At 40.1% G+C, this 144,179-nt stretch overlaps 3 protein-coding genes and 3 long non-coding RNA genes across 18 annotated transcripts; 1 reads left to right on the top strand and 5 right to left on the bottom strand.

Annotated features, from left to right (window-relative positions):
• Nucleotides 1–27,981: 27,981 nt before the first annotated feature.
• TTC32 (tetratricopeptide repeat domain 32) lies at nucleotides 27,982–33,189 on the bottom strand. The gene is made up of 3 exons (XM_005576480.4): nucleotides 32,937–33,189; nucleotides 29,221–29,387; nucleotides 27,982–28,478 (listed from the first exon to the last, which is right to left on the bottom strand). The coding sequence occupies exons 1-3, from the start codon at nucleotides 33,086–33,088 to the stop codon at nucleotides 28,339–28,341; spliced, it is 459 nt and encodes a 152-aa protein (XP_005576537.2). The 5' UTR covers nucleotides 33,089–33,189; the 3' UTR covers nucleotides 27,982–28,338.
• WDR35 (WD repeat domain 35) lies at nucleotides 29,249–110,271 on the bottom strand. 12 transcript variants are annotated; one of them, XR_012422647.1, is made up of 30 exons: nucleotides 110,112–110,271; nucleotides 109,286–109,403; nucleotides 101,760–101,831; nucleotides 99,984–100,076; nucleotides 97,691–97,819; nucleotides 94,458–94,591; nucleotides 93,406–93,571; nucleotides 92,476–92,621; nucleotides 88,459–88,584; nucleotides 85,763–85,948; nucleotides 81,968–82,000; nucleotides 80,244–80,304; nucleotides 74,024–74,168; nucleotides 71,753–71,822; nucleotides 68,440–68,493; nucleotides 66,767–66,876; nucleotides 66,094–66,304; nucleotides 60,960–61,040; nucleotides 57,492–57,628; nucleotides 56,648–56,851; nucleotides 55,130–55,276; nucleotides 54,352–54,484; nucleotides 52,289–52,399; nucleotides 51,166–51,330; nucleotides 50,152–50,292; nucleotides 49,281–49,437; nucleotides 47,105–47,255; nucleotides 44,091–44,331; nucleotides 43,592–43,756; nucleotides 40,716–41,254 (listed from the first exon to the last, which is right to left on the bottom strand). XR_012422647.1 is itself a non-coding variant. In XM_065527366.1 (29 exons), exons 1-28 carry the CDS (start codon nucleotides 110,133–110,135, stop codon nucleotides 43,606–43,608), a joined length of 3,546 nt encoding a protein of 1,181 aa, XP_065383438.1. In that variant the 5' UTR covers nucleotides 110,136–110,271; the 3' UTR covers nucleotides 29,249–29,387; nucleotides 43,592–43,605. The 12 variants fall into 12 exon arrangements, 7 of the variants coding, with proteins under 7 accessions (XP_065383438.1, XP_005576538.1, XP_065383439.1 ...); XM_065527366.1 differs by lacking the exons at nucleotides 40,716–41,254; nucleotides 47,105–47,255 and adding an exon at nucleotides 29,249–29,387; XM_005576481.5 differs by lacking the exon at nucleotides 47,105–47,255 and having other exon boundaries at nucleotides 40,420–41,254.
• Nucleotides 46,042–84,947, top strand: LOC135966871 (uncharacterized). Its single transcript, XR_010580557.2, has 3 exons — nucleotides 46,042–46,098; nucleotides 84,524–84,592; nucleotides 84,884–84,947. It is a non-coding gene; the product is annotated as an uncharacterized lncRNA (long non-coding RNA).
• LOC141408374 (uncharacterized) lies at nucleotides 95,085–95,619 on the bottom strand. The gene is made up of 2 exons (XR_012422651.1): nucleotides 95,512–95,619; nucleotides 95,085–95,173 (listed from the first exon to the last, which is right to left on the bottom strand). It is a non-coding gene; the product is annotated as an uncharacterized lncRNA (long non-coding RNA).
• A 1,971-nt stretch (nucleotides 110,272–112,242) lies between the features above and the next one.
• On the bottom strand, nucleotides 112,243–133,780 carry MATN3 (matrilin 3). Of its 2 annotated transcripts, XM_065527369.2 has the most exons (8): nucleotides 133,517–133,780; nucleotides 126,457–127,023; nucleotides 123,875–124,000; nucleotides 122,658–122,783; nucleotides 120,486–120,611; nucleotides 117,219–117,344; nucleotides 114,399–114,507; nucleotides 112,243–113,295 (listed from the first exon to the last, which is right to left on the bottom strand). In XM_065527369.2, exons 1-8 carry the CDS (start codon nucleotides 133,740–133,742, stop codon nucleotides 113,238–113,240), a joined length of 1,464 nt encoding a protein of 487 aa, XP_065383441.1. In that variant the 5' UTR covers nucleotides 133,743–133,780; the 3' UTR covers nucleotides 112,243–113,237. The 2 variants fall into 2 exon arrangements, with proteins under 2 accessions (XP_065383441.1, XP_065383442.1); XM_065527370.2 differs by lacking the exon at nucleotides 122,658–122,783.
• Nucleotides 133,781–138,934: 5,154 nt separating this feature from the next.
• LOC135966870 (uncharacterized) lies at nucleotides 138,935–141,100 on the bottom strand. The gene is made up of 2 exons (XR_010580556.2): nucleotides 140,399–141,100; nucleotides 138,935–139,926 (listed from the first exon to the last, which is right to left on the bottom strand). It is a non-coding gene; the product is annotated as an uncharacterized lncRNA (long non-coding RNA).
• Nucleotides 141,101–144,179: the final 3,079 nt, after the last annotated feature.

Here is a 144,179-nt window from a genome sequence, read left to right as displayed (position 1 = left end):
TGGGTATAAGTAACAGTTAAAGCATCAAGAGAAGTAGCAACCAAATAGAAATGAAAGTATGGTACAATTTCTGTTCATGTAGCCACTACCCCTAAAGAGGCAACACTTGTAAAGCATCCATGGAGTAAAACCAGTCTGCAGATCTCAACAACTCAAGGGCGCAAAGCAGAGACCATGGAGCTGCAGCAACAGGATGCTATTCAGACTGTTGGGAGGCCCACATGTAACTCATTTGAGAGCACAAGGTTAATAAGTGGCACAGCCAGAACTAGAGGCTCAGTCATTGCACTCGCGGTCTGAGCTCACAAAGTGTGAGCTCACTTCACCCACTCCATTCCTACAGCCTCAGAGTTCCCCGTGGAAGTCTCAGGTGCACACCAGAGAGGCCTCTTGGGGAAAGGTTCCACCTGGTCTCATAGCCTAGGAGACAAAGAACCCTGGATTAGGATCTCAACTCTACCCTGAATAAGCCTGTGCCCTCATATCCTTCCCACCTACAAAATGGTGGCTGTGTCCCTGTTCTAGGCCCGCTGCAACAAAGCATCACAAACTTGGTGGCTTCAAACAACAGAAATTTATTCTCTCCCAGTTCCGGAGGCCAGAAATCTGACATCAACTTGTGGAAAGGGCCTCCAAAGCCTTGAGGAATCTTTCCTGGCCTCTTCCAGCTTTTGGCGAATCCAGGTGTTCCTTGACTTGCGGCAGCAGAACTCCAGTCTCTGCCTCCGTCTTCCCATCGCTGCTGTTCACTCCTATCCCAAGTCTCCCTCTGCCTTTCTCTTAAAAGAACACTTACGTTGGATTTAGGATCCACCCAGATAATCCAGATAAACTCTACTTCTCAAACTCTCAATTACTTCTACAAAGGCTATTTTTCCAAATAAGGTCACATTCACAGGTTCTAAGGGTTAGGTAATGAACATATCTTTGGGGCAGAGTTGGGGGTGTGGGGGGAGGCACACTGTTCAACCCATGGTAAGGAGTTTGGACCACGTGAATTCCAGGTCTCACTCGCTCTGAAAACACACAAAAATGGCAAAGGGCAACTATCTCTACCACATAAAGAATGCATCCAAGTGTGTCAGGTCAACATCAATATCCCAAGAAATGGACAGTTCACACATACAATTAGAAGATGCTCTAATTAGCAAGCAGACACACGTGGGAGTTTTGCCTTTCTAACGTCAGAGAGATGCAAACTAAAACAAATCTTAGATTTTTTTTAATCTCAGTAAACTAAAACCCAATGCTGGCAAGGATGTGATGAAACCAAGACTTAAACATGGATCTGCCATTTATTCCCTGGGACTGGCTCAGGGTAGGCACCTATTGATTTGACCTGCCGATGGATGGTTAATTGGCAAAACTCTTTCTTTGGGGGAAAACTGTGGCCATATATTCCAAGAACCTTGAAAATAAAGATGGCTATTGGCTGAAAATTCCTCATCTGTACTGAGAATTTATCCTAAGGAAATCATCCTTGTGAACAAATATTTGTCTCAGCATTATTTATAACATCTAAATAGTGCAAGCAACCTAAGCATTCAAGAGAATGGGAACAATTCTGCACAGAAGTTCTGCAGCCGTGAAACTGATGTTAAAACCGGGAGAACAGATCAGGTTAGTTGAATAAATTAGGACCACTGAGGAGGAGGAAGGGGAGGTTTAGGGGTGCCAGCGATGCTTTGATGTGGGTGATCAAGAACATGATGTGATTGCTGTAGAATTATTTCCTTAAACTGTGCATTTGTATTATGCATTTTTTATGCTTAAAACACATTTTAGGAAAAACCGAAGATAGATTTTTTTCTTTTTAAGAGTTGAATCCAAGAACCCTAGGACACTCTTAATTTGTCCCAGAAGTGTGAAGTCCACCTAGGGCATAGCAGTGAAGGGCTCCCAGAACCGTACAGTGAGTTTTGAGGCTGGGGTGCCAGGGTGAAGTGCAGCTCATCCTGGCAGAGCGCACCTGGCCAGGCTTCCACACCTAGTGGAGTACCTGGCAGGCCTCTCGGATAAAGCCCCGGTCAGCGCGTGCCCCGCTGCAGCCCAGGTGTGGAGTCCCCACTGCGGCCCCTTGCTTGCAGGGCAGGTGTGGCTCAATCGTCCCACTCCCCGCCCCCTCCTCCTCCTCCTCGCCGTGCCCAACCTGCCGACTGCTCCTACCTAGGCTCTTCTTTCTGCCCCTGTGGCCATGGCCCCAAGCGACCCTCTCGCTCAGCCCAGGCCAGTGAAGGATGGGATGCAAGTGCTCGCCAACCCCCCTGTTTCCAACGTGGAGTTCCCAGAGGGCAGCAGGGAGGGGCCGCGCCTTCTCTAACTGACCTGAACTGACCCAGGCTTCACAAGTTTGTGGAGAGCAGCTGCCCCGCCAGCATCTTCCGGATGAAGCTCTCTAGACAACAAAGACTTCTACGCGGAAGTTACTGGTGACAGGGGAAGGACTCATGGGTTTTTGCGGCCCAATGTCCTCATAACAACCTCCTGGCCCCCAGCCCACCCAGTTTCCCTGCCAGCCCGCCCAACCCAAAAAGGCCTGCCTGGGGTCCAGCAAGGACAGAGAATCGAGCAGCCGCCCCCCACAGCATGCCTCCCAGCATCGGTTCTCCCACCCATCTGCCCGTCCCCACCCGCCATGAGACACCCTGGGTCTGCTTCCCTAGGATCAGCTCTCACCGTTGCCTTAAGTGATCCTGGTGCCAAGGACTCTGAGGACCTCCGGGCTCCTCCAGGCTGGCAGGTGACCATACTCCTTCCACTGTAGACCCCTGGATGCCCAGCTGTCCCACCCCGTGGCCCCCCGCTGTGGCTACGTGTTGTCTGAAGACGCCTGGGGAAACCCTGTGTTCAGGGCCGCTGTACTGGCCTGTCATGTGGTCAACCAGGTGAGCAAGCTCCTGAGATGCCCTGTTCAACTGCCCCAGGAAACAGGTGTCAAGACTCATATGGAAGAAATCTGGCCCTGCCCTCAGCACTGAGGACATCTGGGGAATCCAGCATCCCCTCCTGGATGCAGATCGCTTCCGTTTGGCACAGGCTGTCTTCACAGCTGCAGAGTCCTCTTGTGTCTAAGAGCAGAGACCACAATTCTATCTTTGCCTTGCTGGGGTTGACCTCTAATGAATACAGCACCTTTGTGAAGTGGACCAAAAAAAAAAAGGCACTTCCAGTTGGCTGTAACTGACAGCTGGGGACTGCCAAAGCCTGGCAGGAGGCCCAACGCTGTAGCAGTTTAGAGGAAGCTGCCTGCAGGCACGTTGCACTCAGGTGAGGCGTGGGGTAGAACTGCAGGTGAGAGCAATCAGGAGCCTCAGGTGGGATAGCAGGGTTTAACCTGGCTACAATGGCAGCAAGGTGGACAGGGAGATTGGAGCCCCAGCTATGCCTGGATTTAGGAGTCCAAAGGTGTAAGGAGCTAGCAGGAGCACTTGAACAGAACAGAGGTGAGATTAGCGTCAGATCACTAAATCCTGAGTCTCTTCTGTGCATCTACCTGCTCTATTTCATCATGCTCCCTTCCCTGCACACCTCCAGCTGTCTATCTACTAACCAGAGACCTGTACCTCAGTCCCACTGAGCCAGGTGGGACTGAGCCAAACCTCCCTATTCAATTCTTGCCTCGTCTTCCCTGGGACTTCGGTGCTCTTTTGCCCGTCTTCCAGGATAATATATGGTTTTCCCTCAGTGTGAACATCAAAGTGTCTGGGTTCATGGAACCTGGCGAAGAAACCACCTACAGCTATACCGTGTCCTGTCCATATTTCACATGGGCCTCGAGGGAGATTCTCTGAAGAGAACTACATGGAGGTGAGCACAGGTAACCCCAGCCAGAATGCCGGGTCTCCTGGGGCCAAAACTACCTCCTTCATTCTATGAAGTGAGGCCACACTTGATATTTTCATGGAACCAAGTGCCTTAGTACTTAAGCCTTATCAGCCATAAAATAGACCCTTTTCTGGAAACAAGATCTGATTAAGTTAAAAGGAAAGGAAATCAGAATGTCGAAGAGATCTCTGCACTCCTATGGTGATTGCAGCACTCTTCACAATGAGATGGAATCCACCTAAGTGCCCCTCCGTCCCATGAATGGATAAAATGTGAGATAGATATATTAGATACACACACATACACACAGGAATACCATTCAGCCACTTTTAAAAAAAATGAAATCCTGTCCCTTGCAGCAACGTGGATGAACCTGGAGGTCATTATGTTAAGTGAAACAAGCTGGGTACAGAAAGACAAATACCACATGACCCTACTCATTTGTGGAATCTGAAAAAGCTGATCTCAGAAGTAGAAACTATAGAATAGTGGTTCCAGGAGGCTGGGAAGTGTAGGAGAGAGGTTAAAAGGTACAAAATTACAGTTAGGAGGAATAAGTTCTAATGTTCTATTGTACAGTAGGGTGACTATGGTTAACAATAGTATATTGTATATTTATAATTATATAAGAGGATTTTGAATGCTCTTACCACAAAGAAATGATAAAGGTTTGAGGTGATGGATACACATTACCCTGACTGGATCATTGCACACTGTAAACTTCACACTGTACCCCATAAATATGTATAGTTTCTATGAGTCAATTAAAAATACAACTTCAAGTCTTGATTTAGGTTGGCAGGGGAGTGTTTCAGGCAAAGCAACAGAGGCCTAAAGGTAGGTGGGCTGCACACAGTCATCACCCAACCATGTGGCTCATTGCTGTTGCCCTGGGCTCAGAAGTAGCATCAAAGCTGGTGCCCTAACCGGGCCCTCGGCCCTTAGGATATCTCAGGAGAACCTTGGTCCCAATAAGAAAGGCCATTCCTATTAATGATGCGATCTTTAGGCTGCATCCCTGCTCCAGGAGATGTAACTGGGTCTGTGTGGTTATCTGCTGGACCAGGTCCTGGGAATCTGCATTTACAACCATGTAGTGGAGGGAGCCCAAAGGAGAGGCTAAGACCCTCGTAAATGGAAGAGGGGAGGGGAGTCAGCAGACAGAGCTGCATGAAGAGCCTGCTTGTTGGCAGGTGTCTGTGAGGATCAAAGTGCTCGTGGTTTGTGAAGCCCGGGACCCTAAGCAATGGATATCAGCGTTGGCTGGATGCACTCCCCATGGTAGGACTGAGGACTGACCAAGCAATCCCTGGCCAGCCCAGATGGACCTGCCCACCACTCCCATACAGTTGCAGGTAGCCTGCAGGCGACATCACAGTCTTCAAATTCCCTGTAGCCTATTGAGATCCTGGAGACAGGAGCCCCACCTGTCTCATCTTGCCTACCTGGGGAGGTGCCCCTGTCTTTGCCAGTCTTGCCTCCAACTGGGAGCCTCTTCTGCCAGTCCTGTCCTCTGACCCCTGCTCACACCGAGCCAGGACGTGGAGGGACAGTGAGGGTTGCTGAGTACAGCTGTGTAGCTTGTACAGCCTGCATGACTCCAAGCAGTGGCCCTGTGTCTGGTATTTTTGGGGGGAGATTCCAGTCAGCCTTGATCTTTGGGCCTTTTAGTGTTCTCTTATCAACTTAGTAAAAGATCTGGTTGCCTTACATTTGAGAGGAAGTGAGAGAAGCAAGTACCTCTTTTTTTGTAAGAACAAGTGAGTGAACAAGTCCCTTTTTCCTGCCTTGCATTCAACTCCTTAGATCTCAAACTTGATTGCATGGTCAACCCTGCTTCTGTCTGCCAGGCTCAGGAACCACTTACAAGCTCTAGCAGTTGGTGTTCCAGCATCCCACAGGGAGGAAGGTTATGCTGGTGATCCACGTGGCCGATCTGGGCTATGGCTTCAACAGCTCTGGGGTCTGCATGTTCCTGCATTAGCCCTACTCCAGCAACGAGGCTGAAGTCACCTGGGTGAGTTTCTTCTACCCCACTCTAACCCTTGGGAGAGCGAGAGAGGAGACAGATCAGGAGGACGTTCTTTAACTGACATTTGTGAGCTCTGAGCACAGATTACTATTAGGTTGATGCAAAAGTAATCTCAGCTTGGTCAAATAGCTTAAACCTGCTTTTATCTTTATGAGCAATTCTAACCAAAATGGCCATGTCCCAGGGAGCAAATAGATGAATGTTTTCAGGATTGAGGCATCTGGTCTTAAAGGAAGTTTATTTCATCTCAACTCCTCTATCGTCTTCTCTAGGTTTTAACGTAACTCGATACCCGCCTCTCTCTAAAGAGTGCCCCTGGGTAGGACCCAGGTGTGATCTCATGGGGTGGTATAACATCACAACTGTAACTCCAGCTAGAAATTTGTCTCAATCCCAACTGGGTGGCCAGCGATGGTTTTCTAGGGAAGGCAGTTGGCGAAGTGCCTCATCCACAGTGCACCTCTCATCTGCTGCCTCTTTGTTTCTCCTAGAGTGACATCATGGTGTCTGTGGTGCAAGCTATAGCATCCACCTACTCTTGGAGCACAGGTGGTCACTGATTGGCATGTGACCAAGTTGATGGTAGTCAAAACAGAACGCCTTTCATGCCCACAAGGTTCAGTGTTACTATGTTCCCTGCCACTTTAGCTGAAGGCATGCAGGCTTAGGATGATCCTTTGGTGTGAACTAAGCCCCAGAGAGGACCATGGGGAGAGTGCCTGCTACATCTTAGTGTGCACAGCAGGAATACTGACTTGGCACAGAGGCTCAAGTTTTAGCAAGTACAGCCCATCCCATCTGGGCCAGCTTCTACCTTTAGGCCTCAATATGCCCATAGACTGATTCAGTTTGAGTTCTGATCACTTGTAGGCTGTAACTAAGGGCTGGGTACGTGGATTCAGACTTCTGTCAAAAGTATGATCTTGATATTTAGAAGTAAAAGCTTCAGAACATCAACTTACTAGCCTATCATCTAAATAAAGCTTAAAAACATGATATAGACATTCCTTTAGAACTATTATTCAGGCTGGGTACAGTGGCTCATGCCTGTAATCCCAACACTTTGGGAGACTGAGGCAGGCAGTTCACATGAGGTCAGGAGTTTGAGACCAGCCTGGCCAGCATGGTGAAACCCCATCTCTATTAAAAAATACAGACATTAGCTGGATTTGGTGGTACACGCCTGTAATCCCAGCTACTCAGGAGGCTGAGGCAGGAGAATCACTTGAACCCAGGAGGCGGAGGTTGCAGTGAGTTGAGATCATGCCACTGCACTCCAACCTGGGCAACAGAGCGAGACTCTGTCTCCCAGCGGGGGGGAAAAAGAACTATCATTCAGACTCTCATGTGATTGGATAACTTTCGGTCCTGAGGAGAGACAACAGTAGTAAGGATTCTTTTGACCTCCATGAGCCTATAATCTACACAAAGAAGACTGTGGTTAGCCCTCACATGCGAGCTTATTTTTTTATGTTCAGCTACTTAAGCCAACATACAAAGGGACAAAGCTGGGTAAACTGCACTCGAACCTGGGATGGAAAGGCTAGTATGTTAGTGGTTATTTGCATGAGGAATGGCTGACAATTCTTGACCCATGCTGCTGGGTTGCCCTCGGGTTTATGAATGGGCTTATGTTCTCACAGTGGCCCTCGCTGATCCCATCCTTCCTGTGGCTCCCCACTCGGCCTTGTTCTTGAGTTACTGGCTAAGGAAGAATTGACTCTTTAAGAGACAAGATCATCTTTGAGGGGATAGGGGAGAAGATTATCGAAGGACACAGACACCCCTAGTCCTTTCTAGTCCCTTCACATGAAAGAGAAAACAGGATGCTCTTAGCTCTGAAGACTTAATTAAGGGAGACTGGGAGAGTCTGTTGCCGGTAAACCACAGGCCTGTAACAGATGAGAACTTCCAACAGACATAGTCCCTGGGCAAGACTCTTCAGCATCACCTTTGGAGCTGTCTTCCCTGGTGACCAGTTAGTGGCAATAGGGATCAGAACTGTGCTCTATCCTATTTCAGAAGTGGATGAACCTGGGTATAAGATTTGGGAAATTCCCTTTCCAGATGGAACACAAGGGTTTGTGCTTGAAGTGTCCTTGATGACACAAATGTGATTAAAGAGGTAAGCTAGTGCTCATGTCCATGTAAGAAGCTGTCAGTTTGGACAGATCCTCTGCCCAGCAGACAGCTTACCAGATAGTGTTATCTGCTGGGCAGGTAACATACTTCATAGGCAGAGCTCTCACCCACCCCACCCTCACAGGTCATTAAATTACATGAGCATGTCTTATCTAATCCAGCTTGGCAGGCTGGAGCAGTTTGAAACACTGTAAAGGAGAGACCAGTAGCCACTCAAGTGCGTGACCAGAGTGGACATCCTCATCGGATTGAGGTCTCAAGCCCCCCATCCAGGTGGTGGGCACACAAGGACAGGGCCTACTCTGCTATGCTGTCCAGCCTGAGCAGATGCTGTAAGGGGGTAGGAGACTGTGCTAGGGTCACTACCCAGAAGTAGCTTTGTAAATTCAGCAGCCTTTTGCTCAGCATGGCTCTAAGCTATTTTCAACCTGAAATAATTGAAAGGATCAGAATCCAGTTTTAAAGAGTTTATTCAAGCAAAAAGCTGGGAATGATCATACATACTCCATTTCAGAGAAATGGAGTAAGTGCTCCAAAGTTAAAAGTTAAGGTCTTGCTTATATAGGCAAAAAAGAAATTTAGTAGGATTTTATCATTTTCTATGCAAGGCTACTGTATGAGTTACAATTTAGTTTGTTTTCTTTTAAATAAGCTTGTTTTCTTTACAGCTTGTTTTCATTTCCTTTCCAATTTAAGAGTAGTTAACATTCCATCTTAGACAATCCCATAGCCACGAAGTCTTTGTGTGGAAGAGGAAAGAGGGAAGTTAGTCTGTACCAAATATCAACAGTTAAGAGGGAAGTGGTCTTCCCTGGCACCCTTTAGTCGTTTACAACATTTTACAAAAGTGTAGGTAAGAAAAATGACCAATCTGTAATCAGAAACAAAGTTACAGCTGCATGTATGTTTCTGTGGCTCAGGTCCTATAATCACATTCCCTTAAGGCTCAAAATGTTTTAAGGTTCTAACAGCTTAGATTTTGAATTACTTATTTTTACTCTATCCATCACTTGCAGACTGTTCCTGTGATATCTTCTAGTACATGAACAGGAATGAAACCTACTATGTCCTCCACGTGAACTATATACTGAGCGTGGGTGCAGATGGGAAACCATTCTCCTATCCTGCAGAAATGGAATATACTTTCGAGGATGTTGGTAAGTACACCACGTAAGGTGCTGGTCCTGGACTCATAGATGGTCTTGGTGCCCAACAAATTGCATTGGCTCTGCCCAAACAACAGCTGTGGAAGCCCCTCCCATGGGGGGGCTCCCACTGGGGCTACACAGAACTAACTCCTCACAAGTGGCTTGTCTGCACGCTGGGATCGGAAGCCCAGTATAGAAGCAGCTGTTGGAAGACACATAAAGTAATAACAGAGAATGGGTGGCTGCTCATACAATCAGCAATTAGACTTCACTTAAATCATGCCAGGAATGACATGAACAGGACTCAAGGTGCCCCATACAGTCTTCCCTCCCAGGTGCCACCACCCCTGAAATGTTAACCTTGGTAGACTTCTCATGTCAAGGTCATGGTAAGGGTAGCCAGTGGTATCAAGGCCTTGGTATGTATCAGACATGGCCTTCTTCCCAGCAAGGTCATTAGGTACCCAATGTAGAGATAGCAGGGAAAGGATATAAGAAGAACAGGGAGGTTCAGGTGAGTCATCTTTTGCCTACGACTAGGCCTCTGCCTATAGGTTTTACATCTCCAGGAAGTAACAAAACAGGTGTATTGTCTTCCTTCCTATAGCTCTGCTAGGTGTCATCCTCTTAAGGTCACTAGGATTCTAGTGTTGAAGGCTTGCTGCCACACAGATGGCACTGTTCTATCCTCCAAGCACTTTCAGGGTGCCCTCTAGTGGGTCTGAATCCTGGTTCCACTGCGAACTTTAGGCAAGGAGCTTAGCATTATCCAATCCTCATTTTCTCCAACTACTGGCCCCCTCTAAGGAGGCTGAAGAGTGAAAGCATGTTGAACACCAAGATGCTCTCCAAAGATGGAGTCCTTCTCTTCTGAGCCCCACAGCTCTGCAAGATGGGTAGAACTCAAGGTGGCATTAGGCTCTGAGAGGAGCTCCATCACACAGCTGGCATGGTATGGAGCTGGACCAGAGCCCAAGTCCCCTATCTCCCCACTGTCTTAACCAAAAGCTTACACTTCAGAACCCAAGGCTGACAGCACAGACCTCACACAGCTGTGACCCGAGAAACTGCCATTGCTGATCTAGTGCCAGAACTGCTACCCCATCCCTGGCTCTCCTACTGACTTCCCATGAGATAAGCCTTTTGTTTAAAAAAGCGGCCTTCTCGGCCATGCGTAGTGGCTCACATTGTAACCTCAGCACTTTGGGAGGCTGAGGCAGGTGGATTACTTGAGGCCAGGAGTTCGAGATCAGCCTGGCCAACATGGTGAAAACCCATCTGTACTAAAAATAAAAAATAAAAATAAAAGGCAGGGCGTGATGGCACACACCTGTAATCACAGCTACCCAGGAGGCACAAGAATTGCTTGAACCCAAGTTGCAGAGGTTGCAGTGAGCCTGTTTGTACTCCTGTACTCCAGCCTGGGTGACACAGTGTCTCAAAAAAAAAAAAAAAGACTTTGGCCAGACACGGTGGCTCACACCTGTACCAGCACTTTGGGAGGCTGAGCAGGGTAGATCACCTGGGGTCAGGAGTTTGAAACCAACCTGGCCAATATGGTGAAACCCTGTCTCTATTAAAAATACAAAAATTAGCCAGGAGTGTTGGCATACATCTGTAGTCCCAGCTACTCAGGAGGCTGAGGTGGGAGAGCCTCTTGAACCCTGGAGGTGGAGGTTGCAGTGAGCCGAGATCACGCAATTGCACTCCAGCCTGGGCAACAAGAATGAAACTCCATCTCAAAAAAAAAAAAAAGGAGGCTTCTTGGGCTGACCAAGGTGGTTCCTATAGTCCCAGCACTTTGGGAGGCCTAGGCAGAAGGATTCCTTGAGCCCGAAGGTTCAAGACCAGCTTGGGCAAGATAGTGGGACCCTGTCTCTATAAAAAAAATTTTTAAATTACCATGGCATGCTGGTACACGCCTGTAGTCCCATCTACTCATGAGGCTAAGGCAGGAGGATCGCTTGAGCCCAGGAGATGGAGGCTGCGAGATGGGCTTGAGCCCAGGAGATGGAGCGAGCTATGATTGTGCCACTGCACTCCAGCCTGGGCGAGAGTGAGACACTGAATCAAAAATAAAAGCCATCTCACTTAAGGGCCTTCACACTAGGGCTCCAGTGGAAAAGTAAAAGGGCCAAAGGGGAGTGATGAGAAATGAATACTTGGGAAAGAATAGGCCTCCAACAAGATTCTTCAGTCTTGGTATGCCAAGGCTGGACAATAAGGAGAATCGGACCCCAACCTGAGTCCCATTTACCCATTCTGTACTTTTCACAGAACTTCCCCAGGTCATTGGCACCTGTGACAGTGAGAACCTATACTTGACCATCCCAGTAACTGACCTGCTCTCCTGTTGGGAGCTCTACATGGGACACCAGCTGCCATGCATTTATCCCTCTTCAGACCTCACTGGTGAGAAGCCGGGCTTCTGGGTCCCCATGATGCTTTGTCCCACCTCCCAACCCTGCTGATCCCAGTCTAGAACCACAGCACCGCCCCCATCCTGCATGAAGAAGGCCTTGTGCATCTGCCTTGGTGAGATCTTTCTGGGCTCACTGGTCTCTACCCTCTGGGGAGATGATCGAGACCAGCTCACACTGCTGTGTGTCACATCCATACCTTCTAGGGGAAAACTAACCCCCCTCACCTCCTATGTGAAGTCTTAGGCTTCAGAGCCCATTTCAAATGCTGTTTCTCCTATAACCACATAGCCTACCAACCAGAGGATCTCCTTTCTGGTTCTTCCCTCTCCCGCAACTTTTTCCTTTTGAACTCTCGTAATCAGAGCCATAATCATATTCTGCCTTCCACTAGTTACTTGTCCTTGACTGTTTCTTTATTTTCCCTTCTGAGCTGACTTTCTTGAAGGCAGGGCCCCCAGCCTGATCACCATACCTCATGTGGTAGTATCCAGGTTTTGCCTTCTGCCCTTCAAATAATACATATAAAAATGAACGAAGTTCAATATTTATCCACAACCTAGTTGATGGCCTAAGAATACATTTTAAATGGGTATGTCTGAGGTCACTTGTGACAAGCCCTGGGGTCAGGAGCCAAGTCCTACCTCAAGGAGCAGCATAGAGGCCTAGTCCAGCCTAGTCCAAGGACTGCCAGATAAAATAGAAAACAGGCTTTGATCAAAATATGGCTGGAAACAGGATGGTTGTGAGAACTATGGTTGTGTTCCTAGTGTGCTTCCCTAGTGGGACTGTGGCCATCTCTACCATGATGGCCACAGACCTTCCATTGACATGTGCAAGGCCACACTGAAGGACCACACCTGTAAGCCAACAGAGTCTAGCAAGAACCAAGCTGCCTTCCAGTTTGACATCACCAGCCGTGTTATCTCAGTGAGGGTGAGTAAGGCAAAAGGGCCACCTGCTCCTGCCAGGCCTTAGTGTACCATCTAAGCTTTTGCTTCTCAGTCCTGTGTTATTGTTCCATTTTCAAACTGCTGATAAAGACACACCTGAGACTGGGCAATTTACAAAAGAAAAAGGGTTAATGGACCCACAGTTCCACGTGGCTGCGGAGGCCTCATGATCATGTCAGAAGGTGAAAGGCATGTCTCACATGGCAGCAGATGAGAAGAGAGAACTTGTGCAGGGTAACTCCCCTTTATAAAACCATCAGATCTCATGAGACTTATTCACTATCACAAGAATAGCACAGGAAAGACCTGCCCCCATGATTCAATTACCTCCCACTGGGTTCCTTCTACAACATGTGGGAATTGTGGGAGCTACAATCCAAGATGAGATTTGGGTGGAGACACAGCCAAACCATATCACCCGTGTTCTCCATATGCTCTAAAATCCTGGGTTATTTAGTTTGAAGGTGACTTTATTATATATGAAAAGGGAATCATGTATGAGAAGGAAACCCTTGCTGTGAAGGGCTGGCCCACAATTACGAGCTGTCCAGACTACAGGTGAGATGGCCGCTGTATGAATGGAAGTCACCTGTGCCCCTGAACTTCATCTCACTGTTGTCCCCACCCCCCTCCTCAGGAAATTCCAGCTGACTAGGGAAGAGAATCCCAATGTATAGTTTGCAGCAGGAACTCAAAACATCAGTGACAGTGCCCCAAAATGCTTCAGTTTCCATGTTCTTTTTCATTTTTGATGTCCTATTTTACTTCCTTACCTAATACTTATTATATTGGAGGTATGATGTAAATTGGAGTAATATTGACAGACCTTCTTCTTTGATAGACTAAGCAATGTTGCTAGAAACAAATCATCGCATAACTAGATCATGATCCACCATGCACATAGCCCACCAACCAATGGAGAAGACCAGCAGAACAGATAGTAGACTATCTCTTCCAGCCTTAAGCCCCAATGCTGTCATTCCGAAGTTGAGACTTTGAAGTCTCTTTGTCCCCGTGGTCCAGAGTCTCTTTGCCTCATCTTGTCCATGAACTAGAGTTCCCTTGAGTCCTTTCTTGCTCTGCAGTTCTACAAACCAGTGAGCCTGATCTTGCCTCCATGCTTGTCCTAGGCTGATGCTGCTCTGCTACTACTCAGTTAAAGAAACATTGGCCCAAGAGGACAGGCACAAGGATGGGTGGAGGAAGAAAGCTGTTGTGCCACCAGGAGATGGCACGGTGGTATGGCAGTCCCAGATCCGAGGTCAAGGGGTGGCTGGGGAACAGAGGGAGAACTTTGAGTATTTCTGCCTGGGTGCCCTAGGCTTGACATTCTCTCATTCAGCAGGGCCTCGGAGGGAGCAGACAGACACTGGAGATCCAGGCAAGAGTAGCTAAAGGTAAGGGGTGTTCTGGAGTTTACTTTGGGGAACAAAGGGCAGAAGAAGAAAGTTGTCCATGAGTTCACCAAGCCCCTCCTCTCTTAAGATGAGTCATTCAGTTTCACCATGGGGAGATGGTCATTGTGAATCAGCCATAGTCAACACTCTTTGAGGCAGAACTGATGAGCTTTGCAGATGCCTCAGCAGAATTACTCCTGGACAAGTGTTGGGTGTCAGAGTCACCAGAATTTGATGGCAGCCCCCAGTGGAATGTCATAATAAATATGTATCCTCAGCTAGCAGCTGAGAGGGCAGAACCAGAACCCCAATCCTACCAGATATAGCCCAAGATTCTGTAAGAATATCTTATGTGCCAGAGCAAGATCCCCAAAGTGAGGACCTGATATGGTTAGGCTGTGTCCCCACCCAAAATCTCATCTTGAATTATCCCCACAATCCCCACATGTCAAGGGTGGGACCAAGGGTGGAGGTATGAGGGCAGTTTCCCCCATGCTGTTCTTCATGATAGTGACTCTCACGAGATCTGATGGTTTTATAAGTGTCTGACATGTCCCCTGCTTGCACTCCCTCCGTCCTACCACCCTGCGAAGAAGGTGTCTGCTTCTCATTTGCCTTCTGCCATGATTGTAAGTTTCCTGAGGCCTCCACAGCCATGCAGAACTGTGAATCCATTAAACCTCTTTCCTTTATAAATTACCCAGTCTCGGGTATTTCTTTATAGCAGTGTGAGAAGGGACTAATACAGGACCCAGTCTCCCAATAGATCTGAGTGTCATCTGAGCCTACCAAAAGAGACTTCCATCACTTCTGTGCAGCTTCTCAGTTAGGAACTTCCCCTGACTTCTAATAGCCTCAAGCCCCTGCCCCAGTCCTACTCACACTTCCTTGTGTATAAGAAAGGGTCAGCTAGTCCTCACCAGTCCTGGGATAACTACTGGAATGGACACAAGGTTTCTCCAGAGTGCCTCACTCCTTGTTTGTCTCCAAATTCTTCCTGACAGCTGCAAAAAGAATAACCTGTTGGAGGTAGACTTTTCCCCTATCTCCCAGGGTGAGAGGGTCCTAAACCCCTCATTGATCAAGAAGCTGGTGAAGTTTGTGGCATCCAGATTCAAAGAGGTGAGATCTCAGAGAACCAGAAAGGGCTAAATAGGAACCTAGATTCCCAGTTATATGGCCAGTATGAGGACACTGAGCAAAGTCCCTGGGAGCCCCAGGTCCCAAGTACTTCCTAGACTTTTATAAAGAGATCTGGATGACAGGTCCTGCTTGGTGACTTGGCATCAACATTTAGAAGTCAAGTCTGACAGATGGCAACTGGTAACCAGATTAAGCATGGAGGGTGGGGACAAGGCAGTGTAGCATGAGTGGGACCCTAGCTGATCCTCTGCTTAGTCAGTTGTTGCCTGTGTGACCTAAACAGGTCACGTCTCCTTTTTGAACCTTACCACCTTCTGCAAAATGGAGCATTAACATTAAAGTCACTGAAGACTTCAGAAGTAATAGTAAAGCATCCAGTAAGTAGACTTCCTAATAGGAAAGGAAACTGACTCATTCCCGACCAACACCCTCAGAATAACCCCATTTCATGCCTAGATGCAGGAGGAAGCTCATTGTCTTCCCCATCCCATTCTCACACTTTAACTCCTCCTCTTGTCTCCTTGAAGAAAGCCTGCCCTCTTACTAAAGCCAGGTGGGATGAGGTCCCATAAGGCTTCTGTCTTAGGACAAAGTGTGGGTGGGAAGGAATTGGTGTTGGGTCACTCTTGGTTTCTCAAGGCCCTGACATGGGAACTTTTGTTCCTGCTAGAACAGAATGGCCTCTGCCTGCACAGAGCTTGAGATGCTGTGGAAGCTTCCAGATCCTTGGCCCCTTAAGGTTTGTCCTGCTGTAATGCTTAGTCTTCTGCTGTTCACCCACTTCTATTCTCAGGTGTATCTGTACCACCTGACCCAATCCTGCCTACACTTGGACCCTGATGGGCATTGTAGTGGCCAGTACTATCCAGAGGAGAGAGGAGGAGGTAAGAGCAGGCCCCTAGCCACGTATCCAGTAGCAACACTGAGACGTTTCGCCCCAAAGGTCCTGCCCACAAAGTCCTCTGCACTTTCTCCCTCTGTCCCTCCAAACAAAGTCAACCTTCTGAAAGCTGCCTCAAGTCCTGACCAGATGGCACCCTCCTGCAGAAGTCCTGAACAGCACTCTGCACATCATGCCTACGTCTCAGCCTGAGGAACTCTTGAAGAGGCCTTTCTTCCAGAGCTGAGTGAGTTCTAAGAGCTCTTTGGCCAAAAACCCCTGGCTCTTGCCCATCACACTTGCCTAGTGTCTGGCTATGATAATTTTCAGGCGTTTTATGAAACATTTAACAAGTCTGATTACCCTTCTAGGAGACAGTCCTAGAATAGAGGTCATATGAACCCAGATCTTAGTCCTCCTGCCTCAGTGACTCCCTCAATCCATACACACCTTGAACTCAGGCCACAAGAGAGCACTTGACCATCTGGCTCTGGTTCCAGTGACTCCAGAACTTATATGCCCATACGCCAGAAGATCAAGATCTGAGTGGGAACTGTGGAAAGCATGTCACATGAGCCCCTGCCGCCCTTGAAACTCTGCCTTCCTCCTCCTTAAGGAACAGTACCTGAAGGTACTGGCGGTGGCCCTGGCTGGCCATCTTGCTTCCTGGTCATGGTGATGGCCACTGTGCTGGTCCTGTCCAAGATGACCTGTACATCATTCCATGAATGACACGTGACAACAGATTCCCAGTGTAATAAGCACATTTAACCCAGCACATGTCAGCCCCACTGTTCTGTTGGAAGTGTTCTATTTCACTGATCTTGCCTCTCCTAAAACAAGGGACAACAACTGGCACTCTGCTGCAGAGGCCCTTGAAGCCTGTTGGAATTTTAGTGAAATGAGATGCCTGACTTAAGCCGTGTTGCCTGGCTTCTCAAGTACCAGCAGACCTATTACTAGCAAGGAAGAAAGCAAGAATGGTTATTGCATCCTAGAGGCATTTAGTGGAGGAGAAAACTGCCCTGGTACCACTGTAGCCCTAAGTGCTGCCCAGAGTTCTGAGCTCTCAATGAGCACTTGGAACACGTCTGCCTGCAGCCTCCCTACCCTTTCTTATGACTTGTCCTACTTGTCAAGCCCAGGTTGTCCCACTTCTCCACATGAGTCTTTCAGTGACATCTGTGTGACCATCTCCACCCCCTGGGTAAATGCTCTGTGCTGGGAGTCCATAGAACACAGTCTGACTTAGAGATTCTCTGGCATGACTTTCTTCCCCATTGTGTGCGCTGATGGCCTTAGATGTAGGCCTCTTGTTTGGGGCCCTTCCTGGCCAGACCCTGAGGCAGCCTCCAAGGAGGGTGGTAAGAATGGTTCCCTAGAGCCCAGTTACGGAGTCTGCCTCCTTTCTAGATCATGCTGTAATGGACTGAGATCTCAACTCGGCCCACACTCTTTCCTGGCCTACACAGCCGTCTCAGAAGGGCAATGTTTCTCGCTGTTAAAGCGGGTGGTCCCTCTTGCTAACCTAGCTGAGCAATCAGGTACTGGTTAGCTGTAAGGCCTGGGAAGTGGGGGGTGTACCCATTGGCCTTGGTGATGAAGACAGCCAGGTCTCCAAGTCCCAGCCGGGACTCCTGCTGGGCCATAAAGGCTTCAATATGCTGGCTTCTCCCCCACTGAGGACCTCAGGCCCCAGTTCATTATCAGGATTTTAGAAATACCAAGAGCATCAAAAGAACAGAAAAGAGGCCCTTAAGGGACCCCTAATAAGATAGAATTTGCATGTCCTCATTGGACTAGAACCCGAACTGCTTTAAAAAGCAAAAGGCCCTTGGTACAATCTGATGGATGTGAGTGTACAGAGAAGAGAAAACACCTCTGAGAGGAGTGAGAGGCCTCAGTAAGGAAGTTGCAATCTGGAGCCACCTGGACGGCTCAGAGCTCTATAAGCAGGAGAAGCCAAGGGCATAACACACAGTAGTGCAGGTGTCAGCCAGGAATCAAGGCTATGACAGCTGGAGTCCGGGGCCAAGAACTGCGGGGGGGAAGGAGAAATGCTTGTTCCCCCAACTCCTATCTCCTGCCATGGGTGTGGACCTCTACTAGCTATGACATTCCTACCATCTCTCTGCCTCTTCCCTCTCTCTTCTCTCTGCCCCACCCTGGGGCAGACACAGTGACTTCCCTGATGCTAGGGGGAGGGGATGGTGTGGGTTAGTGTAAAACAAAAAAAGAAAAAAACAAGCTGCATAGCTCAGCCCCTTCCTGCCTCCCCTCACTCTCCTGGGGGTGCCTGCTTTCAGAGTCTGTGCAGCTCGTCTCCTTCTTACCATAAACCCTACCTGAGCAGCAGCAGCTGCCACCCACACCCTCCCCTGCCCTCACGGCAGTGCCTGCCACATCCAGGACCATGTCCGAATTCTGAGGCTCTGTTGTTTGAGTTCCCCCTCTAAGCTGCATCCTGCAACCCAGTCCTATTCCCAAAGAAGCCCAACATCCCCTCTGGATCTGCCTGTCTGCATTACCATTTGGTTCAAAACCCAATGCTGTTTACTGGGCCTCTCAGGACACCAGAGAGGCTGGGTTGGGGAGGACTGGTGGGCAAGCAGTCCCCTCCATTCTGCTAATGCCTGGGACATGAAAGTTGTTCCTGTTTCCATGAAACTTGTATCCTTAATGTTCCTTTTGACTTGAGCTAATTCTGAGTAAGTTTTTGACCCTTGCACCTAAATTTGGCCCGAGGCAGAAACAGCGGGGATTGGCTTCTCTGATGGCTGAGTCACTTGTCTTCCTGTTTTCTCCCTCATGTTCCACTTCTTGTAGGCGTGAATTAAAGTAGAACCAGGCAGGCAGCACTCTCCTGTTGGTGACCAGCGTTCCACAGTAAAATGGGGTGTGACAGCAGCTGGCAGAGCAGCAGCCTGCCTGGGGCTGTGGGCCACATCCCCCCCTCTACCCCAACCAAGCAGCCAGCCCTGCCCTGGTGCCAGGCGCCAATCAGCTGAGCAAAACAGGCTGAACTCAGGCCCTGCAAGGCCAGGACGGTGCCTGTCAAGAACTCCTATTCCCTCCAGGGCAAAAAGAGGGAGGACCAAGGCTTGCGCTGAGCCGAGGGGCTTCCCAGGATGCGAGACTTTGTTTCAAAACTGAGCCCTGGGCAAAATGGGGCAAGTTGGTCACCCTCCACGGAGTTTAGGTTTAAGGAAAAGAATCTGGGACCCTCTAGCTTTGACTCCAGTCTAACATAACTCTGTGATTGTCCCTTTAGTAAAACAGAAATAATGTCAGTCTTGAAAGAATGTCATGAGGCTTACTTGGGGACACATGGAAATGGCAGGCATTTGTCTTGCTGGAAGGTTCTCCAGTTTCCCCACCCCCTATTCCAGGTAGGTTGCTGTCCTCAGTACCTGAGGTTTTGTGTGAAATCACCATTCTCCTTCCCATGATTGTAAGTCAGATTACAAGCAGCATTTGAAATGTGATTAGGTCTATGTCCCTTGTCCCAACATTCTTTATGCCAGCTTTCATTCCCACAGCTCCAGCTGGAGACATGCACCCTGCAACTTAGCTGCACCTTGGGGTGTCCTGTCTACTGCAGGATGTCTTCAGTGCCTGTAACATTCTTCTCCAAATTAGGTTTCTGGGCCTTTGCATATTTCATCACAGGGCTGGGCCCATGGGACTCCAATCTGGGAGGATGATCCTGGGCACAAAATTGAATCTTGAAATAGCTCTAAGCTTTGCCATCAGGATTAATGAAAGTAAGTGTACACCGGGGAATGCTTCACTAACTGGAAATCACTATCATTCTTAAACTGAGAACCGGAAGGGCTAGATGTGGTCATAATTCTGTTAACCAACTGCATAACCTTTAAGCCAGAACCTTTACCTGTAAAATAAAGAAGTAGATGATTTCTCTAGTTCCTTCCCACTCAAGTGTCCTATGACTGATTAAAATTGTATGTCCATTAAGCAATTCAAAAGAAATTATGTCTGGCTATCTGAAAGCTCACAGCCAGCCCAAGGAGGAAGCGCACTAAAGGCAAGGCCCGGCTACTCCCCAGCCCAGGACTGCTTGCTGCTGTGTTAATTGACGATGATGGAACAAAGCGCATTTTATGAGAGTTCATGAGTAGGAAGTCCAAGGAGCCTATACATTAGTCACGTCTGAAAATCTTCCTTGCTGGTCCTGCAAGCCAGAGGAGCTGGCCACTGCCACTTGCCCAGATGAAGGACATATCGATCCAGAAAAGGGAACAGTTAGCCAACATTGCTTTATTTGCTCAATCGCAATAAAAACTTTTTCCAGGGAGAAAACCCACATAAAACTATTGGAGACAGAATTCTGGATCAAGTCAGGCCACAACATAAAATTACATGGTAACAATGGTCTCCAATTTGAGAGAAGCAGCATAATGTGCCCCAACCTCCCACAAAAACCTCAAACCCTTGAGAGACTCGGGAAAACAAAAGAAGGTCATCTTCCATCAGCCCTTTCCCCCTCTCTCCTTCTCCCCAGACTCCCTTATGCTTGTACAGGGCAGGGAGGGGAAAGGAAAACTGATCAGTTACCCTGGGGCGTCAATCACCCTGTTGAAACTGGTCTGAGTGCCAGAGAGACAACCAGCATGGCTCCTGCCTTCAGGGTCCACATCTTGAAGAGGGAGACAAACACATGAAATGGAAAAGCATCCTGGAATTAGATGCTGGGCCAGATGAACTGGAAGTAGTGCTCAAATTTGAGTGTGCCTTAGACTCCCCAGGGGCCTTGTTAAAACACAGATGGCTGGATTCACTTGGTTTGGGGTAGGGCCGATATTCTGCAGTTCTAACACCGTCCTAGGTGCTGCTGGTCCATAGATCATGCGCTGAGAACCAGTGCTACAGACAGTGCTCCCCATACCTTAATGTGCATACGAACCACACTAAGTCTGGGGACCTGGGTAAAGTATAAGCTGATTCAGCAGGTCTGGTACAGGGCTGGGGGTCTGCATTTCTAACAAGCTCCCAGGTGATGCCAATGCTGCCAGTCCATGGTCCCCATTCAGTAGCAAGGGTGCTCCATCTAGACCAGAGTGCGATGGAAGTTAGAGAATGAGATGAGTTTGGGTTGATATTGGCAGGGAAGGTTAATGGTAGTTCCTGGGACTTGGGCTGGTCCCTGAAGAATGAGCACGATTTAAATAAATGAAAAGGCTATATTCTGGGAGAGAAACTTGAGCACAGACAGGGCAGTGGGATTGAGAATAGCAAGGATAGAGGAGTGGATACTGGCCATTGTCACAGATGAGTGACAGACCGAGGCTTGGGGCCCTGCATGCAGGCGCCTCACTCCGTCTGCCTCCACCCCACCCTCCCCAAGCAAGAGGCTGGTGCAGTTCCAGTAAGTCTACTGGCAGCCAGTCTTCATAATGGAAATAATTATTGTTCTGCGAGTCCCAGACTGACAGCTCCCAATCCTGCCTGCTCAGCCAACTGGGTTATTTTTTCACCTGGCTTGTTAGTAATGGTTTGTTGTTCAGCAGCATGAAGTGACTCCCACTTTTCCTTTCCAATCTCAAGTCAGAGAAGCCTCAGTTCTCCAAGAGTTGAGTGTCTCGAAGCCACATAGGGTGGTTATGAATTTCTCAGCAGGCAGCCAGAGCAACGAGCATGTTCTATACGGTGCTTAGTCATGGGTTCCTCTCCTGATCCAGTGAGGGCCATGATCAGATAAAGGAATAATAGCCCCTTCTTTCCCCTCCCCTGCCTCGGAAGTCTTTCGTTTTCAGGTTTGTTCTAACAAAAGGCTCACCTTTTCTTCAACAGAGTTGCATTTGTAGGTACAGAAACATGAGAGCTCATGTGCAAAAAGCCTGTCATTTGAAAATGAAACTAATATTTATTGGGTTTCCCAGCAATGCTGTAACAAGGCACTACAAACTGAGTGGCTTATAACAGAAATTTTCTCAGTCTTGGAGACTGGGAAGTCCAAAACCAAGGTGTTGGCAAGGCCATGCTCCCTCTGAAGCCTCTAGGGGATGGACCTCACCCCTGGGGAGCTGGAAACCCTTCCTTGTTTTTTCCAGTTTCTGGCATCCCTGAGTGTTCCTTGGCTTGTGGCAGAACCACTCCAGTCTCAACCTCTGTCTTCACAAGACATTCTCCCCAGTGTCTGTGTCCAAATTTCCTTTTCCTTGTAAGGACATCAGTCACACAAGGTATCTGTAAGGACCCACCCTACTCCACCTGCATCTTCTTAACTAATTAGATCTGTCATAACTTTATTCCCAAATAAGGTCACATTCTGAGGTACTGGTAGTTAAAACTCCAACATATCTTTTTGGGGGGCCCAATTCAACTCCTAACAGGTACCTTCATAGTTTATAACGTTATATTATCTGCTGAATTTGACCTTGTCTTTTAGAGGGGCTTTTTCCTCTAAACTAGAATAGCCACTCAGGTGAACAGAACTAACAGTAATTTTTTTAAGATGTGACTAGCAGCAATAGGAAAGGGAGCCTTTAACCCTTTGTTTCTAGTTATTCTGGCTAAAAATGGTTAGCTCTAGAGAAAAATATGAAAGGCGGGGGGTCTTTTTATTTATACCTCCTGCATTTTTTTATTACCATAGCCATGTATTAATTGTATATCAAGAAATTGGCAAGCACTTTTCATGCGGCTTTAAAACTTATGTGTCAAAGCAGAATAAGGTAGACTTCTAAGTTCTTACACAAAAGAATGTTCAAAATAATGTGATTTAAATTACTAAATATGTATACCATAATTCTGTGCATATACCTGCATACATGTGCCCATGTATTTGTACAAAGAAAAAGGCCTAGAAGGATAGACAGGAACTGCTTTTTACCTTATAATCTGCAGGTTTTGCCACTTTTAAAAGGAGTACTTTTTGCATGTGTTTAAATTTAATGTGATGACCTTCCCTATACTTCAGCCAGAGCTCAATTAAGCCTCCACAGACTCCAAACAAGAATTGTTGAATAGTTTAAAGATATAGGCGGGCCGGGCACGGTGGCTCACACCTGTAATCCCAGCACTTTGGAAGGCCGAGGCAGGCGGATCATGAGGTCAGGAGTTTGAGACCAGCCTGACCAACATGGTGAAACTCTGTATTTACTAAAAATACAAAAATGAGCTGGGCTTGGTGGCACATGCCTGTAATCCCAGCTACTCAGGAGGCTGAGGCAGGAGAATCCCTTGAACCCAAGAGGTGGAGGTTGTAGTGAGCTGAGATCACGCCACTGCACTCCAGCCTGGGCGACAGAGCGAGACTCCGTCTCAAAAAAAAAAAAAAAAAAAAAAGAAATAGGTAACAGAAGAAAAAAAAAAAAACTGAAGCTTTTCAGTCCCCCTTGGCTCTTATTCCTGCTAGAAATAATGTGACTATGTAATAATAAATTCTGCTTAAGGGTTGTATTAGTCCGTTTTCACACTGCTATAAGGAACTGCCTGAGTCTGGGTAATTTATAAAGAAAAGAGGTTTAATTGACTCACAGTTCAGCAAGGCTGGGAAGGCCGCAGGAAACTTACAATCATGGCAGAAGGGGAAGTCAGACGCCTTCCTCACAAGGCGGTAGAAAGAAGAATGACAGAAGGAGGAACTTGCCAAACACTTAAAAACCATCAGATCTCGTGAGAACTCACTCACTATCACGAGAACAGCATCCGGGAAACCGCACCATGATTCAATCACCTCCACCTGGTCTCTCCCTTGACACGAGGGGATTATGGGGCTTACAATTCAAGATGAGATTTTGGGTGGGGGCACAGCCAAACCATACCAAGGGTTTTTTGTTGTTTCTTCAGTAGTAGGGCCAAAATGTTTTTTAAAGTTAAGCATGATTCTTACAAGAATATAGAATGAAAACCTGAAAAATGTTTAACTCATTAATAGAGAACCGCCAGCGTGGTAAAAGAGCATTAGCATAACTGAGTACTTATGGCCCATGAGGAAAGAATTTGAGAATAAAGTTGCTAGGTTAAATACAAAACTGGTTAAAGTTCTTCAGGGCAATACAGCCAAAACCTTCGGGGTTATCTTTTCTACCAGAGTTCATTTGCATCTCCTCTGGACAAAAATCTGCAAGTTATGTGCAACCTCCCAGAGTCTGGGCCCTAATCAAGAGTAAACAGAAAATCAAAGGCACACACACGGCCCCCCGAGAGAATTAAACAGTCGTTGACTGGGTCTGCTGGTATGATATTGAAATGACATGCAAATCCTTTTGCCTTATTTCTAAGTATTGGATGCTTTTTTTGACGTAAGATAAAATTTACATATTGGCAGCTGTAGCAATCTAGTTTCCAAATGGAGTTTGCTCTTAAAATTAATCTGCTTTTCACCATATTTTGTGTCTGTTTTTAATAAGAAAAATTACCACCAAGCAATGTGGGCATTGCAATAACATTCCATTATTTAAAAACGTATTTTAACATTATTTTGATTCTCACTTTGCTGGGTACTAAAACATTTTATGAGCAATTTAAATTTTGTATCAGTACCAAAAAAAAAAAAAAAAAAAAAATAGTCCACATATCTGCTGTGAGTTGATGCCAGCAGCAAAAACACTGATACCCAAGGCAGTTTCAAATATTTATAGGGATTTTGGACATAACCTTGCACAAGTTACTGAATTTCTTAGCTTCATCCTCTATGCAAAATAAGACCTTCACTAAACTGCTGTATTTATAATTTTGTGATGACACATATAAACCTGGAATCACACTGCTGTGTTCCTATTTTACTTTTATATCCACATTCATAATTTGAGTTTCAGGGCTTCCTTACAGGTTGCTTGCTTTATAATTTGTCTTGCTACGTGATGTGTTCTTTTACCTTGTGATTTTAAAAAGGATAAACTATGTGTTTTAATTGTATCAATTGCTTTGTTTTTCCAAAAACAGAAATTATACTTATCCTTCTCTCCTTTCTGTAGAGTGAAATGGTGTCCTTTGAAGTCCCCTAACATTAGATATGAAATTTAACAAATCTCTCTCTCCTTCTCTTACCAACTGCCATTTTAAATTATGGGCATTCTGTTCTCACAATTTACTGTCACTTTTAAAAAATACAGAAAACACCAAAATGTGAACTTATATAGAAATTGTTAAAATTACACACCTAGCTTAAATAGCAAATATTCAGTCAACTTTTCACTGTGCTCTTGAAAAGCTATTCCACGTTTGTCAACAATTTGTTTAGCATAGCAATATGTTAACCTAAACACACTAAATTCAGCATCCATTTCAGGCAGAGATGAGCTGTCTGATTTACTCAACACGTTTCTAGTTAGAGAACATCACATGAGACAAAGTGGAATCGTGCCACATATTTGGATGAAGCCAGAAGCAGCACCTTTTAGGATTCTTAGATCTGTTTTGTGCATGAGCTGTTTTTGAAGCACTCTCATGTTTAGTCATTAATTTGCATAAAATTTTTTCTGTGTTGTAACTTTAAGTGCAGTTTGCATTCAAGACCAGGATACCCAAAAACCTTGAAAAAATCGTGCCGAAACTCTGTATTTACCTTCAAACCACTGAACTGTATACTTTAAATGGGTGAACTACATGATATGTGAATTATTCTCAATAAAACAAAAAACTGCATAGTAAACATTTATGCTCAGCCTAGGCAATGTGGTGAAACCCCATCTCTACAAAATATACAAAAATTAGCTGGGCATGATGGTGCATGCCTATAGTCCAAGCTACTTAGGAGGCTGAGGTGGGAGGATCACCTGAGCCCAGGGAGGTCAAGCCTGCAGTGAGCTGTCATGAAGCCACTGCAATCCAGCCTGGGCAATAGAGTGAGACCTTGTCTCAAAAAAGAAAAAAAAAATCATGCTATTACGGTTTATATAGGAACTGTTTACTTTCAAGTTAAATTTTTAAGGGGGCTGGACTTGGCAGAAAGGGAGACACTGAGACACGAATCAGTGTAAATGCTGAGTGGTAGGTGGGGTTGAAATATATCAGGCCCACCGAGAAAGATTTAAGACCTGCAAAATGGCAGGGAGCCAAGACTACATTTAGGATTGAGAGGGTAGAGAAGCCAGTGAAAACAGAAAACCAAAAAAGAGCAAAAGAGCAAGTAGATAATGACTAAAGACTGACTTGGATATTTGCTTTGCTATCATAAAGTAAAGGGTTTTATTCAGTTCCAAATTTCAGAAAAAAAATAGCTCCACACTTTCCAACTACGGTTAGGAGTAATATTCTAAACTCAAAAGTAACTTAAATCCATTTTATCCTATCTTACCTCATTTTGTGAAAGAGAAACCTTAAACCACAATTCTTTTGTTTTTACAAAGGAAAAAAATGGAAAACATACTTTTCTACTAGAAAAAGGAAATAACAAATACTGAAATGTGGGAAATATGAATGGTAATGAATGTCTTTTAAGGTAAATATCCAGGGTATTATTTGGTCAGTCAGAAACTTAGAATCTGAATAATGCCTAAAGTTTCAATGCTAAACAAGGTAAATGAATTATTCTTTATTTCCAGTAACAAGACAAGAGAAAATGAATGCCTGGGTCTCCAATCAGCAACTGCTGATTCTAAACTTCAGTGACTGTTTTTTTTTTCTGATAAAGGATGAAGAAATTTTGAATAAAATCTAACCACATGAAAATTTTAAACAATTTTTCCTTTTCATATTCCATCTGATCCCCGTCAAGAGTAAAGAGAATATGAGTCAAGAGAAAATAAAATTAAACATTAAGCATTTGCTTCTCTGGGTGGAATGGCTTAAAGCTTTCCCTCCCAAGGTCTAGGGAACTTTTTAAAGAGTTTTCCTAAGAGGGATTTTTCTACATTTTCATGCAATTTTAGAACTTTTTTTAGATTTCCAATATAAGATAAACCATTTTGGAAAGTGTGGATAATTCCAGAAACACACTTTATTTCTAGGCCATGAAACTTAATTTCCTCTTAATATTCACTTACCTATAGCCCAAATTCTCCATGTATTTTGCCAGATATTGCTTATGAGCTACAAACAGGGCAATTACTTTTTCTGCCTCATGAGATTACTCATACACATACAAAAAAAATATTTTAAGGCTGCTGATGATTACATCTGAGGCCACAGAAGTTACTCTGCGCCTTCCTCTGGAGACACGAAGCAAAGACACTTTCCTTTCTCCTGATTAGGGTAATTTCCACTACAGAACAGCTTTTCCATAGCAGTAATAAACTAGTTTGGGAGATCTGAGATGCAGGGTCTAAATCTCTAGAAGCCAAACAATAAAGAACAAAAAATATAGATAGCATATGGCTGCCTTTAGTTTGTTTTCCCTTCAAGTTCTTCCCGGTGTTTGATGGCCTCATAAGGGCCTAATTGTTGGCAGCACCCAAATAAGAGATTTTTTTTAAGCTTTATATTTAGTAAGTGCTTTTTGTCATTTCCTCACTTTTTTATACATTCCTACCTGATCACCAAATTATTATGATTTGAACAGTGCTTGGCTTATAGTATTCAGTAAATGTTGATAACAATTGCCATTATCCAGAGACAGAAAACTATGTTCAATATTTAAATCTTAACCCATTTTATCAATGATTACTTGAGAAAATCAAGTGTAATTCAAGCTGAACTCTTTCAAATTGTTCTCTGGTAGGACATGTTTATTTTTAACCCTAAATATTATGTCCCACTAGCCTAGCTATATAAAACAGCCTTACTCTCAAAGCCAATGCTAGGGGGAGAAAATGGACAGGTGACTAGATTAAAAGAACTGAGAGAGACATTAAAAATAAAAAATGCAATGAAACCTGATTGACTCTAGATCCAAATAAAAATCTACACACTTTGGAATATGGGCTGGATATGGCTGACATTACAGAATTATTCATTTTATTAGGTATTATAATGGTGTTGTGGTTATAAAGGAGGATGTCTTCAATCTTAGAAAATGTAGGCTGAAATATTTAGGGGCAAAGTACTGTGACCTCGGCACCTTATTTTCAAATGGTTCAGCAAAAAGTTATATATTTAAATAGAAAAAGCAAATATGGCACAATATTAACAACTCATGAATTTAACTGAAGAGTTTATTTTATTATACTTTCAACTTTTCTGTAGATGTAACATTTTTTAAATAGTTGAGAATAAAAAAATCACAAAAATAGTTTTACTGAGGAAAACACCACACATTCCTTTTTACTGTAATATTTAATATAATAATATACACTTATACATTGGTATTATTTACACTTCATAAAAAAAATCCATTCAACCTGAAATTACCTTAAACACACTATTTAACTTTCAGTGCTAATGTATTAATTTCTTAAATATAAATCAAAATAGCTCAATATCTATTTTAAATTACTGATAACTAGATGCAGATGTAAGGATCATGAATCAATACTTCCATTAAGTTAAAAATCTCAATAATTTTTTTCAACATTTCTTCTTTGTTTTTCTTCTTTGTCTAGAATAGTCTGTTTTAAGCTCAAAGTAGCATCTTGAAATCCAGGATTTAAGTCTAAGACCTTCTTGAAATCTTCCAAAGCATCATCAAAATATCCTGTACCAGAACCCAAAAAATGGAAAAGAGAAAAGAAACTGAGTATTTCTATATATTATTCATGGCAAAGCTTTGATACACGTACTTTTGCTTTTATATTTATGAGCTTTCAGTCACTTCTAGTAAAGGAACTTTTTTATCTTAATAATATAGAGATGTGTATATCAAAGTAATTTTGTGTGCCCTTAGGGAATAATACACCTAAAATTAGTTATGGGTTTATTTATTGAGATTTAACAGGTAAATATTATCAATCATCTTAAAATTTTAACAAAACTGTATCGCCTGTTTTACATAACTGCAGTAAAATTAAGAAACAGGAAACTAATTTTCTTTTTGACACTTTAAATGAGAAACAGTACCTATGGTCCCTTTAATCCAAGAATCTAAACTTCACTTTCTATTGTCTTGTGTGTCTTCAAAGATTTTAACTCAGAAAAGTTTCACAGGCGATCATCTGAATTGCCTTCATTTCACAGCTGGGAATGCACAAGCACAAAGTAATGGGGTCACCCTGGCTCCTGCGCCCAGGTCCAATTCCCACCCCAGTGCTCTGCTGTGATCTATAACGCCTATCAAAAGCCTAAAATAAACTCAGGGACACTTCCTTTGTTCCAAGCTCTAAACCTAAATTTCACAGAACTTTAAAATTTGATTACTACGTTAGTTTTACAATATTTGAGACCTCTGAAGTAACAGAATACAGTCAATGACAAAACCCAAAAAGAAAAAAAATTCTTACCCAGCCTATACAGTATCAACCCTCTGTTGTAATATGGAACTTCAAAATTGGGTTGGACTTCTATGGCAGATGTGTAGTCATCCATGGCTTCATAAAAATCAACCCTGAAGTACTTGATTTGCCCCCTGTTGTTATATGCAGTAGCCAAATCCTCAGGGCTGCATTTGCTTTAAACAAAAAGTTCACATTAAAAACACTGTGTTACCAAATTCCTCTCATTTCCACTTTCATTCTCTTTTGGGTATTGTCAAACTTCACAGCCTTATAACATGCAGCATCAACACTGAAAATCCAAGCTGAAGAAAAACCATACAAATAAATAAAGAGCTAAAAGCAATTTCTGTGTAACCCTGTTATCTACTTTTGTAGGGTTATACCACTACAATGTCAACCTGAAAAGCATACTAACTTTCTAGTGCGTTCACTACCAACTTGTCCTGCTGAATATAACATTAAAATGATTCTTCATTTTTCTAAGCACACACCAGCAGGGCAAAGAAGACAGATCAGTTAAATGCTAAGCAATGAGGGAAAAGCCCAAGTATGCTATGGACATGTCACAATGTGAATCAATTTCATTCTCAAATTTTTAAGTGATCTTAAAACAATGAGATTTGAAATCATTTTCCACCAATAAAGAACTAAAGTTAACGCTAGGTGAAAATTCAACATGCTATGATCCCCAGGAAGTTATCTCTGGGGACAGAGTTGCCCTCCCTCCAGCCTCAGCTGGCATCCTCCCCAATGCCACGCTGGCTTCCTGCTAGGAGGGTGGGCTCCTTTAGCCCCCTCAGGGCTTCAGTCAGTTTGGATGTCCTTTGTGCGGAACTGGCTCTGCACCTGAGGGCACTAGAGGTTGCCCAAAGAGCTTTAAATTAGCAGCCTTTCCTGGGCTGGACACCCAGGTAGCTCTGACCAGCCGCCAGCTCAACAGGTCACAGCCCCTGGCCGCCCTGAACCTTTCTATGCACAGGACAAATAGTCTGCACAGAGAGCATTAGTGGCTCTGCTCTGAGTCAGGGATAATTCTGTTTCCCTTTCTTTTTTCCCAAAGCAATTCTCAAATTAGAACCAAACACAGAACTCATCTGTCACTTCTTTGTAATACCCCGTAGTAAAAAGTATAGTCCTCCAAAAATATCTGTGAATGCAGTTAGTGTAAGTAAAAGGTACTTCTCTTGAGTAGTGTCTTGAGATTTCAGACAGGCACTGTAACTACTGCTACCCTAAGAGGCACTCACAGCCCAAGGGCCTCCTTCAGCCAAGTTTGCTAACGATGGAGAGGAACTGTTGCAATTTTAGAAATTGTCTATTCTATGAGCTGTGATAGAGACTGGGTGTAAGGATACTTCTGAATGCCACTAAGCACCCCTTTTAAAACCTAGATTACAAGAGGGCACCACTCCCCTTCACCTATGTCTGACATGACACTAGTTGAACTGCTCCCAGTAGAGAGTTTGAAGAAAAACGCAATCTCAGGATGCCAGTAAGGTTTTAGTCATTAAATCGAAGTTTCAGAATTATTGTTATAAGTTTTTAATACTAATTATATATTCGTAATATATTCAGAGTATCATAAAATGTTAGATTTAGAATTAGATCTTATTAAATCAACTTCTAAAAGGCTTTTTCATGTGGAAATTTTGTTTCATATTTTAAAGAAATGGACCAACAGTTGAAGCTGAAATATTTTGTAATATTAAAATTTTTGTAATGATAGCATTTATTATAATGGAATTCATTTAAGTTACCTAGCCCAAATGTGAATTTTTAGGATTTGCTAACTTTCGCAAAAAAAATAGTATTTTGGAAATTAGGTTTATGACTAAAGCTATACTTTAGATATTAAAAGAAAACATCACAAACTGTTCAAAACGCAAGGCATTCAAAAATTGCAAATATTGTTTCAAAATGATTCAGTGACCCAATACTTAAAAAATAAATGTAAGCTCCAGAATATAAATCGAAGGGAAAAAGTTGAAATGACAGAATTCAGTTTCAATCCATGAGTTCCTAGAATTTTACCAAAGCTTATTTTACAGATGAAAAACAGGCTGAGACATTAGCCATGTGGCAGTGCCAAGACTGGAATTCAAATCCCTTCAACTGGGCTATGACAAACTGTCTTTCCTGTGCTGGTAAGGCATAGCTATTACATTTGCTACAGACACTTGTGTTCTTAGGCTGAGATGTGCAAAGAAGGAAGAATAACAAGACTAGACAGCATCAGTATACCTGGTGCTTATGAATACTTTTTTAAATCTACTAGATAAGTCTATTCTTAGAGCTCGAAACATGAATAGTTTAGCTTTCTAAAGGTGCATTGAGGAAAGTAGATGGTATCATCTTATTATCTGTTCAGAAACGTCTATTACTATTCTCGTGTGTTATTGAAATGAGAAGGTAATTTTATCTTTCCGGTTTAATTTCATACAAGTGTAACAAACAGGGTAAGAATCAAGTCCTCAGTGAAGCCTCATACAAAAGACAAGCTGGCATCCTGTCTAGAAAACTCAACTCCACAACAGACAACTCACAACTGTTCAAAAAGCTGTTCAATCAACCCCTCTGTTCTTTTCTCATCCTGGTCCACTCCGTACCATCAACAAGCCCCATCAAGCAAGACTTGGAGTATAAACAAATGCTACACATCCAGGCACAAGCCGAAAAGATGCTTTGGGTAAGCAGATAGTAGCAGGTGAATCTGCTAACATCACAAAAAGAAAGCTAGCCAATCATTATGTGCTTCCTGGTGAAAGTATACACGTGTACCCACCTAAAAAGTAGTCTTGCCATGATACTGAATCTGAATTCAATTGGATCAAACCTCAAGGTTTAACTACCAATTCACAGCAGTATGAGACAGATGACCACATTAAATGACAGAAGAGATTCAGTCAGCAAGTCCAAAACGCGGAATCTCAAAGGACACAAGAATCGGTTTCCTTAACAAAGGAAAAACTGTGTTGGGAAGAGAAGGTGGAGAGACTTAAAAAGACTTGCTGTGTATCCTGACTTGAACCAACTGCGAAAAGCGAACCAAAGAACAAAACACCTTATTAGTCGATCAGAAAGGTTCCAACACTGACTACTTGATATTAAGTAACTATTCGATGATACGGAAGTTCCTTCTGAAACACCCATGGATGAATACTATGGGCAAACTGATAATGCTTAAGCCAAGCGATAAACACCTAGACGTTCGTTATGCTCTTTTCTACATAAACGTTTTTCATACCACCACCAAAAGCCAGCGCTGTGACACTGAGGTGGGAGTCGCGGTACCGTGGCCCTACGCAGCCGTGACCCCTTCCCTTCCCAGGTCGCGGATTTCCCGCCAGCTAAAATCACAAGTGGAAAATCCCTATCTGTCCTAAGTCTTTGGGTGGGAATGAGGAACGTGGAAGGAGAGACGGCGGGGTGAAAAGCGGCGGCCCGCGTCCGAGGAGCCCTCAGGGAGTTCGGTTCCCGGAAGCTCCCCGCACCGTCGCGGCAGACGGCTCTTCGCGGGTGGGCTCCCTCCCCGCGTTCTCCGCCGCCCTCATCCTAGGCCTCGCCTAGGCCTTTCTAGAAAGACGAACGTCGGCCCGCTCAGTCCTAGTGCTGGGTTACGACACTCGCCGCCCGTGAGCTCCAGCAGCGAAAACACGAGCCCAGAGAGCCGCAACGTCGCCTCCACCCGGGATCGCTGCGGCCCCAGGTCTCGCGATAGTTACCTCCCGGGACTCTCGCCGCTGGAGGCCGCGCAGGCGCACTGGCGAATGTAAGCGGAGTACAGCGTCTCGGCCTCCGCGTACTCGCCCTTGTTGAAATGAGCCTGGGCGAGTGTTAGGGTTGCGTGGCTTTTTTCCCCCTGCTGTCCTTCCATAGCAGCCAAGGCCTAGTTTTCGGTGTAGAATGGGTGTTGACCTCTGAGCGGCCAAAGGTGGCACCACAAAGCCACTTCCGCACCCTGGACTCTACTTTGACAGCCAATCTTGGCGCTAGGTTTGTGACTTCTGGGGACCCGTCGTCTCGCGAGATAACTGTTCCGCTGCAGGGAGGGCGTTTGCAGTGCGCCCTGTGAAGTATGTTGTTATCGCGCTTGGACCCTCCTTCCTCGTTTGTTAGAAGAGGCGCAGATGCGTGGTCTCAAAGTGATTTCCAAGTCCCTTGTCTGATGGTGCGAGACACTATCCGTTTGTTACAGTGGATTGGGGGCCGATGACGCTGGAGGTGGGAGAAGCCACGGTTCTGTTTCTTAATGGCGAATTAGCCTGCGGGCTTCCTGTCGCTCCCTTGCCTTTCAGCGTCCCCTACTTAGCAAAACTCCGCGTTTAGGGTGTTCTCAGCAGGCTTTGTCTACCCTGAAACGCTTTGGGTCGACATTCCACCAGGTCTGTTCCGCGGTCTAAACGTCTCTACCTTTTTTGATTCTCTAGAACTGTGTTACGATTAGTAGTATATTGTGTCGAGAGTCTGGAATCTTTGATGTTAGTTATATTCCCTGTTTATGGCAAAGGGAAATCTAAAAAGTTATTAGTTACATTACGTTTAATTCAAATTAAAATTATGTAAGAACAGTTGCCACCCACGCTACCCTACATGCCTGCTGTGTATCTTTTCGGGGTCTGTCAATTCTGTTTTGCTTCCCAAAGTACTTGAGCCCTTTCCGTCAGAAAAAGTAAAGATGAAAAATATATTTGGAGCATGATACTTGCATGCAGAAGTCTTAACAGGACATAAATTGTGTGCTTTTTGGCTGCTTTCATTAGATTTTTAATTTTTTCCATTTACCACCACTGAAAAAATACAAATACAGTGGATTAATGTTAAATTAAATAAACACTGATAGAAATTGAAAGATTGGAAAACTACAAAAAATAAACTGGCATTTCTGGTGTAAGCAAATGGACAGCTCAATAGAACAAAAGCCCAGAAACATGCCCCAAATAGGCTGTATTTTGTAAAAGACATGTAACATATATGGAGAAAAGGACAGATTATTCAAATGAGTGCTATTGGGAGGATTAACCATTTGGGGTAAAATACATTTAAGCATTTAAGCTCCCAGTTGACATAATATTCATTCCAGGTGATTTAAGAGATTAAATAAATAAAAAATTTTTTAAGAAAATTTTTTTCAGTTCCCATTTATTTTTGCTTCTTGGGGCAGTGTCATCTTTTCAATATTAAAAAAAAAACACGAAACAGAAATCTGAAGTGTAGGATAGAAGAAAACCAAGTGTGTGTGGGGGGAAGCAACAGCAAAAGGAAGATGAGATGTTGCCAAAAAAAAAAAAAAATGGAGGGGTAGTTCCCCTCTCCTCTGGGGAATGACTCAAACACTGATGTGGCAGTATACACTATTCTACATAAAGCCAGAGATGTTATTTCTTTTGAGAGATAAGAAAAGGTGGAGATGGCCGGGCGCTGTGACTTATGCCTGTAATCGCAGCACTTTGGGAGGCCGAGGCGGGCGGATCACCTGGGTCAGGAGTTCGAGAACAGCCCGGCCAACATGGCAAAACCCCGTCTCTACTAAAAATGCAAAAAATTAGCCGGGCATAGTGGCAGGTGCCTGTAATCACAGCCTACTCCGCAGTCTGAGGCACGAGAATCCCTTGAACTTGGGTGGAAGTGGTTGGCAGTGAGCCAATTTTTGTATTTTTTGTAGGGATGTAGTTTCCCCATGTTGTCCAAGCTAATCTCTAACTCCTGGGTTCAAGACATCTGCCCACCTCAGCCTCCCAAAGTGCTAGGACTACAGGCATGAGCCCCTGCACCTGAGTAGAAGTTATGCTTTGTTCTGTTCAAGGAACAACAGGGATATTTATGTGTCTAAAAACCAGTGATCTAAGAGGAAAATAGCAGTATATGTAATGAAAATTGGGGGTTTGGGAAGGGGGGTTCTAAATAGGAGTAAAAATCTTAACCTTTTTTGTGCTATGGCACCTTTGCAAGTGTGGTGAAGCCTATGTCGTTTCAGTGTTTTCAAGTGTTTTAAAACAGGATTACAAAGGAAAGCAATTATATTAAAAAACAGTTGGAATATTAACAGATTTATAAAAAAGTAAAACATGTTAACATTAAATATCAAGAACCAATGGCAAACACAAAGCTAGCAGAGGAATAAAATAATACAAAATCAAAACAGATAAAACAGAAAAATGGAATCAACAAAACCAAAAGTTGGTTCTTAAAAAGATTAACAAAAATTAGTAAAATTTGGGCTAAATTGACTAAGAAAAAAAAGACTCAGATTACTGAAATCAGAAATGAAAATGGGAACATTACCATCAATTCTACAGAAATAAAGAGGATTATAAGAGAGTACTATGAACAATTGTGTGCCGAAAAATGGGACAAACTAGATGAACAAATGCCTAGAAACAAAAAACCTACCAAGATTGTATCATGAAGAAATAGAAAATATGAATAGACCTGTGTAGTATTCTGTTCCACGCTGCTAGTAAAGATATACCCAAGACTGGGTTTTTTGTTTTTTTAAGAAAAAAGAGGTTTAATGGACTCACAGTTCCACGTGGCTGGGGAAGCCTCACAATCATGGCAGAAAGCAAACGGCGTTTCTTACATGGTGGCAGACAAGAGAAAATGAAAGAACAGTGAAGGGAGAAATCCCTTATAACACCATCAGATTTTGTGAGACTTATTCACTATCACGAGAACAGTATGGGGGAAACTGCCCCCATGATTCAATTATCTCCCACCGGCTCCCTCCCACAACATGTGGGAATTATGGGAGCTACTGTTCAAGATGAGATTTGGGTGAGGACACAGACAAACCATATTAACCTGTAATTTGTAAGGAGATTCAATCAGTAATCTAAAAATAACCTCTTGACAAAGAAAAGCCCTGGACCTGGTGGCTGCACTGATGAATTCTACTAAATGTTTAAGGAAGAACCAACACGAGTCCTTCTTAAACTCTTCCAAAACACTGAAAAGGAAAGAAAACTCTAAATCACTCTATAAAGCGAGCACTGCTCTGACACCAAAGCCAAACACAGACACTAGAAGAAAACTGCAGATCAATATCATTTATGACTTTGATGCAAAAATCTTCAATAAAATACTAGCAAATTGAATTTAGTCGCATAATTAAAGGATTATACACCATGACCAAGTGGAATTTATTCCTAGAAATGCAAGGATAATTCAACACATGAAAATCAATCAATAGCAGTTGAGGAAAAAAAATCAATGTAATACAGCACAGTAACAGAATGGAGGGAAAAAACTTTATGATCACCTCCATTTAGGTAGAGAAAGCATTTGACAAAATTCAAAACCCTTTCATGACAAAAACACTCAAGCAGGGAATAGAAGGGGTCTGCCTCAACATAATAAAAGACGTGTATAAAACACAGTGAACATCATATTCAATGGTGAAAAACTGAAAGATTATCCTACAAAATCAGGAACAAGACAAGGAAGCTCACTTTCGTACTCCTATTCAACACAGCACTGGAAGTTCTAGCCACAGTATTTAAGCGAGAAAATAATTTAAAAATAAGCCATCCACATTGGAAAGGAAGAGGTAAAATTATCTCTTCAAAAATGATATGCTCTTACATATAGATAACACTAAATATTCTATTTAAAAATGGTTATAACTAATAAATGAATTCAGCAAGGTAGGAGGATATGAAAGTAGGAGGATATGAAATCAACATGCAAAAATCAATTGCATTTTTATTCACTAACAATGAAGCTATCCCAAAAGGGGAAATTAAGAAAATTCCAGCCAGGCACGGTGGCTCACACCTGTAATCCCAGCACTTTGGGAGGCCAAGATGGGTGGATCACTTGAGGTCAGAAGTTTGAAACCAGCCTGGCCAACATGGCAAAACCCTGTATCTATGAAAAATACAAAAATTAATCACATGTGGTGGCAGGCACCTGTAATCCCAGTTACTCAAGGGGCTGAGGCAGGAGACTCGCTTGAACCTGGGAGGTGGAGGTTGCAGTGAGCCAAGACTGTGCCTCGCACCACTGCACTCCGGCCGGGGCAACAGAGCAAGACTCCCTCTCAAAAAAAGAAAGAAAAAAGAAAACAATTCCGTCTACAGTAACATCAAGAACAAAAAAAATATTTAGGAATTAACCAAGAAAGTAAAAGAGTTGTACAATTAAAACTATAAAACATTGCTAAAAGAAATTAAAGAAGACAAATGGAAAGACATCTCATGTTCATGGATTAGAAGACAATATTGTTTAGATGTTAATATTATATAAACCAATCTTCAGATTCTATGGAATCCTTATCAAAATCCCAATGATGTTTTTGCAGAAATAGAAAACTCCATCCTAAAATTCATATGGAATTACAAGGGCTCTCAAATAGCCAAAACAATTTTGGAAAAAGAACAAAGTTTAAGGACTCACTCCTGATTTCAAAACTTACTACAAAGCTACATTACCCAAAACAAGTGTGTTATTGGCATAAAGACAGTTTTTTAAACAAATGGTGCTAGGAAAATTGGATATCCACTGCAAAATAATGAAGTTGGACTGTTACAACACATACAAAAATTAAATCAAAATGGATCATGACCTAAATGTAAGAATTAAATTACGAACTCTTAGGAAAAAACATATGGCAAAAACTTAGCAACACTGAATTTGGCAATGATTTTGTGAATATGACATCAGTGGCACAGGCAACAAAAGAAAAAACTAGACAAATTGGGCTTGATGAGAATTTAAAAACTTTTGTGCATAAAAGACACCGTCAGAGTAAAAAAGCAACCCACGGAATAAAACAAAATATTTACAAGTCATATATCTGATAAGGGATTAATACCCAGAATATACAAAGAACTTCCAAAAACAACAACAACAAAGCAAAACAACCCAATGTAGAAATGGGCAAAGGATTTGAATAGACTTTTCTCTAAAGAAGATACACATATGGCCAATAAGAACATGAAAAAATGCTCAATGTCACTAATAATTAGGAAAATGCAAATCGAAGCTACAATCAAATACCACTTCTCACCATTCCAGTAGGATGGAAACTATTAAGAAGAAACAAGTATTGGTGAGGATGTGAAGAAACTGGAATCTTTGTGCACTATTGGTGAGAATGTAAAATGGTGCAATCACATGGTATGACACTTCTTCAAATACTAAGAATAAAATTACTATTTGATTCAGCAATTCCACTTCTAAGTATATACCCAAAATATCTGACAGCATGGTCTTAAAGAGATATTTACACATCCAGGTTCATAGCGGTATTGTTTGCACTAGGTAAAAGGTGGAAGCAATCCAAGTGTCTATCAACAGATGAGTGGATAAGCAAAATGTGGTATACTCATACAATGGAATATTATTCAGTCTTTAAAAGAACAGAAATTCTGCCACATGTTACAACATGGATGAACCTTGAGGACATTACATGAAGTGAATTAAGCCAACCACAAAAAGACTGAATGATTCCGTTTTTATGAGGTACCTAGAGTAGTCAAATTCATAAAGACAGAAAGTAGAATGTGGTTGCCAGGGACAGCTTTAAGGGGGATAGGGAGTTATTGTTCAATGAGCATACAGTTTCAGTTTTGCAAGATAAAGAATTCTGAGATGGATGGATGGATGGTGGTGGTGGTGGTGGTAGTGGTGAAATATGTACAATATGAATGTATTTAATAAATATAGTTAATTCCACTTTAACTGTACACTTAAAATGATTAATATAGGCAAGGTGCAAGAGTTCATGCCTGTAATCCCAGCACTTTGGGAAGCTGAGGCAGGAGGATTACTGTGCTCAGGAGTTTTGAGGCTGCAGTGAGCTATGATTGTGCCACTGCACTCCAGCCTGGGCGACAGAGCTAGACCATGTCTTGTAAAATATTAAATTTAAAAACAATTAAAAATGGTTAAGATAGTAAATTTTATGCCATGTGTATTTCATCACATAAAAAATAGGGAAAAAATCAAGTGGCAAGTGTGTTTTCTATAAGAGATCATCACAACATTGCATTGAAGTCATTATTACTGTATTTCTATTAATTGATTTTGTTGCATCCACTGCAGTTTCTGCTTTATAAAGGTGGTTGCTATGAGCATAGATATTAGGTGTTATGTCTACAGATACTCTTACATGTTACATTGTTATTGTGAATAGCAGTTTTTAGCATTATCAAGTATTCTTGCTTGTAGTACTTAACTCACCACATCAACAAATTGAAGAAAAATCTCAACAGATGTAGAAAATTCAGTTAATAAAATTCAACTCCCTAGCAAACTAGGACAAGAAGACATACTTGTTAAAACCTACCGACAAAATGTCTACAGAAAATATAATAAGCAATGATTTCTTAAAATATTGAAAAATTTCCTTTGAGATTAAGAATAAGACAAGGATGCCCAGTATCATCACTTTAATTATTCAGCATTGTTTTGGGTATCCTAGCCAATGCAATAAGATGATAAAAAGAAATAACAGATATGACAATTGAGAAGTATTTTTTTAAAAAAAAAGCAGTCATTAAGCACGGTTATATGGTTGTATATGTAAAAAAGAAGTGCAAAGGACTGAGAGTGACAAAACATTTTTGAAGAAGAAAAACAAAGTAGGACTTGTACCAGATAGCAGGACCTATTTTAAAAACTATAATAACTGAGACATTCTGCTTTGGGCCAAAGAAAGACAAACAGATCAATGGAACAGAAAAAGAAACCAGAAATTGGTACCTGCATATATGGACTTGTTTTTTTGTTTTGTTTTGTTTTTGGGTTTTTTTTTTTTCATATAATTGCACATCAGTGTGGAAAGGGTGGACTTCAATCAGCTGGAGGTATAATTTAATTTTTTTTAACTTTAGAGAAATATCTTAGGAGCTGGTAGCTCTCATTATAAAGACATAATACAGCAATTTATTCAGTCTCTTGGGGTTTTTTCCCCCTTGTTTGGTAGCAAAAGTGGTACTGTATATCTATTGTACCTCCTGCTCCCTCTTCCCCTTCTCCACTCTGGAGCCCAATACCCTCCTAACCAACCCCCATCAGCATACTTAAATCAAGACAAAGCAAACACCATGTTCTCCATAAGTTATAAAGAAAACGTGGAATAAACACAAGTTATTTTTTCTTCAATGTTTATTATTTTCGCATTTTTTCACTTAATACTACATAAAATCTAAGATCTCAGCTCTTGGAATACAGAAAAATAATTTCAAAGTGTACTTTAGCAAAATAATTTATAATGAAATTAGCATTTGTGAATTAAGCATGTCAACATTACTGTGTTGCTTGTTAGGCACACTGCTTATTTGTACAGCTTCATCAGTCAGTTCCATCATTTCAATACTTTGGCCCACCACACCACTTTGAAACATGTAATTAAGGGCAAGTTTTATAATAAAAAAACAACTTGGCATTACTCAAAGGGAGTCAGTACATGTTTTTTGCAAGGAGAACAACATAACTGTTTAATGATGCTGTCTTCAGTATACTACCTAATTCTGTTTATGCAACTTCTCACCGGGTAATTGTTTTTTATGGTCAATTTTGCTTTTCTTTGTCCCCCTAGTCAAGGGAGAGTTTGTTAGTGTTGTTATCTTGAAATTGCCTTCATGTCGAATAAAACCAACTAGATCAATTCATAATACAGGTTTTTTCTCTAGTACTATTTACATACAAGACAAAGGTCCCCAAGACATTATGGCAGATCATTAAAACTTTAACAGATATAGATACCAAAGAGGCATAAGCTTTTACAAAAGTAAAAAAGATGTGTCTGTCCATATACATACGCGCACACACACACACATATACATATATGATAATTAGGTCCACAAGGTATGAGAGGTTGTTTTAAAAGATACTGGTTTCTGGATCCAACTGAATTAGAAATATCAACTACATATTGTTTAAATATGAACTAGATCCAGCAACTCAGAATCTACCTGGAGTAATTCATTGGTGGGAAAATTCTAGAGCTCAGGCAGCACAGAATTAGGGGGAAATGAGAAGGCTCCAAAAGAGAGTTTCCAAAGTTAGGTGAAGTCTGAGGAGTCAACAGGTGATCCTAGAATTAAAGCAAATGAAAGTGTAACCAACAAATCACAGTAAGGGGCCAGAGGCATGACAATCAAATGAATTCTCAGCTGATTCCTGAGATAGGAAAGGGAAGGAAGAAATACTCAAGCATTCAACCATGGACCAAGAATTGCAGCTCTGACCAAACTGTCCTGCAGGAACCTTTCAGACAGGCAAAGCTAGTAAGTGTGCCATCCCTACAACCCTGAACATTTCTCTTTCCTTGATGAAGCAGAGAACAGTCTCATCCCTAAAAATAGAAGTCCTGTGGAAAGATGTAAGTTCAACAGGAGATGTATTGTCTTAGACTTCTTTGTTAGAATGTGATTTTCTGATTTGGGGAAATTTTCCATTCTGGTATAGAAGAAAACAAGTGAGAAAGCTGAAATTCATTGTGTTAAATTTAGATAAGTAAGTTAGTAACTTAGGAGACATATTAGACAAAAGTTAATAGAGCATGTATGTGTGACCACAGACAGAAAGGAGAAAGAGATATCAAATATTCATGAAGCATTCAAAATATGAAAAGCCACAAAGATATCAAATATTCATGACACACTAAGTATGCATGAGACATATAAAGCCCTCAATATGTGTGAGAAGTTGATTCAGTTACCCACTGGTGACACTCATTCTGGCCTGTCCTTACCCAAGAAATACAATAAAATTCATGGCTGCTCAGCAGACTAATAGGCAAGCTATTACTGTGGTAAAAGTGTACTGGCCCCTGAGACCCTTCTAGAGAACAAGTGTACGTCGTTGGCCTCAGGCACATTTCATCTGATTGAGTTGTCTGGCTCAAACGGCCACTCTGGTCCTCCTTGTAACCCCACTATTAGGGGAAAGCTTATGTGACAGAGTGTGAGTCAGGACATAAAAACATTACATAACCTATGATTCAGGTGTTGTGGTCTTTCCACCTCACTGGCACGCTACACTAACAGTGTTAATCTATCATTGCTTTCTCCTTGTTCCTCACTGTGTATTGCAAATTGGTTTAATAAACCAATGTATTTTGAGAATTTTTATTTGGTTTGTAAGGCTTTCTGTTCCTTGACCTCTGGGATAGCTTGCTAGGTAATGTATTTAGAGGCTACCATTGTACAAAGGTAATTTTCCACAAGGTACATGAAGAGAGACAGAGACCTCAAAGACTTCTGGTCTCCTCTTTGTATTTAGGCCTATGAGCTCACTATCTATCCTAAGCTCATCTAGGCTCTAAATCTCTTCTCATAGCTCACTATTCCCAATCTGCAACATGCTGAACTTGCCTTGGTCTCTACAAGACAAAAACATCAGATTGAGAAAGTGTATTGTAGCTGCAATAACAAAGTTGCGTATCTCTATGTATTGCCTCTACTAAAGGTAAGCCAAACCTCAATAAAATAATCTTGATGAAATAGTGCAAAGTTCTGTCTTTAGCCACAAAATGGGAATTCATGAGAAATAAACAGAGAACATTATTTGCTATATAAAAGACATAAGAAATGGTCCATTACAGATCACAACTGTTTATCTTCTAAATTAATAATCCATGAAAACAGATGCATATCAAGAAAGAATCACTCCCTCAACAATACTTGTGTAAATAAAGGGTCCAGCTTAGTGACAATGTTTCAATAGAAGCTATAACTACAAAATGGGTATTTTTGTTTGTTATTTTCATTATAAATAGAGCCAAGTTTTCTGCACAATCATATGAAAGTGTAAATTCCAAATGCCATCTCTTGAATGAAACTAAAAGGACAGGTTTTAAAATAGAGGAATAGGGCTATTAGAAACAATTTAGATTGTAAAAAATGTCTTAAAATGCCATCGCCTCACTTCTGAATATATAATAAAGAAGACATTCAACGCTTATTTAATTAACTATGGCTACAGAGAAAGCTCATTTCGCTATTACAATTGTTTAACTTCCTTGTAACATGGGTTATAAAAATTCTCTAAATTCAACTTTGCCCCACTCCCATGCCTCCCCTGCTCCCCACTCCCTTCAAGATTTTTTAATGAATTCAGTTACCTTGACATTGTGAGAAAAATATTTATTTGGAATATTCCCATGGTATCATGTAACCAAATACAAGATAGACAAAAGAGAGAGGCAGACAGAAAATATGGTTGATTTTCATACATTTATATGAAAATCAGCCTTATTATTTCACAGTTGTATTGCTTTAAAAAATTATTTTATTAACATGTATTTTGTGCAAAAATTCAACTATAAATAATGAGGCTTATTTTCATACAAAACTCATAGAAATAAACCTTATTACACATACAGCATATAGCCATGTATATATGTTACCTATATTTTACAGTTACATACAGTTTATCATTCCTTTAAGCCACTGGACTATGGCATAAGGGGCAGAAGCTGTAGTGGCTTATTTCCTGGGCAAGGACACCATGCTTGCATACACTGCACATCCAGAATTGATACTCAGTGATCGGGCTTCCTGTGGCAACGCATGTTGGCAGTTTCCCTTCTCCACTGTAAAACAAGGGGAGAAACAATTCATTATACTTTAAAACTTCTCATTAGTCTAACTTAATTTATTTAATACACTTAAAAAAACCTAAAGAATAAAAATTCCAAGATTAATGTCAAATACTTTCATTTAAAAAAGTTTTTTCAAGAAAAAACCTTTCTTACAATGAAAAAATAAAAGCATGAATACACTTGTAAGAATAAATAAAATAGGGTATAATGTTAATGTGAATTGCTTCAAAATTTAGTGCTTTACTTCCTACATTAAACATTGTACATCTAGAAATCCAAGCTTCTAATAAGGTAGAATGACATCCACTAATTAAAATTAGCCTACCCTTCCATAAGGCTGTCCAATTCAGGTTTTCTGTTATCTTTTGAAGTATGTTTGGTGAATATTTCTAAAGCGAGGTCTTCATACTGCTGTTTCTGTTCTGAACTGAGGGTCTCTAAAGATTTAAGTTTAATGAAAGCTTTTGAACAAGTCCCAAAGGCTCTGCTGGCACATGCGCAGAGTGCTAGCAGAGAGTAGATCTCCACAGGAGGGATGATGTCTTCATAGTCTTTCAGATGAAGAGCTAAGAAAACAGGACAATGTGGGTTTTTAAAAATAATTATTATGGTATTATAAACATGCATAAGGAAGAATCTAAGTTAAGGTGTTTTCGTTGAACTTGCATGAACAAACTGAAAGCAAACAGTGTTGAGAGATGGGAGCGCTAGGAGGAGGAACTAGGCTACATGATATCCAAGGGTCTGTGAAGCTGGCTAACAGCTCATCCTGTGAAAAGAACCACCACCAAATGCTACACATGGCTGTGCCAGCTCAGAAATACACACACACACACACACACACACACACAATTTTGGTGTCAATTTTTCTTCAATTTATGTTAGAAATTTCTGTGGCACTTCAGAAACAGCAAATGAGTATTATACTATGTTAGTCATAAACTGCAAGATAATACCAGGTTTCCTTTTGTTAAAAAAAAAAAAAGCAAAACAATATAAGCAAAACAGTATAAAATAATATGTTTTTTTCTTTGTGTTTCTTTGGACAGATCATTGCTTTTGTATTACTGATTTTGTTGTTTGTCTCACTGAAACAATAGGATTTTGTGAAAAAGTGAAAATGAGTCTCCAAGTTGTCAGTTCAGACAATTCGAGTTACAGCATCTTATTTGCAATTATACTGGAGATAAAAATCTTTCTTTAAAATGCACTATAGACTTGGGCCTGTCGGGGGTGGGGACTAGGGGCGGCATAGCATTAGGAGAAATACCTAATGTAGATGACGGTTGAGGGGTGCAGCAAACCACCATGGCACATGTATACCTATGCAACAAACCTGCACGCTCTGCACATGTACCCCAGAACTTAAAGTATAATTTAAAAAATGCAGACAATATTCGATTTAATATTAAGACAATATTAGACTTGACATTAGATTTATAACCAATTTGTATCTTTTTCTTCTCTAGACCTTGGAATCTTAAAAATACTTTGTTATAGTATGTCAAAAATTTCATAAAACAAGCTTAAAACAATATATTCAAGTGTTTTACAATCAGAATCCTATAAACTGGTTCTGGGGTCAAGTATTTACAACAAAGTTTAGTAGAATAAATGTATATAAAATGTAATCATTCAGTTATAATAAACAATATCCTCTAATTTCATATCCAAAGCATAATAGGTTCAAGGGTAATACTTTACAGGTCATACATTGTTTCAGATCATTTTACCACTGACAAAAAAAAAAAATGAGGCATATAGAGATCTTCACCCAGTAGGTGAAGCATCTCAAGTTAAAGATCTAACTGTTCTTTTAAGTCTAAAAATGGTGTATAAATTGAATACGATACAGCTATTTTAAAAAGTGTATAATTTATATCATATACTAGTCAAAACTAAATGAAGGTCAGTTATAAAATAAACAAATAGAAAAATAATTTTTATATATAATAACCAATTAGAAAAAAAATTATACAACCTCATTGTTAATGACAACAATGTTATCATTAACATTGTTAATGTTAGGAATAAACTGAAAAATAAACGTTTAGAGCCAACAAGAAGAAAACTACAAATCTTTAGAAACACAGATACACAAGTGATTTCTAAAATGGACATTTCTGACAAATATCACATGTTCTCACTCATATGTGGGATCTAAAAAAGTTGACCTTGCAGAGCTTGCAGTGAGCCGAGATTGCGCCACTGTACTCTAGCCAGGGCGACAGAGCAAGACTCTGTCTCAAAAAAAAAAAAAAAAAAAAAAAAAAGTTGACCTTGGCTGGCAACATGGCCGAATAGGAACAGCTCCCAGCAAGATCGACGCAAAGGTGAGTGATTTCTGCATTTCCAACTGAGGTATCAGGTTCATCTCATTGGGACTGATTGGACAGTGGGTGAAGCCCAAGGAGGATGAGCCAAAGCAGGGTGGGGCGTCACCTAACCTGGGAAGTGCAAGGGCATGGGGAAATAAATCCCTCTCCCAGCCAAGGGAAGCCATTAGGGACTGTACCATGCACTCCAGCCCAGATACTGCACTTTTAACACAGTCTTCACAACCTGCAGACCAGGAGATTCCTTCCGGTGCCCATGCCACCAAGGCCCTGGGTTTCCAGCACAAAACTGGGCGGCCATTTGGGCTGACACCAAGCTAGCTGCAGGAGTTTTTTTTCATACCCCAGTGGCACCTGGAACACCAGCGAGACAGAACCGTTCACTCCCCCGGAAAGGGGGCTGAAGCCAGGGAGCCAAGTGGTCTGGCTCAGCAGGTCCCACCCCCACGGAGCCCAGTAAGCTCAAGATTCACTGGCTTGAAAGTCTCGTGGTTAGCACAGCAGTCTGAGCTCAACCTGGGATGCTTGAGCTTGGTGGGGGAAGGGGCATCCACCATTGCTGAGGCTTAAGTAGGTGGTTTCACCCTCACAGTGTAAACAAAGCTGCTGGGAAGTTGAAACTGGGCGGAGCCCACCCCAGCTCGGCAAGGCCCCTGCAGCCAGACCGCCTCCTCTCCAGGCAGGACAACTCTGAAAAAAAGCCAGCAGCCCCAATCAGGGACTTATAGATAAAACTTCCACCTCCCTGGGACAGAGTACCTGGGGGAAGGGGCGGTTGTGGGCGCAGCTTCAGCAGACTTAGATGTCCCTAACTGGCAGCTCTGAAGACAGCAGTGGATCAACCAGCACAGCGTTCGAGCTCTGATAAGGGACAGACTGCCTCCTCAAGTGTGTCTCTGACCCCCGTGTATCCTGACTAGGAGACATCTCCTAGTGGGTCCCTGACCCCCACGTATCCTGACTAGGAGACACCTCCCAGTAGGGGCCAACAGAGACCACATACAGGAGAGCATTGGCTGGTATCTGGCAGGTGCCCCTCTGGGACAAAGCTTCCAAAGGAGGAATAGGCAGCAATCTCTGCTGGTCTGCAGCCTCCACTGGTGATATCCAGGCAAACAGGGTCTGGAGTGGACCTCCAGCAAACTCCAGCAGACCTGCAGCAGAGGGGCCTGACTGTTAGAAGGAAAACTAACAAACAGAAAGGAATAGCATCAACATCAACAAAAAGGATGTCTACTCAGAGACCCCATCCAAAGGTCACTGACTTCAAAGACCAAAGGTAGATAAATCCATGAAGATGGGGAGAAACCAGCACAAAAAGGCTGAAAATTCCAAAAACCAAAATGCCTCTTCTCCTACAAAGGATCACAACTCCTCACCAGCAAGGGAACAAAACTGGATGGAGAATGAGTTTGATTAATTGACAGAAGCAGGTTTCAGAAGGTGGGTAATAACAAACTCCTCCCAGCTAAAGGAGCATGTTCTAACCCAATGCAAGGAAGCTAAGAACCTTGAAAAAAGGTTAGACGAATTGCTAACTAGAATTACCAGTTTTGAGAAGAACATAAATGACCTGATGGAGCTGAAAAACACAGCACAAAAACTTTGTGAAGCATACACAAGTATCAATAGCCAAATTGATCAAGCAGAAGAAAGGATATCAAAGATTGAAGATCAACTCAATGAAATAAAGCAAGAAAACAAGATTAGAGTAAAAAGAGTGAAAAGACGTGAACAAAGCCTCAAGAAATACGGGACTATGTGAAAAGGCCAAATCCACGTTTGATTGGTGTACTTGAAAGTGATGGGGAGAATAGAACCAAGCTGGAAAACATTCTTCAGGATATTATCCAGGAGAATTTCCCCAACCTAGCAAGGCAGGCCAACATTCAAATTCAGGAAATATAGAGAACACCACAAAGATACTCCTTGAGAAGAGCAACCCTAAGACACATATCGTCAGATTCACCAAGGTTGAAATGAAGGAAAAAATGTTAAGGGCAACCAGAGAGAAAGGTCGGATTACCCAAAAAGGGAAGCCCATTGGACTAACAGCAGATCTCTCGGCAGAAACCCTACAAGCCAGAAGAGAGTGGGGGCCAATATTCAACATTCTTAAAGAATTTTCAACCCAGAATTTCATATCCAGTCAAACTAAGCTTCATAAGCAAAGGAGAAATAAAATCAATGTGCAAAAATAACAAGCATTCCTCTACCCCAATGTCATGACAGTGCTTGCCACAGCCAAGCTGAAAGACCAGTAATGATTTAGTCATTCATATGCTTTGGCTTATAACATAATTATCATAATTACACTCTCTGGAGTTCATATATCTAAACTCTAGAATATTGTTATTGTTAAGAAGAGATTGAGATCCTGATTACTACATGTAAATAATCTTCTATCAATTACAGTACACAAATACCATGCAATATTAGGTAGAATGTTTACACAGATCTCTGTTTAAGAATGAGGAAAGAACTATAATATACTGCTGAGGGGAAAAAATCATAATCCTGTATGTAGAAACATCTAAAAGGAAGTTTCCCCAAACCTTAGCAACGATTACCTCTGAGTTATAGGATTATTTTATAAATTATTAGATTATTTTACTTTTTCTTCATATTTTTGTTTTGGTTGAAATTATTAAAGTATCACTTTTATAAAACACAAGATAAATGCTATAGCAATGTATATGTAAAATATGGAAATATTTTAAAACATGGTTTTGAAAAAGTACATAAAAGTATGCCATGTTATACTCCCAATATTGTAAAGAATAAAATTATCTTAATGTATGTATTAAATATATTTTATGATTTTAAATATATGTATTAAGTATATTTAATATATACATGTATATATATTTTTCTCCAAAAAAATACTTGGCTATGAAGTATTTGAATGGCTAGCCATATGAATGCTATACACGTTCTTTTTGCTTATCTCAAATTTCTGACGTTTCTGTGAACTATGTGTTTTCTCTGCATTAAAAAAAAAACTTCAAAAATGGGTATGCATAAGACAAATTATATATAGCATAATCTCAAACGTAAGAAAATAAATCCATAGGAAAAAATGTTATTGAAGGCCACATAAAGGCAAATTGAAGAAGCTGGCCCTTCACACTCAATTTATAATATTCAGACATACTATACACATTAGGTGACATGCCCACCTGTCTTCAGTGCAGTGTCCACATATCCCTCATAGAGCTGCCTCTGTGCAAGTATAAAGAAGTGGTAAGCCTCTGCCCCTCTCCATGCATTATCTGTGAAACGATCTGTTGTAGACAGAACTTCCTCTTCCAGCAAACCAGCCAAAGCAGAAGTGGCCTACAAGTAAAGTCAGCCCACACTTTGCATCAGTACAAACACACACACAGCATCAACTCCCGAATAACAACAGTCATTAAAGTATCTAAACGAGCAGATTTTATCATTACTAAACTATGATTACAGACTTTTTTTTAAGAGATGAGGTATTACTGTCACCCAAGCTGGAATGCAGTTGCATGGTCATAGCTCACTGCAGTCTCAAACTCACGGACTCAAGTGATCCTCCCACCTAAGCCTCCCTAGTCACTGAGATTACTGGTGTGAGCCACTGCACCCAAAACAGACTTAATTTTTTAGTATAATTCATAGTTTGTTAAACTGGTATGAATAAATTTTAAAATATAACTAATTAGATTTTAAGTTAATCAGACATTCTTTTACGCATTAAAATAATATATCTAGGAAAGTTTTAAAACTCACTGATGAGAAAGGAGGATTTCCCAGGTAAGTAAAATTTTTTAACAAAAATAAGACATTAAAGCAAAGACTACAGATTAGTATTATAGAAAAACAATTTCAATATTTCTAGGTAGAAATTTCTAAATTTGAATACTAATTCTAAATCAGTCATTATTTTTCTTCATATCATTTAAAGAAACAAATGCAGACACGCAAATTAAATGACCTGTCCGTAAGAGAAGTTTGACAGTCTCTTTCTCTTTTTTCTTAAACACTTCGGATGATTTAATGTTATTTAACCTGCTACTTTACCTCTGAACTTTTTCCTTTAACTTTTCCTCGCTGGGCATTCTTCATCTGTTCATGATATTGCTCTATAAGTAAGGCTGAGAGTACATAGAGCTTCTTGACACGTAAAGGTTTACTTCCTTTCTTTGCCTCTTCATCTGCAATCTTAAACATTTTTAAAAATTGAGGGAAGTTACTTCTTATCTATATTTGTACAAATATAATCATTTCCAAAACTAACAAATTTGATTCCCTAAAAAAGGAGGAAAATCAGTAAGATGGAATATAAATACCACCTATTTAAGATAAATATTTTAAAACCTATCTTCGTTTCATTAGTACCTATACATATTTAGTTCTTTCCTTAGTGTTTAGCCCTAGGAGTTGCAACTCAGATCACTCTTAGAAAATGAGAGGTGCTGTTAGATAACTACATCAGAATAAAGAAAGTGTTGATGAAATGCTGGTATTTTCCATAACACAAAGATTTTTAAAATAATGTTCCAAGTACACAAAGAAATCATGGTGTTAACACGGTGCATTCTTCAGAAGCTGAAACTTATTTAAATGATTTTGAGAGAAATTTTTCCTTTTTCATTAAATTAAACGGGAATAGAATAGAACGTAAAATGTGTATACATTAATACTATACTAATTATCTTCCCTCCAAATAAATATTATGTAAAGTGTAATATTTAAAACTTGTACATTTAAAACAACTCAAAACTCTATTATCAACAAAATTTAATTCCCTGTTGTAGAAATTTGTACTTTGTAGTTTCAGCACTTTCTTTAACTCTTTGTTAACTCCAGTATTCAACATACAATTGTTTAGGTATTAGTAAGTTGCTAATATTAATAAACATCTTTGTTGGTAAAAGGCAGTAACACTAAAATAATGTATACAGAAGCAATAAAACCAGAGTGGTTTTTTTGTAATAAATATTTGTTTCCAAAGAAAATGGAGAATGTGCTCTTTCATATATTAAAATATTGTGACTGGAACAAATCAAATATTCACCAAGATTTTTACATTACCTTAAACATTAGTTTAGCAGCATCAAAAAAGTAATTGGCTTTCCGATAGAGTTCTATGGCATCAAGAGTTTTATTCTTTTCCAGTAAATGAGATGCATACCTAGCTAATAGAGATCCAATTTCTTTCATACTATGATTTTGAGCCAATTCAACAGCTTTGTTCCACTAGGAGAAAAATTACACCATTCAGTCACGCAAGTATTTACAGTCACATATATCATAAAATTCACACAAGAAAGCTTTAACTTTATAATAAAAGCCCAATTTCCAAATTAAAAATGGTTATATTTTTAAAATAGCATTTAAAATCACAGCAACACAAGTTCTATAAGCATACGTCAAAATGATTAAGTGAACTCTAAGACTCTGATTTGCTTAAGAAATACATGTGAAAATGAAAGTTTCAAAGTTTATAATTATATTAATCTTGTAATTCTCATCTTACAAAACGTCAAGCAAGAAAAAGATATACTTGTTTACATTGTATAATAAAACAAAATATGCAATTTCAGTTGTGAAAAAATCCTACCAGATTTGACATTTAAAAATTATTTTTATAAAGCAAATGAGGTTTTTAAAATACTTTAAGAAAAATATTAAAAGAATACATTGATTGTCAATAGTTTCTGTAATAACTCTGTACTTTTAGTTTAATTTCAGCTCTTAAAAATATCAAATGTATGTTTTCTATAAAGGAAAAGGAAAACAGATTTGCCAAAATAAATATTGATAAAGTAACTCGATTCCTTCCTCAGGCAATGACCGACTATTAACTGGTCCTTCTTTGGAAACAAAACCCAACCCTAATAAAATGCAGAAAATTATGAAATTACTTCCAGACAAAAACTTGCCAGACTAAAAGCACAGGGTTTGTTCATGCTCCCATACTGAGCTGGCTATAAGTGGGTCACCCCTCACGGTAGCACTTTAAGAGATAAGTGTAACTTTCTTGGTCCTCAATTAAGAGAATACCTGCCTGGCTCCTTTCATAAAATTCATGTCAGGCTCTCCAACCCTTACATTGCCAATAATCTTTAAAAGATCACTAGGGTGACTTTAATTTGGCTTGACTTAAAAATTCCTAAGACAACAAGCTGCACAGACAGAAAGTTTCAGTTCCTACTTGGTTGAGATGTACGCAGGTATCTACCGCTGCCTTTGGTTGATTACATTTCAAAAATGCAGTCACTGCTTGTTCACACATCCCAACTCTGACAAACATTTGTGCTATTTCCTGTACAAACAAAACAATACTATCAGATTTCATAGAGCAAAGGAATTACTTATATTTTAATTTAACAAAACTCCGTAGGGACGTATGAGTATTAAATTTACTGGTAGTTACAGATTTTTCTTGTAAACAGACGCAAGGGCAGAGGGTACAATTGAGAACGGATGCTAAGGCCTCACTTCTATAAAACCAGAGCTTCACTGGCTCAAGCTGTGGATGTGATTTTTAACAAGGCCCTGAAGACACTGCACTCCTTTCTTTTCTCAGTTCAGTAGCTAGTACACAGAAATGTCAAGCTCCAAAACAAATCCCCCACAACTGCGTGAAAAAAACCTTTATGTCAATTGGTGGTATACTCAGGGCTAATTATTAACTAGAGACTTAAGGGAAATCTCACATCCATAGAGTTCTCAAATACCTCTGTAAAGAAATGTCCTAGAGAAGTCTGCCATTAATCAATTCAGGAAGCTAGACCCAAAACAGAGCTCCCTTGGAAAGTGGTGGCAGTAAGGAAGAACCACCACCACCACCACCACCACCACCACCACCACCACCACCACAAATCTTACTTGTTCAGCTGCACTGGCCATTTTCAGAACACCATTTTTTTTCTTTCAGAATATCTAATTAGCCAGAGGTCTTCCCTCCCCAACCCTTCTACAATATTTTTAGAAGTATGAAAATATATTTTATATCCAACTATCTTTTTAAAAGCAATGCTTATATTTTTCTGATTATAAGGGAATATATTCTAATTGTAAAAAAAAAAATTACAAAACATGAAAAAGTGAAATTACTCATAATCTTATCATTTATAAGAAACCTCTCTCAATAGTCTGGTGTAATTTCTTAACATCTTTGTCCTATGAATATATATGTATATGTTTATGTTGTACACAATCATACAATACATAATTTTGTATCCCGTATTTCCTATTTAAATATTATGTACACTTTCCCACAATATTAAAAATTCCTCTATAACTCTATTTAAAACTTATAATACTAAAATCTTTACTATTTTAGTTATTTAATTATTATTATAGTTATAATTACTTAGTATTTACTCAGCAATATTACTATTCTGGATACCCTACAGCAAAATGTTCGTTGGCGTCATAAGACACATCTAACAGACAACACTAATGGAGGATACACTCTTCGCTATACCCCAGGGTTCTGAGTAATTTCAGTTTCTTTCCTACTCAAGAAAACCCATAGGATTGAAAATAAGGGGGAGTGAAAATACCATTACAGAGATAACTGCTCAAATTCACAATAGGGAAAACTGAATTGCCATAATTCTATACTTATCTATTAGCTAATAGGCAAAATCTTTGAAGTAGAACTCACAACTGATATACGTTCAGACTCTGCAGTTGAGAGCCGCCAGCTGTACAAGTATTGTACAGCTCAGTGATTTACATATTAAACACATAAAATACAAACTTATTTACAGTATTCAACAATTAATTAAGAGGCTCTAAAAGAACATTCGAAAGCAAGAGAACTCTTTCGATTTCTCTTTTAACTTGAAATACTTTATTGTTATATAACATAATAAAAGTTGAGCAATCATTTTAAACTTAAGTTACAGCAAATTTCAAACAATTTCAGATTATTTTGAAGCAAATCTCTAGCAACATATCATTTCGTCTGTAAATATTTCATGTATTCAGCTAACATTTAAAAAGCAACTTTATAAATCTTAACAGACAACATGAGACTGTGATAATGTTAAAGTAGTAGGAATGTGACTGACTTTCCCCCTCCATTTTCAAGCATTCTATATAATTTATATATTGTTTTATAATTAAAAGCATCATTCCATGTCTAAGAAACTGTAAAATTATAGATTTTTAATTTTCTTTATTGTGGGAGATATTTCCTGACTATAACATAAAATTTTATAAAGTAACCTAACAATTCCAAAACCTAAAGTTTGCAATACCTACTGGAAGTAACTTGTGGTTTTCTGGAAGCGAAACGGCAAGGTTCTCTAATCCCTCATAATCCTCTAACATATAGTAACATTCAGCTAAGCGTTCCTGGTTCCGCCCTTGTACATAATATTGTACAGCATTCAACCTACAGAAAGAAAAAAGGAAAAACTTTTAGAACTAATGTGAATCTCCTGATAAATAAGCCCTTTCAACCAAAATGTTCCTTCATCAGAATTCCCAGTGCTAGTATTACTGTTCATTATCTTCAGCTCCAGAGTAACTTTCAAACATATAAATGGGGAAAAAAATCTAAAGCATATTCTAGTTGTAACATTCCTTGGCTATTCTTAAGAAATACCACTGCTTTACTCCCAAACACCGACATAAATAAGCATACTAATCAAAATGAAAAGAACAAAAGTCAATGATTTCTGAAAATAATATATAATAAAGCAAATAAAAACATTTATTAAACTTTGTTCAAAAATAAGTCATAAAACATTGTAGAATTATATACTCACAGTATCTCTTTGACTACTATCAAAGTAGTCTCAAAGAGAAAACTGCGTGGAGCTAAGTGCAAGTTTTGTGTTTATACACTCCAAATTTTTGTAGTGCTCATCTCACAACTTCACAGGATCTCTGCCTTTCCAAGATGAATCTAGAGGTATCTGCATCTTAGAATTCAAGAACATGATCTTAATTTCCCCAGGATTACTTCCTAGAGAAGTACTCAGGCAGCTACTAAGTGTTGCACAAATGCTTGAGGAGCTCCAGGTAAGTTACATACCACTTTTGTCGATCAGCAAAGTAGTCTCCAATGGCATTGTTGGCTTGTTCCATGAGACTGTCATCTGCATCACCAGATCCAGTTTTCAGGAGCTGGAGTACTCTAAACCAATCCCCTAATTTCAGCCGGAGGCCAATAGCAAGATCCCTACAAACAAAGGCATTCATTCATTCATCTATTTGACAAATATTTACCAAGAGCCTACTATGTGTTAGACACAGTTCTAGGTGCTGAGACTACACAGCAGTGAACAATGCCAAACAGTTTAGAAACTTAGCCTGACTAGGTAAGAGGAAATGAGGAGCACCTGGAGGTTATGGTTTGAATGTGTGTCCCCTCCAAAATTCATGTTAAAACTTAATCTCCATTGTGATAGTATTAAGAGGTGGGGTTTTGGGGAAGTCATTATGTCTGCCCTTATGAATTCATTAACACCCTTATAAAAGACTCTTCAGAGAATTTGCCCCTTTTGCCCTTTTCACTTTCCACTGTGTAAAGGCATAACATTCAAAGCACCATCTTGGAAGTAAGACAGGGCCCTCAACAGACACTAAACCTGTTGATGCCTTGACCTTAGACTTCCTAGTCTCCAGAACTGTGAGAAAAATATTTCCATTCTTTATAAATTATCCAGTCTCAGGTATCTTGTTATAGCAGTCCAAATGGTCTAAGATACCAGACTAGGGAAAAGAAAACAATGTTGTGCCTTTACTTTCCTGGACTTTCAATTTATTTAGCAAAATAATGATTTAAATAATAATCATTTCTTTTCAGCAATGTCTTAGACGTGATCAGGTTTATTTCAAAACAAAACACGGTGTAAACACATGTGGTTTTATAATTCTTTTCAGAGCCTAAGTCGTATTAGAGATCTCCTGGGAGTATAAATAACATTAATGAAAATGAGATACAATGTTAACAGCTGAAATGAAGTTCAGACAGACTCTCCACCTTGAGGTTCAGTGGCTAAGATTCTCTGCTTTCACAGCAGCTGCCTGGGTTTGATTCCTGGCGAGGGAGACAGGCCTTACAGTTCTTTAATTCAAAAGAAGAAATATTTATGAAGTTCATACATTATTTTATATAAATCAAAAATGAAATCTAAAGAACTAATCTCACTCCCTAACTACTTCTGATTTTTATTTTATGCCTCTTGACAACAGAAAATTAAATAATGACCTAAACAAAGAAAGAAAGAAAGAACTGGAATAATGAGCTATGTCATCAATCTGAAAGATCTCAGTCTCTGTTGTTCTATCATTTTTTCCCACCAAATAAAAAGAAAACCTCCCATAGCCAGCCATTATTAAATTTAAAAACAGAGAATAAAACTGCCTCCAGACTATGAAACACAAATAAATGAGGGGCATGTAGAATATCTAGGTTGTCATCCAAACGTAAAATTAATTTCTGAAAGAAACTGTATGACACACCTAATCTATTTATAGTCCCCATTTGTAAAAAATACAATGATGAACTGACAGAGCACTCAGGGATGCCTGCACCTTCGTAATTTACCTTCTGTCCATCTCGAGATACGTTCTTTCAGCCTCTTCAAACCTGCCAAAGTAGCCAACAACTTCAGCCTGTTTCATTGACTCACTCAGTAGTTTGCCCAAGCGCTTCACAAACTTAATGCCTTGGTAATCTTTGCAGCGCACAAATGCTTGCTCTGCAGTGTATAGATCCAGTTTCTGAAGAGCTGCTTCAGCCAGTAGGCGCCTTTATTTTAAAAGAAACAAAAACATAAATGCATATTGCAAATTACTGATAAACTAGTCTTGAATCACAATTATCAATTATTATGTCTATTGTTTCTAGAGAAACATGGTGGAAAGTAACACATGCAAACATTTTTCAAATTATATTCTGCTTATTTTGAGGACTTCCAAATCTAAAATGAATTTCTATATTTTATTTATTTTTTTTTTTTTGAGATGGAGTCTCGCTCTGTTGCCCAGGCTGGAGTGCAGTGGCCGGATCTCAGCTCACTGCAAGCTCCGCCTCCCGGGTTCACGCCATTCTCCTGCCTCAGCCTCCCGAGCAGCTGGGACTACAGGCGCCCGCCACCTCGCCCAGCTAGTTTTTTTTTTTGTATTTTTTTAGTAGAGACGGGGTTTCACTGGGTTAGCCAGGATGGTCTCGATCTCCTGACCTCGTGATCCGCCCACCTCGGCCTCCCAAAGTGCTGGGATTACAGGCTTGAGCCACAGCGCCCGGCCAAATTTCTATATTTTAAAAAGAAGAGCAAGAATGGAAGTTTGTTCCCATCACGAGGATAGTAGGGGAGCAGACGGACAGAGCTGAGACTTTAAAAGCCTACACCTGACATCTTGGGAGAGTTTGCTTTTTTTTTAAATACCAAAGTCGGGGGTGTGGATTGTCCTCTATGAACTGAGATGCATCTTTAATTCCAACCTTCTCAATCAGTGCTCGGCTATCTCGCAGAGACCGAATCTCAAAGTTAATTAGGTAATCCTTGTTTGGATGTTCTGGATCCTGAAAGTAAAGATGGAAATAAAAAAAAATTCAAATACTTGCTGTTAGAGTATGTGTTTCTTTTTTATATTAAAAACCAGAACAAAACAAAACAAGAAAAAAAACAGCATCGTATTGTGAGCAAAATAAGGAAGAGAAATCTTCATGTTTGGGTCTTCTGAGTTATTTGAAAAACACCCAAAACCCACAAGTGAAGTCCCTCCTGAGGCAATCAGGTAGCCTATGAGGAAAAGGGGACAGAGGAAAATGGCAGAAGGGGTCCCTCACAGTTACGCATCCCTGTTTCCCTCTGCTCAGATTGATTTTTCACCTTAAATAAGATAACATATCTCAAAGATTCAGCACAATGCCTAGCTGCCCTATTTACAGTATTCAATATTCATTATCTCAGAACTGATCTAACGCTCTCCTGCTTCAGAACTTTGAACAGGTAAACCATCGTGACTGAATCACAGCACCCCAACTCTTTTCCGGCAACTGAATTACTTATTCATCTCCTCAACTCTTCTACCTGAGGCCAAGAATTGTGTCTTATTGGCTCTTAATAGTTGCTGAATTGATGAACAGATGAACTTTGGGTAAATCATTTTACCATTGAGAGCCTTCTTTATCTAAAAAACTTCACAAAATTCAATATAATCATCAATTACAGCAACAACACCACAGGCATTTTCATGCATTCTAGAGCTTAAGGCAATTGGAAATTTATCAGCCTTTCTTGAAAAACACTACTAATGATGAAATCCAGCCAACTAAAAGATTAATCAAAATTAAGAACTTATGTACAGAGAAAATGTAGTAAAAAGCTTTGAATTCATTTAAATATTAAGACTAAACAACTGGAAATTAGGATTATAAGACAAAATTAAAATGTTCTAAATCTTGACCATGTAAAAATAATATATCCACAAAAGGAAAAACAGAAGAAAATGTAAGAATGTTATCTTTTAGAGTGGAAAGACAATACTATTAAAAATTAAAATATAATTTAGACTAATAACTTCCTGTTTTTTCATAATTTTTCTTCTCAACCCAGGAAAATGGTATTGTTTGTAGTGGAAAAATACTATCAAAAAGTCTAGAATTCCTTTAAACTCACTTTCAGGTTATCTAATTAAATTAACACTAAAAAAGTAGATTGTACAATGATGCCATTTTTATAAAATTACTTCTGTTCATCCATCTAAATCTATCAAATCCATATTTCCATATATAACGTGCAGCTGTTAGGAATGATGTTCTGATGTTTAATCTAATGGTAATAACGAAAATATCTGAGTTGTGGGATTTACGGTTTTTTTAAACTTTTTTCAGTACTTTTCTGTACTGCTTGAATTCTACATAACTGTGCCATTTTTTTAAGCAATAAAGTATTCATTTTTAAAAATCAATTTAACCAACACTTTCTGAAAACCAACTCTATATCAGATGTTTGCTAGAGGTTAGGGATTCAAGAAGCTCACTCTCTATCAAACCATTAAATATATAAAAACAGACAAAATTTCAGTCACCTTAGTTTGACTCTACCCATTTATGACTGCTTTTTTAAAGGGCACTGGAAAAACCACATATTCGGGGGGAAAAAAAAAAGAAAGAAAGAAACACGGTCTTCTTTCCCTGAATCTTTTTGGGAAAGAAGACAAGCAGGAAACATGTTCTGGCTGGGCATGGTGGCTCACACCTGTAATCCTAACATTTTGGGAGGGCAAAGCGAGAGTTTCACTTGAACCCAGGAGTTCAAGACCAGCCTTGGCCAACATGGCGAAACCCCATCTCTACAAAAAAAAAAGAAAAAAACACAAAAAATTAGCCAAGCATGGTGGCCTGTGCCTGGGACCCCAGCTACTCATGAGGCTGAGGTGGGAGGATCACTTGAGCTGGGGAGGCAGAGGCTACAGTGAGCCATGATGGCACCACTGCACTCCAGCCTGGGTGACAGAGAGAAACCCTGCTGAAAAAAAAAAAAAAAAAAAGACAACTTTCTTCACATGTGAGGAAAAGGAAAAAATATTATCTGGTGGTACTGTATTCAAGTTAAACAGGCAATGAAATAAGTTCATTAGTTTTACAAGTCATATACCTTAAACAAGGACAAGAAAAGTGCTATCCATATAGAGGAGAGTCAAATAGTCAAATCTGGAGGTTACATAATCCTAGGTAATAACAGCCCAGACTCCATTTTTGATGGCTGGCTGCTGACAGCTTTTAAACCTCACCCCTTCTTCTTCCCCTCTGCCTCATATGGGGCAAGCTAATGAGAAAGTCCAGATGCTCCTTACTTTGGGGCGCCAGTGAGTTTCAAACCACATAAGTCCCTATCCATTAAAATCCTTACCCCAGACCCACTCCCTAACTACTAAACAACAAAAAAACAACAAAAACACCCTCGAGCCAGTCTCCTGTCCCTGTGCTTTCCAGACATTTCAGACAGCTTGAGAAGCCTGCCCTTCTCTCTCCTAAAAAACCTCATTATGGAAGATACATTCTTGGTGTCTCTATGGTATCATCAATCTTTACATCCAAACCAAATTTTGGGTGGGGGCCCATCCTGTTGCTGCATGGTGGTTACGATATAGAAAAATGAAACTGGTTCACAAGAAAAGAGCCATAATTTACATATCAAACCCAAATATGAAAACCTGTTTCAAATTGCCACTAACTTCTGGAAATTTTAAATCTACTATCTCAATTCAAAAACTATATATATTACATAGAAAAAGTTAATGCTTTGACTAAAATGAAGGTAAAACTTATCTCAGTATATTCTTAGAGAAAAAAAATTCTCAAACGATGGTCAATGAAGGCCAATGCAGGGGTTCAAAATCATGTCTTGAATTTAAAAAAAGAATTATTTTACAAATCCTGAAAAAATGGAAAGACAGATCTCTAAAAAAAAGTTACTTGAGTATCTTAGAACTAGAAAAAGGCTAAACTCCTAAATAGTTCTTCAGTACATCATTATTACTACAAAAACAGTAACAGCAATTAGCACTCTTTTTTTTAAGCTCTCGCTTGGCCGTAGCATTGTGCTAATTGCTTTTCACACATTATCTTAAATGATGACAATCCTATAAGTAGTCGTATTATCCATATTTTATAAAGGCAATAACTGAGACTCATACATTTTTAACACCATTTACAGGAAAGGAAAGTGAAGCTCAAAAAGATGAGGGCACCCACCTAAAGGCTGAACAATAAGAGAGCAGGGCTGGGCCTGAGATACATCTGACTCCTGGGTCCACACTGCTAACCAGGATACTACACTGCCTGGTCCAGAAATAAATAATCCCCAGTCAAGCTAGCAACAGAAATGTAACTTTTTAGGAATTACCTTTAATATCTCATCCAAAAGAACAGATTTAATTTCTAAATCCTCAAAATTACAAATATATCCAGAGGTCTGAATGGGTTCCTTTAAAGACAAAAACAAATATTATGTTTCATTATGTAAAATTTCCTCTCTTCTAACAAATCATGCTTTTAAATTTTATTATCAGAGGTTTCAGGTAAACAGAAGAGAGAATGTCATTAAAACCTATATACCCATAACCTAAGTAATTAACATTATGGTAAATATGCTTCATTTAACTTCTTGGCTGAAGTATTATAAAGTAAGTGCAGTAAATTACGAACATCATGATATTTTACCCCTAACTATTTCGTACATATCTTTAAAACATAAGAATTTTCTCTTACATGGCCACATTACTATGATCACACCTTATATAATTAATATTAATTCCCTAATAGCATGTAATATTCAATTCAATTTTCTCAATTAATAAAAAGTCTTACATAGCTTGAAAATTCTAATTCATGCAATTCAATATTAAAGTTAATTCTTCATAAAACTGATGCTATATTTGTATGTAAGCCCATCTATCAAAGAAATCCCACACCACACTGAACAGTCTCTCCTCTGTAACATGAACCAGAGTGCATTCCCGATATATTTCCTACTCTTAAGACTTATTTGCCAATATGTAAGTGCATGAGACTGTTATACGTCTGCCTCTTATCTTAGTGTTATACAGGCTTGTTGAAGTAAAAAATAGGATATGCATATTATAAAGTAAAGTAGCTACCCTAGATCTTTAGTAGAAAAAAAGGTATCAATATTATATAGACAAAAATAAATAAACTGCCAATATACTTAATACCTCTAAGAATACTGTAAAAAAAAATAGAATAATGTTGTCTGGTAATAGAAACAGTATCAGATTGCAATTTTTAAAACTATGTGTATGTATATATTTCATAAAGTAGAAAGTAACCAAAATCCAAATGAAATAACATTTCAAATTTGTAACTCTGAAAGTTGGTCCTTCACATATGATTCAGAAATTATAATAAAAAGAAGACACCAAAAAGATGAAAACAAGAGGTAAAAATGGAATCATATTTAGTTTGACTTTAGTATGTTTAAGAATGAGGCTCTTGTATGCATACTATAAGTGTTTTGAGGGTTTTTAAATGTTTTTCAGACTGGGCCTGATGGCTCATGCCTTTAATCCCAGCACTTTGGAAGGCTGAGACAAGAGGATCATTTCTGGCCTAGAGTTTGAGATCAGCTTGGCCAACACAGTGAAACACCATCTTTAAAAAAATAATAAAATAAAATAACTTTTTTTTTTTTTTTTGAGATGGAGTCTCGCTCTGTTGCCCAGGCTGGAGTGCAGTGGCCGGATCTCGGCTCACTGCAAGCTCCGTCTCCTGGGTTCACGCCATTCTCCTGCCTCAGCCTCCCAAGTAGCTGGGACTACAGGCACCCGCCACCTCGCCCGGCTAGTTTTTTGTATTGTTTTAGTAGAGACGGGGTTTCATCGGGTTAGCCAGGATGGTCTCGATCTACTGACCTCGTGATCCGCCCGTCTCAGCCTCCCAAAGTGCTGGGATTACAGGCTTGAGCCACCGCACCCGGCCAAAAAAGTTGTTTTTCTTTTAAAAATTACAAATTGTTGAATAAAATATTCAAGTTACATAAGAAAATTTCATAAAACCCCTTTATTACCTTAAAAAGGGGTTGTATTACATAAAGGTAAATAATATGCTTTAAGAGCAAAAAACAAAGAATCAGAACAAAATTTAATTTAAAAAGGAAGCATATATAATAAGATATTTCTTATAGGGTATAGGGGCCTTTTGTATACCTCGATTATTTTGATACTATATGTAAATCAAATATATTTGTATAAACATGTTTATCATTAGAAATTTTTTTTATTTTTGGCTAGACAGTGCAACAAAACAAGATAATCAAAAGATAAACTCACGAAAGTTGATCTATGGAAAAAAAAATACTACCAAAGAGAAAGGGAGAAAGATGGAGAGAGAGAAATAAAAAACTAAGAGTTTCAAAAATAATCTGATTATTAATGCATAAGTAAATACACACATTCATGCAATTCAGATTTTAAAAATTCAACTTCTGCTGGAATTAACCAATTTTCTTTAGTTTCCAAAATTCATTAGCTAACTATTCACACACTTCATTTAAATACGAAGTTTCAGACCAGCAGGGTCTCACCTAAGCAGTATACAAGATATTTCTTTTTATTAAAAAAGTTTCCAAAGCTTTAATAATCTATACTACACCAAGAAATATTGGCACCTTTATTCAGCACACAAATCAGAAGGCCTCATAATATGTACCACATAATGAATATCCTGAAGTACCCTTATTTGTCCTACAATTTTAGTGTATTGTGACATACTGAGGTTTGCATATACCTAAGTGAATTTAGGGATTACATTACCTAATTTTAGCTAACCCTCACAAACTGGACAAGCGGCTTAAAAAGCTTCTTGCAAAGAATTTGTAAATTAAAAGTAATATTAATAATGCAAGCACAAGCCAACAAGGAAAGGTAGAACTGACACCTCTCTTACTCCTAGTACAGATCCTTGTGTCAGTCATATTATGACATGAAAACAATGACAATCCTATCAGTTCTGACCAAAAGTCAGCAAGGTCAAAGTTATCAAGTAGACTATTTGAAACGTGAGACTTTTATCCACTAAGTTAACAAAACCTTGCTCTAAAATCTGCATTATGCGGACATACTAGCTAATGTAACATTAGCATGAACCATAGCAATTAGCATGACTTATAAAAATAAAGTTATATCATCCAGTAAAATTTATTTTTCTCATTCTTTTAAAATTTCTATTTTGGCCCATGATTCATAATATATTAATATGGTAGGTCATGTAAATAATTTCTAAATAAATATGTATATATAAAAGCATATATTCAAAAGTTTGGGAGCACCTTGTTTGAAAAAGAAGCAAATGTACAAAAATGAGAGTCTGATTGATGAAATTATGAGATATGAAAGAAACGTGAATATGAAATTGTAGTGCCAATGAGAAGGAAGAGCCAAGAAAAAGAACAAAAGAGCACAATCAGTACCTTCACAGGGTCACTGGAGAGGAAAATGATCAAGCAGGGAATATCAACATTAAATATTCATCTCCTAATTCTCAAAAAAAATGTACTTTATCAGTGAATTAAAACTTCGCACACAGATGGCATCTTTTTCTCTCAAATAATCTGAAGACTTACAGCTTAAATAAAGGTATGAATTTAGAATTCTTAACAACACTCAAAAGGATAAAAATATATTCTACTATTACCTGTCAAACAATAACTTATCTCCTAAACAATAACACAGAATACTATGTCCTGAAGGAACATACTATTAAATGTAGCTCAGCAGATCCTGTAAAACAGATCTTCTCTGATTTGAAGAGATCATGTTCTTACATGATCAATTAGCAGCTAGAAAAGCAAATGAGCAGAGCAGCTAAACCAGTTGCGACCACAGAAAGCCAGTGTCCTTGTGAATGAAAAGAACAGAACAGCATCATTTATAAAGAAATCCAGACAGTGGGAAGGTTGTAAGAAATCCATCTAGCTCTAAATCTAACAGAAATCGAACTACATGCCAAACCAGAAAACAAATTCAAATTAAAAAATAGTATGTTTTTAAAAGGTTGTTCTGTTAAAACTACTTAAGAAACTCTTTCCACCAGGCAAAAATTTCACTTGTACCAGACTGACCATGTGTGCTATAGACACATTATGAGCAGCCAGATATAACAAACATTCTCCCTTTTCCAGGCATATGATTTGTGACTTAGTATGAGCAGGGCAAAGGATAGAAAAGACTCTTAACATTCAAAAAGTATTCTACTCCCATCCTCAAGGTTATCCTGTGATTACCTGTCAAATTCCCACAATTGTTTTGTGGCAAGGATTAAATTTCCCTTGGACCCCTGAAAGAAGCCCATGCTTACAGGTCAAATGCAACAGCCCTGAATCTGAATGCCTTTCCTTTGAACCATTTCTCAGGGTCGAAGAATCACAAAGATCCTAAGACTTGCAAAAGCCTTAACAGAACCTTTGACAGCACTTTACATCAGGGCATTTTACATCCAAAATTCCTGAGTAGGGCTCAAATGGGGAAATGTGAAAATAATTTAGGATATGAAAGGAGCAAACAGTTTACCACTAAATAAATTACTCCAGAAACCCTTTGGCAGCTCAGGGGCCCAAGCATGCAATTTCTTCCCAAGAAGGAAGCTATACATGCAAACAAATGGAAATTAACGATATAAAGCATTTATTAACTTATTCCTTATTATTTACAAGAGTAGAGTGCAGCAGGAGTACAGAAAATTCCAAATTTTAATCCATTACTAATTCAAAAGTCATTTAAAAGATTTATCTTCTTAATGATATTTTGATTAGATTACCACTCAGATTATTTTGTATTTCCTAAATACAACAGCTGACAGTTGGCCAGAGTCAACTAAGTGACAGGAAAATCCAGAGCATAGAAATTAGCTGATGTGAGCCACAAGCAGAAAATCAAAATATAACCTTAAAAATGGGAACAGAGGGGGCTTCCTCATACCCAAAAAAGAGATTAATCACTGCCTGGACTTGCATACTTTTAAGAATATCTGGGTTAAGAAAGAACACAGATTTGTGAGCAATATGATAAATGTAAACAGAAATAAGACAAAGTAAGCACAGAATAAAGTGAATAAAGAGACAGAAAAGAATGAATGGACAAGGAAATTTGAAAACTGTATTTTTTTTATTAGGTTCTTTTAAGAAATTCTGGTAGATAAGACTACTGACTTTCTTTGTTTTCTTAAGTTTGACAAGGAAAAAAAAGGACTAGTGACCATGGCTCCACCTTTTTAGAACAGATAAATAAATGCCTAGGAAGTACTTTTCGGAGAAACTAGAGAATATTTAATAGATAAGCATTTTCTCACCTAAGACCGAATATTTTTAAAATCCACAGAAATGTTCCTATTTATTTTCAGAAATTCATGCAGCCATGTTGGCACTGCTGTTCAACAAACTTCTTAAAGAAACAAGGGGGAATCATCCAGGTTTTTATATTTGGCTCATTATTTATAGACTGTTAACACTCATTGCTTGTTTTTACCTCAGGATCCAAGTTTCTGAAAACATACATTCTTGTCTTCTCCATCATTGCAAACAAATCAGGATTATCTTTGGCCCACTTCATATCCCAGACATCTCTTCGCTCCAATTTTAACAACTCTCCAACTACTTGCTGTCCTGTACTGTCCGTTACTCGAGCATCCAAGTCAAAGAAAGTCAGAACTCCTGAGATATCTATGATAGCAAGACGGCTAAAAATAATGCAATTGGAGAAAAGGAAAAAACTATAAAATTACTATCAGCAATCATGAGAATAATTACCTACAGCCATTCTTCTTCAAAATCAGATTATCAGAAGCCTGGAATACAGTAGAAATGGCTTAAATTTTTTTAAATAAATTTGATACAAGATATGGACTGCTCTCCATTTTGCTCTCTTCTGAGGAAAATGTATCCAAAGAGATGAAACCAACGGGTATTAAATATAAAATAATCTCAATGCTTTTAAGTTTTATGAGTAAAAATTATACTAGTACTTCCATATGCCCCATTAAAGATATTTAAACCAAATGCAGTATAAAATAAAACCATACTGAATTTTAAGACAAGTTCAATAGACACACCCATCTTCACATTTATTACATATAAATCTAACAATCCCAACTGATAATTCCTAAGTCTAACATCTACATGAGCAGAGTTTTCAGGCTTACCTAGAGTTGCAATTCAAGGATAACTGGTAGCCTCGACAATTAAGGGAATATTTTTGAATCAAACCAACATTAGGTAGACTGTATCTCTGAATGGTGCCAGATTCACGACCCTATGGAAATTACTTCTGATTACTTAATTAAGCATACGTGTATCATAATATTAAACTACAACTATCTCTCTATATGTCTATACATTTGTCTTAAAACCAAAGTGATATCACAGCAAATTCTCAATTCTAATAACGAATCATGTTCTTAAGTATATATTTATCTACTAATTTAATTAAACCTTTTTCAAACAGCTGAAGTATTCTAATTTTTTTTCATGTAATACTTTAGTAATACACAAATTCTTCTATCACAAGGAAAAAAATCTAAAGTTATTTATATTTGTTATCTAGGTTAATATTCAGGGCACATTAAAAGCTAAAACATAAAGTACTTGTTGAGTTAAATTACATACATATATGAAAAATCAACAGAAGATCATATGAAATAACTGTTATGAAAGTCTAGGTTTTTATCCTATAGCCATCCATCTGATACTAGTTTTTAGCAAAAGGAAAGATGATCTGAATGCAGTGATACCATGAGTATTAGTTTAAATATGTTTGAAAAAAAAAGCAGCATATAATTGTCTACACAACTCAGGGCAAATCTTAAAGTTGACAGATCAACAGTAAGTACAATGCCATGAGAGAACTGTGGGTTTTAAACCTTGGCTGCCTCAGGCCATGGCAATGGGACAAAGTGGAAGCCTCCACACAGCTGATCTTTACCTCTCCTCTTTTTAATCAGAGAACCACTGCTTTTGCAGCTGGGTCTCATGAGGGCTTATCAGAAACAAGGAAATACTATAGAAATATTATGCTCTTAAGATTTTCCTCCCATAAAATTAGCTAATGGCTGAGGAATGTAACTAGAACTGGAATATATACTATTAAGGTTTTGTTTACATAATTCAAATGCAATAACTCCAGCAGCATTACTGTATTAAAGTAAATATTTATTTCTAAAATTAATATTTTCAAATCTTAGAGGTCAAGAGAAGACACTATGTCATTGATTCTATCTGAAAAATTCAGCTGAAATTTGCCATAGGTTTCTCTATTTTACTGGCTGGCAAACATGTTACCTCGTCATTCTAAGTCTTACGAAAGTAGCTGAGCCAAAGCACTTTCTCCAACATAAAATACCCGGCTACACAGAGGAAGAAACTTTCTAATACCTACTACCACCATGCAATCTGCCCCACATCCATCAACCTCCCACAGGACTCATTCCACTCAGTGTTAGAAACTGTAAGTGTAGCCTGTCTTCTCGTCTGGTCATCATTCTATTGCTTTCATAAATAGCTATTTTTGCAAATGGTTAATAATTTGTGAGGAAAGCTTTAAAACTTTCTTATTTCTTATACTGAACTTATATTCAGGGTACAGTAAAACTTGGGGCGCCCATAAGATGATATTCAAAACTTTACTGTAATTTTTTTTTTTAGAGACAGGGTTTCACTGTGTTCTCAGTCTGGTTAGCAACTCCTGGCCTCAAGCAATCCTCCTGCTTCAGCTTCTCAAGTAATTGTGATTACAGACATGGGGCACACATCTGGCTCCTAGAGTATTTTTATAATTTAAACAATTATTATTCATAAAATAAGTTTTTGCAAAACTTACCACAATCAATATCTTATCTGATGCAGTTATGGCACAAATTGGATCCCTTGTGCCCTAAAATAAGTTAATCAATCATTACTATTCAACAAACATTTATTGAATAACTAATCTGGTACAAGGTAATATGCAATTCACTAAGCAGTCAATGTTTATTAACTTAACCAACATTTATTTACTGAGCACCTACTATGTGCCAAACACTGAACTAAGCACTAGAGATATTCCGATGAAATCTTTACCCTCAGAGATTACTCAAAAGTCTATTGGGGAAGACAGTGAACTAAACACCTCCTTGCAGGACAGTATGATAAAAGAAGAGGTAGAAACAGAGGTTATGAGAGCACAGAGAAAGGAGTATCTAACTTACACCAAGACAGGTAAAAAGCTGAGCTCAGGCCTAAAAGAGAAACAGACAGCAGAAGGGTCAGCACATATTAAATTGAGGAAATGTAGGAAGGCATTGCACTGCAACAACCTGGACAAGTCTCTAGGGCATTACATTTAGTGAAAAAAGCCAACCTCAAAAGGTGACATACTATATGATTCTATTCATAAAACATTCTCAAAGTAACAAAACTACAGAGATGGAGAACATATTAGTGATTGCGAGGGGACAAGGATGGGGCTGGGCCCAGCTACTTGGGAGGCTGAGGCAGGAGAATCGCTTGAACCCAGGAGGCGGAGGTTGCAGTGAGCTGAGATCACGCCACTGCACTCCAGCCTGGGCAACAGTGCAAGACTCTGTCTCAGAAAAAAAAAAAAGAAAAAGAAAAAGAAAAGAAAAGAAAAAGAAAAAGAAAAGAAAAGAAAAAGAAAAAGAAAAGAAAATAGAAAAGAAAAGAAAAGAAGAGATAAGATCCCTTATGGTGATAAAACTAGATAAACCTACACACACACCTATTAGCACATATAAAAACGGCTGAAAACTGAATAAGCTCATAGTCTAGTTACAGTACTGTGCCAACGTCAGTTTCCTGGTTTTGATACTCTACCGCACGTATATAAGATGTCACCACTGAAGAAAGCTGAGTGATGGGACTCTTTCTGCAATTTTCTATTAGCCTACAATTATTTCAAGATAAAATGTTTTTTATTAAAAATTTAAAAAACCAGTGTGATATATTCAGGAAATCTCAAGTTGTTTGCCACAGCTGGTATCTGAGGAATATGCTGGGAAGTGGGCCAGGGAGGCGGAGTAGTTGTGGCTATTTATACTTTACTCTGAAAAATATGGGGACTTACAGAAAGCTTATAAATGGGGAGGAACTATATGTAACATGATTAGATTTATATTTTAGAAAGGTTGTAATGGTCAGAAGTATGATAAATGGACTGGCATAGTGGGGATGGGGAAAACTGAAAGTAGAGAGACTATTCTGTTCAATATGGTAGCCACTAACCTGATGTCACCATTTAAATGTAAACTTCCATTAATGAGAGTGAAATACAATTTAAAATTCAGTTCTTCAGCTGAACTAGCGATATTTTAAGTACTCAATAGCCACATATGGCTAGTGGCTACTGCACTGGAGAACAAAGATATATAGTATTTCCATTATCACAAGAAGTTCTATTGGGCAGTGCTAGATGGAAATTATTGCAGTGATGTAGGCAGAAACTAATAGCAGACCAAACTGATACAGAGATGGAAAGGGGAAGGCCAATTTGAAAGAAATTTAAGAGACAGAATCAAGATGACTTGGTGATTTATTAGACATAGAAAGCAAGAGAAAATGAGTTCTCATGATTCTTGCGGAGATAGTGAAGCCAACCACTTATATATAGAATATATATGGAGAAATGAATTGGGAGGGAAGCTGAGTTCAGCCTCAGACAGATTAAACTTGGGGTGCTTTTGAGCTGCTCAATTTCTTGCTATCCAGACGGCAAGAAATACGTTATTCAGAAATCAAAAAAACTCAACATTGGAAAAATACATATTAGAGTCATTGGCATATGGTTAAAGGGGTGGATTTCAATAAGAACACTAAGAAGAGTGTATTAATAGGTTTTTTTTTAAAAAAAAAAAAAAAAAAGGGTAGATGGCTTAGGGCTAGACATTAGGGAACATCACAATAAGTGATGCACAGATGAACCCTTGACAAAGAAGGCTCAGAAGGAAAAGCTAGAGACAAAGCCAGGAGTGTGGTTTCATGAAAGCCAAGAAGAAAAAAGTAGTCATTAAAAATATTAAATGTAATGTGTAGATCAAATAATACAAAGACAGAAAAAGACCTATTGGACTCGGCAATTCAAAGTCTTCTGAAAACCAGAATGCAATGAAGTGCAGATGGAATGCACAGTAGGGGAAAGATGAATACAGAATAATCTTTCAAGAAACTCAGCTATGAAAGGAGGAAGAGAGAACGCCGTAGCTGGAAGAAAATACATGATTGACAATGGAAACTTCTGTTGTTTTTAAGATGGCATCTATTTTAATTGATGTGAGGGTACAGGGGAAAAGCTGGTTGATGATGAATCAATTTCCCAAAAGTTCCCTATCAAAGAGACTGTTTCTTATTCACCAGTAGATTCCCAGTACCTACTCCAATGTCTCACACTTAATAGACATTCAGAAAATACTTAATTAAAAAAATGGACGGATACATAGATGACTAGATGAACTCTTGCATGTTCTAGCAGATACATCACTAGATCTGCTGTAAAAAAATGAAGCTTGAACCCTTGCTTTGTTACTTAATCATTTTATGATCCTGAGTAAATCAGTGAACTTCTCTATCAGTTTTCTAACCTATAAGAGAGGAGATGGCATGCTGCTTGACTTACAGAGTTTTGAGCATCGGATAAGAAATGAGACAACAGTTTTATAAACAATAGGCACTACTTTAAATACTCTGAGAAAACCATTTCAAAAACTACTGACTGAAATAGCAAATTATATTAGTTTCTAAACAAAAGCACATTTTCATAAAGAAACAGTTAACTATCTGCAAAATATGTGCACTCACTAATACGCCAGGGATGACAGATCAATCCATGGTAGATGGACAGATAAAGACACAGACAGATGGGAAGGTGTGAGGAGGGGAGGAGGAGTTATGTTTTCCAATATTTTTAGATAATACACTTTTCTAAGTAGTATATTAGCCACTTATCACCATCTACCATCTTTATTTCAGTCCAAGAATTTTTAAGATCTAGGAAAAGGTTTTCAGAAGAGAATTATTTTAAATAATTGCTAAAATAATATCCTATTCACTGGGAACAAATTATTTTTCAGGTTTCAAAATAAAATTATAATATTTCAAATCTACAGATATTAACATTTTCTAGAAAAATTAAAATCACCTACTTGAATGGCTTTACTATAATCAAGCACACCATCCATTGATCCAGAAGGGGTATCATCAACATGATAAATTCTGCAAAAAAGATCAGAATTTCAAAGAAAGTTTAAGTATAATTTATACTATTTCATAATCTCTAGAATAAACGACTAGATAACATCAATTAATACTTTTATTTATATAAAAATTCTGATTATTTTAGAGCATTCTCAACACAGTTAAATCTTAATGAAGATAAAAATTATCTACCAGGTGTTTACTAGTTATACAAATGATATGCTCCTGAAAGCTGTACCAAAAACATATCTGAACATTGAATCATATATTCCCAATGAATTTCATTAAGCCCAGAGAGATATTTTACCTTACGCTCCATATGAACATCAGTGAAGAGTAACATCTAATTCACTAGCTTTCTCTGTTGTTTCTCCATAATTTCTCTTCTATCAGTGTGTTTAATGAAAGTAAACTTAAGTGGATTTAGGAGGTTCTAATTAATGGAACTTCTGCACTGAAGTAAAGAAGCTTTTCCTACCCTTTCCTGTATTAGGAAGAGGTATCACTTCTGGACATCCACTGTCTCTCTAGTACCGGTACCTGTATTATTATTTTTTAAATAAATTTAAGGGGTATAAAAGTACAGTTCTGTTATATGGATATATTGAGTAGTGGTGATGTCTGGGCTTTTAGTGCAACCATGACCCAAGTAATGTACATTGTACACATTAAGTAATTTCTTATCCCTTACCCCCTACAACCCTCCCACCCTTCTGAGTCTCCAATGTCTATTATTCCACATTCTATGTCCATGTGTACACATTATTTAGCTTCCACTGGTGACCTTTGGCAAATAATTTAAGCTCATGTGTCTGTTTCCTCTCTGTAAAACAAGAATAATGAGCACTGATTAGATTTATGAAAGTGTCTCGCACATAAGAAGTACCCAATAAATGTTGGCTGTTATCACCATCATCAACTGTACTTTAGAGATGAGGAAACTGAGTTCTAGGGGGAACCTGCTCAAAGTTATTCAAACCAGCACACATATCCCAGGTAGAAATATAAGGAAATGCTGCCTTCTTGATTTAAACAAAAGTCAGAATCTCTTTAGCAGACTACAAGCAGACACTCTGGAGAGGATAGGCTTTTTGCCCCAACTTTGTCCTAAGATCTATGTTCTCCCACAAGATTGTAGGCCTCTGCTCATTACTGCTACCACGGTAAGTCCTACCAGCATGAGGACTACCACATGCTGCCCTCAAAGAAGCCAAAGGTTCTTTCCATTTGGTCTTCCAGCAACACTGAGAACACAAGATATAACATTTTTCAATGTTTTTTTCCTGCCTCCACATGAATTCGCATACCCAACATACTTTTACTGAGGATCCACCTCCTAACCTAGCACATGAGTGAGTCTTAAAGGGAAGACAAGGGGAGTCTGCATTAAGATCTCAAGGGTGTGAAGGAAGATAATGATTTGAAAAAACACCTAGCATTTCTGTCATGACTCTACCACTCACTTCCGCCAACACAGGCCTATGTTCCCATTAAGAATCCTTAGGTTAAAACATTCAACAAAATGCTTTACTTACAGGCTTAGAGTAACAGCAGCAGAACAGCAAACACAGAGTATCACTAATGGAGACAACAAACTTACAAAACACCGTAAATGCTTCTTCAGTTTGAGAGGAATCCCTCTCTCCTGGCTTCTAACCTATCTACTATGTGGCAGAGCCCTTTTTACCCCACTTACTAGAAGTAATTCCAACTCCAGACTCCTTGGAAACCAGGGCAAGAAAAAGAAGCTAAGTCCCCAGTTCACCCCACCTAAAGACTTCTTCCATATGTGTGTCTAAAGGCCTGCCTTTCCTCTGGTCACTGATATTAGAATCACCCCACCCTCTTGGGAAGACCTATACCACTAACGTATAAGAATAAAGCCTTAGTTAGATCCTTGGATCTCAAGCAAACAATCATATTTTAGTATAGCATATTAACTCTAATCTGGTGGGAAGGGTGAGTGAGGACAGCCATTTCCTTATAAAAACACAGCCTTCCAATCTTTATCTCTAAGGGCTTTCTTTGATTACACCATGCCACCTCTCTTTATTTTAATAAATTTAAACACATAAATTTTAAAGATAATCAAATTAATTGAAAAAACATTTCTACTAATCAAGACACTACAGTTATTAAGCATGACAATTTATAATTACTATGTCTGACTTAAATGTGGTATGGTTGAGCTACTAAAAAGTATGTATCAAAAGATATACCTTTCTCTCCCTTCTTTTCGAGACCGTGTGATCTGATTAATTTCCAATGCTGTGAGCTTCTTTGCCACACGATATTGCCAGGTATAAAATGCTTCTTTCGAGGCTGCTATCACATGGGTTTTTGTCATTGCAACAAACAGTGGTACTGTTAAAAATAACATTAAGATAATTTACAGTTATACAGAATTGCAAAATGTTTGTGCTGCAAAGGCCTTTAGCAATCACGGAGTTCAACGCCTTATTTTACAGGCAATATACCCCCACATAGTCTCAAAATACCCACACACGGTCTCTGAAATCAGAAAAGAATCAAAAGCTTGTAGAATCATACAAAAATACTAACTCAAAATAAATCAAAGACTCAATTGCAAGAGCTAAAACCATAAACACTAAAAAGAAAACTTGGGAGTACATCTTTATGACCTTTGGTCAGGCAATAATTGGCTTCTTAGATATGACACCAAAAACACAAATGACAAGAGAAAAATTAGACAAATTGGAGTTCATTAAAATTAAAAATATTTGTGCTTCAAGGGACACTATCAAGAAAGAAAAGAAAAATCTCCCAAGTCCCTTCCTAAGGAATATATTCTTCTAAACAAATAATTTTTAAATTCCTAATATGTATTGGAAATATATTCTCCCAAGCAAATAGTTCTTTTCATCTGCCCCATTTCTTAGAGAATATTTAATTGAACTCCTACTGTATATCCTTTTATGAAGTAGATAGTCTCATCAAATCCATCTTATAGATAAATAAACAGAGGTTTAAAGAAGTAGAACAACTTGCCCAAGGTCACAAAACACAAAATAAACAACATAAAATTAAACACTCATACAAAATACATAAAAGCAAAAAACTCCTTCAAAAACAGATTATACTGTTTTCTGAATTCATGAACAATCAAAACAGTGTAAAACTTAATTTTTCTATTATAAATACTATGCAATGTAATCATTAATATGGCCGGAATAAAGACATAATGTTACTAGGAGGTACCATTTATAGAATTCTTGCCAGAGTGCAGACAAAGGGCATGGGAGGCAGCAAGAGACTTAGAAACTGAACAAAGAATTAGAAACTAGTCTGATAGTTCGATGTTAACTGAGTGTGTTAACAACTCAGGGATTCAAATTCAATAATTTTTATATGCTAAATAACTCAGTCCAACTGAGTAATCTTTTTAAAAATTCTTTTTTCACTGTAACTGTCAAGATTTTTTCATTCAAAATACTATTACCAACCTCTGGAGGGAGCTCAAAGCCTTTCTTGGAAGGAGCACTTTGCTGAAAGCCATGCATGGAGAATGACAGCAAAGCCTCCAGGGTGTGCTCCTGCCAGGTCAGGCTGCACTCTCCTTTCCCTGACCTGGTCTTCACTAAATCTTAAGACATTTGTTAAATATTCAGTAAATTCCACTATGGATACTCGAATGCTGGTAACTATTACGCCCTTACTGTGATTTGAAGCAAGTTTGTATACCTTAACTGCTTTCTAATAAAATATCATGTTTTCCTAAGTATGTAAAAGCATTCTTCCAACCAATGTTTACCTACAATTATAAATTACACTCATGTTCCTTTCTTTTTGATAGAACCTAAATACTCACAAGGGTTTATCATTAGCCTGACTACTTCAAAATTAAAATGTTAGTGGTTCAAGGTAAGAGTCAGACTTCTTGGATTCAAATGACAGGCACTTGCTAATTCTGTGGTCTTGAATAAATTATTTGTTCTCTCTGAACGTCAGTTTACTTACTGTAAGTTGCAGATAATAATAATGCCAACCCTACAGAGCTGTTTTAAAATTTAAGAGAGATAACAATATAAATATCATATAAACATATAGCGTAGCACAGAGCCTGGCATAGAGTAAATGCTTAATAATACTTTTAAAAGACAGTATTTATTGAATGTTTAAAAATATACGACAGGCAGTGTTCTAAATATATAACATATATTAACTCACAACTTCCCTATAAGGTAAGCATTATTATCCTCATTCAGCAGATAAAGAAACTGAGGAATGTGAATTTGCCCATATCACACAGCTAGAAAGTAGTAGAGCTGGACACAAACCTGGTCAATCTGGCTCCAGAAACTGCTCTTAACTACTAGAGCAGACTGACCCTCACTAAGGATTAAGAAGTATTAGTTAGACATGGTTGCTATTATTCTTTTCATTTTTATCACCTACATAGGATTTTATAATAAAACTATATATAAATTCTCAGTTACTACAAAAAATACAAATATATCTGAAAAATATGTTCTTTTGAATCAGTAAGTTGGTGATTTCAGCAAATTCATATGGGTAGATAATCCTATCTATATATATTTTGCTAGATCTTTATTAAGATTCATCCCACCTAGACTAAGCTTCTACGAAAAGCAAAACAAAATTGTAACAGATACACTGTTTTAGGACAAGAACACAGCCTAGATGAAAGCCCTCCATGCCCTTTTTGACTGTTCAATATCTGAAAAGAAAAAAATTTGAAATATCTAGAAAGGTTATTGGATTTTTTTTTTTTTTTTTTTTTTTGAGGCGGGTTCTTGCTGTGTCATCCAGGCTGGAGTGCAGTGGCACGATCTTGGCTCAGTGCAACGTCTGCCTCCTGGGTTCAAGAGATTCTCCTGCCTCCGCCTCTCGAGTAGCTGGGATTACAGGTGCATGCCACCACGCCTGGCTAATTTTTGTATTTTTAGTAGAGATGGGGTTTTGCCATGTTGGCCAGGCTGGTCTCAAACTCCTGACCTCAGGTGATCTACCCGTCTCAGCCTCCCAAAGTGCTGGGATTACAGGAGTGAGCCACCGTGCCCAGCTTGGAAAAAAAGTTTTTAAGAAAATAATTATGCTTTCATTAACTGAACTTTGTAATGCTAATAGGCAGTCATTACTAGCCAAGCAAGAATGTAAAAGAATTTAAAACAATCTTGGAATTCACATATAAATAAAACCTGCTTGTAATATTTTAATGCTAAGGCCTGAAATAAATGCCGACATCTGTAATGTTCACCCACTTTCCCATTTATTCATTTCTCAGTCCTTTCAAGTGCCGGTGAATTGAAATTTCACTGAAATGTTTTCATCAAATTAACTCTCTCTGAAATATATGGAAAACCTAGTGCACATGTTAGATACCATCACTAGAAAGCTGCCCATGTGCTCCCACTAAAACGGCTGCAGCATAGGCAAACGGGTACTTGATGGCCACTTTCCATGCCTTCATTCCTCTGCAAATGCCGTTTTCTTTCCTTGAAATGTCACCTAAAGAAATACTTATTTTTCGAATTTCAGCTCAAATGAAACCTTCTCTAAGTAGAAAGATGTCTCTGACATCCTTACACACCAATAGCCATTTGCCTGGCACCCAGGGCAATACCTCGCACGCACCCAGGGCAATACCTCGCACGCACCCAGGGCACTACCTCGCACGCACCCAGGGCAATACCTCGCACGCACCCAGGGCACTACCTCGCACGCACCCAGGGCAATACCTCGCACGCACCCAGGGCACTACCTCGCACGCACCCAGGGCAATACCTCGCACGCACCCAGGGCAATACCTCGCACGCACCCAGGGCACTACCTCGCACGCACCCAGGGCAATACCTCGCACGCACCCAGGGCAATACCTCGCACGCACCCAGGGCACTACCTCGCACGCACCCAGGGCAATACCTCGCACGCACCCAGGGCAATACCTCGCACGCACCCAGGGCAATACCTCGCACGCACCCAGGGCAATACCTCGCACGCACCCAGGGCAATACCTAGCACGCACCCAGGGCAATACCTCGCACGCAGTAGGGAAGCAGTAAATCACCGTTCAATGAATTAACTAGGTTTTAATTATTTGTTCAGAAATCCCACAGGAAATGTTATAATTAATTTCTTATTATTCCCAGTGACCAGTAGTACCTGAAACAGTGTATACTCATTGATAGTTCGCTAAATAAATGAATCATCATTTTTTATTTACATGATAGAAAATTTCCATGCATTCAATAAACATTTATTATGGGCCAAGGCAGTGTTAGGTCATGGGGATACAGAAGTTAATTACACATAGATCTTTAAAAAGTTCAAAGTCTAGTGGGGAAGATAGATAAGAAAATTGATAAGCACGGTGCAGGTTAAGAGGTATTTTGGATGGAAGCACACCAAAGGTATTATGAGTGCTCAAGAAAAGAGCACCAAAAAAGGATACCTAACTCTCATGTGTAGAGTATAACAGAGTACCACAAACTACACTTCTATAACAATCTATAAAGTTCTTTTTTAAAGTTTCTACAAAAATTGTAAAGAGGAAGAGTAGATGGTAAAAGAAAAATAATAAATCCTAAATTCTAGAAGAGTAGCACTCATATATTTTTTTTGTTTTAGCCTCCAGTCCTCATAAACATTTGGCATAGAAACTTTAAAAAGGAATTTTACAGGATATGTATGAAACAAAAATGTTGAGTCTTTGGCTGTGTTCGCTGCAGGCCAATGAAAGAACTGTTTGTTAAAATCTCAGCCAGCGAGACTACAAAAAAAAAAGTTTTGAGACTCAAAAATACAAATAATCATGCCCTCAAGTATTTGCCATTTTATGAAGAAGGATTTACATTTGCTTTATTTTAAAAAACAGTCTAGGCCGGGCGCGGTGGCTCAAGCCTGTAATCCCAGCACTTTGGGAGGCCGAGACGGGCGGATCACGAGGTCAGGAGATCGAGACCATCCTGGCTAACACCGTGAAACCCCGTCTCTACTAAAAATACAAAAAAAAACTAGCCGGGCGAGGTGGCGGGCGCCTGTAGTCCCAGCTACTCCGGAGGCTGAGGCAGGAGAATGGCGTAAACCCGGGAGGCGGAGCTTGCAGTGAGCTGAGATCCGGCCACTGCACTCCAGCCCGGGCTACAGAGCAAGACTCCGTCTCAAAAAAAAAAAAAAAAAAAAAAAAAAACAGTCTACCTGTGATAAAAATTACTTTGAGATTAACCCTATCACCATTATGATTCTATGTTAAAACTTTAGATATTAAAAGAAAAAGTATATAATCTGAAGACTGACAAAATTTACCTCTTTAAGACTGTTATGCTTCTAGTAAACAAGAGATATTTATGTGAAGAGAGTCTGTAATAATTTTAAGCTACGCTTTTTAACAAGGAACATTAATGTGTATATATATATGTGTGTATATAAACATATACATATATAAAACATATAAACATGTCTATGTAGCAATGAATGTAAGACACGAAGTTGAAATGTGTCAATATATCTAAGTGAGTAGGTTATCAAGACCCTATAAAGTCTTTGAGGTCATTATTTCTCATATTTGCTTTTATCACCCAAAGAGCTTAGCAAAATGCAAACACTCAAAAGGCAACAGGCATTAATATTTAATTGCTTAGGCTAAATGTCCAATCTGAAAAAAAATGACTAGTTCTCAGGTTCTCAGGAATAATGCAATGGGTTTTTAATTTCTTAGATTTAATAATTTTTGCAATACTGTATCCAATATACTACCATACACATTAAAAGAAAATCATTACTTTTGGAAGTTACAGTGAAATGGCAACAAAATACTTGTTAATGATTTTTAATAATCTACTTAGAATAAGATTTGGAATTTTTAATGGGTTACTTTTATAGTTATTGGGTAGAGGGAATAGTAAATCTAAAGTAACAAATGTCCTTTGAAAACAAAGAGTCAGGAATTTTTTAAACTGTCCCTATTAATAGACTCATTTCATTAGAAAAATCTGGAAAGGGCAAACTCACTTTTACAAGCAGCTGAAGTGTTTTTATGGAAGAGAGGTATTTACAAGCAGTTTATTAATAATAAAAGTGGTTTAATAGCAAAATTCTTTCTATAATCCTGTTTATTACATACTAATCATTACACTGCATACCAATTCCTACACAATTATATTTCCCATTTAAAGCGAATGATGGTACCATAGCAGTTGTGAAATTATAGTGGATTTTAGATAGAGTAACCTTATAATTTACTGTCTTAACCAGGATGCTTTTGAGAGCAAAATGGGGTATTAAGAATTCTATCATGGTAACAGATATAAACTGGTACTGGATCTGACAAAGTAGGAAGTACGGTCTTCCTCGTTTTAGAAAACACCATTCTAATTAATAATACCAGTGTTAGGTTTTTAAATTAGTGTTACAAATAAAATCTGATTGGAAAAGAAATAAATATTAACATTTCCTTACCAATATCAATGTATTTGGGATCCAAGGGAGTACCAATAGAATTACAAAGAACTAGCACAAACTGTGAACAAATAAAACAAAAAGTATCAGATCTCCTGCTTATGAATAATAAAGGAAATGTGCTTAATATAATCATGCTTATCTCTTTTTCAAACATTGTTAACTGGGAAATAACTGATGAAACTGTTAGGTACAAAAAATAGCAGACAAAAAGAAAAATGATTTACAGCATTAAAGATCAATTAATACTAAACCAAGGCTGCTTTCTCAATGTAATGGAGTAAATGGTTTTCAAGAAGACACAAGAAACACAAGTACTCTAGCTATTTTTCAACATTTATACAAGCGGTCTTCAAAAAGTTTACGGAAAATGTGTATTGTGAAAAAATACGCATGGATTTAAAAATTGTTTGCATCAAAATAAACGTGTACTAACTTGTTAAAACATGTCTGAACAGGATCTAGTTTGAAGCACTAAGAAGGAGATGGTAGCAGTTTGAAAAAAAGCCCTGGAAAGCAACATTAATTCTGCTAAAATTGAAGCAAGAAAAAACATCAAATTTATGGTGCAGCTTGGGTGGAAGAATGGTGAAATCATCAATCCTTTATGAAAAGCTTATGGGGACAATGCCCCAAAGAAATCAGCAGTTTACAAATGGACAACTCATTTTCCAAAGGGACAAGACAAAGTAAAGATGAAACCTGCAACAGCAGACCATCCATGTCGATTTGCAAGGAAAAAATTAATCTCATCTTGTTTCTGCCCTAATTGAAGAGGACTAACAATTAACAGCAGAAACAATAGTCAACACCATAGACATCTCAGTTGGTTCAGTTCACACAATTCTGACTGAAAAATTTAAGTTAAGCCAACTTCCCACTCAATGGGTGCCAAATCGGTTGCACCCACATCAGCTGCGCACAGGAGCAGAGCAGTCAACAGAAATTTCAAACAGGTGGTATCAAGAACCTGAGGAATTTCTTCAAAAATTGCAACAGGAGATGAAACATGGCTTTACCTGTATGATCCTGAATGCAAGGCACAATCAAAACAATGGTTACCAAGAGGTGGAAATGGTCCAGTCAAAGCAAAAGCAGACTGCCAAGAGCAAAGGTCATGGCGACAGTTTTCAGGGATGCTCAAGGCATTTTGCTTGTTGACTTTCTGAAGGGCCAAAGGGCAATAATGTCCACTTATTATGAGAATGTCTTGAGAAAGTTAGCCAAAGCTTTAGCAGAAAAATGCCTGGGAAAACTTCACCAGAGTCTCTCCCCAGCATGACAATGCTCCTGCTCATTCTATTCATCAAACAAGGGCAATTTTGCAAGAGTTTCAGCGGGAAATCATTAGGCATCCACTTTACAGTACTGATTTGGCTTCAGGCTTCCTTTTGTTTCCTAATCTTAAAAAATCCTTAAAGGGTACCCATTTATCTTTAGTTAATAATGTAAAAAAGACTGCATTGACATGGTTAAATTCCTAGGACCCTCAGTTCTTTAGGGATGGACTATAAGATCTGGTATCATTGCTTACAAAAATGTCTTGACCTTGATGGAGCTTATGTTGAAAAATAAAGTTTCTATTTTTATTTTTATCTGTTAATTACATTTTTCCATGAACTTTCTGAAGTCCCCTCATATTTCTAAAGTTTCTGATCAGCTATAACCTCAAAACTCATTTTTATCCTATGATCAGTTATATAAGAGCTAATTTCATTTGTTACCGTTGCACCAAATGTCTCCATCTCGTTCTCCTCCTTGGAAGCAATATATAAATGACATGAGAAATTCAGAAAAATTCAGTTAACTCAAAAAAGACATGATTCAACCTAATGAAAATGGCTTATAGACAAATAATCATCAATGACCAATATTAGGAAAATAATCAAGCATAATGCACATTTTACATCATATTGTTTTAAAGTGATCATTTCCTTTTTCTTACTGTTAGTCTCTGTTTCTGTATCTTGTACTAAGAATATTATTCTACTTAGATGTTTTTCCTGACTAGAACAATTTCAAATAAACCAGTTCTTTATGCACTATTAACTCACTTTCTTTTTTCAGCATTCGATTAAAATTTGTTTAATTACTCAAAACATCTCAGGTACCCCATAGACAATATACATCTACTATTACCCATAACATTTTTTAAAAACTAAAAAGAACTCACTGAATTAATTTCATAAATATAAACCAAATAATAAAAATTATATTTTAAAAAATCATAATTTACTCTTCTACTACTTAAAATAAGCTTATTTACTGTCACAAAATACCACAAATAAATTGCATTTTTTAAATATATGTTTCATTTTTATCAGTTATACATGCTAGTAGTTTCAAAAATCAAATAGATCCACAAGGCTTCTTACTAAAAAATGGCAGTTCCCCCTAAGTTCACATTTCCTGCTCCCTTTACCGATCCTTTTGCTATTACCTCCACAAATCTAAGTAACATGTTTACACTGCTACTTGTTTTATTTCAATTTAGTCCATTAGCTCTTGCCTCCCCACTACAAATGACAAGTCTTTAGCTTCCTTTCATTCCCTTTTCTACCCCATCCCTTCCACACAGGGGCACATTTCCATCCCTCTCTCTATTTTTAATGCCATTTTGTCAGATCAAAATTTAGGGTTGAGTATGTTTATTATACTTCAGTTAAAAGGTGTTTTAAGTTTTAAAAGGGTGATTACATCATTTTGACTATGTAAATGCTATTCACAACTCAGTTGTCAAGTATATCATGATTTATTTTCTTCTCAAGCATATTCTTTCTCTGTAGTTGATAACTGTATTTTTTCTCTTTGATTCATCTTCTAGGGGCTTATTACTAACGCAAATCCCCAATAATCCCTGAATTATGTATATCTTGCTGCAAGGGCTCAAACATATCAGGTAGTCTATTAATGTCATCCCCCTGAATTTCTCTTGGAGCCTTCTGACCTTCTCTCATCTGACTCACTGGACATGCTGCACCACAGTCAGCTGGTACACTCTTCCTCACTGGTGTCTACTCTACTGTTTCTTCTGCTTTCTTGGTTTATTCCTCATTTTGTTAGACTATTTCCTAAAGTAACTTCCTAAGATAGGGAAGCTTGGAAGGGAAATTTTTAGTGAGTTACACATCTAAAAATGTCTGTATTCCACTTATTTATTTATTTACTTACTTACTTTGAGACAAAGTATCACTCTGTCGCCCAGGCTGGAGTGCAGTAGCGTGATTTCGGCCCACTGCAACCTCCGCCTCCTGGGTTCAAGCAGTTCTCCTGCTTCAACCTCCTGAGTAGCTGGGACTACAGGCGCACGCTGCCATGCCTGGCTATTTTTTCTATTTTAGTAGAGATGGGGTTTCACCGTGTTGCCCAGGCTGGTCTCGAACTCCTGAGCTCAGGCAATCCACCCACCTTGGCCTCCCAAAGTGGTCTGTTCACTCTTTTTAGAAATATTGTTGAAATGCTAAGCTTCCGGGACTGGTCCTCTAATTTTATCCTTTCACTCCTATTTTCCATTTCCTTGTCCTTTTGCTTCACTTTACAGGTGTTTTCCTTCATTTTACCTTCTAATCCTCCAGCCAAAGTTTTCATTATGGTCATCATACTTTTAGTTTCCAAAAACTTCCTCTTCTATAGTATCCTTTTCTTATTTGATGGATGTAATATCTCTTAACTCTCTGAAGGTAATACTGATGGTTCTTTCAAAACAATTTTTTTTCTTTTGAGATAGAGTCTCACTTTCGCCCAGGTTGGAGTGCAATGGCACGATCCTGGCTCACTGCAACCTCCACCTCCCGGGTTCAAGCAATTCTCCTGCCTCAGCCTCCTGAGTAGCTGGGATTACAGGTGTGCGCCACCATGCCCAGCTAATTTTGTAAATTTAGTAGAGACAGGGTTTCACCATGTTAGCCAGGCTGATCTCGAACTCCTGACCTCAGGTAATCCGCCCGCCTCGATCTCTCAAAGTGCTGGGATTATAGGCGTGAGCCATCACGTCTAGCCCCAAAATAATGTTTTTCAGACGTGTCCTTCCTGCATAGTCTTTGCTTCTTCCAAGTTCATTTCTACTTGTGTTTAGCTGCCTTTCTCAAATGTCTGGTAATCTTTGTCTAACTGCTTATATTTAAGAGTCAGACATTGAAACGCTGTTTGGAACAGAGTTGTCTATAAGTGAGCCTCACTGACTGGTGTCTTTACTGTAAGGTGATGTAAGGTGATGGGCAGGGCTACTTCCTTGGGGACTCCCGATCTCAGTATCTTTAGAAGGCTTTTCTCTTGAACAGGTCGAGTTCTCTTGAGAAGACTTCCCACCTCAAAGCTCAATGCTTGGCTGCCAGTGTTCTGGGAACCAGGTAGGAAAAGAAGACTGGGGTCATGTTGAATAGGAAACTTTTAATGTAATTGTCCTGTTTTCAGCAGAGTTCCCCCATCCTCAGCTCTGCTTGATGCTCTTCAGCGCAGACTCTTTGATCCTCTCTGGAAAGTAAACCCCAGTTGTTGCAGGTGGCAGAAGGGCAGCTGCCTAAGGACTCAGTATAGGGGAGTGGGATCTCCTTCTTATGTTTTTTTAAAAAGTTTTCTCTTTTCTGCATAATCTCTGGTACTTCCAAATTGCTTTTATGCTTGTTTCTTTCTCCTACCAGGTACCCCCAAGTCCTGTGCCTCTTTGGGATCCCGTGATATAAGCCAGTTGCCTCTGTTTTCTCCCTGAATGGCTTATGATTCAGCTTTCTTAGGTCTGCTAAGGTAATTACCGCTAATCCACCTACTCTAACCTACAAAATGTTGTTGCCATTTCCTTTCCCTTTCTGGTCCCTATGGGCTTATGACTTTTTAAGAAACATCTTTACTGTCATTTAGCAAGTTTCAGGAGAGAACACCATCAAACATGGCTGTTCAAAGAGTCACCTTTAAGAAAAAACTCTTTACTTTTTAACGGAATAAAATAATTGATAACACAGCTAAAGACATCGGTAGTCCTTTTCAGAAATATTTACATACTTCTGCAAATATTTAAGTTGTTAGTATACTTTTTTAAAAGACATACTTATATTATTTATGTTATGCTATGATATATTAATTTTTAAAGCAATATAACTCCAAATAAAAGTAGATTTCTCAATGTCAAAAGCTACCCAAACTGTCATAAGTGTTCATTGCTGCATAATTTCTTCAGCATTTATGCATAGTAGACATCTGGATGTTCATTTTTGCTCATGAAATTTTAACTTGAAAAAGGACTGTGGTATTTTAAATATATTTCAGAAACAAAAAGCTTCAGTATTGAACCAGTCAGTATGAATTGCCGTGTGATTAGCTGCTTGAAGAAAAAAAAATCAGGGACACCGCATCAATGGAGTCACAGAGTTTTCCAAAATTGGTCTAGACCAATATGGCCAACAGACCCAATGTTTTGATGTACTTGCCAGTGTAGAGGCCATGCTTGAGAAGGTAGAAAAATATAACCCAATTCTGCCAAGCAGTTAGCCCATCTATGTCTTAAGATATCAAGAAACACCTACCTGAGGATGATTTTCATCAGCTTTTGTAGCCAAAATGCAGAAATCGCCACAGGTAGTAATAGAAATGAGACCCTTCACATATTTAACATGTTTTTCATTGTTTTTTGTATCCCAGAAGACAACACAGTGCTCTGGACGATCAGGTCTGGTATATGCATAAACCACAGTATTTGAGCAATAACCCCACTAGGAAGAAAGGAAGGAGGAAAAGGAAGGAGTTTGAAAGGCAGAAGAATTATTTAGCATTAGGAAGGAAAATTGTATTATTTTATTTTTACTCTCGAAATATTGCAGATATTTATCACTGCTGACAAAATATATTCTTCAGAAATAGAAGACAGATTCAACCTTTTATAAAAATAATAGAGATTTATAAAACAAAGAATGTACTGCAAATATAAATTTAGTTTGTCTAACTTTCCTTATTTTAATTGGTAAGATTTAAGCTTCAATGGTAAAAAATTTTCAATTATCAATAATAGCTGCTGGAGAGGGGACAACAGGTAGCATGATCCCTGTCAAAGTTTCAATTCTGGATCTCCAAGTCAAAATTCAAAAATAGTCACTTTGCCTTTTTACCCCATCCATATTTTTTATATTTGCTTTTATCAGAGTAATATATTCACATAATATATGGTCAAATAATCCTACCTGGCTTATTTAAAACAAAAGCAAATGCAGAACCCCCTGCCAAATTTCCTGTCTGGAATGGCCGTGCACAACTTCTGTCACTGCAACTGCTCCGGCATTTATTTCTGAATCACATTATCTATTGATTATGGAACTTACACACTTACAGCTTTCCCTTCTAATCCTCCCAACATGTTTATATTTAATTTTGAATTAAAAAATGAAAATATATAAATTATATTAAAAATATAAAAAATAAAATAATGTTGATATTACCATGATTGTGTCTACCATTCAAACTAAGCTAAACCATGTTTAGCTTTTTGTATCCTGATTACTTTCTAAAATACATTTTTTACTTTAAAATAGTTTTAGATGGACAAAAGTTGCAAAGATAGCACAGAGTTCCCATATACCCCTCATCCATTTCCCTTATTGTTAACATTTTACATTACCGTGGTATATTTGTCACAACTAGGAAATCAACATCATACTTTATTTAGATTTCATTAGTTTTTCCCGAATGTCCTTTTACTATTCCAGAATCCCATTTGGGATACTTAGACTTAGTCATGTCACCTTAGGCTCCTCTGGGGTGTGACAATTTCTCAGTCTTTCCTTGTTTTTAATGACCTCAACAGTTTTGAGGAGTACTGGTCAAGTATTTTGTAGACTGTCCCTCAATTTGGGTTTGTCTGATGTTTTTCTCATGCTTAGATTGGACTTCAGGTTTTTAGGAAGACCAGCACAGAACTGAAGTGCACTTCTTTATCATGCCATATCAGGGGGTATGTGATATCCACATGGCATTCCTAATGATGTTAACCTTTATCACTTGGCCAAGGTTGGATTGCCAAGTTTCACCAATATAAAGCTACTTTATTTTTTTCCCCTCTCCATACCCTACTCTTTGGAAACTAAGTGTAGCCACACTCAAGCCAGGGGAACAGGGGACTATGTTCCACCTCCTGGAGAAGGCAATACCTAAGTAAACTGGAATAATTCTGTAAGGAAGATTTGTTTCTTCTCTCCCATTTATTTATTTATTCAAATAATCCATCTATATCAGCATCAACTCTTGGGCATTTATACTTTGGGTCACAATAAAATAATATATCATTTATTTGATTCTTCAAAGTGCTCCAGCTTTGGCCATTGGGAGGCTCTTTCATGTTCTTTTGACATTCCCCCATCCTTTTGTTGTCTGAGCACTTCCTTACTTGCTGGGACTATAAACTGTTTCAGGCTTACCTTGTATTTTCTCTGCCCTAGTCCTAGAATCAGCCATTTCTCTAAGGTCCTTTACCTTTTAAAAATTAAATATAGAATATTTTTATAACAAATAGTCTACCAGATCAATCTCATATTTGAGAGCTTGCTTTTGGATCAAATGTTAAATTCAAGATAAAATACTGATTATATATTACGTTGCTTATTCTCATTTTCTCCTTCTAATCTATTCTCTGCCCTTCTCTACCCTGCTGTGAGCCTTGCAGCCTAGTTTCTATGAACTCCATCACCTGGGCTACCTGGCCATCTGGCTCCCCGTTGGGTTTCGCCAATAGAAAGCACCAGCAAGTGGAGAGGTGAGTTGGAATATTTATTCCCCAAATCCCTCTCTGCCTGGCCGGTTGGCATGGTCTGGGCTCCTGCAGAGCAGCCCCTCTTGCACAGCCACAGCTCTTGTGGGTTCCAGGAGCCTGACTCCCTTGTCTTGCCCCTTCAGGCCCAGGGCTGGTGATGGCTTCTCATTGATGCTAATCTTTGGGTGCTACTTTTTATCATTCCTTGCTGTTCCCCTTAGTCCTGCCCATATCTCTGTAATAAGCCTTTCATCAGTCTCTCTTCAATTACTCCTTTGAGTGTACCATCTATTTCTGGCTAAGACATTGACTCATGGAGTAATTTTACTAACTATATACAGTATTCTAGAAAAGTTTACTAGGTCTGAGGTCTTTACACAAAAAGGCTTCCTTTCTGCTAGCTCCAAAAACAAGAGAGCTTTGAATACACTTTGAGCGATAGTAAGAAACACTGTTTATTTTACAACTGCTGTTAATATTTACCTTATAATTAGGTCGAATGTTTGCAAAATATATAAAGGAATCAACAGCTAGTGCAATTTTCAGTCCACCTCCTTCCCAAGATAGTGCAGATATTTCCTTCCCAGGAACTTTCAAAGTACCCAGATGCTGAAAAAGAAAGTTATCTTTAACCTAAAGTATAACAATTAAATACAAATTACCACCAATCACTTCATAGAGGTCAAAAGTGGTATGAACATTATTTTGTGAAAAGTTACTACTCACTTTAAAATCACGTTTCTTGAATTTTTATAATGAAAAACATGCATATAAGAAAAACTTACAAACTATATCCAAAGAATTCAATAGCAAATTTCATCAAATCTAAAATGCCATAGACTGAAACATGCATTTTTATGTACAACTAAGGAAAGGAAAAAACACATTGCTAATTAAAATATAGCAACTTTGATTATAAGATGCCTCCTCATTTTAAGTTGTAAAAAATTACATTTCTTAGAATCAATGAAATATTATATTAGCAAATTCAATCATAAAATCTTGTCTTTCTCTTTCATCCCCTCACACCCAACTAGTCACCAAATCCTATTGCTTTTACTCCTTTCCACTCTCTATAATTACCTTTTTAATGGATTGAATTGTGGTAATAGCTTCCTAACTTTAAGTCTTACCTTTCATCTGTTTCCTTACTCTCTCCCTCTGCCCTCTCAATTCAATCTCTACTCTGCTGTCACAACTATCTTTCTGGAACACAGATCTAATCATAACTTACCCTGCTTTTTAAAAGGTTTAATAACTTTTAAAAATCAGTAACTCCCCACCATCACATTCTTTAGCATGGCATACAATGCCTGTTTCCCATCTTATCCAAAACCATAGTATGTGGCTTAATATCCCACTATTTAGCCATAACTGCTGTGTGCCTGCTCATGAAGGAACTACTCTGCCTCCACACCTTTGGCCTATACAATATCCCTTCTGCCTGAAATCCCCCTCTCCTTTCCTCACAGCTCCCCTGTCCTTACTGGTCCTTGTCCTCCTGGAGCACGCCTATTCATCCATCAAGATACAGCTCAAATACTGCTTCCTCAATGAGTCCTGCCTTCTTCTCCGACTCTATGGTTCCAGAGAATTAGAGAATGTGCTCCTTAAGAGTATAACTGCATCATATTCACATTTATTTCCCTTTCCATTAATAGATTATTTGATAAACTGATAGTCAATATGTATCTCCAATAAATATACATTCAAATTAATTTTTTCATATACTAATAGTACTTGTTATGACCAAATTAATGAGTGAATAAATGAATACAAACACTTTTTTAATGTGGCTATAAAACAACCAAACATTTTTAATCTATACCTTTCATTTGACAGAATGATATAATCCCAAAATTTCAACGAACTTTGCTGGTATCCCTTGTTCTAAGCAGATATCCTCTAGGGTCAAATTTAATGTTACTATAGTTTGAATGTCTGTCCTCTCCAAAACTCAGGTTGAAATTAATTGCCATTTTGACACTATTGAGAGATGAGACCTTTCGGCGGTGATCAGCGCCTGAGGCCCTCATGGCTGGGACTACTGCCATTTTACAAAGGGGAATTAGGTCTCCTCTTGTCTCTCTGTTGCACTCTCTTTGCCCTTCTTCCTTCCACCATGCAATGATGCAGCAGGAAAGCCCTCACCAGATGTCAGCAGCTCAATACTGGACTTCTCATCCTCCAAAACTGTAAGCCAATAAGTTTCTATTAACATACACTATGCAGTCTGGTATTCTTCATAGCAGCACATAATAGAGTAAGACAAATGTATTGAGCTCCATTTTGCCAAGGAAACCAATGGAAGAAAAAACCCAAAGTTTTAACCTAGGAGGGTCTGATCTATCTGTCTTGCTACCTGTATGAAATTAAAGGGGAACCAGCAAGCTCTCTACATCCATAAGAGGAGAAGAATACGGCCATCTTCTAACTACAAACCAGCCAGGATGTGGCAGTAGCAAGGAAAGAAAACCACCTTTTAGTAAGCCTTCATTACGTGCCAGGCACTGTGTAGGCATTTCCTCATTGTAATCTCCTTTAATCTTTACAACAGCACCATGACATATTTCCTTTATTTCTGAAAATAACTAAACTGTGTCTTAGAGGCTAAATAACTTCTCTATGTCAAACTACACTGTAGAAAATGAATTCAATGCCAGATCAACTTGACTACAAACCCTATGCTCTGTTATCTCCTACCATGGCTAAGACCACAGTGCAAAAACCAGGAGCCCCTGGCCCTCAGAATTTAAAAGCAAATTCTTCTCTGAGGTTTCCTTAAGTTTAAATCGTTAAGTTTAAATTGTTAGATAACTTCCATCCAGGTTATCTTTCCTACCTTAACAATAACACAGATCCAAATAATTCCCCATATATTCACTCACTCAGAAAATACTGACTACTATGCCCTGAGGAACTATGCTAGATACTTTTAGTTACAGCTAGACCAAAACCCACTTACAGTTTCAGTTTAACACTTAACACATTGTTTTGCAAGATAAAAAAACAGACTTTAGAACCCATGTTTTTCTACCTGGGGAAGGCTGAACTAACAAAAATAAGCAGATAAAACATGATGATAAGGCCAGGCGCGGTGGCTCAAGCCTGTAATCCCAGCACTTTGGGAGGCCGAGGCGGGCAGATCACAAGGTCAGGAGATCGAGACCATCCTGGCTAACACGGTGAAACCCTGTCTCAACTAAAAATACAAGAAAATTAGCCGGGCGAGGTGGCGGGCGCCTGTAGTCCCAGCTACTTGGGAGGCTGAGGCAGGAGAATGGCGTCAACCCGGGGGGGCGGAGCTTGCAGTGAGCCGAGATCGTGCCACTGCACTCCAGCCTGGGGCACAGAGCAAGACTCTGTCTCAAAAACAAACAAACAAACAAAAAAAAAGGTGATAAATAAGTAAATGGCAATCAACAAAAATAACCAATAAAGAACATTAATTAAGAAGGAGGTTATAAATATAGAAATAATTAGAATGCAGATTTTTAATTATCTAGGAACCTTGAAAACTATGCGTTTTTTTTCCCTTCACTTTTACATCTACCAGAAATATTGTCGTTTGACAATGTATAGAGAGCATCTACTTTCTACAGTACATTCTACTGGGTAACTTTGAGATACTGATTCAAAAGTATCAGAAGACATCATTTCTTGCCCTAAAAGAAATTATTAAAATACACAAAAATAATATTTAAACAACTGGTACAGGCTTTTATGCAGCCAAAAATACATATCACTGTAGTCTATGGTGAATTTATAAAAGCCAACAGGGTATCCAAAAGGGACAAAATATAGTATTGGGTTAGAAAATAAGATATTCAAAAAACGTATTAAGCTTAGTTATTAATAAGCTCTCACTTTCTAAATTATTTAAAATTCACAATATATTAATTCTCCTACTTGACATTTTCCAATGCTACTTCTGAAAATTCTCTTTTAAAATTAAATTTATTTAAAATACTATTGAGAAGGATAATACCCATACGTACATTTATGAAAACAATGCTTGTATTTTAATGTAGCATCACTGAAGATTAATTATTAAATTTTCTTCAAATAATTGATTACTTTGCAACAAATGAAAAGTATTAGAAGTTTGGAGGAAGGACAGACAGATATGTATGTTTAACATCTAAACACATGTAAAATGTCACACTAAAAATCCAAAAAATTAATCTGAAACAACTATATTACACTAAATACTACTCAAAAGCTGGCTATGAAAAGAGACACATATTCGGATCACAGAGAATTCAAAATAACTGCTCCACGGTGACTTCTTATGTCAAACTTCTCGTTTTCTGAATGTATAAAATTGTAACTTTTATTTTATAATTATAAAACTACAAGATTATGAAATTCCATGATAAAATACAACAAATGAAATGTCCCTAAAAGAAATTATACCGTTTCCTTTGTTCTTTTTTCCCCTACCTTACTCACTGCACATTTAAATAGAAAGAAAGAAAGAACAAATTTGAATGCATTTACCTCACCAAACGGAGTGTAAAACTGCACAATGTTCACATCTTTGTCCTGCGCGGCCGCCTTCTGGAAGCCCGCCACAGCTAACACACTGCCCATGTGGTTCCACTGGATGCCTACTACGTACATGCCAGTGTCAATCAAAACGGGATCTAGTCAAAAAGAGAAAAATGAGGTCACTGTGGGAAAATACGTAGCCTACAGAATGTTATACTCTTAACAACAACTTTTAAATACTTTTAAAACTTTCCACGTTTTTAAAAAAACAGGGCTGGGTACAAAGGCTCACGCCTATAATCCCAACACTTTAGGAGGCTGAGGCGGGCGAATCACTTGAGTCCAGGAGTTCACGATCAGCCTGGGCAACATGGCGAAACTCTGTCTCTACAAAAAATATAAAAATTAGCCAGGGGTGGTGATGCACACTTGTGATCCCAGCTCCTCAAGAGGCTGAGATGGGTGGATCCCTGGAGCCCTGGAGGCCAAGGCTGCAGTGAGCCAAAAATGCACCACTGCACTCCGGCCTCGGCAACAGAGCAAGACCCTGTCGCAAAAAAAAAAAAAAAAAAAAAAAAAAAAAAGTTAAAAATTAGAAATTGAGGCCGGGCACTGTGGCTCACGCCTGTAATCCCAGCACTTTGGGAGGCTGAGGCAGGCGGATCACGAGCTCAGGAGATCAAGACCATCCTGGCTAACATGGTGAAACCCCATCTCTACTAAAAATACAAAAAATTAGTCAGGTGTGGTGGCATGCACCTGTAGTCCCAGCTACTCAGGAGGCTGAGGTAGGAAAATTGTTTGATCCCAGGAGGTAGAAGTTGCAGTGAGCCAAGATCGTGCCACTGCACTCCAGCCTGGGTGACAGAGTGAGACTCTATCTCAAAAATAAATAAATAAATAAATTTTAAAAAGTTTTTAAACAGAAAAATTCCTTACTTTGGTCATTCTCATGTCTCATTATTTGGCATCTTCCATTGTCGAAGCAAACAGCAAGGCAAGGGCAATCAGGCTCCACATAGCCTTCTGTGCCATGGTACCAATGAATCCCAGCAATGCTGATAGCTCCAGTGACATTCACCAAACAACTCAGCTTCATTTTCATCTAAATAAAATTGTCTAGATTTAATATTTTACGTTTTAAAACAGAACAGTATAGATACAATCTCAACAGAGTATTGTAGAAAGAATGCTGAAAATACAATCTAAAAATCAGGTGGCAAATTAAAGCTTAATCACTTTACTGGTATACAGGCCATGGACAAATCACCTAAATGTCCATTTTCCCCACATGTAAAAAATGAGGATTAAAAAACACTGAGTTTTTACGAGACTCAAATAACAAGTATATGAAAGTACTTTGAAAACAGCAAAATGTCATATAAAAGTTCATTATTTTACTTCCACCAGTGAGTGGATTTACTTAGTGTCCTAAACCTTGCTAAAAAACAAAACTGTCCCATCAGTAATCATAGATTATAGCTAAACCTTGCAAAGCCAGAATTTTTCTTCAGATTATGCTGCCTGATCCTATTCTATTTTACCTTCTTTCCAGGGATTGATTTTTCTCACTTACCAGTTAAGTCTGTCATTCTTTTTACAAACAACCATTGGTAGCTTGCTACAAAAATACCCTTTGGTATCTACATGTAAACTTTGGCTTCAGATACCAGAAGACACTTAAAAAACTTAAACTGCACATCGCCCTACTCATTATCCCTCTGCTTAAATGCACTGACATCTTGTCCTTTCTACCTACCAAAAAAAATTGGAACTAAAAGTTACACTCTAACTTGTGGCACTAATTTGCTTTGAGAAAACCAAAATTTTATTTAATTTAAAAAAAATTTAGATGATTGGGAAAAAGAAAAAAAATCTGAATTGACTTTAATTACACGAACCATCATAACAAATAAATGTATATACAAAGATGAATGATATGTACAATCATATAAAATTATATAAACAAGACTGATGATACACATACTTACTATAAAATTTCCTTGATTATCATAAATGTGTATTTCCCCATTTGCCATTCCAAAAAGTAAGACTTTACTGTCCGCAGACCATGTTACATGGGATAGCTGTATACCCTTCAGGTCTTTTCCCCAAATACGATTGCCTAAAACAAAACATTATTAAAAGTTGTTCAAGGCCATGATCCTCCAACAACTGCTTTCGAAATGTTTGTTTTCCTAAAGATCTTGCAAATTCTTCACAGCATTCATGCATTCATTCAATTTATTTGGCCAATAAATATTTACTGAGCACCTATATGTGCCAAATACCTGAAAAGACATTTGAAATAGTAGCTGTTTCAAACTTTCTCCCCTTTCTTCTAAACTCTGATGCTGGATCTCACTCCCAATTAGCAGTTGAGCCCATCTTCTACTTTGGAAAGAAAATAAAAGCACCCAAAAAACAAATTCCTCATTCCCATCTTCAACAATTCAGAACATAACTGAATCCATGCTTACACTTTCTGCTTTACCCACTAATACAAAAGAAGAGGTATTTCCCCAGCCAGTCCCCTGTCTAAGGCTAATTCCTCTATGTATTCTCTGATCTAATCCCTTCCTACCTTTGCAAAGATCTCCCTTTACTGACTCCTCTCATTTTCTCTTTCCCATTAAACTCTTCACTCCAGGGCCTTTCTTATGTGGATTTAAACACATGCAGATCTATTTCTCTTTGAAACCACCACCTTAAATAAAGTAAAATAAAATAAAATAAACACTTTTATTAACCCCAAGTTCCCCCTGTAACTACTATCTATCTCTACCATTCCTTTCCCAATCAAACTTCATGAAAGAGTTCTTCACACCTATAGTCTCCACTTCAACTCCGAGTCAACCCTTAACCCCTCCCAATCTGGCTTCTGCCCCACAACTCCATTGAAACTGCCTACAACATACACTATTTGGGTGATGGTTATATACTAATAGTCCAGACCTCACCAATATTCAATATATCCATATAACAAACCTGCACTTGTACCCCCTAAATCTATAAAATAATAAATAAAAAAAGAAGAAACCAAACCTGTTGATACCTTGATCTTGGACTTCCAGAGTCTAGAGCTCCAAGAAAATAAATTTCTGTTGTTTAAGAAAAAGAAAGAAACTGCCTTCATGGACGTCACTGATGGCCTGTTGCTAAAGTCAATTGACACATTTTTTTTTTCACCACTCCCTCCTTCTTGAACTCTCTTTGCTGCCATTAGCCCATATACTCCTTTATCTCCAAGGCTCCTACTTTTTAACATCCTTCTTCTGCCCATCCCTGAAATGTTGCTGATTTTTTTTCCCCCCACCGGGACAGGGTCTCACTCTGTTGCCCAGGCTACAGTGTAGTGGTAAGATCATGGCTCACTGCAGCCTCAACCTCTCAGGCTCAAGCAATCCTCCTACTTTGGCCTCCCAGGTGATTGAGACTACAGGAGTGTGCCACCACACCCAGATAATTTACTTTTTAATTTTCAGCAGAGACAAGGTCTTGCTATGTTGTCCAAGCTGGTCTCAAACTCCTGAGCTCAAACAATCCTCCTGCCTTGGCCTCCCAAAGGCAGGCATAAGCAACCATCCCCAGCCTAAATGTTGCTGATTCTTAACTCTACAAATGCCCTTTAGTTTTGTTCAACTATTTCAATGGTTTAAATTACCATGCATATGCTGGTGGTTCCCAAAATTTTGTGTTCAGCACAGATATTTTTGAGCTGCAGATATGTATGTCTAACTATGGTCTGGATAGATTTACTTGAATGGCCTATGGCATGACAAAATCAACATATCCAATAGAGAAATTTTCCCTTAAAATCATTCTTTCTCCACACTATTTTAATGAAAGGCATTGCCATCCATCCAGCTGCCCAAGCTAAAACTCTGGATACTGCCCTGGGGACTTCCATCCTCTCATCCCCAATCTTAACTATTCTGCCTCCTGAGTATGTCTAAAATCTACTTACTTCCATTCCCTTGTCATTACCTGGATGGCTATTATCCACCATAATCTCTCACCTGAATTGCCAGAGTAGTTTCCTGATACAGCTGCCCATTATCTTTCTTTCCTTTCTCTATTCTTCATATGTAGCACAGAGCTTTTTCTAAGGAACAAGTTTATCACATTGCTCCCATTCTTCAAACTTTTCATTGGCCTCCTAACTGCTGTTGGACTTAAGTCCAAACACCTTAATATAAATTATGATCTGCATGATCTGGCCTCTGTTTCTCTCTCTAGATTTACTGCATAATACTCTTCACCTTTAGTATCATACCCTACTGATAATCATCTTTTTTCAATGGCCCAAACATAGCTAAGTGCAACTCCTCTGGACCTCCTCAAATGCTATTTCTTAGGGCTGAGACATTCTACACACCAATCTACCTTGTGGCTAATGCCTCAGCATCAGCATCACTCCCTCCAGGAAGCCCTTCCTGATCCCTCCAAGTCTGCATTAGGTGGCCACTTCTACATGCTCCTGTATTTTCCCCATCTTAGCGCTTATCACAGGGTATTGTAATTTCTTGGTTACTTATCCATCTCTCCTAATCTAGGTCTGGTCATTGCTATACTCTCAGTTCCTAAAATGATAGCTGTTGCTTTATAGGCTCTCAGAAACATTTGTTGAATACATGAAGTTACACATACATACACACACACACACACACAGAGAGAGAGAGCGCGCGCACGCACGCGAGAGAGAAAATAAAAATGATTTTAAAATATATTATTTCTCTACAGAATTTCAAATTAAAACAAAGGTGCAGACTCTCAGAAGACCCAGTTTTATCTATTACTAGAATTTGAAAAATGTGGGTTTTTAAGGCTATAAACTACAACCAACAATGACATGTTCAGTTCTAATAAAAATGACCACAGACTTTTTGAAACTAAGGTCTACGTATTTGTACAGACTAACCAATATAAAGAGAAATTACATAATAAGGCAGACATGTTTAAAATAATGCTGAAAAGTTAATTCACTTTTTTCAATGCCACTGCAGAAAATAAAAAATAGACTTTTTTCCTTGAATATACATAAAAACAGATGGTTAAAACCAAAGAACAGTTCTTGAACGTCATCAAATTGTGTATCAAATATTTTCTTTTTATGTCTATTTTTCAATCAGAATGCTAACATATGATAACTAACTTAAATCTCTAAAGAAGAAAACTGTCAGCCAGATATTGATCTTAGTTCTATGTCCAATCAATGCATTACCATCCACTGAACCAACTATCACAGCCCCATCTTCATATACAATGCAGATCTTCTGTCCGTCGGCATTCCAGCTCATACTGCGAACAACTGATTTATTTCGATTGTTGATCATCTCCTCAAACCAAGAGCCTGTTTTCACAAATTTAAAAAATTATAAGTCAAAACTTTCACATATATTAAATAGTACTTAAGAATTGAAAGCAATCTGTAAAGTACACCGTGGGATAAATAACTACAAAGTTTTCTACAACCCGAGACATTAAACTATAAAACTTCCAAATCCAACAAAAACACAATGAAAAATTAACTTGGGCTTAACTGATAACTGCTTCAAAGATTATCACAGAAAACATAATAAATGCCCATCCTTTGTTTCCTCTTTCTTTTTTTTTTTTTTTTTTTTTTTTTTTGAGACGGAGTCTTGCTCTGTCACCCAGGCTGGAGTGCAGTGGCCGGATTTCAGCTCACTGCAAGCTCCACCTCCCGGGTTCACGCCATTCTCCTGCCTCAGCCTCCCAAGTAGCTGGGACTACAGACGCCCGCCACCTCGCCCGGCTAGTTTTTTTGTATTTTTAGTAGAGACGGGGTTTCACCGTGTTAGCCAGGATGGTCTTGATCTCCTGACCTCGTGATCCGCCCGTCTCGGCCTCCCAAAGTGCTGGGATTACAGGCTTGAGCCACCGCGCCCGGCCTGTTTCCTCTTTCTTTCTTTCCCTGTCTCTTTCTTTCTGTCAATTAAAAAATAAACTTAATCTGCTTTTTCAGAACCAAAACTACTGCTTCTTCTGAAAGCCTAACTTTTCCCACTTGAACAATATGGTTCAGATCATAACCAAGAAAAAAACTCCAAGTAACAATAACTTTATATGTACACATAAACTCTCCAATGAATAATTACGAGCATATTAAATACAGCACATTAGTTACTATCACAAAGAGAATGAAGCCAAAAAACACACAGCATATTAGGTAAAACCCTAAGTAAGCCTGCTTGAAAAAATTCTAATCAGTTTATATTACATTAGTGATACCACATCTCTAATGCTGAATGACAAAAATATTCTAGTTGTATGCAGGGTAGGAATGAGATGTAACTTGTCTTTTAGCATAACCAAATTACAGGCAAAAAAAACAGGTTATTCGGTTTTTGTTTTTCTTAAAGGCTTTTTGACATACCAACATAGGAAACTCTGGCCTGCAGCCAACAAAATAATCATGTAATTTGGAATAACTGGTCAGAGCAGGGTAACAGAATCCAGACTGAGACCCAGAGAAGACCTGAAGACTTACCTTGGAAACAAAGTTTACTCCAGTCCACTGAACTTTCACATTCTATCCCCTACACACACACATACACATACTTTTTTAAAAATTAAAGTATTATAGCATATCTTTAATGAAGACTTTTTAAATGGTATGCCCTGCCATTTAAAACAGCACACATGAACTTTTCAAAACAGCACACATAAAGTTTTCAAAACAGCACACATGAACTAAGGCACCCTTCCCTTTTGAAGATGATGGCTACAGGCCTCAGGAGAACATGTATGATGAGCTGTTTTTCTCGTAAAAGTGGTATATCTAAGTTAATCCTTCTTTTACTCTCCCTTTCTGTTGTAGACAAGAGGCACAAACCGTGAACCAGTATTCAGAGTTGAGATAAAATCTGTATCCATAAAAGAAAAGGAAACTAACTGGCCCATGCAGGAAATGAATTATTCCCTTTGACTTCTTACTAAATGTGTTTTCATCTACTGAGATAACTCTAGCCACTCATTTATTCATTCATTCAACAAATATTTATTGAACGTGTACACTGTGCTATGTATTATAAAAGGTTCTACATATAAAACGATGAACAAACAGTCATTTCCCCTTTCCCCTCAGAACTTACAGTCTACTCAGGGACCAATATTAAATACACACTTACATACACATAAATGTAATTATAAACTGGAACTACCTAGGAAGTAATTCTTATTGGAAATCTGGGGGAAAAAAAAGAGCTATCTCAAGTAGAAGCTATTCTTCTGCTAAGAGTCTAACTTCATTTTGGAGATAGCTAACAATCACCTAATTCACTTTCTTAATAACAGGGTTAAAGTAAAAAAAAAAAAAAAAAAAGTGAAAAGTAGGTAGCAATAAATCCAGAAATATTACCACTGTGCAGTCAGGATGAACTCCTGTTGTTAGTAAAAGGGGTCTATTTTGGAGATGTTGTTTATCCATCCAAATACTGTAAGACAGATGCCAACATGTGAAAAATTAAATAAGCTCTCCTAGTAATATATACCTTTATATAACATCCATACAATGATAAGCCCGTTTTCATCACTGGTAGTCAACTTCTGATACTGCTCATTCCATGTTACAACTTGAACAGAACCTAGAACATTATAAAACAATTTAGAAACTTAAAGGTTACAATTGATTTCAAATTTATATTTTTATATAAACACCAAGATCACGTTAAAATCAATATGGTTCCTGCACAGATAACTAGTCTTTAATATTCCTTAAAACCTATTCATAGGATGCAGTTATTGATATCACTAATTTTCTATAACAATGCATAATACTGTTTGTCATATCTATCCCTATTTCATCCCAGTGAAGACACCTAACATGGCGAGCTGCAAGAACTACCATATACCTGATGACAGAAACAAATACAAGCATGGTTTACCCAATTGGCCTGACTCCCAAAAATAATGATGTCCAAAGGACACAATATTAGGTACTTGTTTAGGAAATTTTTATCATTTTTGGTAGATATGTCCCATAATCTCTCTTCTGCCCACCCCTCACCCCTGTTTTCCATTCTATTGATAAAACACTCTTGAGCATATCTTAAACCTCCAGGGTACGTGAATAATTGATGACTTTTAATTTTTTAATCCATAAATACTTTAGTGTACATGTCCTAAAAATAAAGACATTCTCTTCCATAACCATATTACAAATTAGGAAGTTTAACACTGATATACTATTATCTAACTCACAGTCCATATACAAATTTTATCAATTGTCTAAATAATGTCCTTTATAGACACTTGTTTTTCTCATTCCAAGATCCAATCTAGGATTATACAATGCATTTATATGTTATACGTCTCAATCTTTAGTCTTTTTTTTTTCTTGAGACAAGATCTTGCCCTGTCACCAAGGCTGGAATGCAGTGGCACAATTGTGGCTCAATGCAGCCTCAAACTCCTGACCTCAAGGGATCCTCCCACCTCAGCCTCCTGAGTACCTGGGACTACAGGTGCACAGCGCCACACCTGGTTAGTTTTTTTTTATTTTTTGTAGAAACAGGGTCTCATTATGTTGCCCAGGGTGGTTCCAAAATCCTAGCCTCATGCAATCCTCCCACTTTGGCCTCCCAAAATGCTTGAACTATAGGTGTGAGCCACTACGCCCAGTCTCTTCAGTCTCCTTTAATCTGGAATCATAGGACAGATTCTAAAAAGGATTATATATATAACATCCATAGACAGGAGTATTTTCAATATATAAAATAACAGCTACTTTCTTCTAGATTTATTTAAGATGTTGTTTAATCATGTAAAAGTTGAATGACTCTACATTGTATTACTTATGTCTCAACAGAAATGATTACAAACAGCTCCCAACTTACAATGGTACTACTTAAATGGCTTCTCAGTGGTGGGAATGCAATGCGCATTCAGTAGAAAACGTACTTCGATTGCCCATACAACTACTCTGTTTTTCACTTTCAATACAGAAATCAATAAATTACATAAGATATTCAACATTTTATTATAAAATAGGTTTTATGTCAGATGATTGTGCCCAACTGTAGGCTAGTGTTTTCTGGGCACATTTAAGGTAAACTAGGCAGAGCTATGATGTTCAGTAGGTTAGCTGTATTAAATACATTTTCAACTTACAATGGGTTTATTGGAACATATCCCCATCATAACTCAAAGAGCATCTGTACTTTAAATATTACCATTATTTAAAATGTTGACATTTCTGCATTAAGTAGAAACTTCCTAAATGTCTAAATACCACTCAAACATGACTTAAAAGAAATTGCATGACTCACCACTATGACCTTCAAGAGTCTGATTCATAGAAAGGTTACTGGGGGCTGCAAGGCCCCTCAATTTTGCATCATCTAAAACAAAACAAAACAAACTACTATGATAAACATATAAAAGTGACATATTATAAGATTTTGACTCTTTTTGTATTCCTGGGCAGTATTAATCATTTTTCTAAGTATGCCTCATTCTGATCTATTTTTCTCATGGTATAAACATAAACAATAACACATACCCCTTGCAAAGACATTCTGGTAAAATAAAGCAAAATACATAAATGAACATTGTTTACTCATACATTACATATATTAATAATCATCACTGCTTTTTATGCCTTTCCAAAAGACCACAAATAGAAATATTTATGGCCTACAGATTGCAAACTCTACAGCTTACAAGGGATCAAAACAGCATAGACTTTGAAAATGGGTTTTTGCCAGATTACACAGAATCTTATATTCACTCATTTATTCATTCATTCAACAAATATTTATTGAATGTGTACACTGTGCTATGCATTATAAAAGGTTCTACATATAAAATGATAAACAAAACAGTCATTTCCCCTTTCTCCTCAGAGCTTACAGTGTGAGGGACCAATATTAAATACATAGTCACACACACATAAATGTAACTATAAACTGGGAATGTGAAAGCATAATAAGAAATAGTAGCAGAAGTGACTTAATTTAGATTGATGGGGAACCAGGGAAGGCTATCAGAAGAATTGGTATTTAAGCTGAGACTGAGAGGTAAACTGGAGATAGCCAGGACAGGTAGAGAAAGAAGGGGAGTATTCCAGGCTAGGACACAGCAATGTAAAGGCTCTGAGGTAGACGCCTAGAGCCCTTGACAAAATCTAAGAAGGCCTATGTGGATGAACAGGGGAGAAAATTGCATCAAACAGGGCTGGAGTGATAGGTACAAGAAAAATTATGAAGTATTTGTAGAAAATAAGAATTTAGGCCGGGCGCGGTGGCTCAAGCCTGTAATCCCAGCACTTTGGGAGGCCGAGGCGGGTGGATCACGAGGTCAGGAGATCGAGACTATCCTGGCTAACATGGTGAAACCCCGTCTCTACTAAAAATACAAAAAACTAGCCGGGCGTGGTGGCGGGCGCCTGTAGTCTCAGCTACTTGGGAGGCTGAGGCGGGAGAATGGCGTGAACCCGGGAGGCGGAGCTTGCAGTGAGCCGAGATCACGCCACTGCACTCCAGCCTGGGAGACACAGCGAGACTCCGTCTCAAAAAAAAAAAAAAAAAAAAAAAAAAAATTTTAGACTTTATCCAAAGTGCAATGAAAACCTCTAAAAATGTCTTAAAAATGTACTAACCATACTACAGAGAATAATATTAAAATGTCATCTCAATAAATTAATCTTGGCTTAGAAATCTGTTACACATAAAACATAGCATTTAAAATTTTCATTTAAATTACAAATTTTATGAAAATCTTAAGAATTTCTGAGGATGGGAATTATACCAATGCTAAAGAAAATTCTACTTTCAGATAACGAGTATCTTAAAATATTATGAAAAATATCCTTTATTCTGAAAACACTGTCAGGAAAAAATACCTAATTTCCTCTAAAATCACTAGTTCCAATTACCCAGTTGTTTTGGTAACACAAGAGTACACATGTACAGTTTAACAATGCAATCATCTGTCAAGATAGAATAAATGTTGCTGACACACACGTTAGGTTGAACATAAATTTTTTAACATAGGGTTCTTTCACTCATTTAATCTTTTAAAAATTGTAAAACATACTTAAACATCATTATAATATTCTAAAATATTTGGTGGAAACATTTTTCTTAACTTCTAGAACTGAAAAATCCATTCTGATGCATATATATATATTATATATACACACATATTCTGATGTCACTATAACCTAACTAAGTGAAATGGGTGATATGCGATTTAGATTAACCATCCATGTTTTCCCTCTGTTAGACCATAAGGTAGCATATTCTTGGCAAAATACATGCTGACAGTTAAGAATAGGCTTTGAAATTCAGCTTGATATATTGGACAAATATCATCCACATCTGAAAAGGTCTCTTGCTGGAAGCAACTCCATAACTCGATCATGTAAAAAATATTCATAAAACCCACCCGAAAGTTCTCAGATGTCCATAAAAAGGCCAAAAGTTTTAAATGATGTAGAGTAAAGCCAGGATTAATATCCCAAGATTCCATCCAGTTACATTACTAGACTCCAGATAGCCAATAAGGTAATGAAACCAAACTGGTATGTGAACAAAAATCTGGTAATACTAACATAAATCTTCTAAAAGCACATAACAGTAATCCTTAGATTTAAAAGGCATGATCAAAGAAGTCACCAATAAAATAAAGCATTTTAAACTCATGTAAAGAAATTTCAGAATGAAATCAGTTATTCCAACAATTCAAAGTACATCAAAAAGTCCAAAGAACACTTTTAAAAAATTAAGGTATAATAACGCAACTGAAAATAAAAGGTATGATACAGAAGAACAGAAGATCATGCTAATAACACCAATAACCAAACACACTAAATCTTTGAAAGTCTTTCTCTTAGAAAAGCATGACTGACAATGCTTTTGTTTGCATTCATAAAAGTTGTCAGCAGCCCAATTTCAACAGAAATTCCTGTTATGTGCTGCAAAATAAGCTTGAAACCTATAATCAAAATATACAGAAGATTGTTTTGCAACACATAGGGATAATACAATTCTGAGAAAGAGATGGTACCACATTCGCCAGACTTTCTGGCAGGATCACCTGGTTGCCTTGCTTCTCTGTGTGAATGACTGACTACAAAGGACTCTGTATGCACCCCTGGGTCTAACTAAGGACACCTTACCTGAGATTTCTGGTAAATTTTGTTGTCCTGGGCATATTGGAAAGTTGAGGCAATGTCAATGCCTGCAGGTACTGGAGGACTGCACAGTCAGCTACAGTTGGCTTGCATGGCCCTATATACTTTCTCTGTGATGGAAATGTTGGCTTCCAGGGCTATTTCCTCTCATGAGGATGAGAGGACGAGGCCTTGGCAGTCAAAGCAGGAAAAGCAAGAAATGCCACCTCAATCCTAGTCAGGGTCATCACCCTCAAACCTTACCACAAGCAACTCCAACCCAGAGTCATCACCCTCAAACCCCACCACAAGCAGCTCCCACCCAGGACCATCACCCTCAAACCCTACCACAAGCAGCTCCCACCCAGGACCATTACCCTCAAACCCTACCACAAGCAGCTCCCACCCAGGACCATCACCCTCAAACCCTACCACAAGCAGCTCCCACCCAGGACCATCACCCTCAAACCCTACCACAAGCACAAGCAGCTCCCATCCAGGGCCATCACCCTCAAACCCTACCACAAGCAGCTCCCACCCAGGGCCATCACCCTCAAACCCTACCACAAGCAGCTCCAACCCAGACTGTCAGCCCTTAAAATTCCTTTTGGCAAGGAAATGACATAATCTGGTCCCTTTAAAAGAAGAAAAAATAAGGACCGGGCGTGGTGGCTCACGCCTGTAATCTCAGCACTTTGGGAGGCCGAGGTGGGCTGATCACTTGAGGTCAGGAGATCAAGACCATCCTGGCTAACACGGTGAAACTCTGTCTCTACTAAAACAAAAAAAGAAAAAAAAATTAGCTGGGCGTGGTGGCACGCGCCTGTAATCCCAGCTACTCAGGAGGCTGAGACAGGAGAATCACTTGAACCCGGGAGGTGGAAGTTGCAATGAGCCGAGATCGCACCACTACACTCCAGCCTGGGCAACAGAGGGAGATCCCATCTCAAAAAACAAAACAAAAAACCAAAAAACCTGACACTGGCTAGAGTGTCAAGAACTAAGAGGAAGCCAGAGACAATGGAAGGAGGGAAACTGACTCTCACAATAGACCAGGTGAGGGATGATGGTAGCTGGAGCTATAGAGGGAGCAGGGGAGACAAAGGAAAGGATGGGTTCAAGATACACTTTGGAGACAAAAGCAACAGGATTGCTGATGCAGATGTTGTTAACGGAAGAAAAGAGAAGATTTCCAGCTTGAGCAAATGAGTGAAACTGAGACATTTGCTGAAATGGAGACAATTGAATGAGATTTGGAAGAATATCAAGAGTTCAGTTTTGAACACAGTAAGTATGAGATACCTGTGAAAAACTCCAGTGGAGACACCCACATCTGAAAAATCAGGACTGGGCTGGAGATATAAATGTGGGGCTCTTCACCTCATACCACAGATGGCATTTAAGGGCATGAGAATGAAAGAATAAATAGAGCAAGTGAATAGAGAGCCCAGAAGCAAGTTCTCAGGAATTCTAATAGAAGAGGGAAATCTAGCAAAGAGACTGAGGACTGACCAGAGAAGGAGAGAAAAGTAGTATGCCTAAATATAACAATAACTTAAACATTCTGAATTCTCTTGTCTTGAAAAATAATGTTTCAAGTCAAATCCTGATGAGTCAATAAAAGCTGTCCATTAGATTTAGAACATGAAAGTCACTGGTGAGGGAGAGAAAAGGAGAGAGGACTGATACTGAAAGGAGAGAGAGAGGATAAATTGGAAGAGAGGTACCTGAGAAGGTGAAGGGAGATGGGCTCCAGCAAAACACTGGAAGCTGGCCTGTGAGAGAAATAAACCTGATATAAAAAGATGGATTGCTGGTTCTAATTCCTTTCCTTCTAGAGCAGGGGACTGAAAACTGGAAATGCAACTTGGTGCAAACTTTCTGGAGGGTAATTTGCATACACATATTAGGAAACTGTATAAATGTACATATTAGGAACCTGTATAAATGTACACACTCTTTGATCTAGTGAATGCCATTTCTAGAGATTTATCCTAGAAAGTATTAACAATTTATGCAAAGATTTGGATACAAAGATATAGTTGCTTTAATAGTAAAAATGTGGAGACATCTAAATGTCCAATACTAGAATTGGTTAAGCAAATTATGATATATTAATACCAATATAATGAAATACTAAATAGACATTAAAAATGGTGTCATACAAGATGATTTATTGATGTAGAGGATTGCTGTATTATATTGCTGTACCCAAGATACAAAACAATACCCAAAAAAAATGTTGCATCTTTAGCACAACACAGTGCTTGATATAAAGCAGGCATGCAAGATCTATGATAGTTACTGGAGGGATCTGCTGAATCAACATTATTTGTATTAAATACAATATACTGATCTTGTTAGAATCTCGCAGCCATATTCCTCATATTTATTTCTTTCAGCACAATTCATAATCATTAAGTTCGAAAACAAATACTTTACTCCATTTTCCAAACCTCCGAAGAATCGATTTCCCATCTTGCTCACTAATTTCAAAGAATACTCTAGCCACAGCTTATCAAAAGGTTAGAGAAGAAAAAGAAGTTTGTTTTTTAAAAAAGCCTTCAATGTTAAACAAAATGAATGCATTTCTTAATGTAAGTTAAAACTTGCGGGCCAGGCACAATGGCTCAAGCCTGTAATCCCAACACTTTGGGAAGCCGAGGCGGGCGGATCACGAGGTCAGGAGATTGAGACCATCCTGGCTAACACGGTGAAACCCCGTCTCTACTAAAAATACAAAAAATTAGCCAAGCCTTCTGGCGGACGCCTGTAGTCCCAGCTACTTAGGAGGCTGAGGCAGGAGAATGGCGTGAACCCGGGAGGCGGAGCTTGCAGTGAGCAGAGATCGCACCACTGCACTCCAGCCTGGGCGACAGAGTGAGACTCTGTCGCAAAACAAAAACAAAAACTTGCTACGTATTGTAAGCAAAAGTATGTATATATACAGACACATATATATGCACATACACATATACATATAGATACATTTAAGAAATATATATATTTTTATATATAAGAATTTATATATAAACTATATATTTTTAAACTTTATATATAATATATAAACTTTATATATATTTTAAACTTTATACATAAACTTTATATATATTTCAAACTTTATATATATAAAGTTTTTCAGAGAAAAACTTTCTTTTAACACAGTTTTAAAAAACTAAAGCACTGACAGATTGAACTATAAAACAGCCTAAGCCAAACTTTAATTGGTACTCTTCTTAGGCTGTCCACTAGCACTCTGTGTAGTGGTTAAAAACAAGGACTTGAATGTGAGACAAACTTAGTTTCACATCCTTGCTCTGCCACTTACTGGCTGCGTGACCTAGGGCAATTATTAACTGCTCAGAGCCTCAATTTTTTCACCTAGAATACCTACTGCCCAAGATTATTGTGAAGTCAAATAAGATTGTGAAGGTTAAACATCCGGTATATGGAAAATCGTCAATGAGTATTTAAATTATTCATACCACATTCAAAGCTGTAAGGTAATGCTATTCAAAGTGGGGTCTGAGGACGAGCAACTTAGCTTCACTAGAAATGGAAATTCTCAGGCCCCATCATGGATCCACTGTGTGGGGGTAGAGCATGAAATCCATCTTAATAATCTCTTCCAGTGATTCTTATACCTAGTACAGTTTGAGAAGCTATGTTGTAAGGAATCCAAAAATGTAATGCAGTTTAATCCCCTACATTTTCATTTTATGGAAGAGTAAACTAAAGTAGTAAGATCCTTAGCCACTTGTTGAAAGTCATTCAGTAGTCTTGTGGCAGAGCAGAGATTTAACCCTAATTGCCTTATCTAGATCTTCAATCTAGTGCAGCACTGGGGGGCTAAAGAAGTAGGAAGCTGGCCGGGCGCGGTGGCTCAAGCCTGTAATCCCAGCACTTTGGGAGGCCGAGGCGGGTGGATCACAAGGTCAGGAGATCGAGACTATCCTGGCTAACATGGTGAAACCCCGTCTCTACTAAAAATACAAAAAACTAGCCGGGCGTGGTGGCGGGCGCCTGTAGTCTCAGCTACTTGGGAGGCTGAGGCGGGAGAATGGCGTGAACCCGGGAGGCGGAGCTTGCAGTGAGCCGAGATCAAGCCACTGCACTCCAGCCTGGGAGACACAGCGAGACTCCGTCTCAAAAAAAAAAAAAAAAGAAGTAGGAAGCTGTTTGCTGTGATTCCAGACAACTAGATAAAGAAAGAAATCAAACTGCAAAAACAAGGGATCCACTAATAGAAATGTAAAACATATCCCATTTTCTGTTCTTGGACACTAGGTCAATAATTATTAATGTATGTAATAAGCAGAAAGGATAGGCCTGTAAATAATCCGCCAGATTTTCTTACTGAAATGTTGACTCACAGGATTTGTATTAGACTCCTAATAATATAGTACAATAATTAGACATAGCATAACACAGTGACTTATTTTCATTCGTCCTTATTTTTCATTCTCCATTAATAACTCAGCAAAAACCATCTGATGTTTACATTCAACATTCTCTGAACTTTATTGCAAACATACTCCAGAAAAAACACCATAAAATGTTGGTTTTCCCTTTAAAATAATCAGAATTGCATACTGACAGATACCATGAGTAAATCGCATGAACAAATAACATTAGCCAATTTTCTACCAATTTCAAACATGTGGGCTTGCATTCATTTACCTGTCTGCGTCTCTAATTTCAAAACTTTCAGTAATCCATCTTCACCACCGCATGCTATGAACCCTTGTTCCTTGTTCCAGGATACACACTTCAGCTTCACGTTATTGGGAATGGAAATCTGTAAAAGCAACCATAGCCGCACTAGCAACTTTTCACGAAGGAGGTGGGAAATAAGTCTGCAGGAGATGACGGCTGAAGAAAATCTTCCAAGAAGAAAAACGGACGGTCTTGCAGAAAAAAACGAGCTGTTGTGAAATGGGCATGGTCCCTTGAACTGACTCGGGCTCTAGCATTTGGGAAAGACGGAAAGAAGTGCACAAAAGAGGATAGTGACTGCGGAGGAAGCCAACGCCAGAGTCACCGGATGGATTTTTTAAAGGGAGGGCGGGGAGCGGGTATAAATCCATACCACCAGTCCCTCTTCCTTTTCACCCACAACACTTAGGCTATCCTATTGTTATTTCTTTTCTCTTGCCCAATGTTTCGTGGTGATCCAAAGGGTTTAAATCACGTGGATCAGCAACAAGTGGAGGAAGAAAGATAGAGTAGCACAGGGCGACTTATCCTCCAGCCACCCAAAAGGACCTAGCCAGGGGCAGGAATGGGAGAGAGCTACGAGAGGGCAGCGGGCTCGGCCAAGGTCTGTCTGGGGCTCTGTGAACCGCAGGAGGAGGTCGGAGGCTGGACCCGGCGGGAAGGATGGCCGCGGAATGCCGAAGCCACGATCAGGACCGGGTGAAGCAGCCTGGCTCCTCTGGAAGGCAGCGGGAATCGCCGCAGGCTGCGGGAATGGCGGGGAAACGAGGACGCCCCGCAGGAAACTCACTTTCTTGGTCAGGTAGAAGAACATCGTGGGATTCCCTAGAGGGTCACGACGGCTGCTAAGGCCCTCGACAGGTAACGGTTCTACGTTTCCAATCCGGAGTACCACCAGCTGCGAGAAGCTCCCGTCGCCCTGGCAACCGCGATGTTGCCCGGTCGCATCCGGGGCTCCGCGGGGCACTTCCGGTGACGCCCTCGCACCGGGTACTGGCGTAGTGCGCCTGCGCGGACGTCGGAGGGTTGGGGGCGCCGGGTGCGAGGCGGTAGCTGGGTAGTCCTGTTTCCTGGCGTCTCGGCCTTTCTGCTCTCCGCAAGGAGCTGGGTCGCCACCTGTCCCTGCCAGCCGTGCACTCGCTCTCTGCGCCCTGTCTCGTGGTCACTGCCGCCCTCCCTCCCGCCACACCTCTGTTGATCGCGATGGAGCCGCTCCTCAGGTGGCAGTACTATAAACCTAGGAGGAAAGGCGCCCGTTCGAATGAGGGCAAATTATTTAGTATTTTGTAAGTTCCAAAGTTCCAACATTCTTGAAAGGGAAAAACCTTTTACTGTATTTGATAGGCTGGCGCCCCGGGCCAGATGAAAGTGCAAATGTGCGTAACCCTTCTCTGTGTCTTTGGGGATTGGACAACCTTTAGAGCAATTTAGGAATAGAAGATTTTGTTTATTCCGCTTGTTTTGACATTTTTTAACAGTTTAATTAAGTTAATACCGCAACCCCGAGGGTCCTTTTCAAGGAATTTGTATAAACGTTGGGTAATTAATAGCATACAATTGCTACTGGGGCATAGCCTCCCGTTTTACAATATTTGAGCGTTTGATGCTTTCTCGTCTAGAGTCGACTGTTACATATTCTCTTCTTTTTCTTACCTTATTTCTTTCTTCATTGTCCTTTGTCCTTTTTGAATGCCTGAGAATTACAAAGCCTCAAAATATAAGGCATAGGGCAGAAATCCAAGTAGAACCAATCTCATGAAATTATTTGGTCTCACCCATGTTTTTATTTCTGGCTTTCCCCTTTACCATACTCTAGCATGTAATTTATGCATCAGTAGTTAATTTCTCCACTTGGAGTCTTTTACCATCTCAGACAAAAATAAAACATAAAAATCCTCCAATCCTTTGACCTCGGTGATTTGTCTCACCCAGCACAATCTATTACAGAATTGACAATAGTCTCTAGTGCCTTTCCTAACAAATCTAAACTCCATCCAAAATCAGATCTTCCCTCAATCCTAAATGTTTTCACTAGGGAGCCCCCACCTTAAGTAAGGCAGTATGCTTTCTGCGGGGCAACCTTCCATCCGGCTCTGCTTCCCAAGCCACTTTATGTATTCCGTGATGGTCCCACCCTCTTAACAGGCCAGTTGTGCCTAGCCAAACCAACACAAATCAGTCTCCCTGAGGAATTATTTCCAAACTTAACCCAATCCCATTCAGATAATACGTTTGTTTTCTATTGTTTATGTGTCTGTTGAAGATACGTTGGCCCCTGCCCATAGGCTCCCTATACTGGACGCATGAGACAAATAAGTATTATCTAACCCAGGAGTTTCCAATAAACTGGCCAAGACATGATTAGTTGAAGCTAGTTACTAATGGTGACACTTGAAAACTCACCTCTCTTTAAATATTTTTCCCTTCTTGCACATGAACTCTCATTTATTCCTTCTATACCACCATTCCTCTGTGGTATATTGATACGTATTACTGATGTGGGGCTCAAACAAGTCTGGAAAATACTACTGTAGCTCTGTGTCATACCTTTTCAAATTTTTTGAAAAGTAACAGATGTTTTATATATTTCCTTGGTATATTTAGTTTTTGTTCCTTCCTTAAAGTTTATATTTTATATTTACATGTGTAGGTTATATTTGCTTTTCAGGAGCTTATATTAATGTAAAGGTCATCATTATTTTATCCAAATTTAGGTAATTTTATATTGAAGCCTTTCTTTTGAACCTGAACTTACACTTTTAGCCTCAAGAGTGTGAGGTTAAACTATAGGAGGAGTATCAAACTTCTGTCTTTTGATAAGAAACTGTTGAATGTCAAAATAATTGTTAATTCAGTATAATTTAAAGAAATATGTTTAATAGACAAAATTGATGAGTCATCAAAAACCAGACATGATAATATGTAAAGGTAATAACTTTTATTAAAGACAATACAAACCAAAAAAAGAATTGAGCAGTGCAAAATTTAAAGGACTGTTTTGTTCTAAAAGTTGCAAGTTTCAAAGCCAAAAGAATTATATGTATCTAATATATAAGTAAAAATGTTAGACTTTCACGCCTGTAATCCCAGCACTTTGGGAGGCTGAGGCAGGCAGATCACTAACATTAAAAAGACAACATTAGATTTTATCGATTTATAGCAATTTTATAAATATATAACTTTATCACTTGGATCCTGAAGCAAAATAATGAAGTCAATTTAGGATTTCTTGTACTTGGTATAAAGTTTAACACCCTAAATTCACAACTAGTGCTCTTTAGTAGTACATTTCTTTCAAAGACCAGAATGAATTAAAAATGGCAATGTAATGTTCACTTGATCTGTGTTAACTATTTTTAGATATGTGTATTGCAAGCTATTATTGATCACATCTTCAATAATACTGCAACAAAATAAGCAAAAAACAAAAAGTGTTAAATAGTTCAAAATTACATTGATCTCAGTTACATGAAGTTGTACGTGTAAATACCTTGTACAATTTGCACTCTCAGTAATAAGATTGATTTATATTATAAATACTATCAAAAGAAACTAGACCTAAAGTTTCCATCGTGAATATGGTTGTCTAATATAAACATTTAAAAATTAAATGGCTCAATTAGTAGATAAGGAAACGTTAAACTTTTCATTCTATTTCCTACCAATCATTTCACAGTCATAACTTAGAGACACTAAAGTTTGCTCTTAATAAGGATCTGCATATTTATTTCCTTGGAAAAATCATTCTGATTCTCCAGAAGATCTTCATACAATTTATCAGGTAATATTCAAGCATTAATACAGGTAATGGCAAATTATTAGCAAGAACATTGGCAATAACAGGTGTGCAAAAGAATGCATGAGTATTAAGTGTATACCAAGCTGTCCCCATTTCCAGGTGAGAAATTGGAGCAATTTAACGATGTATTTGTCCATATTCATTTACTTGCAACTTCTCCAAAATGCCATCAAGTGGCAAGTTGTTAAGGCCAACACCATTTAGTTTTACACATTAGAAAATATAAACACACTTTCAAACACTTCAACACAAGATAAAACGATAATGTCCTATGATAAGTGGAAAAAAAGAGCAAAACTGCTTTCTCACCAAAAGTTGAATTCAGTCTAAAAGTCAAACATCCTGTTCTTGGCAGAGAGCGCAATAAAAGTATTCAGATGTTTTTGTTCATAGAAAATGTAATTGGAGCAGCATCTTAGTGTGAGGGATGGGGGAAACAATGTTTATGATGTCTTGATTAAAGGGATAGTTGGGTTGTCCCTTTGTTTGGCTCTCTCAAGATTCTGCTCTTCTAAGAAATGCACCTTAGTAGATCTAGGGTAAATGAGAAGTATGCCTTTCTTGTGAAAAGTTAGGAGAATGGTGAAACGAAATGAAAGATGGGAAAAGAAGATGCCAACTGATTCCAAGTAGTGTCCTAAGCAAGTGAAGGATTTGGAAATTGATTCTTTCCAATTATCTATACCTCCCTTAAAAGTCTCTGCATATGCCTAGATGGCACCTACCACAATCTGAATTCCGCTCCTCTAGGGTACATAGGAACAGAGTTGTTAACTTGAACTGTTCTGAGAAACTTTTCCCGAGTTACTCCTTTGGAGAAAGAATTGATTTTGAAAGTTTCTGAGATTGTATCGTGTTACATTTTAAAGTCTGCTTTTTGACTACTTGGCTAGTTAAAGTGTACAACTGTGTAATCTGAGATATCCCCCATTAATCAGCTGACTTGCCTTGTACATTTACAGATTCTGAACTAAGAAAGCCATATTAAGGGATCATTAGCATAAATGTTCCATCTGTTATGTAAGAGCATATACAGTTATGGAAAAGCACTAGGGAACAAAATAGGCAGCTTTTACATGTAAATATTGAATGGGTGAAACAGTCTATTAAATCATTAGAAAAGAACTCTAATTTTTTTTAAGTTGTGTATTACTACTGCTCATACTAAAACCTAACAAATAAGTCACTTGCCTGTGGAATGTCTTAAAGTGTTTGGCTCAATTGTAGTACCTAGGCTGGCTCCAGGCAGAAGCAGAAAACCATCCAGAAAGGATATGTTTAGTGTTCAGTCTTTGAAGAGACGAGCTGACCTTCTCCTGGAATGCCAGCGTAGCTTCACATCCACAAACATCTTCAGTAGAAACGAGTCTTCGTGCTTCCTCAATGGCTGAAGACAACGACAGTACACAAATATACTATCTAGGAATAGCTATATAGGAATCATAACAAATCAGGAAATCCACAACTGAATATTTCCACCGTTAAGACTTACCTCAGTGCATTTCCCAAGAGTTAAAGGGATATATGAACAAACAAAAAGATGAGAAAATACTTATCACAGAAAAATTCATCTTAGGAGACATTGGGAAAAATGTTTATAATTGTCAAAGCTGAGTGATTCTTAAATAAGGGTTCATTATTTTATTCTCTGTACTTTTGTGATTGCCAGAAATTATTCATGATAAAAAGTAAATTTAGAAAAACATGGTTGGTATAGAGGGAGGCCAGGGATATAGAGATAAGACAGTGTTCATGTGATACTGTGTAATTAAGAAAGGAAAATGGGCCTGCTGCAGTGCCTTATTCCTATAATGCCAGCACTTTTGGAGGCTGAGGCAGAAGGATCACTTGAGGCAAGGAGTTCAAGACCACCCTGGGCAACAAAGAAAGGCTCTGACTCTACAAAAAAGTAAAATAGCCAGGCATAGTGGCACAAAACTGTAATCCCAGCTACTCAAGAGGCTGAGGCAGAGGATCACTTGAGCCCAGGAGTTCAAGGCTGCAGTGAGCCATGATCACACCACTGCACTCCAGTCTGGGTCACAGAGTAAGACCCTGTCTCTTAAAAATAAATAAAATAAAACTAGGACAATAGTACTCTATTTGTATGGCCAAAAGGTATCAAAGGTGAAAACCAGGGCCAGGCACGGTGGCTCACACCTGAAATCCCAGCACTTTGGGAGGCTAAGGTGGGTGGATCGCTTGAGGTCAGGAGTTCGAGACCAGCCTGGACAACATAGTGAAACCCTGTCTCTAATAAAAACACAAAAATAAGCTGGGCATGGTGGCACACGCCTGTAATCCCAGCTACTCTGGAGGCTGAGGCAGGAGAATCGCTTGAACCCAGGAGGCAGAGGTTGCAGTGAGCTGAGGTCGCACCACTGCACTCCAATCTGGGTGACAGAGTGAACGCCGTCTCAAAAAACAAACAAAAAAAAGATAAAAATTGGTTAAGTCCTGATTTCCTGTAGAGGGCTGTTATTCTATTGAATGGTTTGAAGTGAGAGTCGTAGTTCTTACCAATAAATACTTTGGAACTGAAAATTCAGGTTTGTATTGACATTTAGCCAAATATAAGAGGTGATAAAAGTAATTCCTATTTCTTTCTGTAATTCAGTGAGGCAGCTACTCCTTTTCAGTATCAGGGCTCCTCCTAAAGTTTTGAATAGAAATAAGAGTAACTTCCCAGGTCTGAAGACTGGTGTATCATCTTCCAATGGAGTAATTCCATTGCCCGAGGACAGGAAATGGTCCTTTGCTGCAACATTTTTACTCTAACATTTTACAAAGATCCAATATAGGGATGGGAGATCATAAATTCATTAAATATAATCTATCATCTATCCACCTGTCTAAATCCTATTGAACCTTTTAGGGACAGCCAGTCCAAATCCCATCTTAATCAGTCAATAAACCAGGAAGTATCTATTGAATATCAACTACCTGTCCATGATCCCTGTATCCATAAGACGGGTACTTATAATACTTGTTCAGTGTCTGTCTTGCCTGATAGTCTCTAAGCTCTAGGAGGGCATGGGCTGAGTAGGATATTCTAATTAAAACACTTCACAGAAAATTGTAAACCTGGATTGTAGAAAAATTGAAAGTTGAGAAATGGATCTGAAACTCCATTTCTCAAACCTGGGTTGTAGCAAAATTGAAAGTTGAGAAATGGAGAAATGGTGCTTATAATAGCACCAGAAGGAATAAAATAGTTAGGAATAAATATTTTTAAAAGTACAAGACTTATACACTGAAAACTACAAAACAATTTTGAAAGAAATTAAAGAAGACCTAAAATAAAATTAAATTAAATTAAAATAAAATACATACCATGTTAATGGAATGAAAGACTGTTAAAATGGCAGTACTCCCCAGGAAAAGATGCCTCACCTCATTAGTAACCAGGAAATGAAAAAAGCATCCACTAGATTGGCAAAAATGTAATTCAGCAAAACCAGATGTTGGCAAGAATGTGGTTCTTGGATTCTGACAAGCAAAAGCATTGAGGGGAGGGTGGAAACGAGTGAGTGCAGGGCATGCTCCTGGACCATCAAACAGCCCACTGTGGCTGGACCAGGATGCAGGAAGAATCAGTGAATCTGGGGGCAAATGTAGTAGAAAAGTTTTAAAAGCCAGGATGAGAGAAGTAGTTACCATGGGCTGAGGGGAGCGGGTGATGAGCAGTTATTGTTTCATTGGTACAGAGTTTTATTTTGGGATGATAAAAAATTTCTGGAGATGGATAGTGGTGGTTGTTGCCCAACAATGTAAATGTACTTAATGCCACCGAACTATACACTTGAAAATAATTGAAATGGTAAATTTTATGTGTATTTTACCACAATAAAAAAATCCAGATTTAGGCAGAAAGTTTAATTATTAAGAAAAATGTGAAAAAGAGAGAAGACAGAAACAGCTCATGGAGGGTAGGCTGCCTGGTGGAGGGGTATCACTGTTTTATTCTGTAGACCAGTGGGAGCCACTGGAGAATTCTGACAAGGAGAAAGAATCACAACTGTGTCTTAGAAAGAAAAAGGCTCGCTCCTGAAAAAATTTTTCTACCGAAGGAAATGGGCTTAAAGGGCTGATCCTCACCTGAGCATGTTTTCTTGTCCTCATTTAAGGTGTAGCCAGGATAACAATCACAGTGGTACGATGCGGCGCCATCACTCACACAAATGTGCTGGCAACCATGAGAGCCTAGAGCACACTTGTCACGGACTGACCGCACATGGTGCAGGAAAGAAAATATTCACACATTAAATAGAAAAGTAAACACAAATGTCTGAGAGAAGAAGTTTCCATTTGGTCCCCGCAAGTGCTGAGAATGCAGTAGTAGTCAGTAGTCAGCAACAGGCCCCATGCTGCAGGAGCAAGCCTGTTTTCTCTTCCCATACCTCTCATCCCTTTGGCCTCACATCACACACATTCCTTTCCTTTATATCTCTCGCAGATATCTAAGGGTACCTTTTCTTTTTTTCTACCCACAGCATTGGGTGGCACTGAGTCTTGACTGTATTCCAGAACTTACCTCCAGCCTTTCCTGCTTCCATCATCCCCAGCTACTCATGGATAATCATCATCACCACCAAAAATAATGTTTGAGGGACCTAGTCATACATGGAACTAAGTTTGATGCTGCACAAAAAGCACTATATTGACCAAGTGCCTGCCTTCATAGCTTACAAAGCGGAACAGAAAACATTGACCTGGAGACACACGCACATACACACAAGCACAGATGGGAAAATGATACAGTATTAGTAATGATGATGTGTATGATTAGAGAGTGAAGTACGTACTATCTATCACAAATAACATTTCAGGGACAAATGCAATTTGCCCAAATTTGAGTGGAGAGCAGAGCAAAGTGCCATACTCATCTCATGTTCAGACTGGCCTAGGACAAATAAAACAGCAATTCTCCTTTAAAACCCAGAAAGCCTTCCTAGAAGACATAGGTTCCTCCTTTGCCATTGCAGGAACCAAAACAGTTTATTTCCCTCTAACTTTCCTCTTAAATGTCATTTCACATGCAGAACCTTTTGTGGCTTACTAATGCCTATAGAATAGCTTTGTGTGAAATGCAAGGCAATATATAATCTATACATAAAGTGCCTTTCTAACCTTAATATGGCTATTCCCTTTCAGTGCTACAATTTAGATTTTTTTTTTTTCAGCAAAATGCCTTCTAGCAGGGTGTTTCATTTTTTTCACCTCATTCCAGCTTAGTACCCACTCTACAGGTAGCAAATGGACATCCTTCCAGCCCCTGGGCCTGATCTGGGGCTCCACGTTAAATTTACAAGCCTTCCTACCACTAGCAAGGGAAAAGCAGACCATTAGAAGGGATCCGATCCATGGGATGTTCCTCAGCTTTATAGCAGTATTCACTATTACTTTAAAACATATAAATAGGCCAGGCACAGTGGCTCACACCTGTAATCCCAGCACAAGGCAGGTGTATTGCTTGAGCTCAGGAATTCAAGACAAGCTTGGACAAAATGTCAAAACCCCATCTCTACAAAAAATACAAAAATTAGCCAGGTGTGGTGGCATGCGCCTGTAGTCCTAGCTACTCAGGAGGCTGAGGTGGGAGAATCACTTGAGCCTGGGAGGTAGAGGCTGTAGTGAGCCGAGATCACACCACCACACTCTAGCCTGGGTGACAGAGTGAGACCCTGTCTCAAAAAAGAGAAGAAAAAAAAAAAATATATATATATATATATATATATAAAACTAACTTTCCCACTAGTATGTCTTTCTCTTCTGTCCCTCTTCACTCTCCTGTGCTTTGTACACTAAGACAGTATGGCTTAGTGGTTAACAGCCTATGTAACCACTAGAGCAAGTACCTGGGTTTGAACCCTGGGTCTGCTACTTGCTAGTGGAGTAACCATGGGCAGATTACTTAATCAGTTTCCTTCTAAAGTTGCTGTCAGTATTAAGGGGCATTAGTGTAGCTAAAATGCCTAGAATCCTGCATGGCCTACAGTAGGCTTTGAAGAATACGGGATACTGGCATCTGGCAGTGTTGTCTGCCTTCACTAAAAATTTTCTTTGATTTATGTTTTTTTAAAAAATAAATTGCTTCACTGTATTCCATACTATCTGTTAGTTTGAATGGAAATTTGTTTTTGGTTTGTTTTCCCAGGTCTTCAATGTTCCTGGCAGCTTAAAGTACCAACTGGGACACTTGTCACTAGTTCGAGAAATACAGCCATAGGTGAATTCTCTCCACCCCAACCTTCTTAGTCATCCTGCCCTGAACAAATTAGCTCAAGCCAGTCCCTGGCCAGTGCCACTTTCCACTTCTCTCCATTGAAACCTTCACCCTCCTTCAAGGCCCAACACCAGCCCTTCGCAGATGCCCACCTCCCCAGCCTCTACAGCCCTTCGTTTCCATCCGTCCCTCTCCCTGGCTCGGTCTCTGCTTTCCTAAGGAGCCGGCTGTCTGTTCACCCAGGCTTAACTTGCTCAGAGGCAGAAACTTAGGCTTCTTTATATGCTCACAATGCTTAGTGCCATCCTGGGAACAAAGTAGGTGCCCAGTATTTTTTTATTGGTTTCACCCATGGGACTGGGTGACATGCCATTTCCCTTTGTCTTGATGAAGTCTGTATCTCCTCAAGGGAGAGGAAAATAAACATCAAATCTAAAACACATTCAATATGCCAAAGCTAAACAACACCTTGAGAGCTTGGAATTTCTCTCGGGAGTGTTTTTACATTTATAAATGCCACCCTGTCCTGCCAGTAAGTTTAAATCAGTTTAATGAGGATTAACAGCACTGGCCTGGGTTCATTGGCCAACGTATAAGGCTGAGTTTCACCGATGATTGATCGTCTAGAAACTGCCAGGGAGTGACCGGCCTCAAACTTACTGGAAGATCTGTGTGGGTCTAATTCATGCATTCACAAAGTCTTCTTTACTAAAATCATCCAGCTTTAAGATTAACACTACAGAAAAGTTCCAGGCCAAGTTTTAACTGGAAAAAGATCAGTTCATCCTATCACACCAAATAGTTACTGTCCAGCTGATTTCCACTAAAGTTTTCTCTTTGCTTAAAAGTCTTCAGTGTACAGAGCTATAATATTTTCCTGGATAAGGACCCTACATTTAATTAGCTTTTCTCATATCCCCCACTCCCTACCTATTTCCCAGTAATTTTCTGAAGTAATCTATGTTTGCTCCAGTGAGCTCACCACCCTCTGAGCAATGTGTGCCTTCATCTAAAAGTGTGGTTGAATGTCTGAACCTTGATTCCTTAAGTTACCTTTAAAAACCTCTTTGCTGGTTAGTTGCAAGTTGGTTTCACTGTAAAAGACCCAAGAATGAAAGAATTTTTTGAATGGATCTTACCTGAACATGTTTTTTTATCTGCATTCAGAGTGTAGCCATCATAGCATTCACAATGATAGGACCCTGTTCTGTCATTCACACAAAGGTGCTGACACCCATGGGTACCCAAAGCACATTTATCTTGAGCTGTGAAACAAAAATTCAGGAGACAAGAAATAAAAGGTGGAAGAATATTTTATTACCCATGGATAGAAACCTTATTTGCAGCTGGAAACATATGAGGAAAACTTACTGGAAACTATTCAAAGCCATTGGCACTGTTTTTTTCTAACTAGAAGTTAACTGAGTTAAGTGAAATCCTGCACATACAATAATTAGTCTCTGACCTTCCACAATTGCTTTTCAAAATCATCAGTATTGAGTTTTTATAACCTAAGTATCTCATAAATACTTTCTAAAGCACTCCTTTTAGCCTTATTGTACTTATCCCAACTCAGCAGGACACCAACAGTTGTGTGGCTGATTACGCTAGATTCAGAAAAACACAGAATTAGAGTTTGAAGAAATTGTAGTTCAACCCTCTCCTGTTTTTGTAAATGAGGGAAAGGAGCACAAGGGAGACCAATTGATTCAGAGCAGCATAAAAACTCAAGACGCAAATTTTCATTCAATGCACTTTCCTCTGTACTGATATATATATATATATATATATATATTTTTTTTTTTTTTTTTTTTTTTTTTTTTTTTGAGACGGAGTCTCGCTCTGTCGCCCAGGCTGGAGTGCAGTGGCCGGATCTCAGCTCACTGCAAGCTCCACCTCCCGGGTTTACGCCATTCTCCCGCCTCAGCCTCCCGAGTAGCTGGTACTACAGGCGCCCGCCACCTCGCCCGGCTAGTTTTTTTTTTTTGTATTTTTAGTAGAGACGGGGTTTCACCGTGTTAGCCAGGATGGTCTCGATCTCCTGACCTCGTGATCCGCCCATCTCGGCCTCCCAAAGTGCTGGGATTACAGGCTTGAGCCACCGCGCCCGGCCCTGATATATTTTTAAACTATTTTTTACTTTTAAACTTTTCATCTGAGATAATTTCAGATTTATGAAAAAGTTGCAGCCGGGCACAGTGGCTCACGCCTATAATCCCAACACTTTGGGAGGCCGAGAAGGGCGGATCACGAGGTCAGGAGATGGAGACCATCCTGGCTAACAAAGTGAAACCCCATCTCTACTAAAAATACAAAAAAAAAAATTAGCCAGGCCTGGTGGCAGGCGCCTGTAGTCCCAGCTACTCAGGAGGCTGAGGCAGGAGAATGGCATGAACCCGGGAGGTGGAGCTTGCAGTAAGCCGAGATCGCGCCACTGCACTCCAGCCTGGGTGACTCCATCTCAAAAAGAAAAAAACGTTGTAAAAACAGTGCAAAAAATTCCTGTACTTCACCTTGTTTCCCCAAACAGTAATTTACATAACCATAGTATGATTATCAAGCCAGAAATTAACATTGATACAATATGATTTACTAATCTACAGACTTTATTCAAACGTTGCCATTAATGTCCTTTTTCTGGTCCAGGATCCAATCCAGGATTCCACATTGCATTCAGTTTCACATCTCCTTCATCCTCTCTAATCTGGGACACTTCCTAAGTCTTTCTTTATCTTTTATGACTTTCATGCTTCTGAGAAGTACTGGAAAACTATTTTGTGAACTGAGAATGTCTCTCAGGTTGGGTTTGCCTAATCTTTCCTCATGAAGAGACCTGAATTTTTAGCAAGAATACTACAGGTGTGCTGTTGTGTCCACAGTATTGAGCCCAGCATGTCAGGTCATCCATGATGTCACTATGTGTCATCACTGATGATGTTAACTTTGATCACTTGGTTAAGGTGATGTCTGCCAATTTCTCCACTGTAAAGTTACTGTATTTCCCTTTGTAGGCAACAAGTACCTTGTGGGTTGTTATGTGATTTCAACCTACTAAATTGTCTGTAGCATTTGGGAAAGATTGTTTGGGCTGGATGCAGAGAAGGAAATGAGCAACACATTTATATATTTGGGCGGAGATACATACATGTTACCATTTCTGACGTTTTGGATAAAACTTAAAAATGGGAAAAGCTTATGGTAGCAAGAGAGGAAAACACACCAACTTCCCAGTCAATGTGACCTGCCCTTTCATCACTGGGTAGGTAGGCAGACAGCTAAGTAGCAGTCGTAAAGACTCCTCCCTCACTTACCTGAACATGTTTTCCTGTCTTCATTCAAGGTATAACCTTCATAGCACTCACAATGATAAGAGCCACTTCTGTCGTTCACACAGATGTGCTCACATCCGTGGATGTTAAGAGCACACTTATCAAGAGCTATCAAAAGATGATTGGGACAAATGTAAATGCATGCAGAGCATGGCAGAAATAAATAATTATGGGCCACGCCACTTCACACACACACACACACACACACACACACACACACCCCACTAATGAAACAAGGGAGGGGCAGCTGGGAGTTGGGAGCCAACCCTCTGGTCTTGGCTCTTTCACTAAGAGATCCTGTGGCATGGGTACGTTTTCTCCCTTACGTACATCTCAATTTCCTTATCTATAAAATTAAGTTATCTCTCAGCTTTCTTCCTCCCAAAAACTTTTTTCTAGGATTAAAAACAAAAAAAAATCTAATTCCCATTCTTCATTGACTTCATGTACGTATCTATGTACCAGACCAGTGAGGACCCCTCTAACTTTTTTGCTACTTCTAGATTCCATGAGCATCTATGACTATAGAGAGGAAGAGGGTAGCTTGTATGTAATTAAATAAAATCCAGGAAAAATTTCAAACCCTCAAAAGGACTAAGAATCTTGGACCCTTTTCTTTTCCTTTTTTTGTGTGTGTTTTTTGCTTTTTGTTTTCTGTGAGACAAGGTCTCCCTCTGCGGCAGTGCAGCAGAGGCTTTATCATAGCTCACTGCAGCCTCGGTCTCCTGGTCTCAAACAATCCTCCCCCCTCAGCCTCCCAAGTAACTAGGACTACAGGCATGCACCACCACACCTGGCTTATTTTTTTTATTATTATTTTTTGTAGAGATGGGGGTCTCACTATGTTGCCCAGGCTAATCTCGAATTAGCCTCAAACTATCCTACCAGCTCCACCCTCCCAAGATGCGGGAATTATAGGCCTGAGCTACCGCACTCAGCCCGGACCTCTTTCTTAGTAGCCTTTTCCCCTACGGTTTTATTTAAAACTTAAAAAGTATGGAAATAAGCTGATTTATGTATCATTTCACTTTTCTCCCTAAGCTCCTTTTCAGGGAAAACTGCTGATGAACAACAGTAAACCAGCCAAAAGGCAGTTAGGTAAAAAGGGGTCAAAGAGTCACAGCACAAGGCCAGTCCAAAACCTGGAGCATAGGTTTCCAAGCATTTGATTCAGTCACGACCCCCTACACAGGTCTCACCTGAACACGTTTTCTTGTCGGCATTCAAGGTGTATCCTTGGCTACACTCACAGTGGTGCTTGCCTTCCCCATCACTGATGCAGACATGCTGGCACTGGTGTGTTCCAAGCACACAGGGGTCCAACGCTGTGCAGAGGAAGTTTACAACAGTCAGCACTGACACTTAGGAAACATCTGAGATACCTTCTTCCATGTCAGTAGACATTGCTCTCCGGGCTCCTTTCTGAGTCTATCTTTACTTCACTATAAAAAAGGGTTATTTGTTTTCTGCCTCTGGCTTATTAGAAATGCTCCTCTTAAACTAGAAATGTTACTAATGTAAAAGCACACATCTTGCTATATAGACTTTCTCAAGGGAGAGAGGGAATTTGGAGTTTGGAGCTGAAGCCAAGCACATAGGCCAGGCAATTGGATGTTTTATTTGGCTTATCCACCTCCCCATGAAAAAAAAAAGATTTGTGCTTCCCCACCACAAGAAATGGGAGAACAATAAAGCACAGCCTGAAGTGACGCAAGCTACTTGTCCCATGGCAGCCAGAATCTGACTTCCAAGGTTCTATAGTCTGTGTCTAAACAGAATTCTCACACAAGTATGGGTCTAAGCCTAGAATAAACTCACAGGTGGGCAGTGATACATCTTTGAACATACAAATGGTAGAGGACAGTCTGGGTAACTGTCTTCTGAATATGTAAGGTGGGTGAAGTCATCCATATGCTAAATTCATAGTGAACTCATATGCTAATACAAACAAGTTAAAAGAAAAGAACAAAATAAATGAGATTACATTAGCTAAATTACATCTCCATCTTGTTGCTCCTGGAGCCATTTATATCTCACTGGATATTTTTTTCCTAGTGCTTTTGAAAGATGAATCAATGAATTTAGTCATTTCTGAGAAACCAAGGAGGACTGTTGGAGGAGGCGGGCCCTCCTGTGGCAGGTAACCCAACCTCCACTGCCCTTGGCAACAGGACAAGGCTAATATTTTTCCAAGAAGGGCCTCTTCATGGAATGATCTTTCCAACCCGTTGACTACAACAAGCTGCCACTCAGTCTTTTTTCCATAGAGAGGACATTTTTTCCCCCAGAACAAGCAGGTCTTTTGTACCAGAAGGAAAAGATTGCCACTCACCACTTGTTACTTTATAGCCTTCGAAGCCCAACCCCAGGTGCTAGCTTTGAAACCCAACTTTGCCACAGACCAACATGTTGATGGAAAAGCTCTCACCCACAAGCATGGAGTAGACGAGTGATTTCCTGGGAGAAAGAAAGCCACTTTCTTTTTGGAAATGAATGAATGCCAAGTAGATGCCACCAAAGCCAGTGATGGCTTATGAAAGCCCAGTGTCCTGGGACAGGAAAGACAAGGGGATCCCAGCCGAGTCTGACTGCAATGAGGCCAAACGTTGCCCCAGAGCAAGACTTCATCTCCCTTTTCCTGACAAACCATTGATGGCTGGGTTTCACATTAACTTAGATTAAAAGTCTCCTTGAAATTTACAATTGTAATTAATTATTGGTTCATTTGTTTGTCTCATCTCCATCCCCAAAATGTTACTTAATGGTAAGGAGGGATTACCTTTATCTTTGTATCATCAGAGATCAATAAATACATGCTGAATAAATAAGTGTGGAATAAATTATATTGCAAAAAGGTATCTGTGTTTAAAAATTCACCTGAACTAGAAATTTGTCCACAACTGCTTGGATATTCATATAGAGGCATCAAAAGATTCTCCCCAGATAATAAAAAAATAAAGCATGAGTCCCACAGATCATAATTCTGATCAGTGACTAAAAATAAATTCCAGTATTAAATGGATCTGTAGTCCTAGATTTGGTCAGTTCATGCTAAAAATTCCAATAAAATTAGCATGTTCTTATTCAAATTCCATCCTAAAGGATGGAAGGAGTAGCAGAGTAACGGAATGATTTTTTAAGATCACCTTGCTTTCTTTCAAGTGAGCTGAAACCCTAATCTGCCTGCTCCCTGAATCCTGTTCTTCAACAAAGAGTAATCAGATAAAGAGCCCAGTCTGAAAACCAGAGCATTCACTCAATGCACGCTCGGGCTGACGGTGACATTGGAATAGAGGCCTGCTGACTCCCCCAGGGACAGACGCTGCTCCCTGTCTTCTGCAGGAGAACAAACAGAGTTCTGTTAGATCTAGAGATGGTAAAACTAAAAAAATATGTATCGGGGGAAAAAACGTAGTGGTGGGGCAGAGGGGACAGGACAGGCATCTTGAGTTTTGTTTTTCCTGACCCTGACAGGGAACAGCAGGGTCATTTATCCTGGATATTTGCAGACCTTCACAGTTCTAACGCAAACATGAAGATTTTATGAGCAAACCAAATTCCATATAATGCAGCTCTATATTCCTAAACCAATAGAGTGTGTTTAGGTTGGTCACACACATGTGTGCACGCGCACACGCACATACACACACACAGGATATATTTAAGTTTTTCATTAAATTTCCACACACACACAAAAAAAGAATAATACTCTTTTTCTCTGGGTACATAATGTCTGAACATAACATCCTTTCTAGTTGGAAGCAAAGACTGACCAACTTACCACAGAAGGTTTCCTGGAATCTAGAGGAAAGTTTCTCAATGACCCCATAAGTCTCCACGTAGAAAACATGCTCTTCTAGGGGCTCACTGGCCATCATCTTGAGGGACTGCATGTCGGCCCGGTCCACGCCCACAGCATAGAGCTCAATACCAGATGCTCGGGCCCGAGCCGCCACCTCGTTCACCTGGTCCTGGGGCCTACCATCTGTCACAATAATGGCCACCTTAGGGATGTTAGAAGAGGGCCCTCGAGCCCCTGCCTCCGCTGTGAAGACTTCATCCATTGCTGTCTGGATGGCCAGCCCTGACATGGTGCCTGTTGACAAAGGTGTGATTCGACCCACAGCCTGCTTCAGGGACTGCTTATCTGTGTAGGCTTGGAGTTGGAACTCGATCTTCACAGTGCTAGCATAGTTCACCACTGCCACCCGCGTGTCAGCCGGCCCAATGTCCAGAGTGTCAATTATCCGGGAGACAAAAGTTTTCACTTTGGTGAATTCCAGGGGCCGTACACTACGAGAACTATCAATGAGAAACACCAGGTCCAAGGGCCTGCTCTTACAAACACCTGCAAAAGACCAGGCAATGATCAGATCACAGTTAGAAATGCGATAATCCTCCCTTCCAGAGAACTCTGGGATTCCAGGAGGCCAGGCAAGGCAGCATCTCCTGACCCCAACATCGCCACTGCCTGCGACCTTCCCCAAGACCATTGGGGTGTTGAAAGCACCAAGGACTTCAGAATTCCCTAGTGAGAATTCACCTAGAGGTGTGAAGTTTCCCCAAATACCTCACCTGCAGGCTGGCTGAACCCTGAAATTTCACTTAGAACCTCATCCCTCTGCTTAAGTTTTGCTCCCAAGGACCCTCATGATTCCTGAGAATTAAAGGATTCTAGATGTTTCTTAAGCACCTTGGCTATCTGGAGCAATTGGACAATGTGTCCCTGAACCATGTAAAAGGCCTTGGGCCCTCAGGGACAGCCTCACTGCCAACCACTGTGCCCAGGCCTCAGGCAATGGAAGTCTGAGGCAAGGCACTCAGGGGCTCTTCTGGTGGCCCCCCTCTTTTACTCCACTTCCAAGTGGGTGAAAACTGCTCCAGAGTATCCCTGAATCCCCCCTCCATCTGGCCATCATTCCTGTTTAGTGAATTTGGGGGCTCACTGAAGCCTGAAAATTGTCACTCAAGGCTCTTTCCTTTCCTAATTAAAAGTAGAAATAGGGACCCGGGTGCAGTGGCTCACGTCTGTAATCCCAGCACTTGGGAGGCTGGGTGGATCAGCTGAGGTCAGGAGTTCGAGACCAGCCTGGCCAACATGGTGAAACCCCGTCTCTACTAAAACTACAAAAATTAGCAGGGCATGGTGGCATGCGCCTGTAATCCCAGCTACTCGAGAGACTGAGGCAGGAGAATCGCTTGAACCTGGGAGGTGGAGGTTGCAGTGAGCTGAGATCACGCCATTGCACTCCAGCCTGGGTGACAAGAGCGAGACTTCATCTCAAAAAAAAAAAAAAAAAAAAGGTAGAAAGAAGGATGCCAACTTAATCTTGTATCTGTTTGGTGCACTTCCATCTTCGTGAGCATGTCTCGTAAGAAGCAGGGATTGTGATCTGGTATCTACCCTACTGCCCCATCAAACTCTCTTGGTCATCTCTCTTTCACGTATTCATTCACCAGAAACATTTTTTGAGGGCCTACCTGTACGAAGTCCTGGAGCTACAAAAGCAAATAAGCCAGATTCCCCACCTTCAAGGAACTTATCTCTTTTCTACATAAAAGTACCTGACATACTATAGTATCACAGTACATCAGTACGTTTTAGTGTTCATCTATTCTTTCCCAGTCTTTCCTGTTTCCCCCAACCCCTGTTTGCACACCCTCTCTCCTCAATACAAAAATCAAATCCACAAGTCAGGACGAGACAAGAAAAAAGCCAATTACTAAACTTCTTTTTCTCTTTTCTTTTTTTTTTTTTTTGAGGTGGAGTCTTGCTCCGTCACCCAGACTGGAGTGCAGTGATGCGGTCTCGGCTCACTGCAACCTCTGCCTCCCGGGTTCAAGCAATTCTCCTGCCTCAGCCTCCTGAGTAGCTAGGACTGCAGGTGCACACCACCACACCCAGCTAATTTTTTTGTTTTTAGTAGAGATGGGGTTTCACCATGTTGGCCAGGCTTGGCTCAAACTCCTTACCTCAGATGATTCTCCCACCTCGGCCTCCCAAAGTGCTGGGATTACAGGTGTGAGCCACAGTGCCCAGCCCTAAACTTCTTTTTCAAGCCATTCCCCCTTCTCACCCAACACACATGCACATGCAAACAGGCGTTACACGCATGCAGCCCTCAATGGAAATGAGGTCCTGGGGCATGAAGTGTCATTCAAGGCTCTTTCCTTTCCTAATAAGGAGGCAGAAGTTGTTTTTTGTTTTTTGTTTTTTTTTTTTTTTGAGGCGGAGTCTCGCTCTGTCGCCCAGGCTGGAGTGCAGTGGCGCGATCTCGGCTCACTGCAAGCTCCGCCTCCCGGGTTCTCGCCATTCTCCTGCCTCAGCCTCCTGAGGAGCTGGGACTACAGGCGCCGCCACCACACCCGGCTAATTTTTTTGTATTTTTAGTGGAGACGGGGTTTCATTGTGTTAGCCAGGATGGTCTCGATCTCCTGACCTCGTGATCCGCCCGCCTCGGCCTCCCAAAGTGCTGGGATTACAGGCTTGAGCCACCGTGCCCGGCCAGGAGGCAGAAGTTGATGCTACTCTAAGAAGGTAATTTACTTAGTGAGTAGGAAAAAAAAGGTAGATTCAAAATTAATGCCTAGACTAAGCACTTTATAGGAAAAAAATAAAAATAAAAATAAAAATAAACCTTACCTGGAACAGCTGACCTTATGTCTCTGTCTAGTTTTCTTTTAAAAGCAGAAAATTATCTTCTTATTTTTAGCCTGCTGCTTGGAGGTATTTAATTAACAAAAATAATATCTTCCTTTCAGTAACACTTTAGGAATCACAAGGTACCAACACATCAACCCTGTGAAACTGGAGGTGCAGAGGTGGTTTTTATACCCATTTTACAGGTGAGAAACCTGAGGTTCAAGGAGTTGTGAGAACTAGAAAGTGGTAGAGCATGGATTGGACTCCAGGTTTCCAGACTCCAAGCCCCTGGGCGCTTGCTACTGAATCCCAGTTACCTCTCTCTGAGGCAACATTTTCCTCCACAAAAGTCAACATTCTCTCATGTATTCAGTAAACATCCTGCTTGTTGACTTTGAGCCACAGCCCTGAAATATGCTGTACGTCATGTATTTAGTTAAGTCAAAAGGAATTAAACCCAGGTGCAGTGGCTTGCGCCTGTAATCCCAGCATTTTGAGAGGCCGAGGGAGAAGGATCACTTGAGCTCAGGAGTTCTAGACCAGTCTGGGCAACATAGGGAGATCTCATCTCTACAAAAAATTTAAAAATTAGCCAGGCATGGTGGCAGGCACCTGTAGTCCCAGCTTCTCAGGGGGCTGAGGCAGGAGGATCACTTAAAGCTAGAGAGTCAAGACTGCAGTGAGCCACGATCGCACCACTACACTCCAGCCTGGATGATAGAATGAGACCCTGTCTCTAAAAGCAAAAAAAAAAAAAAAAAAGGAATTAAAATTCTTTCTTTAAAAAAAAAAAAAACTCCAGCAGCCATAAAAAAGAATGAGTTCATGTCCTTTGCAGGGACATAAAGGCTGGAAGCCATCATTCTCAGCAGACTGTCACAGATACCACATGTTCTCACTCATAAGTGGGAGTTGAACAATGAGAACACATGGATATAGGGAGGGGAACATCACACACCAGGGCCAGTCAGGGGTGGGGGACAAGGGGAGGGAGAACATTAGGACAAATGCCTAATCTATGTGGGGCTTAAAACCTAGATGATGGGTTGATAGGTGTAGCAAACTACCAGGGCACATCTATAACTACGTAACAAACATGTACATTCTGCACATGTATCCCAGAACTTAAAGTAAAATAATAATAATAATAAAGATCTGAATAGGAAATATTTGTCATCTATTGTCTCTAAGGTTAGCCACTATCAGACTTCAAAAGAACCTTGGTCTCTACAGTCTTTTATCTTAACCTGAACATTTCCTTTTTATGGATCCCAGGTCTTTAGACAAACTCAACCAGTTGTCAACCAGAAAATGTTTAAATTTACCTATAGCCTGGAAGCCCCGCCCCCCCACCCACCACAGGCTTTGAGTTGTCCCACCTTTTAGGACCAAACCAATGTATTTCTTAAATGTATTTGATTGATGTCTCATGCCTCCTTAAATTGTATAAAAACAAGCTGCACCCTGGCCACCTTGGGCACATGTTCTCAGGACTCTTGAGGGCTGTGTCACGGGCCATGGTCACTCATGTTTGTCTCAGAATAAATCTCTTCAAATATTTAAAAAAAAAAAAAAAAAAAACTCCAGAATTTTACTTCATTCCTAAAGTCCCATAGATCTAGAGCTAGGATGAAGAATTATGTTGAAAATCTTTCCTGGAGATGGGTCAAAGTATTTTTGCATAATTAGAAAAAGAAAGGATGGGGGCAACAAGAAGATATGAACTCCATAATTGACAGTGCTTTCACCAACACCCAAATGGTGTCCTTATAAATATCACAGCTATGTTCTTATAACTACATGTGCATGATTCCTTCCTTCTCCACTTGGTTATACACACCGAATCCTCTATTCGGGGTGTGGTATGCAGAATAATGCCCCCCCAAAGACATCCACATCCTAATTCCAGAAACGTGTTGCTTTTACATGGCAAAGGGCAGAGACTTTGCAGGTGTGATTAAGTTAAAGACCTCTACATGAGAGGTTATCCTGGATTATTCAGTGAGTCAATGTAATTATAAAGTAGAAGAGGAAGGCAGAGGAAAGAAATGTGAGTAACTCAATGTGAGAAGGCCTCAACCTGCTTTAGCTGGCTCTGATGATGGAAGAAAAAAGCCATAAGCTAAGGAACTCAGCAGCCTTCATGTGCTGGAAAGGGAAGGGAAATGGCGTCTCCCCTAGAGACTCCTGAAAGGAATGCAGCCCTGCCAACACCTTAATCTTAGCCCAGTGAGACCAGTGTCAGACTTCTGACCCACAGAACTCTCAGATAATAAATGTGTGTTGTTTTAAGCCACTAAATTCACGGTAAGTTGTTACAGCGGCCGTAGAAAACTAATACCTGAGGGAGGCTTGACCAGGGTGGCAGAAAATTCTGTGAACATCTGGTTCCTTCCTGATTGGTACTCACTCGGCATCAGTCATTAGTTGTTTTTGAATCTCACTCCCATTTACTAAATAGCAGCAATTTGATTCCCAAGAACAAAGAAAGAATCTGAATCTCCTAAAATGTTCCCATACTCACAATACCACTGAGTCCTTATAGTCCTGCTTCCATAGCAAAGCTTAGCAATTTCTGGTTGCTAAAAGGAGAGAATTTGGAACAGAGTGGAATCTGGCTTTTTTTAAATTTTTTTTTTGAGACAGAGTCTCGCTCTGTCGCCCAGGCTGGAGTGCGGTGGTGAGATCTCAGCTCACTGCAAGCTCCACCTCCCGGGTTCACACCATTCTCCCGCCTCAGCCTCCTGAGTAGCTGGGGCTACAGGCACCGGCCACGACGCCCGGCTAATTTTTTGTATTTTTAGTAGAGATGGGGTTTCACCGTGTTAGCCAGGATGGTCTCGATCTCCTGACCTCGTGATCTGCCTGCCTCGGCCTCCCAAAGTGCTTGGATTACAGGCGTGAGCCACGACGCCAGGCTGGAATCTGGCATATATTAAGGGATTATCATTCATGATCAGTTTCGAATTCCAGGTAATAAAAGACTAGTGCAGCTCAGGGGGTCATGGCCACCTGATGCTGAATCTCTCCTTCCTTTTCCAGTCCCATCCCAGAGGGAGGCGGGTCAGGACTAGAGTAAGGTTAACTTCCAGAAGAAAGACTTTCCCTCAATTCCCGGCCTGCAGCAACCAGCCACCAGCTGAATCTAACCCTGTGGACCCCAGCACCTCCTGCCTCAGCAGCAATGCTTTTGCCATTTCAAATCTGCCACTTCAAATACGGGGACTGAGTATTTGAGTCAGGAAGAAGTCCCTTGAGCTCCTTCTCAGCTTATCCAGAAAGATGCAGTAGGGGATAGACAATTCAAATCAGCCTGAGGCATGCAGCGTGGCTGGCCAGATGAGACTGCATACCCAGAAATGGCCTGGCACAGACTCTCTTTAGCAAGACTGAAGCTGGGCTTTTTGGAAATGAAGATACAATCTTATGTAAACCATATTAAGAGGTTGGTAGGCTAGGGCGGTAGAAAGAGACCCTGCTTGGGATTTCGGAGCCCTGAATTTTATTGTGGGCTCTGACACTGATTCACAGAGTCCCTTCACCTTGATACGCCTCAGTTTCCCTTCATGTGCTGTCAGGGGCTGTGTCAAACGACCTGCCCGCTTCGCTGCACTATGAGCTTTGCTCTGCTTCAAGAATCAATTGCTGACCAAAAAGAGAAATAGAATTGTTCGCCAAAGACCCAGAACGTCTTGGTCCTGGGGTATCCAGCGGCTCCTCGGGTCTCCTCCTGGTCTCACACCCCCATCCTTTACCTTCCAGTCTGAGGCAGTCTGAGGGCTGTGGGAGGGGAGGAAGGATCACGCCCTGATATTGGATGGAGATAGAGGGATTCCATGAGAACTAACAGCAGTCTCGGGAAGGGTTTGCTCACTGAATGGAGAGGTCAGGATTGGGACGGAGCTGGGCAGCAGCCCCTGCGCTCCCCAGCTGCCCTGTGCTCCTGGCCAAATCACAGGGGAGGTTGCCGGAGTGAGAGCTTCAGGAGACCCACATTCTAGCCTGGACACATGAGTGATACGGAGCATCTCCCTCCCCTTCTCTGGACCTCAGTTTCCCCTACAGGATTCATCCGGGAGGGGCCTCTCTCTCCCGCACCACGGTCGGCCTGAGGCCGGGATGTAGCGCGCTTGGTGGATGCCCCGGGCTTCTCCTCCTCCTTCGATGCTCACACGTCCCTCCCGCTGCCCGCCTGTACCTGCACCGCTGGCGCGGCCGGGCTCGCTGGCCCCGGAAGCGGGCGCGCCGTCGGGAGCCACAGAAGAGGGGCGGCGTCCAGGGCTGCCCTCGGGACCTCGGGTCCCCAGTCTCCGAAAGCCCGGGCGGGCCACGGGGTCGGGGGCGGCGAGGGGCAGCAGCAGCAGCAGTGGCCAGAGCAGCAGGAGGAGTCCCGGGAGGCGGCGCGCGGGGGCCGAGCGCGGCATGGTGGGCTCCGCGGGCCTGGCGGTGTCCGTCGGGGGCCGGGAGCCCACGCGAGGCGCAGATTTAAAGGTCCCGCGGCCTCGGGCTCCGCCCCGTCCAGCCCCGCCCCGGGGCCTAGAGCGCCAGGCAGGCCCGGGGAACCCAGCCCAAGGCCAACAAGGAGCCTTGTCCGCGCATTCCAGCGGCAGAAACGGAATGTCCGAGTGAGGCGGCCAGCGGCGCGGTGGTCACCTCCCGCCCCTGCCCTGAGCCCCGAGCTGGCTGCAGCTGGGTGGGCTCGGCTGCTGTCGCAACCTCCCTCCTCCGAGTAACACCAGGGCAGTGGGGGCAGCCATCCGCTGCTGCAGCCTGCCCGGCCCTCCACTCTCCCTCCCACCCCAGCGGGGCCTGCGCCCCAGGTCCGGGATGGGGACCCCTGGGCTCTGCCTTCCCTTCCGCCACTGGGTCGCCCGCCTGGGGCTGAAGATGATACCCGGTTCCTCACTCTACATTCTTTTTCTCAGCCAAGTAACCCAAGTTTTGCTGTGGGCTCTTGGTTTTAAAAAAAAAAGAAAGAAAAGGCCTCACAGATTCTAGGGGCATGAATAAGAACGCTTTCATCCGAGCTTCAAATATCCACAAACATTTGAACTTATATTCCCGGGAATAGAAAGTCAAACATACATTCCCCAGAGAGCCCCGTTAGCTGGAAGGACAGCCTGTACCAACGCAGGCTTCAAAGGCTCTCCCGAGACCCCATTTCCTCTCCGGAAGAGTTATCATGGTACAGGGCTGGAGGCTGCCAGGGGACCCCCATTGAACTCACTGTCTATGAGAAGGAGATTTGCATAAATGCGGTATCTGTCTACGGGAACGTGGTGGATTTAGGAAACAGACACTGACTGCCTGCGGAGACCGGAAGACTTCTAAAACCAGGTGACATTTGAGCCGAGTCTTAAAACAATGAGCGCGAGTTCCAACAGAACCTATCTGGTCGTCCTATTTCACTATTTCCCCTCTCCAAGCGATCCTCCTCGCAGGATCCTAACCCTCACTTCTCATATTTGTACCCCACGTTAGTAGTAGCATTATACACAATAGCCAAGAGGCGGAAGCAACCCAGTGTCTCTCTTTGTATGAATGGAAAAGCAAAATGCAGTATCTACGGACAATGGAATACTATTCAGCCTTAAAAGGGAGGACATTTTGGCACATGCTACAGCATGGATGAACCTTGAGGGTATTATGTTAAGTGAAATAAGCTAGTCACAAAAAGACAAATACTGTATGATTCCATTTATATGGGGAATCTAGAGTAGCCAAATTCATAGAGACAGAAAGAATGGTTACCAGGAGCTGAGGGGAAGTGAGGATGGGGAGTTAGTTGTATAATGTATCAATGACATTGGGCAGTGATAGTCACTGCCTGAGAGAAAATGTTGCTCAACTCCCAGTGAAAACTCACCAATTTAGAAGGACCTTAGAAGAAACGAGAAGTTTGTAATAATGGGAAAAGGACACTAAGAAGTCTGAAAGAAACTATGCCAAGAAGAGGAGGGATTGATAAACACGGTATTTGCAAGCTCCGGTGGACATTTGTCATTTGTCTTGCTTTTAGGATGATCCCCAAAGCCTTTGAACCCTTCATTAGTCAGGGTTCTTGAGAGAAACGAAACCAATAAATTTTATATATACATACATATATAGAGAGGGTGGGGGGAGTAATTGAGATTACGAGGGATTGGCTCATGCAATTATGAAGGCTGAGAAGTACACAATCTGCTGTCTGCAAGCTGGGGGCCCGGGAAAGCCAGTGGTCCAGTCCAAGCCTGAAGGCCCAAAAGCAAGAGAGCCAATGACATAAGGCCCAGTCTGAGTCCAGAGACCCAAGAACCAGGAATGCTGATGTCCAAGGACGGGAGAAGGTGGTTGGCCCAGCTCGAGCAGAGAACACATTTACCTTCCACTGTCTTTTTGCTCTATTCAGGCCCTCAACAGATTGGATGATGCCCACTCCACTCACATTGATGAGAGTGATCTTCTTTGCTCAGTCTACTGATTCAAATGCTAATCTCTTCCAGAAACATCCTCCCAGACACACCCAGAAATAATACTTAATAGCTACCTGGGCATCCATTAGCCCCGTCAAGATGACACATTAAAATTCACCATCACAAATACCTTCCTAAATTTAGGGATTTCCAACTTCATGAGTCAGCACCTCCCCAAGTTGACTCCAAGAACTTGCTTCCCCAGTGTCTGTTGCAGCTGGGATGTACGTAAGGGGTCCAGACTTCATCGATCATATGTGGTGTCTATGCCAAGCAGCAGTGACTCTGGGTCTCCCATAGAGCAAACCTGCAATATAATTTTGGGAATGGTTGATGACTGTGTGGCTTCCAAGTTTGATTCTTAAACCTTTCCAGAAATTATTTGACCCACTTATATCCAGGGCTACATATGGATGGTGCAGGTGTACACTGCACAACTTCACAGGGGCACTTTTCACATTCGTAGTCAATACATATTGGTTATAACATTTGGAATTCCACTTCAACTGGGGAGTGATGTTTCTGAGGAATGGTTGGCTTTTCCATTTGCACTTTAAGCTAGTAGTGGAGCAAATAATACCCTTAATATATACTTTTTCTGTTTATTCTTTATTATTATTATTATTATTATAAATAGGGTCTCATTCTGCCACCCAGGCTGGAGTGCAGTGGTGCCATCAGAGCTCACTGCAACCTCAACCTCCCAGGTTCAAGCAATTCTTCTGCCTCAGCCTCCCGAGTAGCTGGGACCACAGGTGTGCACCACCACGCCCAACTAATTTTTTTTTATTGTTTGTAGAGACAGGGTATAATTATGTTGCCCAGGCTGATTTTGAACTCCTGGGCTCAAGCGATCCTCCCACCACAGTTTGCCAAAATGCTAGGATTACACATGTGAGCCACCACGCTCAGCATCTTTTTCAGCTTATTCTAGCAGGAATGGGTTCCGTTCGCACCAACAATGAGGATATATTAATCTTGTGATATTTTCCTATTGCATACCACTGGGGGGCACTGTTTTAAAGAGCTCAAAATAAAAATCTCAGCTCCTAGGTGAATGTCCCTACACATTCGTTGTCAATAACTCAGACAATTTCAGATGCTGGTGTATGAAAGTCATGCCATCTTGAATGACATAGAAATTGTCTGATAAGTTTGTATCTCCAGTGTTCACACTGCAAGACAGTTGTCTTACATCTGACGTCCAAAGATTGTAAAATAAAATAAAGGTAGCTCTTCCAACAGAGGAATTCAGGTGGCTGCAGGGTCTTCTTGCATGTCACCAACTCAACTGGCTGCTGGCCCATATGGTAACTTTGCTTTCAGGTGGTTACATGGGAATACTGCAAAAGCTATGTTTCTCTACCACTGCATATTATCTTATACTACTTGGTCAAGATAAAGACTAGAATAATTTTTTGATAACCTAAAGACTTAGGTCATTAAAAAACCAAACAAAGGTTTTTTGAACTATTCAAAAATTTAAGAAATACAATAAAGATTTATATATACACTTTACATTGCTTTTAGAATTTTATTATTTTAAAATAGGTAATACATGTACTCGGTCTAAACTTTGAAAAAAGAAACCAACCAAATGTTAGGATTACTTTCAACTTTGCACCACTTCTTACAAGCAATACATTCAACATGTTGGGAGAATTATTTTTCTCACAACTAAGATTTCAGCAGTAGAATAAGACTTGCAAGCTACTTAAGGAAGCACTTTTCTCCTGCTTTGCTGCCCTTAATGTGTGGATTTTGTTCCCAAGGCTGCTGGAACTCCAAGTATCATGTTGGCATTCCAGGATGAAGGAAGAGGGAAGGCCAAAGGCCAAAGAGCAAAGGACCAAAAGAGGTTTGCTGCTGACATCTCATGGCCATGCCTGGCCACAAGGGAGTCTTGGAAGGTAAGTTTTTAGCTTCTTTGATCCACAGTGAAGAAGGCAAAGGAAAACATGGATTGGAATGGGAGTTGACAGCTAACCTGTGGCATATATTACAGTATACAGTAAAAAGGAACTATCCCAACCACGCTTGCCAATGACACCACTGTTGCCAATGTCTTGCATGTGCATAGACTTGTAGGTGTAAACATTGAAAAATACGTGTGCAGACATCCACTGTTCTATTGAAGGAAGACATATGTTTCCAACTTTAGACCAAAAAAACCTACCCCCAAACAAGTTGAAAAGGCCTTCGATTCCATGGATGCATTGGAGAAAATGTTGTCAAAAGATGTCCCAAGGCTTCTTAAATCTGATAAATGACAGACCATGTACTTGGAGAAAAAATTTGTTTTGTTTTATTTTCAAAACTATCTCAGTCCCAAAGTGGAAGTCTTTTCCAGAAAGTATAGAACTCTTTACCTATGTTTTTTGCAACTTACCCACCTGAAAAAAAGTTATGAAAAATGAGTATGTTCAATAGCCTACAAGTTATATTGCCATCTTTGTTTCTTAATTGCCACAGGGATTAAGATAGTACAAATTATGGATTGGTACTATACACTAATATTTATGCTATTAAATATATATTTCTAGACTGGGTGTGGTAGCTCATGCCTGTAATCCCAGCACTTTGGGAGGTGGGAGGATCGCTTGAGCCCAGCAGTTCAAGACCAGCCTGGGCAACATAGTGAGACTCCATCTTTATGAAAAATTTTTTAAAAATTAGCCGGATGTGGTGGCACACACCTGTGGTCCCAACTACTCGGGAGAGGTAGGAGGACTGCTTCAGCTCAGGAGGTTGAGGCTACAGTAAGCCATGATTGTAGCACTGCACTCTAGCCTGGGTGACAGAGTGAGACCCTGTCTCAATCTATCAGTCAGTCAATGTTTCTGTGAATAAGCAGAAAACATGGAAACTAAATCTAAACTCTTCTGTTTTAAGGCCTGTGCCTATTTTTAATATGAAATTCTTAGCTATATGAGAGTAGCCTGCGAGTGAGATGAGGTTGAAGGCAAAGTTTGGCTTGCTCTAAAAAAAGAAGAAAAAAAAAACACTATTTCTGAAACATAGCAAGCACATTTCATCATTGCCAGTAAGTTCTGAAGAGGGCTATTAATGACCTACTATTATTAACTAACATTTACAACTTAAGACATACTTCTATTCAAAATAGTAGAATCAATATTTGAAAGAGCAACTCATAACACTTTTGCTTCCTTTAATAAAAGATTGGTTTTAATTTTTATTGTTTCATTTTAGAAGTACAAGCATGAGCATTAAGTTTCACTGGTAAATAAAAATATAATTATCAAGTCAGCCAATTCACTGTAATGTCTTCCCCAGATTCTCTGAAACCATATTGTAAATTAGGTTTTTCAAATGTTTTACCACAATTCACTATAACAACTACATTTTATATTATGAGCCAATTACTGCACAAATACATAATACATATATACAACAGAAACGAGTTTTATAAAGCAATATTGACAACATATGTGATGCACTCTAATGATTCCTATTTTTTTCAACTCCATTCATTTCTATTTCATTTTCTTAAAAATCTGGCTATAAACATCTAAATAGAATTCATGATTCACTAATGTTTGAAAACCCCTGTATTAAATAGATTTTTTTTCTGCTGCTTCTGCCCTTTCAATCTATTACAAGTGTCCAGTTTGTTGCTTCAGTGGGCCTTACTCACTTTGTAATTATTTAATATGTATTAAATGCATTTATTCCATCAGACTGCACTAGAGTGTAGGCTCCAGGAGGGCAGAGGCAATGCTTGCATTGTTTGCTACTAAATTCCAAGAAATTCTACCTTACCACATGCAGGTTCACAACCTGTGTTAGGACTGAGACTTCAGGAAATGGGAGATCATAGAACAGAGCTGATATTCAGCCTTTCCTTGGCAGACTAGTCAACAGGCATGATAGATTGTTTGTAGGAAGAGAAACAGCTTGGCACTACTTTTTCCAGGAATCGAGTGGTGGCGAGGAAAGGCTTTGGTCTGTTTCGCTTCACTGACCGACGACAGACTGCCCTGTGCTGGGCACTGGCTCCACAGACCATCTCTTCCTTGGCCTTCTCCAGCAGTGGAGTGAGATCCTGCTCCAACACCAGGCTCCTTCTAGGGAAGGAGTTCGGGGGAGACGCAGCCTCAAGTGTAATGTCTGTTTCAGCACATTGGCATCTGAGCATCTGTGGAAATTAAAACTATTTAACCAAGGCTAGAAAGTAATAAGAGTTGCTTTAAAAAAAAATTCACTGTAATATTGCTATAATGTTTCTTACAATTCTAAAAAACTATTTATTAGTCAACTTTGGCTAGGTATGGTAACCAATGGCCTCACATCTCATGTTCTTATAACGAATCTTTTTTTTTTTTTTTTGAGACGGAGTCTAGCTCTGTTGCCCAGTCTGGAGTGCAGTGGTGCCATCTTGGCTCACTGCAAGCTCTGCCTCCCCGGTTCACGCCATTCTCCTGCCTCAGCCTCCTGAGTAGCTGGTACTACAGGAGCCCGCCACCATGCCTGGCTAATTTTTTTTGGTATTTTTAGTAGAGATGGGGTTTCAACGTGTTAGCCAGGATGGTCTCAATCTCCTGACCTCGTGATCTGCCCATCTCGGCCTCCCAAAGTGAGGAGCGAGCCACTGGCGCCCAGCCAAGAACCTTTATTGCTTGCTGTGTTATGTGTCCTGCATAGGTTGGCTGCAGCTCTCCTCCATGGCTTCTTCATTCAGGCACCCAGACACAGGAGCAGGTCCAATCTGGAATGTGCTGCTCTTGAGGCAAAGGAAGGAAAAAAGATGGTGGAATCATGCATCTGCAAGAATGTGGCAAATCAATTTCACTCACGTTATTGGCTGAAGCAAGTCACGTGGCCAAGCCTGACGGCAGCAGTTGGGGAATATTAATATCAACTTTTTGCTGGAGAAACGGCAAATATTTTGGAAACTATAACAGGATCTGGCACAATTTACTTAGACATTGCTTATGATGGGCATAGATGGGTGCCCTCAGAGGGCCCTTCTCTTAGAAGATTCAAGAACCCTTCGTCTCTCATTCCAGGTTGGCTTCTCCTCAAGAGGCTACTCGTGCTGGCTGATCGAATCCTAACCACTTTCAAACAGTTTTTCAGCTTCGTAAGTAGATAGCCTTGGTGGAGCAATTTCTTTGTTCTTGTTGACTGGTGTCCTGCCAGTAGGGAAACCGTGCTAGCTCTCAGTTCAGGCCACATGGGAAGCATGGTTGGAATCTGCTTCCAACAAGTTGTCACTCCCAGGAGTCATGCCCTTTCTTGACTTCGGGTTGTGCAGAGCCTGGCTCTAAAATCTCCCAGGACACACACAAGGCCATGGATCCCAAGATATATTTTTTTTCCACATCCTGGACTTACTAATTTATGACAAAACATGCAGTTGTGCTATTTACAGAAACCTCCAATGGAAGCCTTTTCATATCTCTCAGAGGTTCAGTTTGTCCAACCCTGGGTGCAAAGGAAACAAAGGAGAAGGAGGCCTGTAGTCCCCATGCCCTGATGCAGTGGTCCTGCAACTGAACTGTGAGAATCACCCGGGAGGCCTTATCAAAGACAGATTCCTGGGGCCCCACCCTATATGTCCTGAATCAGATGGTTGGGTTCTGGACCCACGAATTTCCAGTTTCTGGAGGTGTATTAGTCTGTTCTCATGCTGCTAATAAAGACATACCTGAGTAAGACTGGGCAATTTATAAAGAAAAGAGGTTCAATGGACTCACAGTTCCACATGGCTGGGGAGCCCTCACAATCATGGCAGAAGCTAAAAGAGAAGCAAAGGCACATCTTACATGGTAGCAGGCAAGAAAGCTTATGCAGGGGAGCTCCAATTTATAAAACCATCAGATCTCATGAGACTTACTCACTACAAGAACAGTATGGGGGAAACCACTCCCATGACTCAATTGTCTCTGACTGGCCCCAACCTCAACACATGGGGATTATTACAATTCAAGGTAAGATTTGGGTGGGGACACAGCCAAACCATATCATTCCACCCCTGGCCCCTCCCAAATCTCATGTACTCATATTTCAAAACCAATCATGCCTTCCCAACAGTCCCCTAAAGTTTTAACTCATTTCAGCATTAACTCAAAAGTCCACAGTCCAAAGCCTCATCTGAAAGAAGGTAAGTCGGCCGGGCGCGGTGGCTCAAGCCTGTAATCCCCCAGCACTCTGGGAGGCCGAGACGGGCGGATCACGAGGTCAGGAGATCGAGACCATCCTGGCTAACACGGTGAAACCCCGTCTCTACTTTAAAAATACAAAAAACTAGCCGGGCGAGGTGGCGGGCGCCTATAGTCCCAGCTACTCGGGAGGCTGAGGCAGGAGAATGGCGTGAACCCAGGAGGCGGAGCTTGCAGCGAGCTGAGATCCGGCCACTGTACTCCAGCCTGGGCGGCAGAGCGAGACTCCATCTCAAAAAAAAAAAAAAAAAAAAGAAAGAAGGTAAGTCCCTTCAGCCTATGAGCCTGTAAGATCAAAAGCAACTTAGTTACTTCCTAGATACAAGGGTGGTACAGACAATGAGTAAATACACCTGTGCCAAATGGGAGAAACTGACCAAAATGAAAGGGCTAGAGGCCCCATGCAAGTCCAAAATCCGGGGGAGGGGTAGTCAAATCTTAAAGCTCCAAAATGATCTCCTTTTACTCTGTGTCTCACATTCCAGGTCACACTGATGCAAGAGGTAGGTTCCCATGGTCTTGAGCAGCTCCACCCCCACGGCTTTGCAGGGTACAGCCTCCTCTTGGTTGCTCTCACAGGCTGACACTGAGTGTCTGCAGTTTTTCCGGGTGCATAGCGCAAGCTGTCAGTGGATCTACCATTCTGGGGTCTGGAGGATAGAGCCCTCTTCTCACAGCTCCACTAGGCAGTGCCCCAGTGGGGACTCTGTGTAGGGGCTCGTACCCCACATTTCCCTTCTGCACTGCCCTAGTAGAAATTTTCCATGAGGGCCCTGCCCCTGCAGCAAACTTTTATCTGGACATCCAGGCATTTCCATACATTCTCTGAAATCTAGGTGGAGGTTCTCAAACCTCAATTCTTGATTTCTTTTTTTTTTTTTTTTTTTTTTGAGACGGAGTCTCGCTCTGTCGCCCAGGCTGGAGTGCAGTGGCCAGATCTCGGCTCACTGCAAGCTCCGCCTCCCGGGTTCACGCCATTCTCCTGCCTCAGCCTCCGGAGTAGCTGGGACTACAGGCGCCCGCCACCTCACCCGGCTAGTTTTTTTGTATTTTTTAGTAGAGATGGGGTTTCACCGTGTTAGCCAGGATGGTCTCGATCTCCTGACCTCGTGATCCACCTGTCTCGGCCTCCCAAAGTGCTGGGATTACAGGCGTGAGCCACCACGCCCGGCCAATTCTTGATTTCTATGCACCTGCAGGCTCAACACCACATGGAAGCCAACAAGGCTTGGGGCTTGCACCATCTGAAGCAATGGCCTGAGCTCTATGTTGGCCCCTTTTAGCCACAGGTGGGATGCAGGGCACCAAGTACCCAGACTGCACAAAGCAGCAAGGCCCTGGGCTGGGGCCACAAAAACATTTTTTCCTCCTAGGCCTCTGGGCCTGTGGTGGAAGGGGCTGCCATGAAGACCTCTGACATTCCCTGGATATATTTTCCCCATTGTTGTGGTGGTTAACATTTGGCTCCTCATCACTTATGCAAATTTCTGCAGTGGTTTGATTTTCTCCTCAGGAAATGGGTTTTTCTTTTGTATTGTATCATCAGGCTGCAAATTTTTGGAACTTGCATGCTCTGCTTCCCTTTTAAATATAAGTTCCTATTCCAAACCATATCTTTGTGAATACATAAAACAAAATACTTTTAACAGCACCCAAGTCACCTCTTGAACACTCTGCTGCTTAGAAATTTCTTCCATCAGATGCCCTGAATCATCTTTCTCAAGTTAAAAATTCCAAAAATCTCTAGGACAGGGGGAAAATGCCACCAGTCTCTTTGCTAAAGCATAGCAAGAGTCACTTTTGCTACAGTTCCCAATAAGTTCCTCATCTCCATCTGAGACCACCTCAGCCTGGATTTTATTGTCCATATCACTATCAGCAATTTTGTCAAAACCATTCAACAAGTCTCTAGGAAGTTCCACACTTTCCCACATTTTTTTGTCTTCTTCTGAGCCCTCCAAACTGTTCCAACCTCTGCCTGTTACCCAGTTCCAAAGTCACTTCCGCATTTTTGAGTATCTATTCAGCAGCAATTTACCAATACCAATACCAGTACTGGTATTCTACCAGTACCAATTTACTGTATTAGTCTGTTCTCATGCTGCTAATAAACGCATACCTGAGACTGGGTAATTTATAAAGGAAAGAGGTTTAATGGACTTACAGTTTCACATAGCTGGGGAGCCCGCATAATCATGGCGGGAGGCAAAGGTGAAGCAAAGGCACA

The sequence above is a fragment of the Macaca fascicularis genome, chromosome 13 (assembly GCF_037993035.2).
Source record: "Macaca fascicularis isolate 582-1 chromosome 13, T2T-MFA8v1.1".
NCBI classification, from domain to species: domain Eukaryota; kingdom Metazoa; phylum Chordata; class Mammalia; order Primates; family Cercopithecidae; genus Macaca; species Macaca fascicularis.
The sequence above is the reverse complement of the archived record's forward strand: the minus strand, read 5'-3'. Positions and strand labels throughout refer to the sequence as shown.

Coding starts and splice junctions, on each gene's coding strand:
- TTC32 (XM_005576480.4), bottom strand. CDS start 33,088: ATGGAAGGACAGCAGGGGGAAAAAAGCCACGCAACCCTAACACTCGCC. Junction 29,388..32,936: donor AGCGGCGAGAGTCCCGGGAG/GTAACTATCGCG, acceptor TTTTGTTTAAAG/CAAATGCAGCCCTGAGGATT. Junction 28,479..29,220: donor GTTGATACTGTATAGGCTGG/GTAAGAATTTTT, acceptor GTTCTGGTACAG/GATATTTTGATGATGCTTTG.
- WDR35 (XM_065527366.1), bottom strand. CDS start 110,135: ATGTTCTTCTACCTGACCAAGAAA. Junction 85,949..88,458: donor ACATTCGACCTAATTATAAG/GTAAATATTAAC, acceptor CTTTCTTCCTAG/TGGGGTTATTGCTCAAATAC. Junction 68,494..71,752: donor ATTATAGTAAAGCCATTCAA/GTAGGTGATTTT, acceptor AACTTATTTTAG/GGCACAAGGGATCCAATTTG.
- MATN3 (XM_065527369.2), bottom strand. CDS start 133,742: ATGCCGCGCTCGGCCCCCGCGCGCCGCCTCCCGGGACTCCTCCTGCTG. Junction 117,345..120,485: donor AGATAAAAAAACATGTTCAG/GTAAGATCCATT, acceptor ATGTGCGGTCAG/TCCGTGACAAGTGTGCTCTA. Junction 113,296..114,398: donor CTTCAAAGACTGAACACTAA/ACATATCCTTTC, acceptor TAACAACTTGCC/ACTTGATGGCATTTTGGAGA.